The 144179-nt window shown below is 44.7% G+C and overlaps 2 protein-coding genes across 4 annotated transcripts; one reads left to right on the top strand and one right to left on the bottom strand.

The window, feature by feature from the left end:
• The first annotated feature begins 39900 nt into the window (after positions 1-39900).
• Positions 39901-47387, top strand: RFXAP (regulatory factor X associated protein). The gene is made up of 3 exons (XM_050937338.1): positions 39901-40540; positions 43013-43120; positions 45464-47387. The coding sequence occupies exons 1-3, from the start codon at positions 40091-40093 to the stop codon at positions 45572-45574; spliced, it is 669 nt and encodes a 222-aa protein (XP_050793295.1). The 5' UTR covers positions 39901-40090; the 3' UTR covers positions 45575-47387.
• An 18813-nt stretch (positions 47388-66200) lies between these two features.
• On the bottom strand, positions 66201-143106 carry SMAD9 (SMAD family member 9). Of its 3 annotated transcripts, none has more exons than XM_050937262.1 (7): positions 143036-143106; positions 112554-113183; positions 105282-105539; positions 92254-92364; positions 83346-83567; positions 71905-72161; positions 66201-67346 (listed from the first exon to the last, which is right to left on the bottom strand). In XM_050937262.1, exons 2-7 carry the CDS (start codon positions 112963-112965, stop codon positions 67203-67205), a joined length of 1404 nt encoding a protein of 467 aa, XP_050793219.1. In that variant the 5' UTR covers positions 112966-113183; positions 143036-143106; the 3' UTR covers positions 66201-67202. The 3 variants fall into 3 exon arrangements, with proteins under 3 accessions (XP_050793219.1, XP_050793221.1, XP_050793220.1); XM_050937264.1 differs by having other exon boundaries at positions 112770-113183; XM_050937263.1 differs by lacking the exon at positions 92254-92364.
• Positions 143107-144179: the final 1073 nt, after the last annotated feature.

The raw sequence follows: 144179 nt of genomic DNA, 5'->3' as shown, positions 1-144179 counted from the left end.
ACTGCCAGGGGACCAGCAGCTACTCCAGCCGCCACCATGGTGGGAGGATTTTTTGGAGGGGAAGAGGTGGCTCTGGCCACCCAGGGACCACTGCCGGGAGCTGCCGAACTGCGGCAGCTCCCGCCGCCACCAGACTGCTGCTCAGGCGGTCCCCAGAGCCATCTGCTTCGGCTGCTGCTCAGGCGAACCCTGGGGCCAGCTCCATGGGCATGCTCAGGTGGTTCAGGAGCCAGCTCCATTGGCCACTGCTCAGGCAGTCCCCGGGGACAGCTGCTCGGGGTCACCAGAGCAGCAGCTGGTGTGGCTGGCTGCGAGGCCACCTGAGCAGCTGGCTGCTCCAGCAGTGTCCAGTGTGGCTGTCACCAGGGCCAGCTGCTCAGGTGGCCCTGGGTCGGCCACAATGGCCGCTGCAGAAGTCACGGAGGTCAGATGAAGTCATGCAATCCGGGACTTCCGCACCCTCTGTGACAAACATGGAGCCCTACCCATGACTGCTTACTTTGCTCTACAGTTCCAATAAGTGGATTTATAAATCCTGGAATGAGGTCAAGTTGGTGATGACTGCCTCTGAGACTCAGATGAAGACATGTGGCATAGCAAAACACCAGCCAGCTCGCTTACTTTTCATTTTCTGTAGCTAATACTGTAAATATATTGTGTAGTTTTTACTTGTCTACTTTTGAATATGAAATAGCCTTATTTAGATCAAATCTCTGACAGAAGTTCTTTCAGTACTAAGCTGATTAGAAATCCAGGAGCAACACAGCTGAGCTCTATTATAATCTATCAGTAACAATCACCACTGGGAATTACTGTGTACTCCTGAAAGAGCAAAACCCATTTGAAGTCAGAATAAGAGATGTCGGAGAGTCAAAGAAGCCAGGGAGGCGACTGCGTAATGTTATTGGTTAATAGATTTTAAAAACATTGATTTCTTGAAGCTGTACTTACTAATGTACTGTAAAACAAGGCCCCTTGGAACTCTCCATCTCTTCAGGGCCAACCTGAGTAGCAAAGGAAGAAAAATATGATGTAAATCAATTCCAGTTGGTGTCCTGATTGACTTGACTTTTTGAAATTCCATAACCATCAAATATACCTGAACTTTTCAGAGCACTGACTCACACAGCAGACATCCCTCAAAAAGGGTTCTTGTAAGACAGCATGGACATGCATTTCATAGAATATCATAGAATATCAGGGTTGGAAGGGACCTCAGGAGGCCATCCAGTCCAACTCCCTACTCAAAGCAGGGCCTATCCCCAGACAGACTCATTAGAGTTCATCATGAAAAACTGCTGAAGTGCAAAACCCTCACTGTGAATGAAAGCCTCAGAGGCTGCATTCAGCTGACAAAGATGTCATTGAAGTTGAAGGATAGTTTGCTCTCTCTTCCCACTAGTGTCTGACATCACCATTGTAATTCATATCCGATGCAGGCTAATTATGCACCACTGCATCAGCATGCAAGCTAACAGCATGCACACTACTGTCACACACCGAAATGTAGGCTGTGTGACCTAGTAGTTAGAGCAGAATCAGAGAGAAAGCCTGAGAAGTGTGGCAAGCCAGGAGTCAGGAGCCAGAACAGAGCCAAAGGGCAGAGCAGGAGAAACAAGCCAGTATCGACCCTGCATTGCATAAGAGAAAATGAAGATTTCCTGGACAGATGTCAGGATATGCTTCTATGGGCACAACATTCTGAAGAATTGGAGCAGGCTGGGCAGAGGGGAGAGAGAGGGACAGTGAAGAAATTGGGCAGCATGTGACCTCCAGAAGAAGAAAGAGGAGAGTCCATGTACCAGCAATGGAGATACAGGTGAGCAACAGTTTTCATGTTTTCTCCACAGGTACTAATGCAGAGAATGGACTAGATGATACATCTGAGGGAAGGGAACAGAAGGAGGCTCCACCAATTGGAAGGCATAAGGTGCACTGTCCTAGAGATGAGGGTTCCACGACTACCACTCCCAAGAGAAGGAGGCAGGTGGTGGTGGTCAGGGACTCCCTCCTTAGGGGGACTGGGTCATCTATTTGCCACTCCAACTGAGAAAACTGCTTTCCAGGAGCTAGGATTCATGATGTGACAGAGAGACTGTTGAGACTCATCAAGCCCTCAGATTCCTACCCCTTCCTGCTTCTCCACGTGGGCACCAATGATACTGCCAAGAATGACCTTGAGCGAATCACTGTAGACTACATGGCTCTGGAAAGAAGGATAAAAGAGTTTGAGGTGCAAGTGGTGTTCTCATCCATCCTCCCTGTGCAGGGAAAAGGCCTGGATAGAGACCGTTGAATTGTGGAAGTCAATGAATGGCTAGGTAGGTGGTGTCAGAGAGAAGGCTTTGGATTCTTCAACTGTAGGATGGTGTTCCAAGAAGGAGGAGTGCTAGGCAGAGACGGGCTCCACCTAATGAAGACAGGGAAGAGCATCTTCGCAAGCAGGCTGGCTAGCCTAGTGAGAAGGGCTTTAAACTAGGTTCACCGGGGAAAGGAGACCAAAGCCCTGAGGTAAGTGGGGAAATGGGATAATGGGAGGAAGCACGAGCAGAAGAGTGCAAGAGGGGAGGACTCCTGTCTCAGACTGAGAAAACGGGGCAACCAGCAAGTTATCTTAATTACCTATACACAAATGCAAGAAGCCTGGGAAACAAGTAGAGAGAACTGGAAGTCCTGGCACAGTCAAGGAACTATGATGTGATTGAAAAAACAAAGAGTTGGTGGGATAACTCACATGACTGGACATGGATGGATATAAACTGTTCAGGAAGGACAGGGAGGGCAGAAAAGGTGGGGGAGTTGCATTCAGGGCTGGTGCAACCATTTAGGTAACCTAGCCAGTCACCTAGGGTGCTGGGATTTGGAGGGGCAACATTTTCTTCGGCAGCGACCGCGGTGGCTCGATCTTCGGGCGCCCTGGTCACTGCCAGCATTTACGTGGAGGAAAGGCCGCCTGCAGCAAGTAAGGGCAGGGCGGCAAGCAGGGGAACTCCCAGCCCCAGCTCACCCCTGCCCGCCTCCTCCCGGAGCATGGCGTGGCTGCTTCACTTCTCCCACCTCCCAGACTTGCAGCATCTAAGCTGATTGGTACCTCAAGCCTGGGAGGCAGGAGAAGTGAAGCAGCAATGGTGTGCTCGGGGAGGAGGAGGGGCAGGGGTGAGCTGCTTCACTTCTCTCGCCTCCCAGGCTTGTGGTGCCAATCAGCTTAGGCGCCACAAGCCTGGGAGGTGGGAGAAGTGAAGCAGCAATGGTATGCTCAGGGTGCTCGTGCTCGGAGCAGGGGTGAGCTGGGGCGGGCGAGGGGGCCTCAGGGCGGAGGGTGGGGGATGGGGAGCTGCCGCAGGGGAGAGGGAGGCACCTCAGGGCAGAGGGGGGGAGTTGCTGTGTGGAGGAGGGGCTGCCTCAGAGCAGAGGGGCAAGGGGGGATGCAAGGTGGAAGTTTTGCATGGGGCACGAAACATCCTTGCACCGGCCCTGGTTGCACTGTATGTAAGAGAGCAATATGACTGCTCAGAGCTCCGGTATGAGACTGCAGAAAAACCTGAGAGTCTCTGGATTAAGCTTAGAAGCATGAGCAACATGGGTGATGTTGTGGTGGGAGTCTGCTGTAGACCACCAGACCAGGGGGATGAAGTGGACAAGGCTTTCTTCCGGCAACTAGCAGAAGTTACTAGATTGCAGTACCTGGTTCTCACAGGAGACTTTAATCACCCTGATATGTGCTGGGAGAGCAAGTTTTTGGAAAATGTAGGGGACAATTTCCTGGTGCAAGTGCTGAGGAACCAACCAGGGGCAGAGCTCTTCTAGATCTGCTGTTTACAAACAGGGAAGAATTAGTAGGAGAAGCAAAAGTGGATGGGAACCTGGGTGGCAATGACCATGAGATGGTCAAGTTCAGGATCCTGACACAGGGAAGAAAGGAGAGAAGCAGAATACGGACCCTGGACTTCAGAAAAGCAGACTTTGACTCCCTCGGGGAACTGATGGGCAGGATCCCCTGGGAGAATAACATGAGGGGGAAAGGAATCCAGGAGAGCTGGCTGTATTTTAAGGAATCCTTATTGAGGTTGCAGGAAAAAAACGTCCCAATGTGCATAAAGAACAGTAAATATGGCAGGCAACCAGCTTGGCTTAACGGTGAAATCCTTGCTGATCTTAAAGGCAAAAAAGAAGCTTACAAGAAGTGGGAGATTGGACAAATTACCAGGGAGGAGTATAAAAATATTGCCCAGGCATGCAGGAGTGAAATCAGGAAGGCCAAATCATACTTGGAGTTGCAGCTGGCAAGAGGTCTTAAGAGCAACAAGGAGGGTTTCTTCAGGTATGTTAGCAACAAAAAGAAAGTCAAGGAGAGTGTGGGCCCCTTCCTGAATGAGAGAGGCAACCTAGTGACAGAGGATGTGGAAAAAGCTAATGTACTCGATGCTTTTTTTGCTTCTGTCTTCACAAACAAGGTCAGCTCTCAGACTGCTGCACTGGGCAGCACAGTATGGGGAGGAGGTGACCAGCCCTCTGTGGAGAAAGAATTGGTTTGGGACTATTTAGAAAATCTGGATGAGCACAATCCATGGGGCCAGATGCGCTGCATCTAAGGGTGCTAAAGGAGTTGTCTGCTGTGATTGTAGACCAATTAGCCATTATCTTTGAAAACTCATGACGATCAGAGGAGGTCCCGGATGACTGGAAAAAGGCTAATGTAGTGCCCATCTTTAAAAAAGGGAAGAAGAAGGATCCGGGGAACTACAGGCCAGTCAGCCTCACCTCAGTCCCTGGAAAAATCATGGAGCAGGTCCTCAAGGAATCAATTCTGAAGCATTTAGAGGAGAGGAAAGTGATCAGGAACAGTCAACATGGATTCACCAAGGGCAACTCATGCCTGACTAACCTAATTGTCTTCTACGAGGAGATAACTGGGTCTGTGGATGAGGGGAAAGCAGTGGATGTGTTAGTCCTTGACTTTAGCAAAGCTTTTGATACCATTTTCTATAGTATTCTTGCCAGCAAGTTGAAGAAGTATGGGCTGGATGAATGGACTGTAAGGTGGATAGAAAGCTGGTTAGATCGTTGGGCTCAACAGGTAGTGATCAATGGCTCCATGTCTAGTTGGCAACCGGTTTCAAGCAGAGTGCCCCAAGGGTCGGTCCTGGGGCCGGTTTTGTTCAGTATCTTCCTTAATGATCTGGACAATGGCGTAGACTGCACCCTCAGCAAGTTCCAGATGACACTAAACTGGGAGGAGTGGTAGATACGCTGAAGGGTGGGGATAGGATACAGAGGGACCTAGAAAAATTAGAGGATTGGGCCAAAAGCAACCTGATGATGTTCAACAAGGACACATGCAGAATCCTGCATTTAGGACAGAAGAATCCCATTTACTATTACAAACTAGGGACTGAATGGCTAGGAAGCAGTTCTGCAGAAAAGGACTTAGGGGTTACAGTGGACAAGAAGCTGGATATGAGTCAACAGTGTGCCCTTGTTGCCAAGAAGGCTAACGGCATTTTGGGCTGTATAAGTAGGGTCATTGCCAGCAGATCGAGGGACGTGATCATTCCCCTCTATTTGACATTGGTAAAGCCTCATATGGAGTACTGTGTCCAGTTTTGGGCCCCACACTACAAGAAGGATGTGGAAAAATTGGAAAGAGTCCAGCGGAGGGCAAGAAAAATTATTAGGGGACTGGAGCACTTGACTTATGAGGAGAGACTGAGGGAACTGGGATTGTTTAGCCTGCAGAAGAGAAGAATGAGGGGGGATTTGATAGCTGCTTTCAACTACCTGAAAGGGAGTTTCAAAGAGGATGGATCTAGACTGTTCTCAGTGGTAGCTGATGGCAGAACAAGGAGTAATGGTCTCAAGTTGCAATGGGGGAGGTTTAATTTGGATAGTAGGAAAAACTTTTTCAGTAGGAGGGTGGTGAAGCACTGGAATGGGTTACCTGTGGAGGTCCCTTCCAACCCTGATATTCTGTGATTCTATGGGCAGAACCAGGAATCGGGGGTGGAGTGTCAAAGGAAGCCAGGGACTAGGGCTAGAGCAGAGCAGGGGCTGGACAGGAAGTAGGTTTGGCACAGTTGCAAATGTGGAATGTATTGAGTAGGCACTGTGCTGCTCTTGCTACCAGGTTTAAACAGGAATCTGTTGGCCCTTCTGTCCTATCAGGGAGCACAGACACTTAGGCTTGGTCTACACTACGCATTTAAACCGATTTTAGCAGCATTAAACTGATTTAACGCTGTACCCGTCCACATTACAAGGCCCTTTATATCAATATAAAGGGCTCTTTAAATCGGTTTCTGTACTCCTCCCTGATGAGAGGAGTAGCGCTGAAATCGGTATTACCATATCGGATTAGGGTTAGTGTGGCCGCAAATCGATGGTATTGGCCTCCGGGCAGTATCCCACAGTGCACAACTGTGACCGCTCTGGACAGCAATCTCAACTCGGATGCAGTGGCCAGGTAAACAGGAAAAGCCCCGTGAAATTTTGATTTTCATTTCCTGTTTGCCCAGCATGGAACTCTGATCAGCACGGGTGGCAATGCAGTCCCAAATCCAAAAAGAGCTCCAGTATGGACCGTACGGGAGATACTGGATCTGATACCTGTATACGGAAACAAATCTGTTCTATCAAAGCTCCGTTACAGAAGACGAAATGCCAAAGGGTTTGAAAAAAAAATCTACAGGCTACACAGTGCTGCGTGACAAGCGTAACGGGAAGCCAGAGACTCAAATGGACGCTCATGGAGGGAGAGAGGGGGTACTGAGGACTCCAGCTATCCCACAGTCCACAGCAGTCTCCAAAAAGTATTTGCATTCTTGACTGAGCTCCCAACGCCTGTAGGTTCAAACACATTGTCCGGGGTGGTTCAGGGTATAGCTGGACAATTTACTCCCTCCCCCACCCATGTGAAAGAAAAGGGAAAGAAATCTTTTCTTGACTTCTTTCAATGTCACCCTATGTCTACTGAATGCTGCTGGTAGACGCAATGCTGCAGCAGTGAAGAGCAGTATCTGCTCCTCTCCCCTGCCCGGTGGCAGATGGTGCAGTAGGACTGGTAGCCTTCCTTGTTATCAACCCATGAGTGCTCCTGGCTGGCTTCAGGTGAGGCTGGCCGGGGGTGTCTGAGTGAAAATAGGAATGATTCTCGGTCATTCCCAGTAGATGGTACAGAATGGCTGGTAACAGTCCTCATCATAGCAACTGGGGGCTGAGCTCCATCAGCCCCCTCCCTTTCCTGTGTAAAGAAAAGATTCTATCCTGCCTGGACTGTCATAGCAGTGGTATGCTGGGCTCCACTCCCCGGCACTGCTTAATGTTCTGCCTGGACTGTCATAGCGGCGGGAGGCTGCCTCCCCCTCCTTTTATCTTACTAACAAGTCACTGTTTCTTATTCCTGCATTCTTTATAACTTCATGACACAAATGGAGGGGACACTGCCATGGTAGCCCAGGAAGGTTGGGGGAGGACAGAAGCAACAGGTGGGGTTGTTGCAGGGGCACCCCCCGTGAATGGTATGCAGTTCATCCTTTCTGCGGGATCTGGCACGGAGCAGCTGTGCTCTCTGATACACTGGTTCTCTAGTACACTTGCCCTATATTCTAGGCAGGACTGACTCTATTTTTAGAAACCATAAAGGAAGGATTGACTCAGGGAGTCATTCCCATTTTTGCTTTTGTGCTTCCGGCCAACCTCAGCCAGGGGCACCCATGATAGCAGCAGACAGTACAGAACGACAGATAACCGTCATCTCATCGCTAATTTACACCTGCAGCAGACAGTATAGAACAACTGATAACCATCTCTACTATCATGCAAAAGCAAATGAATGCTGCTGTGTAGCCCTGGAGTATCGCCTCTGTCTGCGGCATCCAGTACACATACGGTGACTGTAAAAAAAAAAAGCTGAACGGGCTCCATGGTTGCCATGCTATGGCGTCTACCAGGGCAATCCAGGGAAAAACGGTGCCAAATGATTGTCTGCCGTTGCTTTCCCGGAGGAAGGAATGACTGATGACATTTACCCAGAACCACCCGCGACAATGATTTTTGCCCCATCAGGCACTGGGCTCTCACCCCAGAATTCTAAGGGGCGGGGGAGGCTGCGGGAACTATGGGATAGCTATGGAATAGCTACCCACAGTGCAATGCTCCAGAAATCGACGCTAGCCTCGGACCATGGACGCACACCGTCGAATGAGTGTGCTTAGTGTGGCCGCGTGCACTCGACTTTATACAATCTGTTTTATAAAACCAGTTTATGTAAAATCAGAATAATCCCATAGTGTAGACGTAGCCACTGTGAGGGTTACTTATTGGGCCCAGCCAAGCTCATTGGGTTGCTAGACAACCTTGCCCAGAGCCAGCTGAGTTCCTGACAGCTGCTTGTCCTCAGTACAGAAGAAATCACAAGAATCTTGGCAGATTTCTGTATTTTCTGGATATGACATGGCTGTGCACAACAGTACACCAGACCAGTGCATTCGTGTGATGATGTAAGCCTTACACAGGGTTCGCAGTGATTTCACAACACAGTCATATGTGATGTAGAGAAGACCACACAGAAATAACAAAAATACCAATCTGGAATAGCCTCTGCGGGTAAACGGCAAGGGTTTGAGCAGCATAAGTGTATTCCTTGTGTATAAGAACAGCAATAAGGGAATGCAATGCTCCTGAAAGCAGGCAGTAGAATGACGGGCCTGTAAAATGACTGACAGTAGAATGACAGGCCTGCAATGACACAAGCAGAGGCAGTACAAGCTTGTCCAAGTTCCCCCCCTCTAATGTACTTCACCATGAACTTGGAGGGATCATTTATTTTAGCAGGTCTATATGCACATTCAGTTCTCAGTATTTCCATTGACATGGCCAACAAGCTTGACAATTAGAATAGAGCAGCGTTTCTTCAATTAGAGTCCGCGGACCCAACCTCCAGGAGGTCCGCAAGTCACCTCCAGGAGGTCCACAAGTCATATCCAGGGCCGCCAGCCCCACTGATCAACTCCTTCCCCTCCCTCCCAGTGCTTTCTGCATGCCACAGAACAGCTGTTCAGTGATATGCTGGAGGCTCTGGGAGGGAGGAAGAGGAGTGGAGATGGGACACACTCAGGGGAGGGGTAGAAAAAGGCTGGAAAGAAGAGGGGCAGGGGCAAAGCAGGGCGGGGTGGGGTCTTGGGTGGAGTGAAGGTGGGGACTGGGGCTGACCGGGGGGCTTGGGGGTCCATGAAAAAACTTAAATCAAAATGCTGGTCCTTGGATTGCTAAAGTTTGAGAACCGCTGGTACAGAGGGTATTGCACTAAGAATATTTATATAGTAGGAACAAGGCTGAGACAACTCATTCATTTCACATAGACCAGGTGTAGGCAACCTATGGCAAGTGTGCCGCAGGCGGCACGTGAGCTGATTTTCAGTGGCACTCACACTGCCCAGGTCCTGGCCACCGGTCCGAGGGGCTCTGCATTTTAATTTAATTTTAAATGAAACTTCTTAAACATTTTATAAACCTTATTTACTTTACATACAACAGTCTCATTATCTATTATAGACTTTTAGAAAGAGACCTTCTAAGAACATTAAAATGTATTACTGGCACGCGAAACCTTATATTAGAGTGAATAAATGAAGACTCAGCACACCACTCCTGAAAGGTTGCCGACCCCTGACATAGACCATCAAAGAGCCTTCATACTGTAACAACTTTTGGTTACTCACAACCTGGACTAGATTTGACCTGGTGACTAGTGTGTGATTTTCAAAAGTATCTAAGTGACTTTGGAGCAATAGTCCCATTGGCTAACACTAGATCAGCTATATAGGAAAGTACTTGCATACACAGCCCACTGGCTGCATGGCGTGAATTAGATCTGCTCACCTGAACCAATGTGGGCAATGGTGGAAAATCTTTCAAAAATTTCCCTTATGGTAAATGATTTGTGTCAGATTCTGCATAAAACTTCCCAGCCTTAAATTACCCCACCCTTACCTTGTGGCATTATTTTTGTTCGTTCTTGTTATTCCAAATCATGAGTATGCCTTGGTCTGTTAAATTGGGTTGTCCACCTTTTTTTGACTGCACTGCGAGACATAAAAACCTCCCTTTCAAACAGTGTTTACACTAGGGATAGTTAGAAAGAAATATGTACCAGTGGTACTACTTGTGCTGCTGAACCACTGTTAAGAGTTGGGAGGTGTCCCACAAAAGTCCCTGATGTAGACGTGAGAATCAACATAAGGGTGCAGATGTTGGGTGCTAACTGCCCACCTTCTATTGTTCTTATTTAAGGCCTTTCAGGCACTGGAGTGTTAACTTGTCAGTGACCTGATGTATCTGCAGTGGCTCTGCAAAAAGAGACAGGCAAAGTATGAGAGTGTTGAAATGCAGTGAATATGCATCCAGTGCAACTGTATGACCTTTATCTGCTAGAGGTTATCAATCAGTCTTCTATGCATTCATATACTAGCCCCCCCCAGCTAGATATTTATTAGATGGACAAAACAATAGCAAGGGAAACAAATGGATGACCCAATAGACTATACGAATACAGTACTGTTATTTGCATTCATCTCACGTGTTTTCACTAAGCCATTCTGACTCAATCCTTCAGAGAGAGGACCAAATTCTCAGATTTCAGTGGAGTTATGCCAGCAGCAAATTTGGCCCAGAGATTTATTTTTGTGTTGTCAGTTGTCAGCCTTATATTTGGAACCAAAATGAGCAGGTGGAAGCAATTCTAGTAACAATTGTGCCCTTGTAGTGTGCTTCAATGAATCAAAAACTTACAAATAAGTCTTTTCCATCTATAATTGTATGTCAGCTATGATCTTCAGAAGAGCAGTAGTGCTGGTTGGCCATAAGCCAGCTGACTTTTAATTCTCGCTCATTTAGGGCTCTGGAAGCAACAGCAATACAATTTTACAGTACCAATTTCAAGATGATTAGAGCGTAAACTATTTCATTGCTGTTCCTCCAGCTTCTGAGGTGTAGATATGTAGCCCCAGATATCCCATGATTTTCTGTTATATTGCTATTATAACTGTTATGACTAATAATTATTTTAATATTTATGCAGAATCATTGGTGTGATTGAGATATTTGCCTCAGAGACCTCACCTGCACTAGGAAAATGACCTCCTGCTGACACTGGGTCTCCTGGAACTAGTGCTGGAAGAGTTTAACCACAAGTGAGAATGGGACATGATCATTTTCAATGCTGTTACAGGTATTGTTCTTGAGACTTAGTTGGGGCAGCTCACAGGGACATATGCTGACAACAACTGTCAGCAATGGGTCAATTTCCTAATGTTGAGGAAGTCTCTGAGGCAAGGCAAGTCTCATGACATTAGGATCAGTAAGGAGCCAGTCACACCAATGGTGCTATATAAACAACATAATCATTAGTAATAATAATTAATGCTCATATTTCATTGAAATAACAAGAAGAGATAATGGACTATCCCATGGTGCATGAACAGATGTGTATTCTACACCATCTTCATACATAGCACAGTAGCAACAAAGCAGTTAAAAGTGTAAGGATAAGGCCATCTCCCACTGTACTTTTATACTTCAGATTGCAAGAACTATGGATAGATAATTTCCTCCTAGTAAACCCCAAGGAACTGTTTTTTTTTAACAAAAGTGATAATGCTTTTATTAACCTCATTTTTTTCTTATATGTAGGCAGTGCTCAGTGCTCTGAGAAAGCTTTGCGACATTTCAAAGGGCAAGATTTGAAGGGCATTTCATAATTTACTGAGCCAGAAGGAGAGCAAGATACAGACTTTATGGTTCTAAGCTTGGGACAGCTTTCTAAGGAGCTTTAATTACCTGGCACAAAAGCTAGCCCATGTGTTGGGACCACATTCTGGCATTGTTAGTTGCTGGCTCAGAGGAATGCTCCTCCAGCAATTACAATTTTTCATTTGTGAGAAAGTACTTTGATGAATCAGCCAGGTGGTAGTTTAATTACAGAGATCAAGCATGATCTCATTTTGATTCAGGAAAAAGCTTTTGAATACTAAAATCATTCCATTAGCTCAATGTTTTCTGTACGGATTTGGTGGGAGTCAATAAAGACACATGGTACTATTAGGTAGGATGAGGGGCAATGGGGAGGGAGACTTTTTTGTGAGATTCTTCAGTTTTGGTGTATGATTAGGCTTTGTGTTTTGAGTCCTGACCAGCAGAATTTTAATCAGGAGAAATAAGGGAATGTAAGTATCTTAGGACAATCCCAGGGAAACATTAACATCAAATGAATCAGGTGGCAAAAATAGGACTGCACTACTAGTGCTCTACACTTATTTGAGGGACATGACTGGAATTATGGGAATGAAAAACAGTGAGAAATTTTATATTTGTATGGGACTATATAAAGGGATTGAGGAGGGGGCAATCAGAGATGAGAAGGCAATCAGAGATGTCCAGTGACACCAACCAACAAATTAAGGAAACACTAGCCAAAGGAGAAACAGGAGAAATTAGTAAATTAGAACTGAATATTTTCAATAGGAATGTAATGGGGTCCACTCACCTCTCGCGAGCACCCCCTTTGGCCAAATGTGTGTGCCTGCACTTTCTCGCTGATGTTTGTGGTGACTCCTGAGGAGAGACCGCTATCAAAATACATAGCTCATGGAGCTCATCACCTTAGTAGATGGCGGCATCCTGTATTTGTGGATGATCCTCAGTGCTCAGTGAGAAGACAATCACAGGGAATTACTTTGAGGTCTTGTTCATGACCACATACTAGTGGGGCGGAGTTGTACTCATGACATGGAACAAGCAGCAATAGCTGCAAAACTTTAGAATGGGGAAGCAGACTTTCCTGAGTGTTGTGGGTGAGCTAGCCCCAATACTACAGTACCAGACTACAAGGATGAGAACTCCCCTGCTCATGCAATAGAGTGGTGTGAACACCCCATGGATAATCACTGGTCAGTTGGCACCAGTTTGGAGGTGGGAGGTGGGATGCTGGAACAATTTTTATAGTGGGGGTGCAGAAAGCCATTGAACCAAACTGTAAATTCAGTATATAATGGAAACCACTTTAAGCCAAAGGTTGCAGCAGCACCCCCAGAACTCCTAGTTCTAGCACCTGTGGTGGGTAGTGTATGATGGGTGCTTCTGTGGGGGAGGTTTTCAGGGCAATCCATAGTGTGCTGCAGGGGAAGGAGATCAAGGTGGCCAACATTCCAGAGATCACTGAGAGAATTAAGAAATTGAGGCACTTGCATTGTGCAGGTTTTACTGAGGTAACCCATGTGCCACAAAATCCCAGGAGTACAGTAACAGAAAGAGGCACAGTCAACAGTGATTTGGGCTTTGAGGTTCATTGTGGAAGATTCATGGATGTTTCAATAGGATGCCAGGCAGACTGCATCATGCTAGAATTTTCACAAATCTAGACTTTTGAAGATTAGACAAAGAGGAACTCTACACCTGCTGAACAACATTGATGTTAATGGTGTTTCTGTCTCCACTGCGATTATGGGTGACCTGCTTACTCACTTTTACCATAGCTCATTTCCTGACTCCACAAACTCTACTGGAGCAGGATGTCATGGTCCCTTCATATTCTCCTTTTTTTTTTTTAGGGATTCTTTTTTCTGTCTTCTCCACTGTTGGTCTTCCCTCGGAAGCCTTTAAAGAAATGTTTTGTAATACTTTTAAAATATTTTGGCTTGTTTTTCTTATCATGATGGCGCCTAGGAATTCCAGTCCAGGATCAGGGCCTCTTTTTTGCAAGGTGCTATACAATACAGACAAATAACAAAGAAAACAGACCCTGCACCAGAGGGATTACAGCCTAGGTGTCATACAAGATACTACAGGTGGACAAAACACACCGAAGGTACATGAGAAGAGCAGGCAGCAAAGAGAACAGAGTTTAGCAAAAACCCTAAAATATTTTTTCAAGATTTTTTTTCTAATTGTTTTCCTTTCTCCTCTTCTCTGTCTAACTTCAGGGTATTTTTTTTTCTTCCATTCTGTTCTCCCATTCCCTCCCTCCATTCTTTTCCCATAACCACTGTATCCACTCTTGGTCTTCTCACTCTGTTACTCTCTCCTCATTGTTTCTCTTCTCCTTGAGCCTCTTATTATGGAGGGTCAGAGTATGTCCTGCTCATATTTCAGATATGGCTGGATAAGCATTTTGAGGATGAGTGGGCAAGAAGAATTTACAGGCATTTCCCTCTAGCAGCCTGATCCAGAGATTCCCAACTGACATCAGTGGAGTTTGGATGGGGCCCCAAATTGAGTTGACAGATTTGCTCTGCAGTGTCCTGTCCAGTCTTCCTCAGCTAGAATATTGGGGACTGCAATGCAGGGCATCAAGAGTAAAAGTGAAGTGTAAAACAAAGGAAAATGAGGAAGGTTTAGGGTTCTGATGGGGACATGGAAAAACTCTCCAGAAACAAACACAGTGAACATTAGGCCAAGTCATTCAAGGACTAAACGATTTTAGAGGGGTATTGCTCTTTACTAAGCCCTAACATTGTTACAGGAAAAAGTCTATAGTCTTCCAGGCTGCAATTAGGTTTAATCGCCAGTATAGCACATTAGCTGGAATTAAATTTACTCTGTATGCTAGCTAGACTCAAAGTTAAATTAATCCTTGGGAAATATGTTATATAAAACCATTTGAAGGGTGTTTGGCAAGGCAGGAGTTTTTATTGCTATGCTAAAGGCTGGATTATGCAGTTCATGCCTATGCTGCTTCAATAAATATTTCTCTTTTGGAATCATGTACCGATATTTGAAGGCTAGCTGAACTTCTGCAAAAGGACACATTACATTTCTCTTGCAGTAGATAATAGCTTTGGCACAAGGAGAGGCTAATTCCTAAACACTCTTTTTTTGATGCTGTCACATATGACATTCTCATAAGCGAACTTGGGAAATGTAGTCTGATGAAATTACGAGTGACCAACCAGTTGACAAAACCATTCTGAAAGAGCAATTATCAATGGTTCACTGTCAGACTGGAAGGATGAATGTAGTGGGACGTGGGGTCTGTCCTGGGGTCCGGTGCTATTTAGTATTTTAATTAATGACTTGGATAATGCAGTGGAGAGTGTGCTTATAAAATTTGTAGATGACACCAAACTGGGAAGGGTTGGAAGCACTTTGGAAGATAAGTTTAGAATTCAAAACAACCTTGACAAACTGGAGAACTGGTCAGAAATCAACAAGACAAGTACAAAGTATTATATTTGGGAAGGAAAAATCAAATGCAGAACTACAAAATGGGGAATAACTGGCTAGGTGATAGTACCACCAAAAAGAATCAGGAGGTTATAAGGGATCACAAATTGCTTTTACAGATCCAGGCTAACACGGCTACCCCTCTGATACTTGACACAAATTGAATATGAACCAACAATGTGATGCAGTTGCAAAAAAGTTAATGTCATTCTGGGGTATATTAATTGATATATTATGTAAGACACAGGAGGTAATTGTCCTGTTCTATTGGTACTAGTAAGGCCTCAGCTGAAATACTATGTCCAGCTTTGGGCACCACACTTTAAGAAAGATGTGGACAAATTTGAGAGAATCCAGAAGACAGCAACAAAAATGATAAAATGTTTAGAAAACCTGAACTATGAGAAAAGGTTAAAAAAAAAACCTGAGCATGTTTAGTTTTGAGAAAAGGGAGGACCTGATAACAGTCTTCAAATACATTAAGGAGACATTTTATCTTCCAGCTTCAACCCAGAAGACACGTGGCAGATGCAATGGGCAGATGCTGATGTAAACAACAAGCACCTCATAGATGATCCCACCATTTTATTTCTTGCTCTGCCGAAGACAGCGGGCAACCAGTTGCACACACCTGATGCACAAATAGAGAATCAAGGATTTGCCACAGAGTGAATGTGGAGACCTCCAAACCATCAAACACATTGTGAACACGTGCACCCATCTTTTCATTTCCAGGAGGTCCTTTGTTCCAATTTCTTTCAAGTATCCCAGGGGGTGGAGATGCTCCTTCTCTAGCCAGCTGAAGACCAAATGGAGGGGTCTCTCTTGGGTTTAAATAGACTTTCTCTTCTGGGTGGAGATCCCCCTCCTCACTCCTATGCAAATACAACTCCGAGATGGAGTTCTGGAGTCACCTGAGCAAGTCACATGTCCATACATGACTCACAGTCTTTACAGGCAGAAGCCATTGTCCACATGGTATCTTGTATGTCTCCAGGAAGACTTCTTGTGTGGATTGGAGCATTCCAAGATGCATTGTTCCCCAAGTGCTTCCTAATCGGGTACTTAGCCTTGCGAATTCCTTCCTAAAGAAGCTGACCAAATGCCTCGCAAAGCTTACATAGAAATCAAGCCAGTATACAGCCAATATTCTTAACCTCAAGTACAAAATGATATATGTATACAAATAGGATGAATAGATATAGTAGACCATAACCTTTACAGATATATGTTACATGGCACAGGCAACACAAAACATATTTCAGTTATGTCATACTCTCATAAAGCCTTATGGGAGGTACCGTCACAGTAAGACAAGAAGTAATCTGTAGCAATGGATATTTATGTTAGATATTTGGAAACACGTTCTAACTATAAAGATAAGCGCTGGAATAGGTTATCTAGGGAGGCTGTGGAATTCCCATCATGGTAGGTTTTTAATAACAGGCTAGACAAACACTTGTTGGGGGTAGTCTAGATATACTTGGTTCTGCCTCAGTGGAGGGATGGACTAGATGACCTCTTTGGGTCCCTTTCAGCCCTACATTTATTTGATTCTATGATTCTATATAATCTGCTGGTGACACAAACTACAGCATTTGAGAGTAGCCTACCTCAAAGGCAGCTAGTTTTATTTTAATAGGTGAGAGTTCTTGGAAGACTACATTATGATAAATTATGAGGAATTCACAAATAAAGATGTATGAACAAGTCAAATCAGTGGGAATTTTTAAAACGATGATGATGATGATGATGATGATGATGATGATTGCATAGCACCAGGAATGTACGTGGAGCCATACAGTGGAAAATCTGTGTCAAAAAGGTAGCTACTCCCTTAGCCCAGAACAACTTTGAATCTAATGGCCACACCCTCAGCAAAGACAATGTTGCAAACAAGACAGAAAGAGTGGGATTACAGGCAGACTTTAGGTTGAGCGGTGCAGCGCCTAACTTTTAAACACCCTACCGCCAAGTGTAATTTACACTCCCAAGTTGGGTACCTAGGTTCCCTGTACAAATCATGGTAATAGACACATTCCTGGTTTTCATCCAAAGGCTCAATGGATTTAGACATGACTGTTGAAACACAAATTAACAGTATGCTTTACCACTGCAGAATTAAAACATGCACCCTCAGAAAGAGCTAGTCACTTTAGCTGGGAGCAATGCACTAGAAAATTAAGAGAAAGAGGTAAAAAGGATCGAGCAAAGAGAGAACTGAGAGTTATAAAGCAAAACCTACATATTTTCTTATAGCATGGAATATTGACATTACAAGTGAGATTATTGCATGCATGCAGCAGCTTACAAGCATTTCACAGAGGCTAAACACTAAATACATTCTTATCAGACTAACAGTTATTTTGAGCAAAACTAACATAAAGATGAATTGGTTTGGACTCCTTTAGTAAGGCTTTTGATACTGTCTCACATAATCTTCTCATAAACAAACTAGGGCAATACAGCCTAGATGGAGCTAGGTGGGTGCATAACTGGTTGGGAAATCGTTCCCAGAGAGTAATTATCAGTGGTTCACAGTCATGCTGGAAGGGCCTAATGAGTGGAGTCCTGCAGGGATCGGTTCTTGGTCCAGTTCTGTTCAATATCTTCATCAATGCTTTAGATAATGGCATGGAGAGTACACTTATAAAGTTTGCGGACAATACCAACCTGAGAGTGGTTGCAAGTGCTTTGGAGGATAGGATTAAAATTCCAAATGATCTGGACAAACTGGAGAAATGGTCTGAAGTAAATAGGATGAAATTCAATAAGGACAAATGCAAAGTACTCCACTTAGGAAAGAACAATCAGTTGCACTCATACAAAACGGGAAATGACTGCCTCGGAAGGAGTACTGCAGAAAGGGATCTGGCGGTCATACTGTATCACAAGCTAAATGAGAGTCAACAGTGTAATGCTGTTGCAAAAAAAGCAAACATCATGCTGGGATGTAAGAGCAGGAATGTTGTAAGCAAGACACAAGAAATAATTCTTCTGCTCTACTCCGTGCTGATTAGGCCTCAACTGGTGTATTGTGTCCAGTTCTGGGTGCCATATTTCAGGAAAGATGTGGACAAATTAGAGGAAGTCCAGAGAAAAGCAACAAAAAATGTTTAAAGGTCTAGAAAACATGACCTAGAAGGGAAGATTGAAAAAATTGGGTTTGTTTAGTCTGGAAAAGAGAAGACGGAGAGGGGACATGATAACAGTTTTCAAGTATATAAAAGATTGTTACAAGGAGGAGTGAGAAAAATTGTTCTTTTTAACCTCTGAGTATAGGACAAGAAGCAATAGGCTTAAATTGCACCAAGGGCGGTTTAGGTTGGACATTAAGAAAAACTTCCTGTCAGAGTGGTTAAGCACTGGAATAAATTGCCTAGGGAGGTTGTGGAATCTCCATCATTGGGGATTTTTAAGAGCAGGTTGGTCAAACACCTGTAAGGGATGGTCTAGATTAGTGTATCCCAAACTTGGGATGCCTCTTGTTTAGGGAAAGCCCCTGGCAGGCTGGGCTGTTTTGTTTACCTGCCACGTCCATAGGTCTGGCTGATCGCAGCTCCCACTGGCCACAGTTCGCTGCTCCAGGCCAATGGGAGCTGTTGGAAGTGGTGGCCAGTAAGTCCCTTGGCCCATGCCCCTTCCAGCAGCTCCTATTGGCCTGGAGCAACAAACCACAGCCAGTGGGAGCTGTGATCGGCAGGACCTGTGGACATGGCAGGTATACAAACCAGCTCGGCCCGCCAGGGGCTTTCCCTAAACAAGCGGCGTCCCAAGTTTGGAAAACACTGGTCTAGATAATACTTAGTCCTGCCTTGAGTGCAAGGGACTAGACTAGATGACCTCTCAAGGTCCCTTCCAGTTCTATCATTCTATGATTTAGGAACAAGGAAAAGATCATACGGTTTAGAAGGAAGCAAGGGGTTTCCTGGATATGGAAAGCCAAGTAGGGAGTGAGGTTCAGATTATCTTTGTCTCTTCTGTGGGAGCCCAGCTGCCTTTTCTGCAAGCCCCTCACACGTTCACAGCCAGAACTCTAGCAGTCATCACTCTAGAAATTTATACAGCTAATTTTTAAACATATTAAATTTCTTAGATGAATTTCTCTTTTGGAACCTTATTAGTGGGACAAATGCAATACTGGTGACTGAGTAGACTAGAAAGGACTTTGCATTTATATAGCACCTTTAGTAGGCAAGTTAACACAAAATGTTTTTCGAAGTGATGACTCCAACCCATCTGTTTCCTTCTCTTGGCACAGAGGGGAGGAGAAAGATCTTAAAGTCTTAGACGATGGCCGGCAGGGACTGAGAAATATGTTGTGCTCCTCTCACACTACTTAGCTGGTGGCAGTCCTTCTGTGAACTACTCAACAAAGCCCCTGTGTTGGGAAACATGGATGGCTTGGAAGGATGAGAAGCTGGAGATATACATGACACACTGCACTCAGGAAGTGATGGAATTTGAGCCATAAAAAGTCTCATAAATTACTGTTGCTATAAATAGCAGTAAATTATATTTCCCATCAGGCGTGCTGCTAACATTGGGTGGCCAATGGCAGCATGACGTCTTTGCCAGCCATCTTCTCAATGCTGGGAGGGGCAGAAGAGGAATGGAGCCAGGGTTCCTGCCTGAAGATCCACAGGGTTTTCCCTCACTAATCCTATGCATCCTTGGCCTCCCCATTTGACCTGTATCCCAGCCTCTTCCCAGACCTGCATTGCTGTGGGCTCAGCTTCACAGACAGGACAGAGTACAGAACAGAAGCAGCCCAGCAAACATATATATTTTATATTAAGTCCTCCCCTTCCGTGCATGGTTATACAGAAAGATAGAACCCATAGTGTGACAACGGTGTAATTAACTGTATATAATGTGTTGTTGGTCCCTTCATTGCTGAGAATCTGCTGCAGCACAATTCTGCAGTATGATTTGAAGTGCTGACAATTCACAGCAGGTGTGTTTTGTCCCACATACCAGCCAAGTGCGGCAGCAGTGAAGAAGGTAATTACTATCACAGATCCGGAATTTCCTTATTTCTGTCTAATAGAGAAAATGCTGCAACTCTCAGAACCCCCGGGGATAGCAGGGTCAGCTGCAAAGGCACAGAGCCTCTGCACAGTTCTTCAGACCATCTACCACAACCCGGTCCCCAATGGCCACTGCCCCAAAAAAGCTCTTCCAGGGGCTTTACCATGCAAAGCAGAGGGGAAACCCACAGGTACTAATGCTCACTGGGTCAGCATTATCTTGCATAAGGAAACCACTGTGACAATAATGTATGTGGAAGGCATTCTCACAGTGCTCTTTCCTCCACAGTCGTGGAGGCCTGACACTTTATAGTAGTCTTGGAGGGTTTTTCACATGATAAAGGTGAAGGGAAGAACAATCTGCAGAACCAGTTTCCACCAGATTTGGCCCTCCACCCCACCATATACATACTGAAAAGACTGTATGGGCCTAAATGCAAACTATTCCAGTCCAGCAGTAGTAACGAGATCTGTAGTCCCTGATAATAATATCCCAGATACTATCACAAGGCAGGCATCATAGTATTCATACAGGAGCAAAGGCCATTTATAGATTCAGGGTTTAAGGCCAGAAGGGAACATTAGAAGGGAACATATATAGTCTAACCTGTATATCACAGGCCATTAAAATTCACCAACTTGTCCCCATATTGTGGCCAATAAATTGTGTTTGATGAAGTATAATTTGTGTTTTGCTAAAGCATATCTTCTAAAAAGGAATTCAGTCATGATTTGAAGACATCAAGAGTTGGAGAATCCATCACTTCCCTTGGTAGTTTGTTCCAATGGTGAATCACCTTCACCGTTATAACATTGTACCTCATTTCTAATTTGAATTTGTCTGGCTTCAGCTTCTAACCGTTGGTTCTTGTGATGCCTTTCTCTGCTAGATTGAAGATCTCTTTAGTAGCCAGCATAATGTATTTGTGAAGGTACTTATACGCTGTAATCACATCATTTCTTAATCTCCTTTTTGATAAACTAAATCAGTGGTTCTCAACCAGGGGTACACATACTCCTGGGGGTATGCAGACATCTTCCAGGGGGTACAGAGAATCATAAAATCATAGGACTGGAAGGGACCTTGAGAGGTCATCTAATCTAGTCCTCTGCACTCACGCAGGTCTTAAGTATTATCTAGACCATCCCTGGCAGGTGTTTGTCTAACCTACTCTTAAAAATCTCCAATGACAGAGATTCCACAGCCTCCGTAGGCAATTTATTCCAGTGCTTAACCACCCCTGAAAGTTAGGAAGTTTTTCCTAATGTCCAACCTAAACCTCCCTTGCTGCAATTTAAGCCCATTGCTTCTTGTCCTATCCTCAGCAGTTATGAAGAAAAATTTTTCTCCCTCCTCCTTGTAACAAACTTTTATGTATTTGAAAACTGTTACCATGTCCCCTCTCAGTCTTCTCTTCTCCAGACTGAACAAACCAAATTTTTTAAATCTTCCCTCATAGGTCATGTTTTCTAGACCTTTAATCATTTTTGTTGCTCTTCTCTGCATCTAGATGTTTGCCTAGTTTTACAACAAATTACATAAAAAGCACTAGCCAAGTCAGTACAAACTAAATTCATACTGACAATGACTTGTTTATACTGCTCTATATACTATACACTGAAATGTAAGTACAATATTTATATTCTAATTGGTTTATTTTATAATCATATAGTAAAAATGAGAAAGTAAGCAATTTTTCAGTAATAATGTGCTGTGACACTTTTATATTTTTATGTCCAATTTTGTAAGCAAGTAGTTTTTAAGTGAGGTGAAACTTGGGGGTACACAAGACAAATCAGAATCCTAAAAGGGGCACAGTACACTGGAAAGGTTGAGAGTCACTGAACTAAATAGACTGAGCTCTTTAATTCTCTCACTGTAAGACATTTTCTATAGCCCTCAAATCATTTTTGTGGCTATTTTCAACATCTTTTTTAAAATATGGATGCCAGAATTGTACACAGTATTGCACTCAGTCATACCAGTGCTGCATACAGAGGTAAAATCACCTCTGCTCCTATTCACTACTCCTCTGTTTACACATCCAAGGACCACATTACCCTTTTTCACCTCATCATCTCACTGGGAACTCCTGTGGAGTTACTTGTCCATTATGACCCTTAAATCCTTTTCAGAGTCATTGCTTTCCAGGAAACAGTTCCCCATTCTGTAGTTTGGCCTAGGTTGTATCTAGATCTGTAACTTTGCATTTGGCTGTATTAAAACACATTTTACTTGAATGGGCCCAGCTTACCAAGTGACACAGTCCAGTAAGTAATTCATATGTAACTGAAGCCAATTAGAGCACCATCAGTCAGTCATGTGATAAAACCCCCTGCTTCAGTCAGACAGTGTGGGAGTTGGAGCAGGAAGGTTTGGTTGGAGCAGAGAGCATTTTGAAGAAGTTGGGACAGAGAACAGTTTTGAAGAGAGACCAAAAGGAAAGTTTGGAGGAGTGCTGCGGAGAGCTGAGAAATCCAAAAAAACCCTAGGTAAGGGGCAACTGGCTTATGTAGAAGGAGGGCTAGAAGTCCCTTCACAAGCTGAAGGGCAGGAGAGGGAAGCAGCCCAGGGGAAGAACCCATAGTTCAAGTGGTTCACCACAAACCTCAGGGCCCCTGGGTTGGGACCTGGAGAAAAGGGTGGGCCCAGGTCCCTGCCTCTCCACTCCCCTCCTCAAGGACACTAGTGGGGTAATTAAAATACCGATTCAGAAGCAAGCAATGGCTCCCTGAACCTTCCCCAAAGAAGAGAAAGCGCGAGACCCAGCATAACAGTACCGGCAATTTGCCACACAACCCTCATAATGAAGTCCAGGTTATGTCCTGTTGAGTATAATACTATTTGCATTAGAATATCATCATCTATAATTTTTAAAAACACTAATAATATTTTATTAGTGGTTGCCTGAGACTTCCAGCATATGCCACCATGGTCCCATTTCCCTCGATGGCATAGTACATTTCTAAGAGAGAAAGATAATCTATTTATTAATGTACAGAAGTCAAAGGTAAATTGCCTGAGTAGAACATTCGTGAAAGGTCATTACTTTGCTATTACTTTAAGTATAATCTGTTTATTATGTGACAGTGAGGAAGCAGATAAAGTAAGACTAGAAGAAGGTGAAAGTGAACTTCTTGTGGACGACATTAATATACCTGGCCAGCTGACAGCCAACAAGAGACTAAGGATATTGTGTACAAGTTCAGATGTGTGATCCCAGTTGAAATAGGCCAAACACGGTCATTGAGGGTATCTGAAATACTTACCATTAGCAATAAGAGAGATATAGATTGTGAGCAAGCTAGAGGGACTTAACACAATGAAATGAATTATAAGTAGGGCCTTACCAAATTAACAGACATGAAAAATGCATCATGGACCATGAAATTTGGTCTTTTGTGTGCTTTTACCCTATACTATACAGATTTCATGGGGGGACACCAGTGTTTCTCAAATTGGTAATCCTGACCCAAAAGGCAGTTGTAGGGGGTTGGCAAGGTTATTTGGCAGGGGGCGTGGTTTGCAGTATTTCCACTCTTACTTCTGCTCTGCCCAGGAGCAGCGCCAGGGTTTTTGGTGCCCTAGGACGGGGTCCTTCCGCACTCCCGGTCGGCAGCAATTCAGCAGCGGGGGGGCCCTTCCGCGCTCCCGGTCTTCGGGGCACTTCAGCGGTGGGTCCCAGAGCGAGTGAAGGATCCATTGCAGAATTGCCGCCAAAGACCCGGAGCGCGGAAGAACCTCCTGCCGCCGAATTGCCGCCGAGGGCCGCAAAATGCCGCCCTCCCAAATCCTGGTGCCCTAGGCGACTGCCTAGGTTGCCTAAATGGAGGCTTTGGCCCTGGCTCTGCCTTCATAGCTGGGTGACCAGAGGGTGGCAGCTATTGGCCAGGTGCCCAGCTCTGAAGGCAGCGCCCCACCACCAGCAGCGAAGAAGTAAGGGTGGCAATACCATACCATGCCACACTTACTTCTATGCTACTGCCTTCAGAGCTGGGTGACTGGAGAGTGTCGGCTGCTGACTGACGGCCCAGCTCTGCAGGCAATCGCACAGAAGTAAGGGTGGCAATATCATACCATGTTTATTTCTGCGCTGTGCTGGTGGGGGCTCTGCCCTCAGAGCTGGGCTCCCAGCCAGCCGTCACCACTCTCCAGCTGCCCACCTCTGAAGCAACACCACCAGCAGCAGCAGTGCAGAAGTAAGGATAGCAGTACCACAACCCCACTCCCCACAATAATCTTGCAAAAAAGCCCCAATCCCGCAACTTCTTTTTGGGTTAGGACCCCTACGGTTACAACACTGTGAAATTTTAGATTTAACTAGATTTAACTGAAATCCTGAAATTTACAATTTTTTAAATCCTATGATTGTGAAATTTACCAAAATGGACCATGAATTTGGTAGAACCCTAATTATAAACCTTCATGGATATGAAACAGGTAAAAAGGTAAAAGTGCTGCTGGGCTTTTTCCAAAAGCAAGATGGATCAGCCAGATACTGTATGGATACCTAAAGGTATCATGATCTTCTTGATGTAAGGGCTTGATTTATAAAATGAAACATTGTCCCTTTCCCCCAATTCATCAAGTAAATGATGCTTAGTGCCAAATTCTGCCCTGACGTAATGTAATTGTACAGGATGTAAGTCAGAGAAGAATTTGTCCCTTAGCATTATTATATATATTTTATAGAAAACAGGCATATTTGTACATAATATCACTCTCTGAGATCTTTATATACATTGTTTTCAAAAGTGAAGACAGAAAATAGCACAGGAAAATTTTGTAACAACATACAAGCAGATTAATATGGTTTAAGATTATCATTTGTGAAAATAATGTCTGCCCACAGCAGATGAGAGAGTGGAGAAGAACTACTAGATACTTTCCTTCAAAAGATCTTCTGTGACAAAAGCTGAAGCATATTGAACTAAATTTCATCTTGTCATTATATTTACTTTCCAGAGCTCAGCCTTTGCACTACTCCTTCCCCAACAATAGAATCACAAATCCACACCATCTCCGCTTCCTACATTCACCCAATTCAGATCCCATTGACCAGCGCACTTAGGGTGACCAGATGTCCCGATTTTATAGGGATAGTCCCCATTCTTGGGCCTTTTTCTTATACAACTCCTATTTCCCCCCACCCCCTGTCCCGACTTTTCACATTTGCTGTCTGGTCACCCTAAGCGCACCAGCAATGGATTTATCCTCTGAGCACTGCACTGTTGCTTTCAACCCTTAACTACACGTACACTAAATCTCTTACCAAATGTTTAGAGGCAGATTCTGCCTCCCTTACAAAGATGCCTTACAGAGGACATTGTTACAGAGGGTGAGTAATGGTGGCAGAATTTGGCCCACAATAAGTGACAGAAGAAGCAAAAGACTAACATGGCTTGAATCATGTGCTTTCAGATTTTTAGAAAATACCTGTCTACCCTATTTTAACTGCAGAAAAGCAGAATGAGATTGAAGTTTATGATCTGTATATTAATTAGATCCTTAATCAAATTTGGAATGTTACTTGGCATACCATATGCTTGGTTTCAGCTCATGTAACAGAAATTACTTACAAACGGGAAAAGAATCAATGCTGCAATAACTAAGTTCTTTTTTGTACAGTTGTGCAATGTGCAATTGTAATGTGACAAGGCACACTGAAGGTGGTAATGCCTTCAAGGGGCGAGGGAGTATGTTACCATACCCGCCTTACTCTCATTTCTGTGAGGAGAGAAGCAGAGTTGTTGATGTTCTGAGCATGTGCAGGATGCATTTTCAAAGTATTCCCAACTCCATGTTTTTAGTATATAACAATTTAGAGCCAAATGCTTCCCTCTGTTATGCACTTGCAGAAAACTGGTTTGAAAATTGAGGTTGGAGGGGAAAGCAGTCTAAACAGTGTGTTTTCCCCTCCCTCCCACGGTTGCCTCTCAACACAACATAACTCATTTGAAGATCAACAGGGTCTGATGAGATATGATTGCCAAGATGGAAGGCACAGTCAGAGAGCAGCTGCATGGACATAGCACATACATATATTAGTCTGTTTCTCCTTCCATCACCCATTTCTGCATGTTTTGACAGAAAACTCATTGTATAGCATCAGCCAGAGAAAAAAACCAGGGGAGAGGCACACAGCTGCTTCAGCACTGATGTGTTACATTCTCAGGATCATTCAGTGATTCAGTCCTGTGAATAGTGTGAACCTTTCTCTCCCTTGGGGGAGCTCTTTCCTTCTGAGATGCTCTGAACCTGATCCCACTGAAGTCAATAGAAGTTTTTGCTATTCACATCAGGAGGCTCTTAACCAGCTAATAGCAAAGAGAGTTAAAGCCCTGAGAGCAGCTGGCTAGCAAAACACATTAATGAAGAACTTATCAGTCTTAATTAGTGACAGTAATAGGATCTTAATCAGTGACTGCATAAGCCAACGACTCTCAATCTTTTCCATATCACGACCATCGTTCCTTCCTATACCCCCTTTCATCTACTTAGTATATAGCTGAGACAACCTTCATCCCCACCAGCAATCTGTGATCCTCTGATACCCATTCATGATAACCAATTTAATAATAATAATAAAAAAGCAGCTTCCTAAGGACAAACAAGTAACTGAAACATCTGTACTTGCACATAAGAATTTGCAGAATTTCTATTTCACAGCTTGAATGAGGCATCAGGAAGAGGTGAAGAAATATAATTGCAGTCCAAGAAAAGAACTTTCTGTACATAACATGAAACAATTCTCACTCACGGAGGTGAATCATGAGTGCTACACACAAAAAAAAAACTTGAAAATCAGAAAATTTGGATGATTTTAAAAACACCTATAGGTGAGAAATTCTTTGCATAAGACCAGGAAGACAAAATAAAATATAGTTTCTGAGCTAAATGTGCAAGCAGAAAGATGTTTTAAAACTTTGCAAGAAGTAGTTGTGTGGAAATATTCGTTGCCCTGGCACAGAATGCCAATGTATGTACTATGCAAGTCTCATAGACAACCTTTTTCTGGCTGACTAAAGTGAAGGTGATAGGTCTAGGTAGGGCAAAACTTGTTGGTAGCTGGCTTGAGACTCTGATGAAACATGAATGGCTCCATAATCAGTGCATGAAAAAAGTTAAGTAATAGAGCCAAAAAGGTGATCACCTAGTCCAACCATTATTGTGATTTAGAGAATGTAAACAACTGAAATTCCCCAAGGCCATAGATGTTAGAAGTTGAAAGACTTGCTGGACTTCATAGATCATCTGTTCCATCTTCGTGACAATGCAGGATTGCTTCTTTACTATGCACTTCTTAGTGCTTTATTCGGTCTAGTTTTAGATGTCCAGAGCAACTGGACTTTCATCACTTCTACTGGGAGAATGTTTCACAGCTTAATGGACCTCACTGATTTTCCTGACATTCAACCTCATTTTTTTCATTTCTTCATTTCATTGCATTACTTAGCCTTACCACTTCATCAAGCACAGTAGTTATGCCTACTTTTACCCTACACGAACATTTTTCTCTTTTTTGTGCTCATGTGCTTTGGACTGCAAACATAGAGATCTTCTGCGTTTTCAGTGTAAAGTGGAAATGGAGTAAATGCTTTAGAAAAACAAGAGCCAACTGACGTAACAATAATCATCAGAATTAGGGATATCAACTCTTGCCAAAGTAACAGCTATGCTATCTACATCAAAGTCATATGCTATACCCACACAAAGGAACAGAAGACATCTAAACATAATAGAACAGGAGTACTTCATGTCTCTTTTGCCTGTAAAGGGTTAACAAGTTCAGTGAGCCTGGCTGTCACCTGACCAGAGGACCAATCAGGGGACAGGATACTTTCAAATCTTGAGGGAGGGAAGTTTTTGTGTGTGCTGTTAGTGTTTGGTTGTTGTTCTTTCTGGGTTCTGAGAGTGACCAGATGTGCAATCAGGTTTCTCTCCAATCTCCCTGATACAGGTTCTTATAGATTCAAAATAGTAAGTACTAGGTGATAAGGCAAGTTAGGCTTATGTTTGTTTTCTTTATTTGCAAATGTGTATTTGCCTGGGAAGGGTTCAAATGTGTATTTGGCTGGAAGGAGTTCAAATTTGTATTTTGCTGAAAGGATTTTAATTTGTACTTGTATACTTAGGCTGGGAGGGTATTCCCAGTGTCAATAGCTGAAAGATCCTGTAACATATTCCATCTTAAATTTACAAAGATAATTTTTACTGTTTTTTCTTTCTTTAATTAAAAGCTTTTCTTGTTTAAAAACCTGATGGTTTTTTTATTCTGGTGAGACCCCAGGGGACTGGGTCTGGATTCACCAGGGAATTGGTGGGGAGAAAGGAGGGAAGCGGGAGAGAAAGGTTAATTTTCTCTCTGTGTTAGGATTACTTTCTCTCTCAGGGAGAGTCTGGGAGGGGGAGAGAGACGGAGGGGGGAAGGTGAATTTTCCTCTCTGTTTTAAGATTCAAGGAGTTTGAATCACAGTGATCTTCCAGGGTAACCCAGGGAGGGGAAGTCTGGGAGAGGCAACGGTGAGGGAAAGGGTTTACTTTCCTTGTGTTAAGATCCAGAGGGTCTGGGTCTTGGGGGTCCCCGGGCAAGGTTTTGTGGGGACCAGAGTGTACCAGGCACTGGAATTCCTGGTTGGTGGCAGCGCTACAAGTACTAAGCTGGTAATTGAGCTTAGAGGAATTCATGCTGGTACCCAATCTTTTGGACGCTAAGGTTCAGAGTGGGGGATTATACCATGACAAGGACACTGGCTCTGCATTTGTTGAGGACATCCAAAATGCTACTTATAGTGTTCCTGTGCTAAAAGAAGTAACATATGCCCACCCAGTCGCAGACAGTGAAAAATGCAATAGCAGCAAACATGGGCTCCAGATGTCAGGTCCACTCCAGCTGCTGAAAAGGCCATCACAGAAGGCTTTGTGTTGAGAACAAGAAGTAGAAAGGTAACCAAAAAGCAGTTGAGGTTCAGCAATAATAGTTCAGGACAGGTGTCTGATAAGAGGCAAAATAATCCCCTTTTCCCTCCAGGAGATTGAGATCATCTTTCCTGACCTCCATCCTGCACATTTCTATTTATGTGTTTTATTAATTTTAATGAGATATCATTTTATTTTCATTTAATATCAAATAAATAAATGAAGGGGAGGAGGAAGATATAACAGTAACCATTAGAATCAGTGAATATGCCTGCCATGGGACAGAAGTACCTCTGAGAAATGTCATGTGCCTGAGACCAAGAAACAGAAACTAGCATTTTACCAGCACTTTGACATGTCACACCTTTATTACAACCTTTGTCCACAACTCAGATCAAACTGATCCCAAACTTTTTTCCCCGAGTGTGACATACCAGGGCACAGTCCAGACTAGTCAGGGGCTGTGTACCCTGTCCTGAAACCTGGGGTTCCATTTACATTGTTTTGCTGCTATAGCCTTTAAGACCAGTCTGGACTGGTCTTAAACAGCCTCCAAATTACTCCCAGCTATGTCTGTATGTGTGTGCTGCAGCCAGCCAACCACACCTTGACTCTTACCAGTCTGGGTTATGCTATAGGGTGATCCCAACACACCCCCAGACCCAGATTTTCCCAAAGAAATGTATGTCCTGTACTGCTCAGCCCTCTCCTAGACAGGTCAACATATTAAATTCATTTTCTTTAAGGGAATAATATGCCATCTTATTATCTTAAATAGTTATCCAGACAATTCAGTTTAAACACACTGCATTAGATAAGACAGTAAAACAAGTTTAATAACTACAAAGAGTTAGATTTTAAGTGCAAGTAATAAGGCATAAAAGTCAGAAAAATAAAGTTAAAACATCTACTAGTGCCTAAGGAATTGCTCACTGGTTTGAACATTGAGTTGCTAAACCCAAGGTTATGAGCTCAATCCTTAAGAGGGCCATCTAGGGCAAAAATCTGTCTGGGGATTAGTCCCTCTTTGTGCAGGGGGGTTGGACTAGATGACCTCCTGAGGGCCCTTTGAGCCCTGATAGTCTATGATTTGATATTAGATCCAAGCAAAATTTCTCACTCTATGTTTCCAGCAAGATTACTGACCAAACTCTTCAGGTGAGGATCCCTCCCATAAACGTCTTTTTGTTTTCTCAGATGCAGAGAATGTGCTGGGCAGGGAGAGAGAGGGGAAGGTGACTGTCCCTTCTTTTTATAGTCTGTTCCCCGCTTTGAGAAGGATTTTCAGCTGGGAGCAAGACAACAGGCAGTCTAGTGAAGAAAGAAAACATAGTACTGTTTCTTTGCTAAAATGTAGATTTTTGTCCCTGCCAGTTCCTTGCCAAAGAATGGCCACTTAGCAGGGAATGGTCCATCAGCCTTGTTAACACCCACTGAGGCATCACAGCTTGCCTTTTGTCGCTGAGAAACTGGTTTAGCCCCACCCCAAATTTATCTGGGAAACATACTTCTCTCATGATTTCAGCTTACGCTCAGAACTTAACATATAATGTTACTAAGTGCATTTTGTCATGATATTCTTGATGAGAAAGTTATTTAAATAATACCTCACATGGCATACCTTGTAAAAACATTATTACAATAGTGTGTAGGGTGAACACAGGGGTATACTCTGTCAAACTGAGATTGGCAAAAATGAGTCAATTTTTATTTTTGAAAGGCTATGTCCTTCTGCACGTTCCAGTCCTGTCTGGAAAACAGACACACTTCCGTCCTGTGAGAAAGGCTGTTTATAGTATTTGATAATATAAGCATCAAAACTTTTGTTATCAAAACCAAACCTTAAGAAGTTCACCACTGGCAGGCTAACGCAGTTTGCATTGCCATTAATGATGGGAGTTCAACATTCATTGCTTTCAAGGAATTAATATCTGTAAGGCACATTTCACCATTTTGTTTGTTTTGTCTTCTTTGAGTGTATCAGGTTTTTCTATTACCAGGCTTTTGAATCTCCTCATGGCTCTCTCACTAGGTTATACAACTCAATAATATGGATGGTGTTAAGTGGTAAAATGAGCTATAGAACTAAAGGACAAGAAGCCTTTTTTTCTGCTACCAACTTTTGTATCCTTTTTTAAAAGAAATGTCTTTGTTAAGAAATGTGCTTTAAATGAGATTAACCCTCTAGGATTGTCCTGAAGTCTCCAGGAATTAAAGATTAATCTTTAAGCAAAGACTATGTTATATGAAATCTTCAGGAATACATCCAACCAAAATTGGCAACCCTATCACAGCTTTACTCAGAAGGCTCTATTTCCTTGTATCATTCATGTATCTTTCAAAGCTATGTTTTAAAATCTCAGGTTTCAGAGTAGCACCTGTCCGATGACTCATAGACTCATAGACTCATAGGTCAGAAGGGACCAATATGATCATCTAGTCTGACCTCCTGCACAAGGCAGGCCACAGAACCCTACCCATCCACTTTTATAACAACCCCTAACCCAGGACTGAGTTATTGAAATCCTCAAAATTGGTTTGAAGACCTCAAGCTGCAGAGAATCCACCAGCAAGCGACCCATGCCCCACGCTGCAGGGGAAGGCGAAAAACCTCCAGGGCCCCTGCCAATCCGCCCTGGAGGAAAATTCCTTCCCGACCCCAAATATGGCGATCAGCTAAACCCTGAGCATGTGGGCAAGACTCACCAGCCAGCACCCAGGAAGGAATTCTCTGCAGTAACTCAGTTCCCATCCCATCCAACATCTCCCCGCAGACCATTGAGCAGACTTATCTGGTGGTAATCCAAGATCAATTGCCCAAATTAAACTATCCTATCATAACATCCCCTCCATATACTTATCAAGCTTAGTCTTAAAGCCAGATAAGTCTTTTGCCCCCACTACTTCTCTCAGAAGGCTGTTCCAGAACTTCACTCCCCCAATGGTTAGAAACCTTCGTCTAATTTCAAGTCTAACTTCCTAATATCCAATTTGTACCCATTCGTCCTCGTGCCTACATTAGTACTAAACTTGAATAATTCCTCTCCCTCCCTAATGTTAACCCCCCTGATATATTTATATAGAGCAAGCATATCCCCCAGCAGCCTTCTTTTGGCCAGGCTAAACAAGCCAAGCTCTTTGAGTCTCCTTTCATAAGGCAGGTTTTCCATTCCTCGGATCATCCTAGTAGCCCGTCTCTGGACCTGTTCCAGTTTGAATTCATCCTTCTTGAACATGGAACACCAGAACTGCACACAATATTCCAGATGGGGTCTCACCAGCGCCTTATATAACGGTACTAACACCTCCTTATCCTTGCTGGAAATACCTCGCCTGATGCATCCTAAAATCGCATTTGCTTTTTTAACAGCCGTATCACATTGGCGGCTCATAGTCAACCTGCTATCAACCAATACCCCAAGGTCCTTCTCTTCCTCTGTCGCTTCCAACTGATGCGTCCCCAACGTATATCTAAAATTCTTATTATTAATCCCTAAGTGCATGACCTTGCACTTTTCACTATTGTATTTCATCCTATTACTATTACTCCAGTTTACAAGGTGGTCCAGATCCTCCTGAATAGTATCCCTGTCCTTCTCCGTGTTAGCAATACCCCCCCAGCTTTGTGTCATCCGCAAACTTTATTAGTACATTCCAGCTCTTTGTGCCAAGGTCAGTAATAAAAAGGTTAAATAAGATCGGTCCCAAAACCGATCCTTGAGGGACTCCACTAGTAACCTCCTTCCAGCCTGACAGTTCACCCTTCAATACGACCCGCTGGAGTCTCCCCTTTAACCAGTTCCTTATCCACCTTACAACTTTCATATTCATCCACATCTTTTCCAATTTAACTAACAGTTCCCCATGTGGAACCGTGTCAAACGCCTTACTGAAATCAAGGTAAATTAGATCTATTGCATTTCCTTTATCTAAGTAATCCGTCACCTTCTCAAAGAAGGAGATCAGATTGGTTTGGCACGATCTACCTTTAGTAAATCCATGTTGCAATTCGTCCCAATTACCATTGACCTCTATGTCCTTAACTACTTTCTCCCTTAAAATTTTTTCCAAAACCTTACATACTACAGACGCCAAGCTAACAGGCCTATAATTACTCGGATCACTTTTATTCCCTTTCTTAAAAATAGGAACTACGTTAGCAATTCTCCAGTCTTACGGCACAACCCCCGAGTTTATTGATTGCTTAAAAATTCTCGCTAACGGGCTCGCAATTTCACGCGCCAGTTCCTTTAATATCCTCGGATGGAGATAGTCCGGGCCCTCCGATTCTGTAACCCACGGAAGCTTATGCTCAAATAAATGTGTTAGTCTCTAAGGTGCCACAAGTACTCCTGTTCTTTTTAAAATCTCAGGCATTCTCCTTGACTTGATGTTTTCATTTTATAATGGTGTAATAAAGTTACAAGATAATTTGCATTTAGATTATGCTTTCTCTGTAGGGCCACCTTAACATTGGATGTATGAATTTCATCATCTCACTTTCCACTGAAGTTCTTAATATTTCATGAGATGCACACGTAACAAGATAACAGCAAAAGTACTTTGTGTGCAAAACACTCTTAAACAACAATAAGCAAACAGATCTTATACCTTCTGTCCTCATAAAAGGGAATATTTTGCTGCAGCTGCAAGTATACACATCAGTGCCATCTTATCCCAGAACTAGGGCAGCTCAAGTGGCCTAATCACTTCATATGGGTAGTGGAAGACAGGCTGATGTGCTAATACTTAGTTCACACACTTATATTAATATTTAGAATAAACATCGCTGTCTGTCAATATATTCTTAGTGTATTCCAATATATAATGGCTTCCCCAGTTCCTCAATTATGATGACCATCTATATGTAATTTATCACCAGTCTACATTTGTTCAAAATGAAAAATGGTGGCTGTAATGCTAATAATATAGTTTGGGAATTTTACCTATACTGGGAAGGTATAGTATATGAAGACATGAAGGATACAAGCCCCTCAAATCTTACATCAAAGAGAAAAAGATTCTCCAGAAATTTGAAAAATGTGTTATTTGCCAAGAAAATCAAAACAATGCAAAACTGTCAAAAGCCACCAGTGCTGTGTGGAATTCTGTGCTGCTGGACGCAGAAGCCAGGAGAGGTGAATTGTACTGGTGACTACTGGATGAGTTCACTAGTTTAGATGATGCGCCACCAATACTCTCACCATCACCAGTATTCTCACAATCTTCTTGAGTTCTGTCCCCAGTGACTGTTTTCTAATGAATACTTCTCACCAGGATAGTTACTGAGGACTAGGTACTGAAAAATTGACACAAAAGCTCTGGCACATCAAAATGAACCACTTTATGAGCACTAATGTAGATTGCAGAAATATACAGCATCTATTCAAACCACAAGTAGGCAGCCTGCACACAGATGAATATCTATGATTTAAGCAGGCAGTTTTTGGCATCTGATGTTAGACACACCTGGGAAGGCCAAAGACTGTGTATCTGTTCCCAGCTGGGCAGCTGGGACATGTAAATTAAGGACCAAATTTTCAAAACATGGCCTTCATTCCTCAAAATCAAGGCTGGTACAAATGGTATATGGCATATAACATTTGTTTTTTGCATTTGAACCTTTCTTTCTCAACATTTTCTACAGTCTCTCTTAGGCACATCAGGAACAAAACAATATTTGATTGCAATTTTTAACCCATAATATTCCATAAGTTCAAAGTTAGACTAAATTGATTAGCTGCCCATTCCTTTTCCATTTCTGTTTCTTCTTATGCACAAACATTCCAAATCATTCAAAAAGCAAACTTTTGTTAATACAAAGTAGAAGCATCATAATAATATAATATTTTGCTTTACATTCTAAAGTGCCTTTTATCAAAGGATATCAAAGTGCTTTGCAAACTAATTAAGCCTTACAACATCCCTGTGAGATCCATCAATGGCTATTAGCCTAGATGGCTAGGGACACAATCCCATGCTCTGTGTGTCCCAAAAGCTCCAACTGCTAGAAGCTGGGACTGGATCACAGAGGATTGATCACTGAAAAATTGCCCTGTTCTGTTTATCCCCTCATAAACATCTATCATCGGACACTGTCAGAAGAAAGGATACTGAGTTAGATGGACCATTGGTCTGACCCACGGCAAGCCTACACTCAAAACGCTACATGGGTGCAGCTGGGTCACTGTGATGCTTTAATGAAGATGCTCTAAGCTGATGGGAGAGAATTCTCCCATTGGTGTTGTTAATCCACCTTCTCAAGAGGCGGTAGCTATGTCAGCAGGAGGTTTCCCACTGATACAATGCTGTCTACACAGTGGGTTAGGTCAGTACAACTGTGCCACTGAGTGACTCAGGCATACCGATATAGATCTGTAGTGTAGACCAAACATCAGTACGGCCATTCATATGTTCTTATGTATTGTTATCTTCATTTTTTCAGATGTAGAAATTAAGGAACAATTTTACTAACTAAGGGGCAAATTGTGTCTTTAAAGCACAGCCCTCTGGTGAGAACTCCAGTGCTGCAACTGAGATCAGTGAAAGTGCCTGAGATACAAGCTCCTCACGTGAAAAGAGAGGGAGCTGGTAACAGGGTGTTCTTCGTAAAGACCTCTTAATTTTGGACATAATCCTCCACTTTGGTCTGAAATAGCCCATACCTGTTGGCCTTCCTGGCATGTTGCAAAACCCGTTTGTCTGACAGGGCTCTTAGGGAGGGCTGGGGTATTTGGTAAGGAGTATTGTCTTTGCTTGTTGTGCATGTGAAGGGATCTGATTTATAAAATATGTTCCAACTAATTATTATATGGTTTTGTATGTGTAGTGGGGGAGTGGGGGAGAAATGTGGTAGTATTCTGGTTTTGTCATTATTTTTGTATTGTGTTTTTAATTAATCGGAAGGACATCTAGAGTTTCAGACAGGCATTCTCTCTAGTTAAATTTAAATCAAAACAAAATTATTTGACTTCAGCAGAACTACTCAAATTCACCATTGAGTACAGCCCTAATTGTTTGAGGTGTGTATTATTACTCTCATTACTATTGCTATATATTTGCAGTAGTGCCCTCTATGTGCTAGGCACTTTCCGAACACCTATGAACAATCCCTGGACCACAGAGCTCAATCTAAAGACACAGATCAGGAAAGGGAAAAAAATAATAGGTAACTTCTATATAATTTATATATACATCAGCAAGATTCACTCTAGGTACCAGTTGAGAGCTGGTTGTTTCAGAGGACTACAAACGTGGCAAGGCTCTTGTTGCGTGCATTCAAGAAGGCACATCAGCGCTTTTCAACAATGGAAGGTGTCCGTGCTGTTGATACATGTTTTGATTCTTTCTACTGCATCCTAGATAGAGCTGGATAACAATGGTTCAAGGTAGCAGGCAAAACTCTGCCCAGCTCTATGTGTAGGGCTGCAAACAGGCTGATTTGTGGAGCAGATAAGCCGGACAGTTGCCAGGATCACCATGTGGCTTGGATTTGTGGCTGGGCTGCATGGGGAAGACAGTGCCTAGAGGGGCTGTCCATAAGTTACATAGCATAGTTACAATGGGTCATTTTCACCTCCTCCTCCTTGTCACTCTTTGAAACACTATAACAAACATGCAGTATTAAGGGTCTGTGACAGACTGTACTCCTGTATTCATCCCTTGCATACTATTGTAATAATCTCTGTACAAAGTAATCCTTACTGGGTATCATTTGAAAATTCATAATTTGCTGGTCATTATAGTTCTGGTAAAATATGGGCTTGGCTTCACTCAAAACTCCAAAGCCTTGCAGTGGGAGCGCTCCCGTGGCAGCGCTTTGAAGTGCGAGTGTGGTCACTGCACCAGCGCTGGGAGAGAGCTCTCCCAGCGCTGCAGGTACTCCACCTCCCTGAGGGGATTAGCTCCCAGTGCTGGGGCACTGTTTACACTGGTGCTTTACAGCGCTGTAACTTGCTGCACTTAAGGGGGTGTTTTTTCACACCCCTGAGCGAGAAAGTTGCAGCGCTGTAAAGCACCAGTGCAGCCAAGGCCTAAGTGTGGCAACAATGTATGTAAAACTATAACATACCACTGTATGGTGTTACTAAAACATGTTTCAAGTCTGGGGAGTGACTAACGTAGTTCCTCAAAGACAAAGGGCAAGATGACACCTCAGTCAGGTGTAAATAAGTCAATGGGTCATTACCTGCTAACTGGCTATTCGCTGGCAAGAAAAAGAGCATGGGCAGAAATAAAAATTTTATTAAGATGATGTTTAAAAAAAAGTGAACGGTACAGAGTTTAAGCGTAGATGTTTCTGGTTATCAGGGAATAACGTACAGATTATCAAAGGGTGCCAAGTTCGGTTTAAGATCAGATGGTGTACGGAGTACATAATCTGCAATATCCCTGATTGAGGGTAAAAGCTTAATGGGTCAAAGTACAGACATTGAAATATGAGAGTATGTTCATATAATGGCTATGTTCAAGTGTATAGTAAGTGAATACGATGATGAGGATGGATTGACTATAATTTAGTGGATTTAACGTTCAGTGAGTTTATTGTTCCAGTTCATATGGTCCAACGGAAAAAGTCTCTTGGTCCTTTTCTCGTAATCGATGCACGATGTCGCTTAGGCTCACGCCTCCTGGTACTGTTGGTGGCCAGCGATGTGTTTGATGTAGATGTCCCTGAACCATCGGATGGTGTCTAAGACCATGAGTTGACACATGAGCCGTGCACAGCAACCACGGATCCTGCAGGTCCACAGCACACGCTTGTTGCAGGGGTCCCAGACGCCCAGGGCTCTGACAACCATGGTGTCCATCTACACCTCGTAGCCCTTTGCTCTCAGGGTGTCGGCCAGAGGAGCGTACTTTTCCAGCTTATGAGCTCAGGCTTTGTGAAAGGCCAGGGTCCTGTTCTCAAAGGAGACTGTGACGTCAATAAGGATGATCTTTTTCTGGGCCTCGTCGGTGATGACAACATCAGGTTACAGCTGGCTGTCGGTACTGGGGATGGCGCAGTTCACGGCAACCTGCCCCAGACGCGGTGCAATGGCTTTCACCAGGCGGTTCTGGATAGCATTGTGGCGCAGATCTACATCTTAGTGAAGAAACAGAATGGGGTTCCTGTTCACAGAGTCTGCCTGTCACCATACTCCCAGTTGGAAAGGCTTCTCAAAAGGAAGACAGGACTATAAAAAGAAAGGGAAAACACTCAAGACATCCCTCTTGTTTGCTCTCTTTATTGATTCAGTGCATCAGAAGGAACAAAGGAAGCAGCCATTAAAACAAAAGGAGGGGTCCTGGCCTAAAAAGCTTGGCCAGGAAGTCTGTGGAGAGCATGGGGTGAGAAAATTTTGCTTTTACCATAGTTTAAGTTAGGCACTAGTTGCATTTTATCTTTATTTTTATTGTAAGCATTTCTGAATTTCATGTCTCATTACTTGTAGTCACTTAAAATCTCTCTAAGTTAATACACTTGTTTTGTTTGATTTTATTCAATGTGTTTGAATTTAATTGTTTGGGAAACTCCATTTGGAACAACACAATCTGTTCATAGCATTTTTATTAATAAAACAAGGGCCTTCATATAAGCTTGCATTGTCCAGGAGAGGGCTGGGCAGTACACAATGCACACTAGTGCATGGGGGAAATCCAGGCCTGGGGAAGGAGTGGCTGCAGTGGGGGTTCACCCCACAATATGACCAAGGCTAGAGTGAGCCAGAGGGTAAGCTAAGTGTGGCTTGCAGGTGGCAGTTGCACACAGACATGCTGGGCGCTCCTTTAGCAGGGCATTGCAAGGCACCCAAGGGCTGTACCCTAATGTGCAGGTAGCCCAGCAGGGCGGGGTGCCCGGTGACACAGCTGAGCTCGCTTGCAAGAAAACACAGGTGGGAATGGGGCTGCCCCACCCAGCAGGAGACACACTTATGACCCTCCACTGAGGAGGCAGAGGCTGCATTGTCACGTGACCACAGCTACCCGAGCTGCTTAACAACCTCAGGCGCGCGCTCCACATCTCAGGCCACGTCTACAGCATAAAATCAAAATTATTAAAACCAGTTTTATAAAACTGGTTTTATAAAATCGATTTTACGCGTCCACACTAGGGCACATTAATTCGGCGGTGTGTGTCCATGGTCCTAGGCTACCATCGATTTCCGGAGCGGTGCACTCTGGGTAGCTCAGTAAAAGAATGAGACCAATAACTTTGATTTCCGTCCACACTAACCCTAAATCGATATAGTAATATTGATTTTAGGGTTACTCCTCTCGTTGGGGAGGAGTACAGAAATCGATTTTAAGAGCCCTTAAAATCGATTTAAAGTGCCTTGTAGTGTGGACGGGTACAGCGTTAAATCAATTTAACACTGTTTAAATCGATTTAACGCTGTAATGTGGACCAGGCCTCATTCCTCGCCTTGTCGTCCATATCGAGTTTGCGCAGGTGCAGTAAATTGCGTCTTGGGATCGGGACAGAGCAACCGCCGCGCACGTGCACTTGATTTTCTGTCACCCTGGTGTAGCACTTCCTTACGTGCCAAGATAGTTTTCCATAATACGCATGCGTGCTCACTCCATAGTCCCCTCAACAGCTGCCGCCGTATTCTTTTTTTAATACTCATATACTCTTTTTTTAGTCGCGCGTCTGTCATTGCCCCCAGGGCGCATGCGCAATAGGCAGTTAGGGAGGCTTACAGTGTAGCCGCGCACGCGCACTAGGTCTCAGTGCTGACACGCAGCGTTTACAGTTGGTCGCCTGTCAGGGCAGCCCGCCTGCGCAGTCACTGCTCTGTGGCTCCCGGTCCAGAGCCACCCGCAGCGCCTGGCGCTCGGCGGGTGGGAGAGCGGGACGGAGGGTCCGGGCGGCAGCAGCAGGGCCCTGCGGCCCGGCCCCGCCGCCGCCTCCTTCTCGCCGCCCCGGCTGACGCTGCTGGTGATGCAGCCGTGCAGCGGCGACGAGGAGGCGGCGGGGGGCACCGGGCGGCACCAGGGCCCCGCGCAGGCCCCGGAGACCTCGGGCGGCCTCGTGTTCCTGTGCGAGGTGTGCCCGGGCGAGGGCGAAGGGGACGCGGCCGAGGAGGGCGAGCCGGCGGGCGGCGAGAGCACGGCCAGCCCCGAGGAGCTGGAGGACGAGGAGGCGGCGGCGGCCTCCGGCGGGGAGACCCCCGCGGGGGGCGGCGGCTGCCAGAGCTGCACGTACCAGGGCTGCAGCGAGACCACCACGCAGGTGGCCAAGCAGCGCAAGCCCTGGATGTGCAAGCGCCACCGCAACAAGATGTACAAGGACAAGTACAAGCGCAAGAAGAGCGACCAGGCCCTGGGCGGGGCCGGGGTGCCCCCAGCGCAGGGCGGGGCTGCCACCCCGGGCGGCAGCGCGCGGGCCGAGGTGAGGGGTTAGTGCCCGGCTCACCGCTGTGTCACAGTGCCGAGGGATTAGGGTAGAGATTAGTGCAGGGGGAGGGGGTGGTAGCGGAGGCAACACATCAGTCCCCCCACCGCTGTGTGCAGGGGTAGCCCGCTGTGCAGCGCCCAGTTAGTAGCACCCCGAATCACTTGAGCGAAGGGTGAGTTGCAGGTAATCAGCTTTTCGGTGGGGTCCCCCAGTGGAGGGAGGGGACTTAGCCTGCCACTATGTGCTGCTGTTACAGGGAGTGTGGGAGCAGCACCTCCCTCCCTGGAGAGCCACATAACTCTCCTGGTTCTCTCCTCCACTTAATGTACAGATTCGGTGCAGAATGGCACTAGTTATTTACATCGCCTGCCTAGCGTTTTGTCTGCTCCTACTCTCCGCGAAAAGTGAGTTCTTTATTTAACGAGCCTGTCAGCCTGGTATGATTTCTTGACCTCTTGAGTTCCAGTTATTTAAGCATGTTTGTGTTGGCCCACGTAGTTCCAATAATAGTAATGGTAATACTCCTTTACCAGAGAGAAATCCACACCCATCTTATAGACTGAGGCCACTGTGCCAGGGAAAGCCTTGCAGAGAATAACGTTTTGACCGTCTGCTTTCCTGCTCCCTTCTCCCTACCCCCCTGTTACACTTAATGAAACCTTCTAAGTATGCTTAGTCCTTGTGTAATTAACATTCAAAGCTATATCAAGCCACACAACATCTTCATAAATGTTATCTACATATTATAGATTGAAAAACAGAGGCACAGAGATCACACAGTCAATCAGTGGCAGAACTGGTATTAGCACTCAGCTTGTTTTTCAGCAGTTTTGCCTCTCAATCCCAAACTCTATACAATGTAGTCTCTGATAGTTGCCATAATTTTTATAAAGTGTTTTCAAGCAGATTTTGCATTTTGTGCATGCATTGTATTTTGGAATAGTTTTGGGAAGGGGGAAACCGCATTTCTTCTACCGAGTTAAAAAAAAATTGGAGATGGATTTGGTTTGTACTGAGGGGGTGGTTTTGGAAGGGGCAGGATTTTCTTTTTCCAAAACTATGTAGTGTGTACACAGAATACTCATATATGCATCTAATAAAGGCTGAGCCTTTTGACATTTAAAATTAGATTATATGCTTTCAAGCACTGGTTCATCTCCTAATAGGTCTCTTTTTCATTTCTTTTTTTTTTTCTTCAACAGTGTTGAAGTAGTAGATGCTAGAATAGATATTTGTCTGACCCCTTTCAGTTGGAAGAATAGTTAACAAACTTTACAGGGTGGCAAGTATCAGAGGGTAGCCGTGTTAGTCTGGATCTGTAAAAGCAGCAAAGAATCCTGTGGCACCTTATAGACTAAAACGTCTGTTAGTCTATAAGGTGCCACAGGATTCTTTGCTGCTTTTACAGGGTGGGATGCCTCAGGCCAGAGAGAAACCAGTGAGGAATCTGCAGCACCTTATCTGTGCTGAACTGTGGCTAGAACTGCCCCGCTGTGAATATAGCCTGACTTAGCCTTCAACCTGAGACTCTCTAGGCCAGTGGTTTTCAAACGTTTGTACTGGTGATTCCTTTCACATCGCAAGCCTCTGAGTGTGACCCCCAAAATAAATTAAAAACACTTCTTATATATTTAAAACTATTATAAATGCTGGAGGCAAAACGGGGTCAGGGGTGGAGACTAACAGCTTTCGACCCCCCATATAATCTCACAACCCCCTAAGGCAGGGGTAGGCAACCTATGGCAGACGTGCCAAAGGTGGCACACGAGCTGATTTTCAGTAGGAACTCACACTGCGTGGGTCCTGCCCACTGGTCTGGGGGCTCTGCATTTTAATTTAATTTTAAATGAAGCTTCTTAAACGTTTTAAAACCTTATTTACTTTACATACAACAATAGTTTAGTTATATATTATAGACTTATAGAAAGAGATCTAAAAATGTTAAAATGTATTACTGGCACGTGAAACCTTAAATTAGAGTGAATAAATGAAGACTCAGCACACCACTTCTGAAAGATTGCTGACCCCTACCCTAAGGGGTCCCGACCCTCAGTTTGAGAACCCTGCTCTAGACACACATTACTTTCAGGGAAATATAGTTAAAAAGTGTGGAGGGAAGAATTGGGCTGTTTCAAATGACTTAATTTTTAATCAAATAGATTAAAGTTTTATTAATTAGCTGTGGTAACTTGGTTAGGAGTCTAATTTAGAAGTGTAATTCACCAGTTTTTGAAGTCGTGCTCACTGTGGCAAATGGAGACTGGAAGCTTTATGGAGGGAAAGGGGAAAAACAGAACATTGGGTGGTTTCTTTTCCTCTCTGGCACACCTTATTTCCTTCCACAGGTTAGGAAGGGGAAGCAGGCCCTTTTGTTCTGAGATCTTTACCCTGTAGAAATGAAAATGCATTGTAATGACAAAACATTAACATCTATCTTTCCTCTCGTATTTTGTCTCTTATGTCCAGGATTGTGTTGAAGGCTCAGTTTCTGTTACAAAACAAAGAACAGGGTCTATTGGAGATCGCCCAGCAAGACCTACTCTTTTAGAACAAGTATTGAATCAGAAAAGGCTGGTAAGTACCATGGCTTCACAAGGCTGAAGATAGTAGGGTTGCATTTTGAGAACCAATTTTTGGAAAAGTTCTGTTGCTCACTCCTTTTCTACAGATAGAATATGTATTGAAAGTTATTGGTGCCTCTCTGGAAACTTGGAAGTCAGTAGATTGCTGTTGTGCATTACATAGTTATAGGAACAAGTTTTTAAAACTGAAATATCACAGTAGACATGAAAGATGCACATTTCGACATCTGCACAGAACACAAATATGAATAATCATGAGTATATGAATCAGTTACATTAGCTGAAAGTGGACATTTCTTTACTATTAGAAAAGTGTGTAGTTCTTTCTTTGGGCAGATAGCATTCATAATGTATCTAGGATGTTTTAATCTGTTAATCCAGGAATCGGCAACTTTTGGCATGCGGCCCTTCTGAATATCACTTACATGGAGGAGAGAACTTAATAAAAGCCAAAACCACCAAATATATTGTGATTGTTTCTACTGTACCTTTACCATTGTTTTTGTTCTCTTTCCATCAAAGAGAATCAAATGGTTCATCTACTACCTCCATTAACAATGACAAGCAGCATAACCAGCCCTGATTATTGTGTTGCAGGTCTCTTTAGGCACCTATGTGCATGGAGGACTCCAGATCCCAGATATTTTGAAGATGAAAGTCTTTAAAGAAAAGACCTCAGAATGCTAGGTTTACAGCAAAATAACCTTATTTTGTCTCCCTTCTCCCAGTGAGATACAATACATAGAAGTACCTATTTAAAGTCTAGAAATAAACTTTGGAATAGTGTCCATGAAAAGGAAATTGTTATTTAATTCTTTAAAGTATCCTGCAGAAAAAATTGTGTCACAAAGCCGCCCATTGGCTGCAGCTCTCTGAGTCTTGCTATTGAATTGCACCGCTTCGGCTCCCTTGCCTGAGTGACAGTACCTTCACAGCTCTTAGCTGCACTTGGCAAGGTCCTTTTAGTAATGGAAACTGAAAACACTTTTATGATTTCCCTAGAAATATAGCAACCAGATGCTCTTGGAAAAGTATGTATTTCTTTTAAAGGCCTTTGCACAAGACTGAAGCTCTTTCATTCATGGTTCTGCCCACCAAATAGGAAATGTGATGCACAGATTCTCCTTGAACTGTGTTGCTGTCTCTTCAGTGCTTTGCCTCTTTCATTGAGCAATATTCTTTTAGAAAAGATCCCTTTGATTTTAATATATCCCACCTGGGGCAACATATATGAGAAGGAGGGATAGCTCAGTGGTTTGAGCATTGGCCTGCTAAACCCAGGGTTGTGAGTTCAAGTCCTTAAGAAGGCCATTTAGGGATCGGGGGCAAAAATCAGTACTTGGTCCTGCTAGTGAATGCAGGGGGCTAGACTCAATGACTTTTCAAGGTCCCTTCCAGTTCTAGGAGATTAGGTATATCTCCTATTATTATATATTATATTATGATCTCATAAACCCTAAGGATATTTTTAAATGGAATGTTAATGTATACATCTTGGAAAAAAAACTGGCTTTCTGGAAAACTTCAAGTACTCAAAGATGAAAACATTTCCTAATATAGTAGATAATGTCTAGCACTTTTATGGCACCTTTTAATCAAGGATCTCAAATGACTTTCTAAGTACTCATTTTGGGAGTTAGGTAATTATACCGGTGCTGCAGATGGGGTAGGGAGGGACAAGTGGGGAATTGAGGCACAAAAGTTATTTGGCCAAGGCCCATAACAAGTTAGTGATAGTGCCAGGAATAGAACCTAAAACTCCTGACTCCCATCCGCTTCACAAGACAGTGCTTCCTTTCATGCTTTCATAAGAGTTGTTTGTTTCTGTCTTGTAACAAGTTAGTATGATAAACTATATAAATATTTTATATTTATAGAAATCTTACTTCAATGACAGACTCTGTATTTCTCCAAAAGAACAGGGATTTGAGGTAGTTTGCTATATGGAATACAAGTAGCATAGTTCAAATTAAACTGCAGTTAAATATTTTTAAAGCAGATGTTTACATTGTCTATATGACAGTAACTTATTTTTGTTTAATAAAAGTATACAGTATTATGAAGTGGCATATCATGCACATCTTTCAGTCTTGATTCAGTTAACCAAAGGTGGCATTAATGTTGACTCCATTTCTTTTCTGGGGGTATTGTAAGGATGAAAACGGTTCCCACTTTGGTGTGTTTTGTGGGCATGTTTTGTAATATGTTAACTTTATTGAACTCCCATTTATAAAATATAAGGAACAAACTGATATAATGCATAGTTCACGAATATGGCATATTTTTCTATTCTAAATATTTTAGTGTCCATTTAAAAAATCCTCTTTTCTTTAAGTCATTATTAAGAAGTCCGGAGGTGGTACAGTTTCTGCAGAAACAGCAGCAACTGTTAAGTCAACAAGCTTTGGAGCAAAGGCAGCAGCAGTTTCCAGGAGCACCTGTGTGATGGGGACAAAGATCTGCAGCCGAATCTCATGCTGAAGTGATGGAGGGATATGTATCTTACTGAGTGAAAAAAAGCGAGTTAAATATTAAGATGGAAGACTAAAATTGTTGCTGCTGTGTTATACCTGTATTGTTTTGTGGTTGCACTTTTGAGGTTCTGAGCTACATGGATGTCCACAAATTTGTGAGCAAATCAGGAGGAATCTGATTCTCCATTCTGTTTCAGAGATGTAACTTATTCGTAATTTTTTATGTAAATATCATTGTATCAGTAACCCTTACATAACCCCCTACTCCTACCAGAGTCTTCAATTATAAACTAAACACTTTGCTATGTGAGAGATTTCATAGCTTCAGTGTAGTCACTCTTTGATGACAATCATTGAAGAAATAGAGGCAATTACTTTCTGTGGAAGTTGTGAAATAAAAAAAGTACTGACTTTGAGCCAGCCCAGTAAGATGACATAGTAGCATATTGCTCAGGGATATAGGAGGCTTGGAGTCATTAGCTTCTGTTGCACTAAAAGTTAAAGACAAAATAATGCCATGCAGTAGCTGCGCTAATGGCTAATTGTGTAAATCATTTGTTGATCCTGTTGGTGTGTCCATACTTCACAAGTCTAGCTGGATTGGCATGTTTAACCATTCTCTCTAAAAGAAGTGCTACAGGGCTGTAACCAGCATAATAGGTAGTTTGAAGGAATTGATGTGGAAAATAGCCCCAGAATGAATAGAAAGGGGAAATTGCCATTTAAAGGAAGAACTGGAGGCAAAAAAGAAAATAACCTAAGGTTTTTTTCATTGTTTACATGGCCTTCCACTAGCCAATGCTCATGAGCTTTACAAAAAGTAATATTTAAAGAATTGGTGGTCAATAGTGGTGGACCATAGCTTGCTGAGTGATAGTAGAATAAAGTGACCTCTAATGGATGAACCAATTTAAGAATTATATTAATTATTATTTATTTGTCTTGGATTTGAAAACCATAAGTGACATTCATTCCTCTCTGTAAGTGAATAAAATGAAATATTTAAGAGTTAAAGTTGTTGAATTTAGTTATAACAGCAGTTGTGTGCAAAGAGTAAAATTAATTCCATATCACTTGTTCCTTATCAGTAATCTTCCTCCTCCAAAAACAAACCTTTTAAAAAGAGCCTAATACAAAGGAAATAGAACCAATCCCCTTGGGTTTCTAATTAATTAAAATTGTTCATTTTAACCATTGGTTTACCTGTTTAAGAATCAAAACATATCACAAAACAATGAATCCTGAATTTTTCTTAGTATTAAAACTAATTTTGTAGTAGAGGGTTTTTTAAGTAATAGTATAGGTGTGACTTTGGTACAAACTTTTAAGGTCCAGTAATAAATATCAGTTCAATAATATTTCTGTTACTCTTGTATGGGTGTTGTGTAAGATGTATTTATTCACAGAAATTGTTCAGATAGTGATCTGTTAAACAGCAGTTGTGGGTCTGGAATTGTGCAGGTGGTTCTCATTTCAAACATGTTTTAAGAAATTTTGTATTAAAAATTTTGGACCAATAAGTGTTCTTTGAACAACTTTTTTGTAAAAACTCATGTTCCTTTTTTTTCTTCTTTGAAGCTATTGTACATTCATTTTTATGTTCTGTCTCTGTATTCAAATGGCTAGCTCTGGTTAGGTAGCCTTAAACTTTGCTGCATTTCCAAACTGCTTGTGTTCTTTGAGAGAGAGAAACTCTACATTTAAAAAGAAAAAAATCAGATACTGTGTTTTCAGGGTGTAAATGGTTGTTATATGAAAACTAAAAATAAATACTAATTTTATAGACTTTTATTATGATATTTATATATAGAAGTAAGTAGTGGGTTTTTTTGTCTAATTTGGCTAAGTTTTTTTTAGGGTTTTTTGTGAAAATATTTTTTTTGGGGGGAGACAACTTGCAATTCAGTTAACTTTTTTTTTTTTAATTAACATTAGTCTTAGGTACTACACTTGCCCCGGAGCTCCCACGCCAATTATTGTGATTTTTTTGCAATCTCATTTTCTTATTTTTAAAGTTTTCTGGCTTGTGAACAATTTGTTGGGCCCATACATAAGAACATCTATACTGCATCAGACCAGTGGTCCATCCAGCCCAGTATCCTGTCTTGTGACAGTGGCCAATGCCAGAAGCTTCCAAGGGGATGAACAGAACAGGACAGTTATCAAGTGCTCTGTCTCCTGTTGTCCACTCCCAGCTTCTGGCAGTTAGAGGGTTAGGATGCCCAGAACATGGGGTTGCATCCCTGGTCATGTGGGCTAATTGTCATTGATGAACTTATCTGAATCTTTTTGAACCATTATAGTTTTGGTCTTCACAACATCCCCTGGCAATGAGTTGTACAAGTTAACTGCATTGTGTGAAGTACTTATTTTTTTTGTTTTAAACCTGCTTTCTGTTAATTTAATTGACCCCTGGTTCTTGTGTTATATGAACAGAGCTGGCCTTACCATGAGGCGAACTGAGGCAGCTGCCTCAAGTGCCAGGCTGAGGGGGTGGGGGGGACACCACTAGGACCAGAAGAAAATTGTGTCTGCTGCTGGTGCATATGTATTCTCTCTGCTCTAGATGCACAGAGATGGGGGAGTGCTGTGCTGGAGGAAGGAGGGCACAAGAGACATAACAGGCAGGCAAGAGAAAAGGACAGAGGGAATAACAGAAAGCAGCAGGAGCTGCAGGGAGAGAGAGGAAGACGAGCCTCTTATTTACCTCTCTAGCACCCCCAGAAGTCTGGACTGACTAACACCAGCTTCTCAGGGAGCTTCCTGTTTCCTGCTGCTTCCCTGAACCCACTTAAGGAGAACAGGCAGTCAGCTGAAGTAGTAGGAGCCAGTTAGGCCCTTAAGATGCTGATATCTTTCCTTACTCAGGCCCTGCTACCAGGCTGCTTATTTGTGCCCTTCAATTGAGTGTTGAGAGCCACTATAGCTGGCACAGAACAGCAGTCATGAGTGAAAGAAGAAAACGCCTGTCTGGGGCAGCATTCAGAAAAAGAAAGAGAAAGAAAAGGAAGCTTTTCTATCAAAGCAGGAAGGCGCTCTTCTGAGATACTTAGACACAAATATTCACGGTGAGCCTTCCGTCCCCAGTGAGGTTGTGAATGGTGAGGAGATGCCTGATCTTCCAGTTAGAGTGCAGGTGACCTGGGAGCTACTGCAGCATCCATATGTCCATCTCAAATGGATGCAACTATGTACATTCCTGAAGAAAAGTGTAGATCAGAGAAGAGTGGTGGAGGTGCAAGAAACAGCTGCTGCTGAGTTTAGTTCCTTAAGTCTAGATGATCCAGGACTGTGGATCCACTTGAGCAATAGCCTGAGGGACTTCCTTGTACTGCATGGGCCATGGCAAGTGAAAAGCTTCATGTTCCCCAGAGACAATGAAATAGAAGTTAACATCCAACACATTATTGGTGCAATATCCCCAATGGTGACAAAGTAGAGAGGCCATAGCTTATGTACTCAAAAACCCAGAATGCTGTATACTCTTTTTGTTGCAAACTCTTCCAGTCTAACGTTCCAGCCACATTGGGTTCTACAAGAACAAAGGACTGTAGAAATTTTGCATGCCATGAGAAGGCAGCAAATCACCAGAGAGCATTCCATAGGTGGAAAGAGCTTGAGATGAGACTAAGGTTCAAGGCCACCATAGATGATCAGCATCAAGAGAAGATTGCATCAGAATCTCTTTACTGGCAAAATGTTCTGAAAAAGCTCATTGTGAGAATGCTTGCTACCCCAAACCTAGCACTGCATGGCACTTCAGATCAGCTGTATGTGCCAGACAATGGAAACTTTCTTAAAATTGTGGAGCTGATTGCTGAGTTTGATGCTGTATTCCAGGAGCATCTAAGAAGTCACCACCTAAGAAATGTACACACACCACTACCTTGGAAAAACAATTCAAAATGAGATCATACAGTTACTGGAAACCAAAGTCAAACAGAAGATTGTGGCAGATCTGAAGTGACCAAATCTGTTATGCTGGACTGCACACCTGACATCAGCCGTACGGAACAAATGACTTTAATGGTGCGTTTTGTAACAACAACAGAACTTAGTGAAAATGCTCTCTGACAGTCACCACTGCAGGGACATTTTCTAGAATGTATTGACATTGATGATACTACAGGAGCTGGTATGACAAATGTACTTCTTAAGAAGCTGGAAGATACAGGAAATGCAGAAGCTGACATGAGAGGTGAGGGCTACGAATAACGGTGCCACCAGGAGAGAAAAGAACAGAGGAGTGCAGACATGGATCTGAGAGTTAAACCCTGGAGCTTTTTTTGTCCCATGCAGTTCTCATTCATTGAACTTGGTGGTCAGTGATGCAGCATTAGCTTCTAGTGAGGTTGCTGAATTTTTTAATGTAATTCAAAGCATCTATGTATTTTTCTCTGCATCAACTCATCGATGGCAAATTTTGAAGCAACATCTGGGAACATCCTCTCTGACACTGAAACCAAATTGGGAAGATAGATGATGCCATAGTTGCCATTGTGGAGGATAATGCTATGACAGGAACTGTTTGTGGGAGAACAGTGGCAGAGGGAAATGGAATCACCAGAAACATACATAACTTCAAATTTCTGTGTGGCTTAGTGTTGTGGCATGACATACTGTTTTTGAAATAATTGTTGTAAGCAAGAGACTCCAATGTGTTGACCTTGATATATCTGGAGCAATGGAACAACTGGATAAAGCAAAGTCATACCTAGTCTTACCAGTTAGATGAGGGATTTCAAAAGGTTCTGAAGAGTGCACAGAAGTTGGCAGAGGAACTTCACACTGAAGCTATTTTTCCACCTATTCAAGAATACAAGAATCACCGAAGAAGATGACATTTTGATTACAAGGCATGGGATAATCCCCTAAGAGACCCCAAACAACAATTCAAAATTGAATTCTTTAACCAGGTGCTAGATTGTGCAATACAGTCAGTTGAACGTTTCATGCAGAAGAACATTTCATGCAGCTCAAGGAACACAGCAGTGTATTTGGGATGTTGTATGATATTCCAAAACTCCTCGCTATACCTAAAGAAGACCTACACTAGCAATGCAGGCACTAGAGACAGTGTTGACACATGATGACATGCGCGATATTGATGCGAGTGATTTAGGTGATGAACTGAAAGCCCTTCAAGATACATTTCAGCACGATCAACTCTAAAGGCTGTTCTGGAATATGTGTGCACAAATAAGATGACCACTCTCTTTCCAAATGCTTTTGGTGCTCTGCATATACTTCTAACACTTCCTGTAACAGTTGCCAGTAGAGAATTCAGCTGCACCAAGCTGAAGTTAATAAAAACACATCTACGCTCCACAATGACACAGGAGAGGCTGATCCGCCTTTCAACCATATCAATAGAGCATGAACTGGTCCAGACTGTGGACCTTCAGGAAGCAGTTCAAATCTTTGCAACCAAGAAGGCACAGAAAGCACCACTTTGATTATTCAAACAGATGAAAATGCCAGTGTTTACTATGCAGACAAGAAAAGTTACATTTGCAGTTCAGGCTTTTGAAAGTTGTGTTATTTAAAATTTTTGAACAAGGCATTTTAAGTTGTTAGTTCTCCTTTATTGGGGTAGGTAGCAGAGCAGTACCATGACAGGAGTAGAATGGGAAGAAGGCAGAATTGAAACCTTTCAAAGTTTTGGCCCAAGTGAGGGGGCATGGCGTCATTTGAACTCCCCGCCTTAGGTGCTAAAATGTTGTGGTCCAGCCCTGTATATGAAGGGGTAAAGAATGCTTTTTCTCCACACTATTCATGATTTTATAGGCCTCTATTATATTCCCCCCTCCCGCTATAGTCTGTTTTTCAAGCTGAAAAGTCCGAATCTTTTAAATCTCTCCTCCTTTGGAAGCCGTTCCAAACTCCTAATCATTTTTGTTGCCCTTCTCTCTACCTTTTTCAATTCTAATTTATTTTTTGAGATGGAGAAACCAGAAGAAACTGGTCCACACAGAATAGATCTGGAAATGGACTAAACAAAGTGCTGTCAAATGCAAAAGTAAATTAGGAATTTTTCTTTTAATCTTTTAGTAATAGTTAACATGACTGCTAATTGTTACAATAATACATAATTATCAGAATTTGATTTGTTAATGTTGTCTTTCCAAAATGTCACTCAAAATACTCATTCTATCTAAATTATGTTTGTGAATGTTTAAATCAAATGTCTGATTCAGGAAATCCTCCATGTACACATCCACCAGTAACTTTCAGCATTTGGCTATTGTTAAGCTGAAATCATTAGTGTGTGATATTCCTATCTGTTAAAAACAATTGGACATTAATTTACTAAGGTGAAGTGATAACTCAGGAAGTAGTTTGCTCTTTGTGATTTACTGAGCTTGTAAAGCATGTTAGGAGCCTTACAGTTTAAAGATGTGACATAAAATGGCTTCAATTAGAACTATGCTTCAATAACTAGGTTGATTTAACTCAGACCATAAAGAATAAAATGTATGGGATGAGAAGAAAATAAAATATAAAAAGGGGAAAGCAGAATCAAGTCATGTTGGGACTAGCAGCTTCTTTGTGAGGCTTGTCATCCTTATATTGATAACTTGTTACTCTGTTGTCTTTCCCAGTAGATTTCACTCACTGTCAAAGGCAATCAAACAAGGAAGCTATATTTTTCATATGCCTTCCTTAAACTGTGTGAGAGATACTGGCATCTGAAAATTAGAATTTTGGATGCAGTGGTTCAACAGGCTACTTCCTTGAATAATAACATGCATACAAAGTCCATTTTGCAAGCGCATCACATAACTCAAATATCTATTATCTACCATATTGCAAGCCGACTGAACTCACATACATGATCTGTGCTATTTTAATATCTGTTAGCTTAATTTTCTCACATATGACATCATTTGGGGCAGACTGTCTTTCTTGTGTGTTTCATAGTTCATTTTCAGAGGTTAACATATCAAATAAGTATATTTGATAGATCTAGCTTACCTAAAGGTACAAAGTTTTGACAGTGAGGGTGATTAATCATTGGAACAAGCTACGAAAGGACATAGTGTATTCTCCATCTCTTGAAATCTTCAGATCAGACTGGATGCCTTGCTGGAAGATTTGGTCAAACAAGTTAGTGGGCTTTTATTCCCAGTAACTGGAATGTTGGAGACAGAGATTCAAATCCCTATTTTGTCTGATTTGGAACAGAAACTTCAACCCTAGTCTCCCACCTATATGCCCTAATCACAGGGCTATGGAATATTCCACTGTAGGTTTCTCTCAGTAGCTTCTATTGAAGCTCTTCCATTTTGGATAAAATAAATAATCATTGGAGTAGGCATTGAAACCCAGGTTTCTAGTGTTTGTGCCAACCCTGGGGCCTATAGAGTCATTCTCAATATTTAAGTTTTTTGGTTTTGTTTTTTTATACAGCTCTACTGGAGAGATTGAGAGAGCTCCATCCCAGAATATGAGTTAGCTCAATAGTGAGGGCTCTTGTCTGAGCGGGAAGATCTGGGTTCAAGTGTGTGCCCCAAAACAGGCAGAGTGGGGATTAGAACTCTGGTCTTCTACATTCTAGCTGAGTTCTCTAACCATGAGATGATATACAGAATGGGGGGAGTGTGACATGCCCGGCATTCAAATGTATACACCACTTACCCCATGTACATAGGAGTCTTTGGCACTCCTCCAAGTCAGTGACCGGATTGGGAAAAACTGGCACTACTTCTCCAACACCAACTTACTCATGCTGTTAAAATAAAACCAGATTCACAACAGGTCACATTGATCTGTGTCCAATCCCACCTCTTTTCTACAATGTTTGAATGCTGTGAGGCTGGCTGATCATCATCCACACACAAGCCATTATTTGATGCAATTTCCTAGATCAAATGTTCTGCCAGCTGGCCTATCAAGGCTCACAAACATCTGTTCAGGCTGTATAATTATTGAGTTAATGGAGTGACCTGGATGCAGAGTATTGTTTATGGTACTGAATCTGTCATTCATCTGTGAGAGAAGATGATCAGGTTACTATTCCAGTTTTCAGTCTTCTCAGGCCAGGCTACGGTGCCTCCATAGTCCTTGAAAGGGGCTGAGCCCTTGTAGTGATCTGTTCAATTTATATTAAACATTCTATAGAGGCTGCCTATTTCTCTATCGGTTTAGTTTGTTTGTCCACATTAGCAGGTCAGGTATTTGCCTGGTCGTAGCAGTAATGAATGCAGGCAGTGATCCAAGAAGAAATTGTTTGAGCAGACATCGGACGACCTTTCATTCTGTTGGCCACTGTGACGAACAGCTGCATGGATTTGCAGAATGGCTTGGTCCGTTCAATGTAGAAGGCTAGTGCTCTTCTGACATCTAGGGAATGCAGCCAATGCTCCTCCGACTTATGGGGCTTTGGAAAAAAGATGGGCAGATAAATCTCCTGGGCCCTATGAAACTCGGCAGGAAGGCTGAGTGTGAACGCAATTGGACCTTGTCTTTGTAAAAGACTGTATAGGGCAGTTCTGAGGTAAGTGCCCTAATCTCAGAGACCCTGCGGGCTGCAGTTATTGCAACCAAGAATGCAACCTTCCAAGAAAGGAGGAGAGAATAGGAAACCAGAGGCTCGAAGGGGTGTGTGCCATGAGCTGGGATAGCATGAGATTTAGGTCCCACAGAGGGACTGGGTCCCTGACAAGCGGATAGAGGTGCTCAAGGCCATTGAGGAACCTGGCAGTCATGCCGTGGGCAAAAACCGACCTGCCCTCTAGTGGCAGATGGAAAGCTGAAATAGTAGCCATATGGACTTTAATAGATGACAAAGACAGGCCTTGGGGCTTGAGGTGCAGAACGTAGTCCAGGAATAACAGCAGTGAAGCCTGCCCAGGCCGAATGCCTTTATTTGAGGACCAGTACATAAACTGTCTCCACTTGGCCGTGTAGGTCACTCTAGTGGAAGGCCTTCTGCTGCCCAGCAAGACTTGCTGAACTCTGGCCGAGCACTCCTGCTCCTCTTCATTTAGCTGTGCCACAGCCAAGCCACCAGATGCAATGCTGCCAGGTTCAGGTGCAGGGGGGGCGCTGTGGTTTTGTGACAGAAAATCCAGCCGGAGTGGTAACTGAAATGGAGCCACCATGAAGAGGTCCAGCAGCGTGCCGAACCAGTGCTGGTGTGGCCAAGCTGGCGTTATGAGGATCACCTTCACTCTGTCTTGCTTGATCTTCATGAGAAGTCTGTGGATCAGTGGAACTGGGGGAACGGCGTACATTAGAGCTTCCAACCATGGGAGCAGAAAAGCATCCGATAGCCTCTGTCAGACGCCTGAAAGGAGCAGAAGTCGTGGCATTCCCTGTTGAGTCTGGATGCAAACAGGTCCACCCGGGGAGTACCCAACCTGTGGAAGATGATGCTGATCCCCTCCAGATGGAGAGACCATTGATGGTGAGACGAGAAAGTCCTGCTGAAATGATCTGCCAAAGCATTCCTGGCCCCGGGGAGGTGTGTGACTACGAGATGGAAGTCTTATTGCACACAGATGTCCATAGTCTGAGAGCTTTCTGGCAAAGGGCAGGTGACTTGGCTCTGCCTTGCTTGTTGATATAGAACATAGCCGCTGTATTCTCTGTCAGGACCTGGACCACCCTGTTTTTCAGGTGAGGTAGGAAGGCCATGGCAGGCCAAGTGGACCACTTTAAGCTCCCTGACATTGATGTGTAGTGAACAATTGAGTCGGGACCAAATTGTGTCGAGCACACCGTGGTTCGAGGTCAGCCAGAACCAGGCCGAACGAAAGCAGGGTAGACTATCGAGGAAAAAGCAGGGGGGTGGATCCTGGGCAGTGGCTTGGGCGTTGTTCTCAGACGCATTCTCAAAATGCCTGCTTCTGGCTGCCCTGATCTTGAGAGGGGCCAAGCTCGGCAAAGGAGCAGGAAGATGAAAGGTGCTGTTGCTTAAACTCCTTGTCTTTTTCCTTTTGTGTAGGAGCTGGACCGGGGAAAGCTCCACAACTTTGATGGAGGCGGCGGCTGGAATGACTTTCTAGCCCGTTGAGGGGTGTACAGGCCCAAGGACAGGAGGGTGGCATAGGAGTCTTTAAGGCTGTGGAGCCATGCATCAGTCAGCTCTGAGAAGAGCCCTGCTCTCTCAAATGGGATATTGTGGAGGGTAGTTTGCATCTCCTGGGACAGCCTGGAGGATGTGACCAGGAGTTGTGCCTCATGACCACTACAGAGGCAACCACCATGGCTGTTGAGTCCATAGTGTCCCAGGCCAGCTAGAGGGCGCCTCCCGCCACTGCTTTACCCTCATCCACTAAGGTGGCAAACTCCTCGGCTTGGTCCTCTGGAAGGCCCTTCTTGAACTTGCTGATGGAGTCCCACAAGCTGAAATTGTACCTGCCTAGCAGGGCCTGATGGTTAGACACCTGAAATTGTGGGGGACAGAGGTGGATCCCTGGCTGGGCTAGGGGGGGTCTGACCACAGTGGTACCCCTGTGCAGCTCTGGGGCAAGCACGTGACCTGACACAGGTCCTTTGTCCAAAGCCCCCTTGTCCTGCGGTGCCCACGGGCCCTTGGGCACTGGCAAAGGGGAATGGTGCTGGGTGGGTTCTGTAGCCAGCGGTGCACTGCACACTAATGCCAAAGTACTAGGCATGGAATTTGACCGGAGGGCTCTGAGGCTGGACGAAGCACAGCCTCCGTGAGGAGGGCTCTCAAGCGGATATCCCACTCCTTCTGGGATCTAGGGTGAAAGTTCTTGCAGATCCTGCACTTGTCTTTTCTGTGTGATTCCCCCAGACACTTGAAACAGCTGTTGTGGGAGTCACGATGGGCATCAGCTGGGTACACGATGAACTTGGCTTAAAGCATGGGGCATGCCCCACTTTGCAGCGAAATCCCAGCTGGGACTCTAATTACTAAAACTATGTGACACTTAACAGTCAAACTAAGTACCTAAAAACTAACTACAAAGGAGACAGAACAATGGGCTGAAAGAATCACTAATGTTCTTGCAATGGAAGACAGGGCATTCCAACCAACCATCACAGATGGTAAGAAAGAACTGAGAGGGTGTACAGCTGGTGGCGCCTGATATACTGATGCATGAGCACGGCCGTCGGGGGCACTGCAGCCGACCCTACAGATACTATTAGGGCAAAAGTCTCCATGGGCACGCACACACCTAGAATGGAATTGGCATGAGCAAGTACTTGAACAAGAACCACGGATTCCAGTGGGACTATGTGTACAAGGTTTACTCATCTGACTGAGAGTTTTCTAACGGGGGGTGCTCCTGTGCCTGTAGTGAATGGGAGCAGGATTGGGCACTAGACTCTTATCAAGGTTTAATTTGTAAATCTCAGCCACACAGAAAAATTCACACCAAAAAACTGCTCTCTGTTTGGAAGTAACTTTATTAACAATAAGCACAAGATGTGTATGATCACTATTACACCGGGATCATTCTATCCAAAGAAATGAAAGATTGATAAACTGTGTTTTTCAAACATCAGACTAAGTACATTGTTTTGAGGCAGCCTCAGTCACCCTTGAGAGAACAAAGGATTTGGAAAAGCTACTTAACCATGTAGCAAGCATAATGTTTTTCTCAATGTGATAGCAAGGCCTAGTTTGCCAGTTGGAGGACTTAATGTGGCTCTGAACTCCCAGGCTCATGAAGGCTACTACTTCTGTCTCAAGAGGCAAGGGTACAAGTGGCACTACTCATGCACTAATTTGCACTGGCAAGTTTTTGGAATGTCAAGGACATCTGCCTGAGAATGACACTGAAGGTACATCTGCACTGCAAAGAAACCTCTGCAGCAGTGTGTCTCAGAGCCTGGTCAACTTATGCGGGCACAGAGGGCTTGTGCTACTGGGCTAAACATAGCAGAGTAGATGTTCCCATTTGACTTAGAGCCTAGACTCAAAGCCAGCTAGGAGAGTGGGTCCCAGGCTCAAAGCACAAGCGGGAATGTCAACACTGCTATTTTTAGCCCCATAGCACAAGCCCCATGAGCACGAACTCTGAGACTTCCTGCTATGGGTTTATTTTTGAAGTGTAGACATACCCTAAATCCCCTCTTTCTGGATAATGAAGTAGTTTTGCTCAGGCTGTGATCAGGGCTGGCTCCAGGTTTTCTGCCACTCCAAGTGGCAAAAAAAAGAAAAAGCTGCAGCAGCGCGATCGCACCGCTCCGCTCTTCGGTGGCAGGTCCTTCGTTCCAACAGGGACTGAGGGACCTGCCACCGAAGACCCAGACATGCCACTCCAGTAGAAACCGGAGTGCCCCTTGATATTGGTTGCCCCAAGCACCTGCTTCCTTAGCTGGTGCTTGGAGCTGGCCCTGGCTGTGATAGTGGGAGGAAGGGCCGAAATCAACCAGAGAGAGAACTTGTGTATTTTACTCTTTTATATTTAGGGTTGGCAGAACTTGTTTTAGAAATAATTTTGACAGATAATGTTTAATTTTAAGCATTTTTTCCCATTTTTATTTATTTAAACTTTCACAATTGCACAAAATTATGGGTTTTAAGCATTTTTTAATTTCTATCAGTTTAAATTTTCACAGTTGCAGGAAATTATGGGGGGGGGTGTCAGACAATAATTATTTAATGACAGCAGACATTGGGATCCAAAAATTAAAGCTTTCTAACCACTAGAACACACATTTTCAACATCACATATGAAAATATACAAAGTAAATATCCTCTCATAGGTTCTCAAACTGCATTTTTCTTATTTCACCTATCTGTAAATTTTGATTATTATAGATGGATATTTTCCCCACTGGTTTGTGTATATGCTGTGAAATTGATGTTTACTGACGTTCACCAATAAAAATATAATCCTTCCAAGCCTTTGTATATTTATATATTCCATTTGGTACTGGTTTTTCCTTCAATTAGAGTGTGATAACTAATACATACTAATAAACAGCAGAGAACCCCTCAAATCCATAGTTTTGCCCCTCACATGCATATATCTTTGGAGGATTAGAGCCTTCATTACTATACACACTTTATAATCCACACAGAAAGGGGTTAATCGCCCCATTTATCAGCAAAATTTAAATAGAGGCAGTGCTGTAATGAGATCTTGAATTACTAACAATGAGTTATCTTTACAAAGTATGCTGTGGTAAATTTATTTGTATTTTAGAAAGAATTATAAATAAGTAAAACAGAACTGAAATTGCCAAAATAAATGAAGAAAATGTAGTGATGAATTATCTCAGCTCTTTGTTAAATTTGTTCCCGTGCTCACTAATCTGCAGTGTCTCGCAGGCATGAGTGTGAATTAATGATACTGTAATATTTTAGCATATTGTAATATCAGAAACATTTTGATACAGATGACATGATAATGTATTTGAAAGTGCAAAGGGTTAGGATTAAACAAACTTCCATAGATTTCAATGTATGATGAATTATGTATTTGAAATTAACTGGTTAGATTAGTTTTCCTGTGCTATTATTGTGCATGACCATTTTAGGACTAACTAAGAATACAAGATAGCAGTATACATATGTAACAAAAAAACCCTAAGACCACACATCAGAGAAAAGTTCACAATTAGCTGCAAGTATTCACACTGGCAATGATGGAAGTGCAACTGACTTCAAGGGACACAGTGTGTAATTTAAAACAAAATTAAACAAACCAACTCCAAAATGGTTATTAACCAAAATGGTAACCCCATGCTCTGGCTGTCCCTAAGCCTCTGACTGCCAGAAGCTGGGACTGGATGACGGGGGATTGCTCAATAATTACCCTGTTCTGTTCATTCTCTCTAAGCATCTGGCATCAACCACTGTCAGAAGACAGGATACTGGGTGAGATGGACCACTGGTCTGATCCAGTATGGCCAGTCTTATGTTCTAACCCAGGGAATCAATTTAAGGAGGAAGTATTTGATCTAATTTGCACAGGCAGTTGCTTGTAAAATAAAAGCTATATGTTCTCTAGTCTTGTGCAGGTGCTCTGGGGCAAAGTGGGTGTTTGACAGGAGTATTAGCTGACCCCTGCTAAACAAAGAGTTAATACCCCTCAGCAGGTGCTTAAAGGAAAGGGATCTGAGAATGGTTGTTCTGGGAGGAGAATGCCATTAAGAAGGTAGTGCTCTGCACAAAGAGCCATGGCATGATGCTGTGGAGATTTTTTGTTCACATGAACTTATTTGGATTTCTTGTTATAAAGGTTATGCCTTAAGAAACAGGCCTTGCTGACTGTGACTTGGTTTTTTTTCCTGTTGAGTCATTCCAGCAGCTTACTGGGTGAAAGAAGGTACAGGGATTCTCTCCTCTATCCAGGAGCCAGACAGAACACAACTCCCTAATACTGTGGGGGCACCTAGCCGTCCATAGCCCTTGCTATGCAGTGCCCAGCCAGACTGGGACTATGGTTAGGCCCTTTTTCACCATGCACAGACTCGGAAGGATAGGGAGGCATGCATAGCTGCAAATTTCTGCAGCACACATAACACTGTCCAGCATGCTCCCTACCATCACACCTTTCCTTGGTGGAATGGGGCATTCTGCTCATGAGCTACATCTCCACTCTCCTTGGTCCCTCAGTGAAGCAGAATTTAGTCCTAAGAGCTTTAGAAAGCCGCAGCCCTACATGGACCCTTCTCAGCTCTTTCACTAAAGCTCCCACTTGCACCTGCAGACTGTTCTGACTAGCTGCCTGTCCCAACTCAAAAGCAGGAGACGTCCAGGATAAAACCAGCTTCCCAGGTAACAGCACAATCTGTATTATGCGCAATATGCCTCAGCTTTGAAAATGACATTTTAATGTGTTTTCTATTCTGAGTTTACTCCATTGCACCCCAAGCTTTATTTACCGCATCTGCTTCTCGTTTTCTTGGAATCAGTAATGAGAGAGATTAATAGGAAGAAGGATGAAATGCTTGTCTATGGTTTTGACTTCCAGCACAAACTGCCCTGCACTGCTAGGGATGATATCACACATTACATTTCAAATGGTCTATAGATCTCCCCCCAGCTTTATCAGATAGAATTTAAGTATTCTTAAAGTTGAATACAAAAGAGAAAAAGTCCCTAATAAGCCAAGAACACTGGCTTTCCCCTTGAGATCCATTCCAAGAACAAATAAATTAAGCACACTTCTTTATTAATGATTCTATTCAACCAAAAGAAACAGCTGCAGTTTCTCCCATAGTAGTCACATCTAAGGAACTCTATATCTCTCTAAGCAGCAAGTGGTGAGTGATGCTTCCTGAGTCTCATAGCTTTGCAAGCAGATAATAAATGCTGTCAGCCATGAAAGAGCAGGGTCAGATCAGACAAAGCTAGACACAGATGCCTCTCCCTCCACCGTTAAGTGGAGCGGGCCCACTGATGTTCATGCTTCAGTTCCATAAAGTATGAAGTATAAGTTGCCTCTCCTTAGCAGAGCTCTCCTGTGACAATGTCGCAATCACCATCTTGGTCACCACCAGGGATGAACCTGCAGAGCTAATGTGTAGGACACTTCACTATAGTTTGACTTAAAGGACTATAGTCCTGACTGACCACCCATTGGATTCATTGGCAAGACTTACTTCCGTGGGTGTTGGATTGGGCTCTAAATCCCTAGCTGGCAGCTGTGTCACAATCATATCCTGTGGAGCAGGGACAACAGGACTTTGGGCCCTAAGGGCAATGAAGATGTCTGCCCCTTTATTGCAGCCATAACTACACCTCTACCTCGATATAATGCTATCCTCAGGGGCCAAAATAATCTTACTGTGTTACAGGTGAAACTGCGTTTATTGAACTTGCTTTGATCCACTGGAGTGCACAGCCCTGCTCCCTTGGAGCACTGCTTTACTGCGTTATATCCGAATTCGTGTTATATCGGGTCGTGTTATATCGAGGTAGAGGTGTATTGCACTGCAAGGCCTTCTGTGCTCCTGTTTAACAGGAAACTCATAGTCTCATAGACTTTAAGGTCAGAAGGGACCATTATGATCATCTAGTCTGACCTCCTGCACAATGCAGGCCACAGAATCTCACCCACCCACTCCTGTAACTAACCCCTAACCTATGTCTGAGTAACTGAAGTCCTCAAATCGTGGTCTGAAGACCTCAAACTGCAAAGAATCCTCCAGCAAGTGACTCGTGCCACATGTTGCAGAGGAAGGCGAAAAACCTCCAGGGCCTCTACCAATCTGCCCTGGAGGAAAATTCCTTCCTGACCCCAACTATAGTGATCAGTTAAATCTTGTGCACGTGGGCAGGACTCACCAGCCAGCACCCAGGAAAGAATTCTCTGTAGAAGCTCAGATCCCATTCCATCTAACATCCCATCACAGACCACTTGGCATACTTACCTGCTGATAATCAAAGATCAGTTGCCAAATTAATTGCCAAAATTAGGCTATCCCATCATACCATCCCTTCCATAAACTTATCAAGCTTAGTCTTAAAGCCAGTTATGTCTTTTGCCCCCACTACTCCCCTTGGAAGGCTGTTCCAGAATTTCACCTTTGTCTAATTTCAAGTCTAAACTTCCTAGTGTCCAGTTTATATCCATTTGTTCCTGTGTCCACATTGGTACTAAGCTTAAATAATTCCTTTCCCTCCCTAATATTTATCCCTTTGATATATTTATAAAGAGCAATCATATCCCCCCTCAACCTTCTTTTGGTTAGGCTGAACAAGTCAAGCTCTTTGAGTCTCCTTTCATAAGATAGATTTTCCATTCCTTGGATCATCCTAGTAGCCCTTCTCTGTACCTGTTCCAGTTTGAATTCATCCTTCTTCAGCACGGGAGACCAGAACTGCACACGGTATTCCAGATGAGCTCCTAACTCTCTCCACAAACACACGCACAGACCAGGTCTGGACACACTACATACCTGCCCATCTGATGTGGGGTAAATGGGGGTTAAGGGTGGGAAAAAGAAGGGGCCAACTGACAGCTTCATGGGGGATGCAAGGTTTGCTTGAACAGGCTCTGAAAAAAGGTGATATATTAATACTGGTATTTCTGAAGTACTGGCAGCAATTAAACTATCATCAACGCACAACAATTTTCTTGCACAGATTTCTTAATAGGAAAATAAGTGGTCTGAGCATCATAATGAATGTTCTTTGTGCCACCAGCAGCTTAAATCTCATAACTCTCTTTTGATACATTGCACTTCTCGGTAGGAACATTAAACATGGTTTGAATTGTTGATACCCAGAAGCTTTAAAAAAAAATTAAAAAAAAACAACCTGTCTTTGCGGATTAGTTTTCCTCTAAGTGGCTTTTAAATCTCTTTGGCAGTCTATCAAAAGCTGCAGTATTTATGAGTTCGTTTAAAGGTTTTTGATTGAATACTAGCTGACAGCATCATGAGGACCTTTGAGCAGAAAATATCACCATTTACAATGGGGAAACATTACAGTGAAACACAGAATTACCTTGCAATAAGTTATGGGAAATTTATGCCCAGTTTCAGACAACGTGGACTTGTCATTTAGAATAGGCTGACCACTCAGCTAAAATCAATGACGGCTGCAGACACGGAGGCCCTTTGAAATTCAGGCCCAAGGGCCCAGATTCTCAAAGATGTTTAGGCCTTTAGCTCCCATTGAAAATAATGGTGATAAGCACCTAAGTAACCTGGATGATCTGGTGTAAGGCAGCTGAAGTTGGGCATTGCAAGTCAGTGGCTGCTTTTCTAAAATTTGGCCTGAATGTAATTTAGGGTTTTGCCAGGTCTGCTGTGAATGCTTTAAAATCTGATGAAATACCTTAACAAGGCAAGTGGGGTTTACACACTAGGAACTTGTTACTGCAGCCCTTACTCAGGGGTGTAGTCCTACTAAAGTCAATGGGGCTATTTTTATAAGGATTACTCCCAGAGAGTGGAATACAGGAGGGAAAAAGCCGACCTGAGGTGACTGTTGTTTTAATCACACACAAATCACATGGGTTATTACTGTGCAAATGCCCTTGCATTCCGGAGGTGAAACCCCCTACAAACCAAAAATATTTTAGAAAAGAGACCAGTGCAGTTGGGCAGGTGTTCTGCTGCACTATCAGCAGGAGACAGCTGGATTCTAAAGCTGGAAGGGACATGTTCACTCTCTGAGTAGAAGAGGAAGGTGCTGAGAATGTCTATAATCAAGCCTATCTGTCCATTCTATACAGGCATTAACAGGGGATTGAGGAGGAGGCTGCAACTCCTCCCCTGTGGGTTGGAGGGAGTCAATTATCTTTCACCAAAAAGGGCAGCGCAGAAGGAAAGGATGAACCTGGGATACAGAATGGAAGAAGTAACTAGCTGCCGAAATGGAGCGAGTGGGCTTTCTCCATTCTCAGTTGCTAAAAAGGGAGGGGGAGCTGCAGTCAGAAAAGCACAGAAAAATTGGTGGAGAACCCAAGCAATGAGTATTTTGAAAACCACAGTTCAAAGACCCCAGTAGGGTGACACTGCTGATGCAGAAGATGCTGTGTAGAGAAGATTAGAGAGCTGATGAAAATGTCTTTTCAAACTAATTTTCTCAACTCTGCTAAGCAGTAAATGGCATGTCTAGAGTTTTTCCGTACCAGTATTACTTGATTTCATTGCTGTGGGAGATTATAAAGCTTCTCCTATCAGATAATGCTGCTGCTATCAAGTGGTGACAGAATGGGGCTCTTCACCAATACACATTTCCCATGAAAACTTGCTATCTTGCACAGAATTTGACAATCATTTATTATTCTGTGCACTAACACTGCTGGAAATGCTTGAAGCTGTATTCAAAGAAAGTAACCCTGTTGGTTTATTAAAAATTCTTGTGCTACATTCATAATTATCACCTTACAATAGGTATTACACAGTTTCCAGAAGTTGTGAGAAGTATTTTTAACAGATGTCATTTGGGTTTTATGCAAAATATACTTAAAAGATTTCAGAAATCCCCTTCTTACAATTAGACAGTGCAATGCTTAGTTCTAGCTATTGTGCAAGGAGAAAAGAAAAATCATTCTGTTCAATAAAAGTTTCAGGGTAACACTTCTGTTATAGTAAAAAGCGGGATCTATGAAGTTACTGGAGTTTCTGTCCCTTATAGCAACCTGGTTCCTGGCAGCTAGCTAAGCTGTCCTGCCTAGGCATAATCAAATATTCCCTCATTCCTTTCACATGTTGTTGGTGATCACGAAAAAGGACTGGAGCCCTTCGGAAAAGGTGATGTGCCCTGGGTGAGTGGAGTTTTGCCAGGCTGGTTCCATGCACCAGAGTGTAGGCAACAGCATGTCCCACTTGCAGAGGGAATGTGAACTGGAAGCTTATAAAACATTTTTGCCTACCACTTTGCCCCTGCAGCCCTGGTCATTCCCTGCAGCACAGCCAAAACCACTGTGCAAATGCCAAGGCCTATGGCTAAGATGGTAAACAGTTTGTTCCAGCAACTGTAGGGATGTGTACTGTATCCTTTGCCCCCCTGACTGGCTGAGAGTATCACCTGCTGAACCCCGAATAATCCGTGGCCCAGAATCAATCCCTGCAGCAAGGCACCATCAATACAGTAAATGTATCCAACTCAATCCCACTCCCACCCTTGTATGTTTGCTGCTCCCACCTCTGCCACGTACCCAGTACAGAGGCTTTTCAAAGGGGAATGATAAGTTAGTTATGTAATTTCACAATTTTCACTTCCCTTTTGTGACTCACAGTCCAAGTGCCTTTTAGACGTACCATGGATAGCAGCACAATAGTCAACTACAGATAGTTCTAATTTAAAAACAAAATACATCAATACTGCTTGGTGGAGAGGATGAAGTTTACATGCCAGATAAGTATTTATTTATTTTTATCTTGCAAAAAGCAGTGGAAGTTAACTCATTTTTAAATACCATATATGCATAGGTTTTGGTTTTGTTTAAATGAAATTGTTCTTGTTTTTCAGTGCAACAGTACCATATACTACTGTGTCAACAGTATCTGACTACTTGGGTTAGCCCAGGATGCTCTGACAAGGAAGGGCTGAACACCTCCTGTGAGCCAGCAGTTCCCACTGAAATCAACGGTAGATGTGGAAAATTAAGCTCCTCGTAGGGCCTAGCCCATAATGCTTTGCAATAGTGTAACAGACTATAGTAGTACGTTCACTTTTACAAAACTATGATAAATCTTGTACAAAATATGCCTTGTGAGGTATTGTTTAAAAACTCATGACTCGCTGATCGTTATTGTCCTGATATAATATGTCTGGCAACATTGTATGTAAAGTTAGTAACATCATACAGTAGAATCTTATAAGGCATATTCCAATTCTGGGGAAGCAGCCCAAACCAGTTCCTCAGAGACAAAAGAAAAATGGACGCTTCTGCCAGGTGTCAACAAAATCAATTGGACAATCACCTGGGTAAGCAGCCATTCTTCGGCAGGAAGAAGGGTGTGAGCAATGAATTTTCATCTTGGGAGATAGATTTGCTGCCACCTGAACCCCAGCTAGAGATGATTCTTTAAGAGGAGGAAAAGATATAAAAATGAGGAACAGAGGACACAAATCACCTCTCTCCTCCCTTTCTATCTGCTCATGGCATTAACGACACCTGAAGAAACACTGAATGGGGGGAGGAAGCCTGACTGAAAGAGTTGAGCCAGTAAAAGCATGTGGTGAGAAAAACCTTTGCTTTGAATTCACTTAGCTTGATAAGTTAGGTATTAGTTTGTGTTTTACCTTTTATTTCTTTGTAACCAATTCTGACTTTTATACCTCATTACTCATAATCACTTAAAATCTATATTTCTGTAGTTAATAAACTTGTTTTATTTAAACCAGTGTGTTTGGACTGAAGTGTTTGGGAACCTCCATTTGAGATAACAGTGCTTGTGCATATCATTTTCTATTAATGAAATAACGGACCTTCTATGAACTTGTATTGTCCAGGACGGTGCTGGGCAGTACAAGATGCACACTTCTGGGGACAAGTTTGGGACTGAGAATTTGCTGGTGTCACTCTGTAATATAATTCAGGAGTGACTGGCTAGAACATTCATATCTTTCAGCTGGGAGTGATTTTGCATGCTAGAGGCTGTGTTTGAACAGGCCAGGAGTCGTTGTTCTCATAGCAAAGCAGTGTAAAAGGCAATGCCAGGTTGAGAACTGAGGAGACACAGCTGTTCAACAGTCCAGATTGTACCCTGCGGAATGTCACAAATAGGAAGGCAGATTGGAACTGCTGTTTATTCCTTTAACTCACCAGCTGCAATTCACCCTATGCACAAATCTTGCAGACCACTTGGGTCCTGCTTAAGCCCACAGAATTTAAAATGGATTTAAGTGGTGCACAGCTTGGTGTTGGTTCTCTGCAGCCAGGGGTTTTTTAATCCATATGGCGTGCTGAGTATTCTCACCTCTCGAAGACTTGGGTGGGAAATGAAGATACTCACAGGAAATGTTTAGCTCTTTGCAGGGATCTGGTTTTTTTCATATGAGACTAGACATGCTAACCCTGAATCTAACCTTGTCGTACTAGCATCATGTTAACTAGAAATGACAAAACATACCATGAAAAAAATAGGAATAGTAGACTATGTATATATATTTACATCTACATATAGAAACTTCTTTTACTTGGAGATTCTATAAGCCACTGCCTGCAATAGCATCCATCCTATAGGTAATATTAGAGATGATTCTTAAGAGACTGAGGAGATGGGGTTATGAGGTGAGCCCATCTGTGTGAGCACCTTATCCAGCCATTGCAATGGTCCGTGCAGATGAATCTCAATCCAGCAAGGAGTGCTTGTAACATCCTGGCGATGATACTCTGCTCCCCAGCCCTACAAAAATACCAAAGGATCAAAAGGTGAGTTTCTTTTTCATTGTAATTCCATCACTAAAGGCCCAGCCTCATTGCAGCCAGTGGGAAAGTGGCCAGTGACATCAACTAAGTTGCCAGCATTTAATACATTTCTCTAGGGACAACTTCTCCAACAAGTGGGGGAGCTTTAAGGGCCAGAACTGTCTGTGCATTTCAGTGAATTTAAGATTATTGGTGACACGATTATCTAAAAGTTTGTGGTTCAGACAAATGTTTGAATACTGAGACTCCTACAAGACCCCATTAGCCTCTTCTAATTTACACAGTTTATTTATAGGCTTTTCCATCCACCATCAACCCCCTTCCTCTTCTGGCGATTCTGACCTGCAATTGTCCCTTATGGGGAGGCTCCATAGCTTTCTCATTCGGGGTTCTTGAGGGCATGGGTTTCTCTCCCCATGCCTTTCTTCTAATGTGTGTGTGCGGGGGAGGTTCCTCCTTTCTTTCAGTCTCCTCTAGGGTGGGGAACATTTTGGGCTTCACCCATTTGGGTATGTTCCCTTTCCCTATCTCATCATTCCTTCATCTCCTACTCCACCATTCTCACTTTGGATCTTCCCGTGTCCCTCATTTCCTATTTTCCTCTGTCTCCTCCATCAACTACACCCTCACCTCAAGAAAAGGTATATCGGGCATACGCACACCTGCTCGCTATTCCTCTCTATGCCTTGCTCTCACAGACCCCCCGGCAGTTCTCAACAGTTCTCCACAGTGGATCCTGTAGCAGGAGGCCACTCTGCCAGCTGCCCAGGACTCTGGCTGGGATCTGAGAGACCCCCAAGAGAGTGTGATGGCGTTAATAATGCACTGGAGTCCTGGAGTAACCGGGACAACCAGCAAGTCTGTTTCAGTGGGTGCAGAACTGAGTTCTTATTGTGCTGCATAAAATAAACCACAACATTCAGTATGAAATCTAGTGGAGCTACTATGCCTAATTTCAGCCCAAACACAGAAGGCCCAATTCTACCACACCTAGTGGGGCTATGTAGTCCCTTACTGTGCTGATTTCACTGAGTTAAGTGGATTGAGAGATTACAAGACTAGCTCAAGGTCACACTCCTGGGCAATGTCAGAGTCAGGAACAGAACTCCAATGTCAATAGGACTAAGCACAAACTAAGACACTAGTCAGCATGAGTGGGTTTGGCAGGAGCAGGCACTTTTGGTGGGTCACTGAGCAAAGATGCTGAGGTTTATCTATGTTGCTGTTGATCTGGAGGGCTAATAGGTTTGTCATCACCAAAGAGACATTTACTTTAACATGGTGGAATTTTTACAGGGAGAAGAGTTTAGCTTTGGGGCCTGTCAAACAGGCTCCTTTTAATCAATTAGTGTCATTCTGGGCTGCAATGAAGTCAGTTTACATTAAAGTTCTGGAAAAGTTTTCATAAAAACTCTTTTCTTTACATTGGCCCCAGTTTATCTACCAGATCTCCTGGATCTGTAATACTGGTGTGTTCTGTACTCTTTTTTCATCAGAAAGTGCATAGACAGTAGAACAAATGTCAGAACTGCCTAAGCCCCTCACTTTATTGGCAGTACTGCCAATCTGAGGGGGGGCGGGAGGGGGAGATCAAAGTTTGTGTACATCTGCCCAGTTTGGTGCATAGAACAGTGACAACATTGCAGTAAGCCAGATGTTTAGGTGGCTGGACAGCTCCCTCTCGTGGCAGCTTGAACACATTCTCAGGCTCTTTAACGGGTTTGTTACTATTCATGCTGCACACTCAAACCCACCGTGACTAAAATGGCAAGGAACTGTGACTTCTGCTTGTGTCTCTATCAAAGAAAGTTACTCCAACTCCACTGCTGCTTATGAACTACCTGCCCTGGGCTGCAGCTGGAATTCTTGGCTCCCAGTACTAAAATGAAGCTGGAAGCTTAAGCAGATGGAGGAGCTCTCTGGAGTGATTAGAAAGGGAGTGCAATCAAAACTACGGGCAAAATTCTAGGCTTGTTGTCTTGTCCCATATGATTGCGTTGGGGATGGCAGTGACTAAGTGGAGGGTCCAAGAGGCAATTTGCCAGCATAGAGCAAATGGCTCAGGGGTCTGGAGGCAATGAACTCAGCAGACATCCATCCTGGCGGCTCCAAGTAGGAGCAGCACAGGCCCCTCCAAGCAGGTTGTGTCATCAGCAGTCTACATGAAGGGAGCCTGGGGCTTGGCCATGCCCCAGATCAGCAAGCTATGCAGTCCCTTGAAGCTGTGCAGCACCACAGTAAGTCTGTTTTCCAGGTCCTCTCCTTAGCACTACGGCCTCGGCAGTGACATCCAAGAGGAAGTGAACCAAACTGGGAGTCAGAAGACCTGGGTTTTGTTCCTGATACTGACAAGCTGTGTGATTGTAGAAGTCTCATTTAACCTCTCTGTGCCTCGGTTTCCCCATCTGCAACAGGGAAAATGATACCCACCTTTGTAAAGAACGTCGCTATCTATAGATGAAAAGCATTCTATATGTTCTTAGTATTATTACAGTTGTGATCCTAACCAGCCGCTGCATGGGTGCACTGGGGGAAGAAGGGACAGAAAGTGGCTTCTTGCACCCTCTGTCCCCCGTGGAGGAGAGGACAAGGTTTTGCTGCTAAAATGACCATAAGAGGACTCCCAAAGCAGTTTTCCAAGGAACAAATAAAGAGCAGCGATGAGGTTTGAAAAGATTGGAAATGGACCTCTCACATATTGATGATAGGGAGCCAAAAGGGTGATATAGTGTTTACAATTGTTTCAACAATGCAAGACGATAACATGTGAGCAGTCTGGTTCAGCATGAAAACACAACAGCATTCCCTGCCACTCAGGTTTGATTCCAGATAACACATCAAAGAGAGCGCCAGCGAGTTACTGAGATAATGAAGGTGTTGTGTGCACTTCCTGAACAAACATGCCCATTCATGTCGTCCACTAACAAAGAACACTGTTTTTGCCACTAATACTTGAGTTGTACAAGGCTTCAATTCCTTCTCAAACTAGAGCACAGCACAACAGTGCAGGTCCCGGCTTGGGAGACTTTGGCTTGCACTCTCAGGGAAAAAAAGTACCAGGAGATTTTTAATTTCCACAAAATGCAGATAGGACTTTGGTCCTTAAAGTTTTATAGGACAGGTCTGCACTCAGGAAGCTCTTCAGACACTTTGCAAGGAAGAGGAGGGGTTTGACCCTGCTGATATTCATTCTAGGCATATCAGCCCTGATTCTTGGCCCAAAAGCCCCGTCCCCTCTGGCATAAATACTGCAGTCATTTGGACAGCACCATTTCTTGTATAAAGCTGCAAAGACCTGTCAGTTATTACAAACAAGATCAACTAGACTGGGGGAGTCTTCCAGAGCTGAAGAAGTGCAGATTAAAACTTTCAGTCCCCTTTGGTTAGCTTTCTCCCAGAACTTCAATCATAAGCTCGAGGGGCATTGGGAGGGGTTTGTTCAGCCACCTGAAAGTCACCAGGCTCCTCTTAAGCTATGTCTTACGCTGGCAATTGAATGACACAACTTTTGCCATTCAGAAGTGTTAAACTTTAACAGAGGTGTTGAAGTATTTTGCTGGCAAAAGAGCCGACAAACAGCAGCTACACTGCCCGACTTTTAGCGTCACGGCTGTATCAACACAGCCGTGTCACTAAAAGCTGCGTAGTGTAGACGTGGCCTTAGTCAGGACAAGTTAATGGGAGATGGATGGGCCTGTGAGGCTATAAACTGTAATTGTAAATGAGAGGGCAAGCTGCCGGCAGAGCTCAAAAAGTTCTGTATTCTATCCCTTGCTCCTAAGCTTTGCCATTTTTCACTTAGGTCCGTATTTCCAAACCTGAGCGCCTAAAGTCAGGCTTCGAACTCTGCACCTAAACAGCAGTGGGCTGGTTTTCAGAGGTGCTGAGCAACCCCAACTCCAAAGGATACTGAATGGGAATGATGGGAACTCTGAAAATCATCCCACCTTTATCTAGGTGCCTATATACAGATTATGGAGTCTGACTTTGGGTACCTAGATGTGAAAATCTGGCCCTAGTCTCCAGTCTCCTCTTGCTGGAAAAGGGCACTGAGAAGATTGTAGAAAAATCAGCTCTAGCAAAATCTGATAGGTTCCAAGTTTCTGGAGAGCAGTTAGTCTGGCTTTAGACCAGGCCATGGCCCAGAAAAGCAACAGTCTCCTCAAATCAGTGGGCAGTTGTCTTCAATACTATTGATCATAAGGAGCTGCTAACTCATTAGCTGAACATGGCTGGGATGGATGAACAGCTCTGAAGAGATTCTCTTCGTTCCTTGTGGCGAGAGATCAGAAATGTGTGGAACACCATCAATTCCTATCAAGTTCAATGAAAACTGAAGGTGTTCAGCACCTCACAACTAGGCGTCATCACTTTCATTCTACAGCAACTAGTCTGTGAATTGTTTAGTAGCATTAATACATTTTTTTAATGTTGGTGGCTATATAAACTCTATTGGAAAAGATCAACCCAGTTAACTAATCCCTGGGATTTCCCTTTTCTTTCCAGAAAGGCAACAGAAGAGAAGGAATCCTTACTTTAACAAAGCTCATTCGGATAGTGCACATCTTGGTCAGCTCGTACACCACCTCAAAGCCATGGTTGACGGACTGGGCGAGCAACTGAGCAAAGAGCTGGTTGTTGAAAATCTTGAGGCTGCAGCCACTGGGGATCTTGCAGACAGTGGCTGGGTGGAAGCCATGCTGATAGTTACAGTTGCGGCTCTGTACAAAAATGCTGCTGTCACTCACGCATTCTGCATACACCTCACCACCAACATAATAGAGATGGACACCTTGAAAAGACAAAACCACAAGTTATTTCTCTGTAATACTTGACATATATTATATCAGGGCTTTATGCTTTGGCTACTTTACTTCTGTACAGTGTAACAAGGGGGCATGGCCTCCCTCAGAGACTAATGGAAGGAATCCCCGTCCACACCTTGGTGGGCGGAGCAAGGACACCCACACCCACCCTGCCGGAAGCAGGGGGGGTGGGACAGGAAGTATAAAGGGCAGACCCTGAAGCTCAGTTGGGCTACAGCCACCAAAGGAGACAGATGCCTCCCACCTGCTGCTAGAGTGGGAGCCTGAAGAGGACCTCAATTGTGCTAACTTGCCAGGATCGCCAAAGCTGCCAGCCAACCAGGACGCCGAGGAGCTGATGGGACTGTTGCTGACTACATGTTCTGAGGAGACAGAGGACAACCCCAAGACACAGGTACCATAGCAAAGGGAGTATAGAAAGTAGCCAAGGGACACCCGACTACAGTCCAGTTGTGTTGTTGCCTGAATCCAGGTCAGCGTGTTTCGGCTGGATCACTGCTGACCCATTGGCGGAACCATCTGCCAATGTTAAGGCCCTGGGCTGGAACCCGGTGGAGTAGGGTGGGCCCCCTACTGCCACCCCCACCCCAGGGCAGCAGCCTCCCCATTTTAGGCTCAGAGGCCTGCGTTTGTCTGCCGTTTGCCAGAGCTAGGATCTCAGACTCTTTGGTGCTCTGCCCTGTTTGCAGGCCCGAGCCCCTAGATTGCTTGTTCTTATTGGAAGGCCTGCGAGGTTCCAAATGATTACTTGGGACAACTAATGAAAAACAGGGTCGGGAGTGGTGGTCAGAGGTTCAAAATGAGGGATCCAGGTGGGGACACTGAGCAGAGGACTCCGGACAGTGCTCACTGCTCCTCAGAGATGTCTAGGGAGCCAGTAGATGCTGCCCAGTGGAACTCTGCCCAGAGGTGTGAGACTAGGGAAGACTGATACAGGCCCCACAGTCGCAAAGCACTCCCTCACCCAGTATCCTCCTCCTGGTATTGTAGATGGTGACCCGTGGCCAGTGCCAGGAGGAGGCTGACGAGGAGGTCTCACAACTTTGTGGGGACACCTATACGGTGTACAAAAACGAACAGGTGTGGGGAAAAGTGCAGCCAGAACCTCAGCAAGAGATGCTGGAGGAGCTGGAATAGGGGCTGCAACCTGGTGCATTCAAGATAGATGTGCGACAGGTTCTCCCTCACGCTGCAGAAGGGGCAAGTCTCGGGAATGGGGGTGAACTGCGCCAGATACACGCCCATGCTCACAGCTCCGTGGAAAGACCTGCCAACCGATGTCCCCAGCAGGCCAAGGGACCAAGGTGGAATAGAGGTTGGCCCACCAGGGCTCCTCACCCTCTACAGGTGGAAAGTAGTAAAGCCATTTGATGTTGGGGCGGGACACGAGGGTGAGGAAATGCAACGTGTGAGCATGAGCGTGTACAGTTGATCCCTAGGCGCAGTTCGAAAGCAGACCAGCTGCAGGGTACCCAGCTGGATAGGACTGTAAACGGGTGGGTTCTGGGGGAGCTCACGGAACAGGAGCCTGATAAAAAGGTCCGGAGGGCCCGGGGTGAGGGGCGGGCAGGGAGCTCCCTCTCACAGGGCCCGCTGCAGGAAAACGAGAGAAGATGTCGATAAGGCCGCCCCCACCTCCTGGAGTATGCGCAGGGGGGTCAGAAGGGTGGAGAGCCCCAGGCGTTGACCAAGCACCTGGGGATCCTCCAAGTCCCCCCGTTGTAGTCCAGGTCGTCTCCAATCCTGGTGGTTTCTGTCAGGACCAGCCTCCAGCGCACTGAGGGAGACTCTGCCCCCTGCACACGAAGCTGGTTGCCAAAAACAGCTTCTAGGTCTGGAGGAGGTCCTAGTAGAAGGCGGGCAGCTCGGAAAGGTCTCATGAAAGGCCTCTTGGGCGGAGAAGGAGGAGCTGCTGGTCGTATCAGAGCCCTCAGAGGTGGCGGAGGAAGGCGTGCACCAAAGTGCTCCACGCCGGACTACCTGCACCATGAAGGAGACTCTGCAGGGCCTGGAGGTGGGAGACATGGACCAGCTTTGGAGGCAGACCAGGTCCTGTCATCCCTCCTCCAGGTGGATACTCAGAACCCCAGTGCAGTCCTGGCCAGAAAAACTCCAGAGCTGTCCTCTGGAGCTGGGCCAGGAATTAGATTGCTTGTTGCTCTACCCTGCCTGAGGGGCTGAGCTTGTTAGACCACTCGGTTCTCTGCCCTGCCTGAGGCCAGAGCCCTGGACTACTTGCTGCCTGGCCCTGCTTAGAGAGCCATGGCCTCAGGGACTGCTAGTCCCCCACTAACCCTTGTCTTGCCAGAGGCCCAGGAGCAAGAGGGCATGGCCTCCCTTGGAGGCTGAGGGGGAGGGACGGACACCTAGTCCTACATACAGATACCAGCCAATTATTACTTCATCTGTGTAATTCCTGTATATCACCCTAATGGTAGTTATTGTAAAGTCACAAATTTCCTATATAAAATAATAAAATATTGCTACTGATACATATAAACATCTACATACATATACTTTAAATGTAACATATCACAATTATATTCCATACAAAACAAAAAACAAAAAAAAATTACACCAAAAGAACATTAAGGCTGCAAAATCAGCATACTACAAAGTTAGGAAATGCCAGAATTATGGTTGCCTGTGGAGTCTTAATTTCCTCCCCTGCACTCCCAATGCCTCATTCAGTACACAGAATGGATGGTGCTCTCTTACTGAGCAGTCATTCAGTAGTTATTAAATATTTTGGATGTTTTTCTACATTTTTAAATATATTGATTTCAATTACAACACAGAATACAAAGTGTACAGTGCTCACTTTATATTATTTTTGAACATTTTTACAGTGCAAATATTTGTAATCAAAAGAAATACTATTTTTCAATTCCCCTCATACAAGCACTGTAGTAAAATCTCAATCGTGAAAGTTCAACTTACAAATGTAGATTTTTTTTTGTTCCATAACTGCACTCAAAAACAAAACAATGTAAAACTTTAGAGCCTACAAGTCCACTTAGTCCTACTTTTTGTTCAGACAATCACTCAAACAAGTTTGTTTACATTTACAGGAGATAATGCTGCCCGCTTATTAGTTACAATGTCACCTGAAAGTGAGAACAGGCATTCGCATAGGAATTTTGTAGCCAGCATTGCAAGGTATTTATGTGTCAGATATGCTAAACATTCACATGCCCCTTTATGCTTGGCCACAGTTCCAGAGGACATGCTTCCATGCTGATGGTGCTTGTTTTAAAAAAAGTGTGTTAATTAAATTTGTGACTGAACTCCTTGGGGGAGAATTGCATGTCTTCTCTGTTTTACTCGCATTCTGCCATATATTTCATGTTATAGCAGTCTCAGATGTTGCTCGTTTTAAGAACAAAAACAACGAAGAGTTTTGTGGCACCTTAAAGACTAACAAATGTATTAGAGCATAAGCGCTAATAAGCCACTTCTTCAGATGTATGGAGTGAAAGTTACAGTAGGCAGGCATAAATATACAGCACAAGAAAAGATGGAAGTTGCCTTACCAAGTGGAGGATCAATGATTCAATTAGGGTGGATGTGTCCTATTCCCAATCGTTGACAAGAAGGTGTGAATGTCAACAGAGTAAAAATTACTTTTTGTAGTGCTAATGATGCCAATTTCATCAGGGTGGATGGCCCATACTCAACAGTTGATGGGAGATTACTTCCTGTAGTGACCCAGCCATTCTCAGTCTTTATTCAGGCCTAATTTGATGGTCTCAAGTTTACAAATGAATTCCAGTTCTGCAGATTCTCATTAAAGTCTGTTTTTGAAGTTTTTTTGTTGAATTGCCACTTTTAAGTCTGAAATTAAGTGTCCAGGGAGGTTAAAATGCTCTCCCACTGGTTTCTTAATGTTATAATTCTTGACATCTGTTCTGTGTCCATTTATTCTTTTGCGGAGAGACTGTCCAGTTTGGCCAATGTACATGGCAGAGGGGCATTGCTGCCAAATGATGGCACAGATCACATTAGTAGATGTGCAAGTGAACGAGCACCTTATGGTGTGGCTGATGTGGTTAGGTCCTGTCATGGTGTCACCTGAATAGATATGTGGACAGAGTTGGCAATGGGGTTTGTTGCAAGGGATGGTTTCTGGGTTGGTGTTTCTGTTGTGTATTGTGCGGTTGCTGGTGAGTATTTGCCTCACTGCAGGTTTGACAAAATGCAAAGAAGGTACCAATGTGAGATTTCTAAAGATAGCTACGGCACTTGACCCAAGGTTCAAGAATCTGAAGTGCCTTCCAAAATCTGAGAGGGACGAGGTGTGGAACATCCTTTCAGAAGAGTTAAAAGAGCAACTCTCCAATGCAGAAACTTCAGAACCCGAACTACCAAAAAAGAAAATCAACCTTCTACTGGTGTCATCTGACTCAGATAATGAAAATGAACGTGCGTCAGTCCACACTGCTTTGGATTGTTATTGAGCAGAACCTGTCATCAGCATGGACGCATGTCCTCTGGAATGGTGGTTGAAGCATGAAGGGACATATGAATTTTTAATGCATCTGGCACGTAAATATCTTGTGATGCTGGCTACAACCGTGCCATGTGAACACCTGTCCTTACTTTCAGGTGACATTGTAAAACAAGAAGGTGGCAGCATTATCTCCTGCAAATGTAAACAAACTTGTTTGAGCGATTGGATAAACAAGAAGTAGGACTGGGTGGACTTGTAGGCTCTAAAGTTTTACGTTGTTTTATTTTTGAGTGCAGTTATTTTTTGTAAATAATTCTACATTTGTAAGTTCAACTTTTATGATAAAGAGATTGCACTACAGCACTGGTATTAGGTGAATTGAAAAATACTATTTCTTTTGGTTTTTTTACAGTGCAAATATTTGTAATAAAAATAATATAAAGTGAGCACTGTACATTTTGTACTATGTGTTGTAACTGAATCAATATATTTGAAAATGTAGAAAATATGCAAAAATATTTAAATAAATGATTAATTTTTTAATCGCGCGATTAATCACAATTATTTTTTTTAATCGCTTGACAGACCTACTTAGTATTATATAGTACTTTATGAGTTCCAACATCACAAAGGAGCACTGGGGCAGAGGCAGAATCCAATTTTTCAGGGCAGCATTCAACTGCCTTCAACATGAGACCCTGCTTTCTTTTCATGTAGTTCCCTGTCTCATTCACCACACACCTTCCAACTTTGGCAATAAATGAAGCAGGAGTCATACAGACAACAGTTGCCTTCACTACACAGCCCTGATTCATTTCCAGAGCAGGTCCAGCCTGTGCATTGAATGAGATGGGTTCTGTGGAAAACACACTATATGATCACCTAATTAAAGCCTGTATCAAACACACATGCATAAGGAAGCCAAATTAATGTTGCACAAGCACTAGGCTAGAGTTAATCTCTAGCTCACTGTGGCTGCTCTCACTCAAGCTAACCTAGCTCAAGTGTCGTAACTGTGGAACCACCTGTTGCAATGAAGACAAGCCTCTGTGCCTTTTTTTTTTGTCCATCTGTAAAGTGGGAACAACAGGGGTGCTGTGCGCATAAGTATATGTAATGTTAGTGAGCTGCTCAGACACTACAGTGACAGGGCAATAAAGTATGTGATATAGGCAAACAGAGCGAGAACACTGCCACTGACCAGCCTCAGGGCAGGAAGAGAAAACTAGGAATAGAAATATCTACTGTGGCAGATGCTAGTAACTTTGGGTGCCCAACTTGAGACAACTTAAAGGATCTGGTTTTCAGAAAATGCAGAGCACCCACTCTCTGAAAATCAAATCCCTTTAAAGGTACCTCAGACTGAGCATCCAACATGAAAGACAATCGAACTCATAAGTCACTTCTGAAAATTTAGGTGACAGTGTTTTATTGTTGCGGATTTTTAAAAAAAACATGAATATTATAAAACTAAAATGCTGGAAAGTATTTCCATTTCTCCAATGTGCATTCACTGGAGACAAGCACTTTCAGTGATAGCCAGTTGGCTGTACTCACTTCCAGAATCCCCAAAACAGGAGTTCCCATGCTTTTATGGGATTTCCTTCATCTTTTCAGATCCCTGAGATCCAGCACCCTCGAATCCTCCAGATCTTTTCGGTACTACAAAGTAAACAGATCAGAAGCCTCATGTCTATCTTTGAAGTTTGACTGCTTAAATTGGACCAATTTCTATCAGATAATTGCACTGTGCTCTGGATTATTACTTGCTTTGATGTGGTATTTCCAGGAAACAATTTCATGTTGGTACACTGGATGACAATTCTATTACATACACTTATCCTAGTGACCTAATCTTGTTTACTCACTATTTTTTCTGTTAACAGAAGAGATAGTTGTATCCATTTCAACAGCTTTCATCTGTCTGTCTGCTTTAGGAGCTATGTATCATTGGACCTGTCCTGCAGTCCTGTGCTTAGGGCATTTCCCCTCCTGGGCATTTTCCTTTCAAGTTAGATGAATAGGGAAATGCAGAGAAATTAAAGGTTTCGGCTGGATCAGGATCCTCCATGGACAATTAGCTTTCTTCATTTGAGTAGATTCCTAATGTAAGGTTCTAGGATTTTTAAATCAACACAGACAGATCTTCAAATCTGAACAGATGAGAACCATTAGTGTTTACCACATTTTCTTCTTGCTCTGGAGATCATTCCCTCTCTTCCCTTTTGGGCAGAAACTCACAGGAACTAGCTGCCTCAAATGAGAATTTTAACCATGAGAGGCCTAGCAATTGCTGTTTATGGATTTACAACACACTACTAGCGTATGTTCATATACAGTCTTTGTATTTATTTTCAGATGAACTGGAACTGGACGACTATCTCATTGCCACTGTTCAAAAAGAAATATTAACTATTTGGGGTTTCACAAAGCATCACAACATCCTAACTGTTCCAAAGGACAATATATAGAAAGGTGGGAGGCCGAGGAATGGCATCCCTGCATTTGGTCTTCAGATTTGCTGGTTTTTGTATCAAGCATATCAGATTTGTTACTTGGCTTGGGCCTTCACCATATTCAATCATTCAGTCTCAAGACTGGATTAGAAACAATTAAAATACTGTTTTGAGACTGGGAACTGGGTAGGGCAACTGAGAGTTGTATTCAGTTGGACCCTCATTTAAAAAAAGAAAAGAAAAGGAAATGTAGTTTAGCTGATCATTGCTTAATGTAAGTCCTGGTCAGAAGCTTTCTACTGCAACTAAATAAATTACAACCTGAAAAATCTTGAGTGTATCTTCAGCGGGGAATCGTCCGGTTCAATTTGGCTGTTTTATGTCCTCCAGCAGAAGCCATTCCAATGGAAGGGGGAAATCCATAACTGAACACTTCAGAATTTGTTTGTTTTTTAAAATGCAGACTGCAATAGAGGCAGTTGTATACCAACAGGGCCATGTATGTTTATTGATTATTCTGGATCCCAATCAGGAAAGGAGAGATTATTTAAAAGACTAGAATTCTCCTGGAAACACTTGTAGTAGAGGTGGGTTGCTTATTTTTCTGTAGCAGAGCCAAATTTGTATCTCACATTTCTTCCCTGTTTCTGCTGTTGGCCTGCCAATGCATCAGTGACCTATATCAAAACTTTTATAAGACTAAATGTCAACATCATTACTCATACATTGTTTTAGATCTTCTAAGTGCCATTCGGATTCTTAACTACTAAATCCTCAGACAACTAATGCCAGTTAGATAAGTTATTATTTCAGCTTTACGGAGAGGAAAACAACACACAGAGGTTCAGCAACTCATCCAAGTGACTTAGTGGCAGAGACAGAAACAGAATTCAGGAGTTCCTGGTTTCCAGTCCAATCTCAGTCATTTCATGGCAAGTGCTGATTCAAGATTGTGTGAACAAGAAAGAGGACCAGTCACAGAACAGAAGATCATTAGGCTCAAATCCACAAAGGCATTTAGGCTTCTAACTTTTGTTGATTTCAGCAGACGGTAGGAGCCCGTTTTAACTGAACCTTAGGCCATGTCTACACTGTGTCAGTGCAGCTGTGCTGCTGTAAGATCACTTGTGTAGCTTCTCTATGCCTGTGGGAGAGCTCTCCTATCGACATAATAAAATTGCCTACACAAGCGGCAGTAGCTATGTCAAAAGTGGTAGTGCAGACATAGCCCTGGAGCCTACGGGACAAGATCAGAGCTGGTATTAGGCATTAAAATGTCCCAATTACTCTGATTCCCTCAGAGAGAGAAGAAACAAAGAAGAAAGCAGTGGTCTATGAAGAGGGAGAAGAAAATCCAAAACTCCATGTTTTGTTTTATTTTGAGAAGGTTTGCTGGTCACGGAAGTGGCAGGAAGATATTGTTATGAGCTGGGTGAATCCTTATTGTGGGTTGAGTTAAACCCCCATTGAGACTGACAGGTGTGAACCCACTCTTCAATTAACATGTCTATGAGCATAAACTCCCATCTTTGGGCTTGGCTACACTTGCAAGTTACAGCGCAATAAAAGGAGCCCCGGGCATACTAGCTCACTACTTGTCCACACTGCCAAGGCATGTAGAGCGCTCTGACTCCACGACTACAGCGCTGCTGGTACTCCACCTCAGGGAGAGGAATAATGTTTGTTGCGCCTTGGCTACAATGCCCGGGCATCAGTTTGAACAAGGTGTTGCATTACTGCGCTCTGATTGGCCTTTGAAAATGTACCATAATCTCCTAAAGTAAAGTGGCCACTCTTGTCATTGTTTTGAACTCCTGTAGGAATGCGGAAATGCCCTTTCAAAGCTCCGTTTCTAACAGCTGGCACGCAAGCCGTTACTGTGGAATGCTGTGTGTGAGAGAGAGAGGCGGGGGGTGGGGAGGGAGGGGAGGTCTGCTGCTGTCTGAACTTACAAGACAGCATGCTGACATGCTCTCAGCCCCCCTAAAACCCTACTCTCTCTCCCCCCACATACACACAAACACACTCCCTGTCACAATCCACCCCACCCGTCCCATTTGAAAAGCACGTTGCAGTCACTTGCATGCTGAGATAGCTGCCCATAATGCACCGCTCCCAATGCCGCTGCAAGTGCCGCAAATGTGGCCAAGCCAGCGCACTGGAAGCTGTCAGTGTGGACAGGCTGCAGCGGTTTCCCTACTGCGCTCTACGAAGGCTGTTTTAACTCAAAGCGCTCTAGGTCTGCAAGTGTAGCCATGCCCTAAGATACAAGGAGAGTGTGAATCCACCCAAAAGCTTTCGGCTGAGTATTGTTTTGGGTAGGTGTGTATAGGGGAGGGAGAGTAATGGCAGAAGTGATACAAGACTGAAAAAAGACAAGAACGGGGGCGGGGGCGGGGGGGAGGGGTGCAAAAAAGCAAGAAGGCCAAGCAGTAACCTATGAACACCATGTGACTCTGGAAAAAGCTAGAGAGATTTTTGGGGGCTGTGGACTAAAGAGGCTTGGAGCTGTAAACTAAGAAACTGCTCCTTTTGTTCTGGGTTCCTCCTCCATTTGGAGAAGGAGGACTTTGTACATTCCTAGTAAATAAACAAGACTGCATCAAAGAGAATATCAGAATCCATCAGCTTCTACTTCCAGCTGGAACATCCCCAGGGCCCCATAATGTGACAAGCCGCTTGGGTTGAAAAGGGGCCACATGGATGCCAAGAGTGGCTTCCAGTTTCCAAGGACAGAGAGAGACTCTGAGCTAGATTCCTGTTAAACCAAGATGGAACAAAAAAAGGAGATGCTTGCAGAATCAAAAATGGCCAGTGGGATTGTAAACAAGACATAAAACCAGAGCTGGAGTTTTCACAAAGGAATTTAAAACAAGACCTGGAAGCTTCACAAAAGAAATTACAGCAGCATCTGGAGGATTCCCAGAAAGGGCTGAGGGCTGTCAAATCTCTGTCGGAGCAACAACTGCAAAAACTTCAGGCAATCTGGGATGTCCAGATGCCAAGCTCCCAGGGAGGAAAAGCAAGACAGATCAAGGAGGTGACCAGCAACCTGGCTGCCACAAACCAGAAGTTTCCACTAACTACTGGCGACTTGGCAAGTTTTACCCAATTTGGAACTTGCTAACATAGATGAGCTGCAGCAAGAAGCAGCCTTGTGTGTCTTCCTGGAGAAGGGGTGGGCAGATTGAAATTCTGATGGGGATGTGCCCCTCTCCAAGGCAAAAAGACACCTAAAATGCTCATCATTGAGCAGAATAGTTGCATCACAGGAGGGGCAAGTTTTGAACTCCAGGGATTTTGTTTCAGGTACAGCAGTTAAATCTTGGTACCAGAGAAGCCTCTAAGGACACTTAAAAAAAAAAAAGTATTGGTTTTAAAGCTAGCAGGTGTAAGAGAAAAATGACAAGTATACTAATGACGTTATCTACAATTAATTTATATACACGAGTAGGCAAAGTCACAAATGCACAGTGAAGCGGACACTGCAGGGGTTCTGTCTTACTGCCACAGGCGGTCAGAAGGAACTGATGGGATGGCTGGACCTGCTCTGCTCTTTCTGGCCTCAGCAGGGGGACATGAGGGCATACAGAGCACAGACATGGCCCCAATGGACACTGCTGGCCAAAATAATTCAGTCGCGTGTATGGAGCACATGTGCACTTCACCAGAAGTGGAATACATGTGGGCAATCACTTGAAAAAGAACCTTAGATTTCTCCTAGATTTAACTGGCAAAAGTTCCCAGAAACACAGAATCAGACTGGACTTGTTTCCTTAACCAGAGGAAAAAAGCAACAGAGGAAACGTTAGCAGTGCTATCTAAATGTATAGCTCAGCTAGTTAGCGTGTTGTCTATCTCCACCTGCTTTTTAGTGATAGAAGAACCAGCAGCAAGGCACCAATAATTATTTTTTTTAGTGACATTTCAATGGCAATATTCTCAGTTGCCAGATGTTCTGATAAATACAAATGAAAACACATGCTTCTAAGTTAGAGCAAAGTTTTGTTTTTAATGATGGGTTCCATGTAGCCCAAGTGAATAACCTTTGTAAAGCTACCCTCTTTCCAGCGAAGAGCCGGTGCCTCATCTACTGCTTCAGAAAAAATCCAAGCAGGTGGTTTTACATTCATGTTGGTTAGGTACATAGACAGATACAATGGACAGACAGACTTTTCTAGTTCTAGACCATGGACATTCTTCCAAGCTCTGTTCCTTACCAATAAGAGAGAATTTGCTCTTACCTTTACCTATGTGTCGCCTGGTGTTTTCTATAGTAGAATTCCTGTTGACATTAGAGAGCAGTCCAAGACAGAATCGGTTCTTGTTATTTGAAGGATCCGTGAATCCATCTATAAGAATACTCCGAGAAGAAGCCTGGAAAGTCTCCCCTACTCGGTTGTTGAGTTCATAGTAGGCAACTGAGCACCAGTGCTGGGGTTCCTCATAGCAAACAGGTCGAAAGTCTGTAGGAGATAAAATAAATCAGACGCCTAGGTCACAGTAATGCTTGTTTTTCTATCCAAACTCTCAGACCATGATCTCATTCCAGTCAGTCACTTTTCATCAGAGGCAGTCTCAACAGCAGGTTCTATTTCTTCTTAGTTTGCTGACTAGCGCTCCCAAAGGGAGAACATTAGAGAACTTGAGCAGGTGCTTAACTGGAAGCATGTGAGTAGTCCCAGTGAGAGAGCTCTTATGCTTAAAGTAGAGCATGTGCTTAAAATTCTTTATTGCACAGGTTGAGTTAGCTTTGCAGTGCCCGGACAGTTATGTGCACAGTATCTGACAAACAACAGGAGCCAGGAATGAGCAAACTGGTTCAGTTTTACAATAAAAAGTGAGCTAAGCCTTCATGCAATGTGTGACTAAACCTAATGCCAAGCAAGGAGGTTTTGCATTATCATCCCTCTGTCTTATTTCTTATTTTTCATTTTCACATCCCTCAGGACGGCCTGCTACCACCTGAGAGGACAGGCAGAAATGCCAAAATGCCACACGAAAGGCCGTTCTTGCTGGAACCCCACGTTTTGCAGACTCAAAGTCTGAATAAAGATCCATCTGGGTGCTTATTTGAACTGAATCTTATTTGTCCCATGAGCATTAATTAACCTCTCCCCCTGCCATGGGCAACGTGAGACCCAAAAAGCAGTGAAACTCACTCCTGCTGTGAAATGTACAATATGTTTCCAACAGAGTAGCTAGGCAAGTGGCCAGCAGGGATCAATGATGTCCTTAATGTTTCTGGGAGTATTTATTTGTAGTGGGGGAGGGGAGAGGAAAGATGACTGGACACTTGGTGGCTGTCACATGGGTTTGATATGTACTGTGACAGACCCAGGCCAGTGGGGTACAGGAGTCTGGTAGAGGGAAAATATACTGGTCACTGGATGAGTAGTTTTCTGTTCCGAGTGACCAGAGCAGGGGCTGCACTAGAGTAATCAGGAACCTGCTAGAACCAATTAAGGCGGACAGGCTGATTAGAACACCTGCAGCCAATCAAGGCAGGCTAATCAGGGCACTTGGCTTTAAAAAGGAGCTCACTCCAGTCAGGGAGGAGGGAGCCAGAAGAGAGGAAGTGCGTGTGAGGAGCTGGGAGCAAGAGGCGCAAGGAGCTGAAAGTGAGAGAGGGTGTGCTGCTGGAGGACTAAGGAGTATGAGCATTATCAGACACCAGGAGGAAGGTCCTGTGGTGAGGATAAAGAAGGTGTTTGGAGGAGACCATGGGGAAGTAGCCCAGGGAGGTGTAGCTGTCATGCAGCTGTTACAGGAGGCACTATAGACAGCTGCAATCCACAGGGCACTGGGCTGGAACCCGGAGTAGAGAGCGGGCCCAGGTTTCCCCCAAACCTCCCAACTCCTGATCAGACACAGGAGGAGTTGACCCAGACTGTGGGGAAGATCACTGAGGTTAGCAAATCTGCCAATAAGCGCAGGACCCACCAAGGTAGAGGAGGAACTTTGTCACAACACCCACACGTTCCTAGCACGGTTACCTTCATCCTCTCTCTCCTTCAGTTGTCTGCTATATGCACTTGTTACTAATTGTCTTAACTGAGATTGTAAGCTTTTGGGGGCAGGGACTGTCCTTTAACATGTGTTTGCACAGTGCTTAGCACAGCGAGCATCTGTGCAGTACTGCAGTACAAGAAGCAATTGTAACAACTGCACTCAGAGCAGGCCATAGGAAACCAGAGCAGAGGGACTCCTCATACCATAGATTCCATGGGGCACTGCTCCAAGGTGGTTGTCTCTGAGACAGGTGGCTAAGGGAAGAGCAAGTCAGTAGGTCTGCAAGCTGAGGTCTGTAGTCACTACTGCAGCCCAGAGGCCGTAGAAAGAGGAAGTTACTCACCTTCTGCAGTAAGGATGGTTCTTCAAGATGTGTTCCCCTACGGGTGCACCACTGCAGGTGCATTTGTGACCCTGTGGCTCTAATTGGAGATTTTAGGTCTGTTCAGCTCGCAAATGCACTCTCCCTCCCTCATGGTCTGCCTCGAGGCTTTCTAGCACAGCATAGGCAAACCCCCCTCAGTTCCTTCTCTACCACAGAGCCCCATATTGAGAACTCTGAAGTATAGGGGAGAAGGGCAGGTTGTAAAGCACCCATAGGGACACACCCCTCAAAGAGCCTCAGTTACTGCACAAGGTAACTTTTTATTATTTGAATAGTGTCCCTATTGGTGCTTCACCATTGGTGAATTCACAGCAGTATCCCCCATGGAGGGCTGGGGCTTTGGAGTGGAGTCTGTTACTACGGAGAGTACTGAGGAGCCGAAGATGATGTCAGAGGCTGAATCTCCAGCGATCACATAATGTTCTGTGAAAGTGCGGGCAGAGGCTCAAGTTGCTACTCTGCAGATTTCCAAGATAGAGACATCTTTAAAGAGTGCAACCGAGGTAGAAATTGACCTTGTGGAGCGCCAACAGACTCTGTACGGAGGCAACAGGTTGAGTCCTTGATAACAGAGATTAATGCAACCCAAGACCCTTTTGGGTAATCTCTGAGCCAATATCATGGAGCCTTTGTGTCCCTCTGCGAATGAAAGAAAGACCTCAGTCATTAGGGAGAAACTTGGGATGCAGCCTCAGGGTAACTTCGTCTTTAAAAAAGACCATGAATAGGGGGTGTACCATCAGGATCGCAATTTCTCCTATGCACCTGCCTGAGGTGACGGCAATTAGAAATGCTGTCTTCATGGACAGGTGAAAGAGAGAGCAAGTTGCCGTGGGCTCAGAGGGAAGTCTAATTCTAGGTTCAGATCCCAGGTCAGAGAGGGTGGTCTCATATGCAGGAAGAGGTTACCAACGCCGTAAGGAATCTATGCATCAGCGGGTGAGCGAACACGGAGTATCTGTCTACTTGATGGTGGAAGGCCGTTACAACTGCAAAATGTACTTGAAGAGAGTGGAGCGAGAGTTTTGACCTCTTGAGGTCTAAAACCAGAGAGAGAGAGGACAAGGCCTGGTATATGTGCTTAGAATGACACCAAATTTGTAATTTCTTCCATTTTTGTAGGGAAGTCCGTTAAGTGGTTAACTTTTGGCTGTATAGCAACACATTTTTCATCTCGTCAGAGTACTCTACCTCTTAGTCTTGGAACCACGAAGGAGTCAGCCATGGAGGTAGAGGATCTGCAGATTGAGGTGAAGGATCATCCTGTTGTTTTGAGAGAGCAACTGAGGAATGGGCCAAAGGGGAACCGGAGGGCATAGCGTCATGTGTGTCTGGTAAGGGAATCAGACTTGTCTTGTCCAGAAGGGGACAATCAGAATAATTCTCACTTTGTCTCATCGGATTTTCAACAGGACTTTAGATAGAGAGGGAATGGGGGAAAGGCATACTAAAGGTCCCTGTTCCATAGGAGGATGAGTGCATTTCCCAGTGAATGTATCCCCAGTCCAGCCCTGGAGTAGTAGCGAGGACGTTTCTTGTTTCAGTAAGTAGTGAAAAGATCTGTAGTCAAGGTTCCCCAAAGGGTGAATATGTAGCAAAGCACCTCTGAGTTCAGTTCCCATCTGAAGTCGTGAGAACAGTTCCAACTGACTGTCAGCTGTCGCAGTCTGCAGATACAGAGCTGAGATAAGCACGTTGTGATGGATGCACCAATTCCAAAGTTTGAGTGCTTCCATGCAGAGGGAGAAAGATCTGGCGACCCCTTGGTTTTTTATGTAAAACATACAGTCATATTGTCCATTATGACCTTTGTGTGGGTATTTTTGATGAATGGCAGAAAGTGTGCACAGGCGTTCCTGAATGCTGTTACCGCCAAAGGATTGATATGGAGGGCCACTCCTGTGGAAGACCACTTACCCTGAACCTTTTGGTCATATAGGTGAGCTCCCAAGTCTATTAGGGAAGCATCTGTTGTTAGAGTCAGCAGTGGTGGTGGTTGCACAAATCAAACACCTGCTCGAAAGTTGGATGGGTCTTTCCATCTGTCCAGAGAGTATTTTCCTATGCAGGGCACTGATAGCAGTTTGGTTAGTCTCTCCCTGTTTGGAGAATTGATTGAACTGAGCCACATCTGAAGACACTTCATGAACATCTGGGTATTTGAAGTGACAAAGGTTCACGCTGTCCTATGACCTAGCAGCTGCAGAAAGCTCCTGGCTGATGTCTAGGGGCTGGACTGGACTGTCCTTATGAGACTCGTGAAGGTGGAGATGTGGAAGTCGGCATCTTGTAAGTCGAGGGCTGCAACCCAATCTCCTTACTCCAGAGCTGGAATAATGGCTGCTAGGGTGATCATCTGGAACTTTTGTACCTTCACGTATTTGTTTAGTGCCTTTAGATCTAGAATGGGCCTCTACCCTCCCTTCACCTTGGGGAATCAGGAAATAACGAGTAGAATTTCTTGCCTCTGAGCTGTGTAATGACTGGTTCTATGGTCCCTAAGTGTAATACATCTACTTTTGTGCTGAAGTAGGTTCTCATGAAAAGGGTCGATGAAGAGGGAAAGGGAATTAAATGACATAACCCTTTGAAATAATCTCCAAGACCCAGCTGTCGGAGGTGATATTGTCCCAACTGCTGTGAAAGAGGGCTAGGCGACTTCCAAAGGGACATGACAGGCACAAGGCATCTGATGTTGCAAGAAAAAGCTATTTGGACCCTCAACCAACCCGTTAAAAGTGTTCAGCAGAGGAGGGCAGAGAGGATGTGGATTAGGATGCTGATTGCTTCCGCTTTTGTACTGTAGGCTTTTTGTGCTGCGGTTTGTAATCGTGCTGTGATGGTGGGTACTGAGGAGGTCATGACCTCTGCTGTGGTTGAAAGCTGTATCTTCTCTTTTGTCCTGCAGTGTAGATTCCCAGAGCACATAATGTGGCCCAGGAATCCTTCAGGGTGTACAGAGAGGAGTACATCTTATTCACAAAGAGCTTGTGCCTTTCAACCATGAGATCTTTCACTGTTGTCTGCACTCCTTTGGGAAACCCTGGAAAGGAGTAACCAGGAAGCCAGCATCATTACCACTGCCATGGAGACTGAGTAGACTGCTCTATCGGCTGCATCCAGTGCTGTCTGTAGCACAGTTCTAGCTACTAACTGGCCCTCTCTGACAATGGCCTGAAACTGCTCCTTTTGCACCTCTGGTAGATGATCCACAACTACACTGAGTTTCATATAATTAATAAAATCATATTTGGCGATGGCAGCTTGGTAGTTCGTGACTCTAAACTGCAATGTCGCTGATGAATGTGCCTTCCTCCAAAATAGATCTAGTCTCTTCCAATGCCAATTGTGTGGGGTCGACTTTGCGTGATGTCGTTTGCCATGTGCATTAATCACATCTGCTACAATTGAGTTGGGCTGCAGATTTAAAACAAAAAGTCTGCCTCTTTGGGAGCGATGTAGTACTTCTTGTCAGCTTTCTCGCAGGTTGGTGCAATGAAGGCTGGTCTGCCAGATGACTCACAGGATCTAGAATAACCTTGTTAATTGGGAAGGCAATTCTGGATGAAGAGGCAGTGTGCAGAATATTCACCGGTTTGCAAAGCGTCTGTCACCTCCTGCAGGTGAATTTACAGCTCATCTGCCACCCTCTTGGTCTTAAAATCATCACCAAGTGATAGGGGGGCGGGGGTGCAGTACAGCCTAGTCTGGTGAAGATAAGAAGATGATTTCAGGAGGGGTAGCTTCTCCTTCAAGTCCTTCTTCCTGTCTTCCAAAGCTTCCTCCTCCACTGGCTCAGAGGCTCTGGACAGAGAGGCTGGAAGGGACCATTTGGTGGATTCTCTCTGAGACACAATGGACACCCTTGACATGTGGGATGTGTAGGTTGCCCAAGGATCCTAACACAGCCATAGGCGAGGGAAAGGCATGGATGGCAGAGAAGCCCAAGGGGCCCATAGCACATTCATGGGTCAGCTTGATGGAATTGAGGACCCTTGTATTGTGATGGCAGGCCACAGTGAGAAGCTAGGCAAATGACATCCTCCTGGTCACTGTCAGGCTCATCACTGGGTAAGGGTGGCATTGACCGAGATATTAGTGGCATACAGCCTGGTACTGAGGATGATTCCGGACACCGGGGTGTGCTCGGTACCGGGGTCCTGATACTGAATAATGGTGATTGTGTTTCTTCAACCAACCATCAGGTCGCTAGGGTACTGTAACTCTTGCAGTATTGTTGGCTCACTTGGTACCACAGAGAGTGTCTGCGGTATGTTTCTGGTACCGATGGTTGCGAAGATGCAGAGCACTCCCTAGATGTGAATTTTGTCACATTTGGTAACACAAGTTTACTTGGTGCCACTCCTTTAGAGGCAATACGGTATTTGTCTTTCTTCTCTAGGCAGTGCGACTGAGCTCACAGTGGAGGCACCCAGATGCTTCTGAGTATAGTACTTTGGAGCCACCAGTACCGAGGTGGCTGATCGCACTGAGGAATCCCTCTGACAGGCCAACTGTGCTTGGAGCCCTTTTTCCTCGAGCCTTTATGGGAGGAGTCTGCTGGTTTTTCTGCAGATCTACTCCCTTTGAAGTTGAAGGCTCCAGGGAGGATCCGGGGTCGGCATCAGAGTCCCCTGGCAGCTGAAGTGCCTTCTCCATAACTTCAGATCCTAGTTCTTGCAAGACCTCAGCTTTAGCTGGTGGCAGAGGGAGCACTTCTGAGGGATATGGGACTCTCCCAGGCACCAGACACCGTGAGAGTGTCTGTCCATTACAGAAAATCGACTCCTTACAGGAGGAACCTCTTGAAGCTGGTAGAACCAGTCATGCCCCAGGGAGGTAGGAGCTATCACCCTCTAGCAGTGAAGAATGCAGAAAAAAAATGTTCTGTCCTCTTCTTTTCTCTCTCTTTTTTTTTAAACCAAGAGAAGTTAGAATAACCTCTAAACACTCCTAGGGTGTGGGGAGGGACAAGGAGGATCCTCCCAAAAGGGCTGGAAACGTAAACTAAAGTTCTTTTTCTTTAGCCCAGTGGGGTAAACAGAAGCATTAACTATTAAGAACAAAAGAACTAAAAACAACTACTTATGCTGAAGATGCAGAGAAAAAAAAAAAGACAGCTGCTCGCTCAGTTGGAGGCCAAAGGTGGTCGATCAGGAACTGAAGGGAATTCACCTACGCAGCACTAGATAGCCTTGAGGCAGACCACATGTGCGCAGGCTGAACAGACACAGCTACCTAAAGTCTCTGATTAGAGGTGCAGGGACACAGATACACCTACAGCTGAGAACTCACAGGGACACTAGTTGAAGAAGAATAGCTGCAAAGTAGCTGTAAAGCCTTTAGCATGGGGATGGGGGCTTCCAACTCTCCCAGCTCTCACTAGGTCTCCCACACAGAGCATGGGGAGGAAGATCTGACCTTCTGTACAGCTCTTTCTGTGCACCAGTGACACTACTTATTATTCAGAAAATATAAGTATGTATTACAGCAATGTGACATTAAGAAAAAACAGATGGAAATACCAAAGCCTCTAAACAGAGTGCTTTACGGTGGATAAGTAACTCACCCAAAATTGACGTCGATAAAGAAATTGATCCTGATTTTAACTAAACTCTTGCTGCGTTACACATTCCTCCTTCCCCTCATCCCTTGTTTGATCTTCGTCACTACAACCTGGATAATGGTGTTTGTTTTCATTAATACTTCTTAATTTTGTGACCCCACAGATGCAAATAAAATCAGAATCTTTTGTCCTGGTACCTAAGTCACTGAATTCTTAAATCCCTCTCTTGCTACTGAATGACAAGCCTAGGCTGCCTCCTTAACCTGAGATCTGGCAAAGCTCACTGTTACAGATCTGCCTTGTCCTCTGATCTGGAGGTCATCAGCAAAGCCGGTTCCTTAGGTTCCGTAGGCAACTTCTCACCTCACCTGCACAGGCTCAGGGAAGAAGGGCGTTTCTTGTGGACAGTCCTCGGCAGGGATCTGTCCTTGTGCCCATGAGGGAGCCCTCTACTCTCATGGGGAGCCCTACAAGAAGAGTCCTTGGGCTTATATGTCAAAGGCTCCACTCCAAAGCATGTGCTTGCAGGGGCACAAATGAGGGCCACCTAGACTTTCCCCTCAGGTGCTTTCATAGGTGAAGCTCACAGGCTTTTCGAGTTCTGGGTGGGAAGGAGCGACAGATCCTGCACTTTCCAGAGATATGTGCCTCACCCAGACAATACAGGCACTGCTGATGTTCAATCTGATGGAAAAGGAGCAAGGGCAGGAAATGCAATTCTTGAATCCTGGGAATCTGAGCATAGTCCCCGAGCAGGGGAGGAGGTTCCCCAACCAGGGAAAAGAAATACTTTATACTAACTACAAATTTAACTACTAGTTACTAAGTTAAAATATATAACTATTTACAAATATTTTCTTTCTTTGCAGGTTATACAACTGAGTGACTGAGTACATGAGTCTAACTCAGACTATGTAGGAGTAAGAAGGAACTAGAGAGGCCAGGTCAAGAGCACAAGGAGATCTACTGTGCATGTATGGGCCAACAGACACTGCTCTGAAAAATTTCCAGACTCGAGTGCACGGTGCAAATGCATACTCACATGTGGAATACACATAAGGACCAGCACTCGAAAAAGAATAGGCCTTCCTGCTCTGAAGAATATATAATAATTCTTTGGCTAAGAATTTTTCCCTGGGAAGCAGTACAAATACTTGTATATTTTCAGTTTCTCCAGCAGCAGATTTACCTCCATTGGGCAATGATAGCACTAACTGATTGTCAGCTGTTGCATCCACCACTGATCGTCCATTTTGGTTTCCTGGTGTTTCTCTTGCATTGTAAGGTGGGGGTGTTTCAACTAAAAAAACAGAAAGACACTGAGATCAGCAAGTTGTTAAATTCTACCCAGGTCTGCCTGGGAACTATTCAACTCTACTTCAGCATAGTTTTAACTAGAGAAGGGTCCAAAACAGAACCCGAGTCTGAATCCCTGCCCTCCTCAAACTCCAGATCAAAACCCTGGAGATGCACCTGTCCCTATGGTTTAGACTCTGTGTCAGGTCCAAAGGCAGACGAGTCCCAATTTCCAAATACAGATTGGATGTGGCCCAAGACGACAGAAATTTCAGCTTTGATTTTGGCACTGGTTAGTCTGCACCCAGACCCAGTTTTGCCTCAAACCCAAACTCCATGGAAAGAGACTGGCATCCATCTTAAGGGTGGAGTTCCATAAGTGGGCTCCCTGAACCCAGACCGCTTCACATGGAATCCTGGGGAGGATGCAGAGCAAAGACACACTAGCTAACCTCAACTGCCTTGACAGGGGGAGAGAGAGCCGCACACAGGCCTAGACTAATATATAGTCAGCAAGACCTGGAAATGAATCAGATGGATTACAGGCAGAATGTGGAAGCCAGGCATTGCTACCTGCCTTGCCCTATGCCATGAAGCAAATGAGAGTCATTGCATTCTGCAGCCATTGTAGCCTCTGGATCAGATTCAAGCAAAGGCCAAACAGGACTGAATTACAATAGTCTAGCCAGGAGGTGAGGAATGTGGGTATAGCTGTAGTGAATTCTGCATTAGACAGAACTGGGCAATTTCCAGGTCTAGTGATAGCCACTGTGAAGTAGTGTTGTACTAGGAGTTTCCATTCTGGAAAGCAATGCAGAATGACCCCTATTTTCCTGACCTCCCTCGCAAGTGGTGGCCTTGCCCAGTGCATAACAGAGATGCATAAAGCATCCACAACCACTTCAAAATGGGAGGTGCCAGAAACATGACATAAGCTTTATCGGGACTGAGTTTCATCTAAACAAATCTGTCTGCAAGACAACCAAGAGATAGTTAAAGCAGGACAACAGGAAAGGAGGCACAGAGGTAAAAGTCACTAGTATCACTCCATATCCCAGTCCATACCCCTATCTCCCATCAGACTCATACATGTTCAACAGAACAGAGCATAGCAGGGAAACTGGACAATGATGAGCACTCTTAGCTTTCGGGAATTCTCTTCTACAAGGCAGCTCAGTCACAGAAGAGTCATGACAACACCCACATCTACCATGGACCACAGCTAGGCTACCAACACCTCGTGATAGGTCGAACATAATTAGCAGGGAGCACAAGCCCTAGTCCCTTACTGGCAGATCTTCCACCATATTAATCAGAACTCTCTGGGTCATGAAATGGTCTGGTTCTAGATGTACAAAGACGTATTTAAACAAAAATGGTCTAATCCAGGTGGGATTAACCCGATCCCCACTGTCTCAATAACCGCTCTCACAAATGGAGGTGCAGAGGCCGGCCAGTAATTTGCAGAATGAATATTTTAGAACAGAGGCTGCAATTCCACACATGTATGCGCAGAGGGAGTCTGGTCTCTCAAACGTTTGATCATCTCCACTAGTACCTTCCCTCTAGCCTTAACCAACCAAGATAATCTATGGCACTGGCAGCTGGCTACCAATGACAGTAGTGACCTTCCAGAAAACACCATCGTAGCCACCATGGATGTAGAGGCTCTCTACACAAACATCCCACACACAGATGGAATACAAGCTGTCAGGAACAGTATCCCTGATGATGCCACAGCACAACTGGCTGCTGAGCTCTGTGCCTTTATCCTCACACACAACTATTTCAAATTTGATGACAATATATATCTCCAGATCAGTGGCACCGCTATGGGCACCCGCATGGCCCCACAATATGCCAATATTTTTATGGCCGACCTGGAACAACACTTCCTCAGCTCTTGTCCACTCACTCCCCTTCTCTACCTACGCTACATTGATGACATCTTCATCATCTGGACCCATGGGAAGGAGACTCTGGAAAAATTCAACCACGATTTCAACAGCTTCCACCCCACCACCAACCTCAGCCTGGTCCAATCTACACAGAAGGTCCACTTCCTAGACACCACGGTGCAAATAAGTGATGGTCACATTAATACCACCCTATACCGAAAACCTACCGACCGCTGTGCCTACCTTCATGCCTCCAGCTTCCATCCCGGGCACATCACACGATCCATTGTCTACAGCCAAGAACTGAAGTACAACCGCATCTGCTCTAACCCCTCAGACAGAGACCAACACCTACAAAATCTCCACCAAGCATTCTCAAAACTACAATACCCGCACGAGGAAATAAGGAAACAGATCAACAGAGCCAGACGTGTACCCAGAAGCCTCCTACTGCAAGACAAACCCAAGAAAGAAACCAACAGGACTCCACTGACCACCACATACAGTCCCCAGCTAAAACCCCTCCAAAGCATCATCAGGGATCTACAACCCATCCTGGACAATGACCCCACACTTTGACAGGCCTTGGGTGGCAAGCCAGTCCTCGCCCACAGACAACCTGAAACATATTCTCACCAGTAACTGCACACCGCACCATAGTAACTCTAGCTCAGGAACCAATCCATGCAACAAACCTCGATGCCAACTCTGCCCACACATCTACACCAGTGACACCATCACAGGACCTAACCAGATCAGCCACACCATCACCGGTTCATTCACTTGCACGTCCACCAATGTAATATATGCCATCATATGCCAGCAATGCCCCTCTGCTATGTACATCGGCCAAACTGGACAGTTGATACGGAAAAGGATAAATGGACACAAATCAGATATTAGGAATGGCAATATACAAAAACCTGTAGAAGAACACTTCAACCTCCCTGGCCACACTATAGCAGACCTTAAGGGCAAAAAAACTTCAGGACCAGACTTAGCAAAGAGAAACTGCTGAGCTTCAGTTCATCTGCAAATTTGACACCATCTGCTCAGGATTAAACAAAGACTGTGAATGGCTTGCCAACTACAGAACCAGCTTCTCCTCCCTTGGTTTTCACACCTCAACTGCTAGAACAGGGCCTCATCCTCCCTGATTGAACTAACCTTGTTATCTCTAGCTTGCTTGCATATATATACCTGCCCCTGGAAATTTCCACTACGTGCATCTGACGAAGTGGGTATTCACCCACGAAAGCTCATGCTCCAAAACATCTGTTAGTCTAGTCTATATAAGGTGCCACGGGATTCTTTGCTGCTTTTACAGATCCAACTAACACGGCTACCCCTATGATATTAGAAACAGGAAAGCATCCTCCATTCTAATATATGCCAAGATGGAATAGAGTGCATTGGAAAGCTGAAATAAAGACCTTGTTTTCATGTTAGAAAACACAGATGTAGACCTCGATCCTGCAAACACTTAAGCATAGGAGTCAATTTATTCATGGGAGTAGTAACTTAATGGGACTACAAACAAGTAAAGTTGCACAGGTCTTTACATGTTTGCAGGACTAATAAAAGTATTTAGGTTGAAATTCACCCCTGTGCAGAGAGACAGCAAAAGACATCTGTGTCGACCTGGCTTGATGTGAGTAATTGGGCATGGGTGAGAGTTGATTTATTTGGAGATAGGATTAGAGAGGTAAATGGATCAGCAGGCTGAAAACAGCATGTCTGCACCGGCTAAGGTAAATGGGAAAACACCCAGGGAACCATTTACAATGGACAAGCTAAGTCGGAAACATAAAGATGGGGTAAAGAATAAGTTGTACATGCACAGAGCATGCTGTACAGGGATTGGTTCCTACAAAGTGACCAAGCCAATCCCCAAATGTGATGCAATGTATAGTAAATGCAATGTAATTTGTAAATGTATATAAAGGAAAGTTGCAGTGTAACTTTGGATGTGTTGTACGCCCTATACCAGGCGGTGGCAACCTTCGGCACACGGCGCATGAGAGTAATCCGCTGGCAGGCTGCGAGACATTTTGTTTACGTTGACCATCCACAGGCACAGCGCTGCCACAAATGCCGACGGTTTCCAATCCCTGCCCTATACCAACCCTCTACACTTGAATCTGATCAATTCAGCATAGCTTTGCTGTATGACAAAAAAAAAAAAAAAGAACCTGAGTGACCAGACTGGAGTCGAACTGAGTTCTCGGGGAACCCCAACACTGTGCACCACTTAAACCCTATTTAATTCCCATGAGGGCTTAAGTGGGAATTAAGTGGTACATAGGCACTGTGCCTCCGCACAGTGTATATAATTCACATATAGTGGATAAATACAGACTAACTTGTAAAGTGACCACGGAACTGGCAACACAGCAAGAATTACAGTATCCAGATTGATGTCATTATTATGTATATTTCAGCAGTGCTCAGGACCAGGGCTCCTGTCATAAACAGATAGTTAAGGGTTAATAGAACAGGAGTACTTCATGTCTCTTTTGACTGCAAAGGGTCAACAAGTTCAGTGAGCCTGGCTGTCACCTGACCAGAGGACCAATCAGGGGACAGGATACTTTCAAATCCTGAGGGAGGGAAGTTTTTGTGTGTGCTGTTAGTGTTTGTGGTTGTTCTGAGAGTGACCAGACGTGCAACCAGGTTTCTCTCCAATCTCTTTGATACAGTCTCTTATATGTCCAGACTAGTGAGTACTAGGTAAATAAGGCGAGTTAGGCTTATGTTTGTTTTCTTTATTTGCAAATGTGTATTTGGCTGGAAGGAGTTCAAATTTGTATTTTGTTGAAAGGATTTTAATTTGTACTTGTATACTTAGGCTGGGAGGGTATTCCCAGTGTCTACAGCTGAAAGACCCTGTAACATATTCCATCTTAAATTTACAAAGATAATTTTACTGTTTTTCTTTCTTTAATTAAAAGCTTTTCTTGTTTAAGAACCTGATTTTTTTTTTATTCTGGTGAGACCCCAGGGGACTGGGTCTGGATCCACTAGGGAATTGGTGGGGAGAAAGGAGGGAAGGGGGAGAGAAAGGTTAATTTTCTCTCTGTGTTAGGATTACTTTCTCTCTCAGGGAGAGTCTGGGAGGGGGAGAGAGAAGGAGGGGGAAGGTGAATTTTCCTCTCTGTTTTGAGATTCAAGGAGTTTGAATCACAGTGATCTTCCAGGGTAACCCAGGGAGCGGAAGTCTGGGAGAGGCAACGGTGAGGGAAAGGGTTTACTTTCCTTGTGCTGAGATCCAGAGGGACTGGGTCCTGGGGGTCCCCGGACAAGGTTTTGGGGGGATCAGAGTTTACCAGGCACTGGAATTCCTGGTTGGTGGCAGCGCTACAAGTACTAAGCTGGTAATTGAGCTTAGAGGAATTCATGCTGGTACCTCATCTTTTGGACGCTAAGGTTCAGAGTGGGGATTTATACCATGACAGCTCTAATGTGCTAAGTCAGTGTTTCCCAAATGGTGGTCCCAACTCATAGTGGATTGCAGAAGGGTCCAGGTAGATGGGTCGTGCATACACTGACTTCCCCTGGGCAGCAGGCAACTGTGTGGGAAGTGGGATCCAGGCATCAGAGCTGAGGAAGCACCTCTGGGACACACACTGGGTGGGTACAGGCTACTGTCTGTCCGCTTGCTGGATCTGGTTGTTTCTTCTGTGCTGTTGCTGCTGCCTGGATCCCGCTCCCATGTCTATTGGGCAGCAGTGTGGAGAGAGGGATGTGGCAGCAGCAGTGCTGAAGAAATGTCTGGAGCTAGCAAGTGGACAGTTAGCACACTGGTGGCAATCACGAACCAGCTACAATGAAAGAGGGACTATCTGGGGCTGCAAGAGGGGAACAGGGGAGCCAGGATAACGGTGGGTTCTGTGACAGGGTTAGGGGAAACCCCATCCTGTGCAGAGTGAGTGTGCCCACCTCTCTTAGGGAATTGGGGGGAAGGGGACATATGTATCTTATGTCTACGTCTCTCCCAGCCCAAGTCCATACCCTCACTCTTATCAGCAAGGCGGTGCAGCCTAGTGGCCAGAGTCCATAAATTTGCCCTTGTCAACCAGGCAGTAAGGTGTAGGGGCCAGTGTCAGTCAATCTGCCCCTTTTCGCAGGGCACTAAGGGCCAATGGCCAGAGTCGGGAAATCCCCTCTTTCTCGCAGGGCGGTAAGGCCTACCGGCCCAAATCACTACATTCGCCCCTGTTCACAGGGCTGTAAGGCTTAGCAACCAGAATCAATAAATTTGCCCTTGTCGGCAGGGCAGTCAGGCCTAGTGGCCACTACTAGACACAGAGGGAGAGGTGGCACCCCCAGCAGGGGGGTCCAGGCCCTCCCGCGCCACTGGACCCCAGCCCAGGGCCCTGGTAGTGGCCATAGCACAAGCCACTGAATCAGCAGGGGAAAGCTCTGACTGAAATGCACTGAGTCAAGGTTTCGGCTCATTCACCAGTCCATTGTTTGATTCCCCTAGGCTGCTTCCTGCCGTCATCCCTGCTGCTGTGGTCTGGGCATCCCAGTTACCTCTAGGTTCTTCGGTCTGCCCTATCTCTGGAGCCTCTGAATCCTGTGAGGCCTCCAGGGTTGTCCTGGTCTCTGCCTAGGCTGCAACATCCCCGGCTCCTAGGGTCCCAGACTTCCGCTGAGCCTTGGCTGGGGCAGGTGGCACATGTCCTTCATCCATGGCAGTCAGCCCCAGCTGAGCCGAGCTGCTCTCTTTTATATCAGTTCACCTGGAGCATGCCCAGTAGAGTACAGTGGGTGTGGCTTCCTCAACCCAAAATGTAGGAATAACCCTTCCCCATCCAGTCCAAACACTCTCCCCTTTAAGAATGGATCTGGCGGGGGCGCGGTGTGTCTTTCCTTACATTCCGTCCAAGAAAAGAAGTCTGTATTGGCGTGCGCCTTTCCAGGGTGGTGAATCACTTGGAAATCATAAGGCTATAGGGATATGTACCATTGCCAGTTATCTCATCATAGAAGGCAACTAGGTTAGTCAGGCATGTCTTGCCCTTGGTGAATCCATCCAGACTGTTCTTGATCACTTTCCTCTTCTCTAAGTGCTTCAGAATTGATACCTTGAGGATTGATTCCTTGCTCCATGATTTTCCTAGGGACTGAGGTGAGGCTGACTGGCCTGTAGTTCCCCAGATCCTCCTTCTTCCCTTTTTTAAAGATGGGCACTACATTAGCCTTTTTCCAGTCATCCGGGACTTCCCCCGTTCGCCATGAGTTTTCAAAGATAATGGCCAATGGCTCTGCAATCACAGCAGCCAACTCCTTTAGCACCCTCGGATGCAGCGCATCCGGCCCCAGGGATTTGTGCTCATCCAGCTTTTCTAAATAGTCCTGAACCACTTCTTTCTCCACAGAGGGTTGGTCATCTCCTCTCCATGCTGTGCTGCCCAGTGCAGCAGTCTGGGAGTTGACCTTGTTTGTGAAGACAAAGGCAAAACAAGCATTGAGTACATTAGCTTTTTCCACATCCTCTGTCACTAGGTTGCCTCCCCCATTCAGTAAGGGGCCCACACTTTCCTTGACTTTCTGCTTGTTGCTAACATACCTGAAGAAACCCTTCCTGTTACTCTTAACATCTCTTGCTAGCTGCAACTCCAAGTGTGATTTGGCCTTCCTGATTTCACTCCTGCATGTCTAAGCAATATTTTTATACTCCTCCCTGGTCATTTGTCCAATCTTCCACTTCTTGTAAGCTTCTTCTTTTTGTTTAAGATCAGCATGGATTTCACTGTTAAGCCAGGCTGGTCGCCTGCCATATTTACTATTTTTTCTACACATCAGAATGGTTTGCTCCTGCAACCTCGTCAATGTAAGTGGCAGTGTACTGTCTCTGGGGTTGTAATATCCAATCCATACGTCACTGGAAGGATGCCACTGCCCCATGTAACCCGAATGGCATGGTCACAAATTGGTAGAGGCCAAAGGGGGTTGGGAAGGCCATCTTTGTGCATGCAGGTCAGGGTCAGAAGGATCTGCCAATACCCTTTGGTGAGATCCAGAGTCGACAGGAACTTGCTCCCCCTAATCTCTCAAGGAGTCCATTGGGTAGGCATTGAACAGAGATATATCATTCACTTTTATAAAGTCAATACAAAACCAGATGGAGTCGTTTGGTTTCGGAACTAGGGCTACTGGGCTTGGCCACTCACAATGAGATTCTTCTATAATGCCCATGTCTAACATGACCTAGATTTCCTTCTGAATGGCCTCCCACATCTTCTTGGGCAGGGGCCAGTGGGGTTTGCATACCTTGTCCCAGTACAGTTGCAATATGACAACTCATGATGGTCATCCATCCTGTCCAAGCCGACAAGACCTCTGGGTAAGACCTCAGGAGTCCTTGGAGTTGCTTTCTCTGTGTCAGGTGTAGTCCTGCTCCTATCGCTTCAGGCCGTCCTCAAAAGGTTCATCCACCAGGGACCCTAATTCTGGTTTGGATGTGCAGGGGGATAGGGAGTGATCAGTAACGTATCCCCTGCTCCTCCAGGCTTTTAGAAAATTGACATGATACATGCACGTCTTGCGGAGCCAGTCTGGTAGCCGAACATCATAATCGACCAGTCTGATCCGCCACATGACTTCAAAGGGGCCTTGCCACTTAGCCAATAGTTTGGATTTGGTTGAGGGGAGCAGGATTAGGACCCAATCTCCAGATTCAAAGCTCCGAAGGCTTGGTTCCTTTGTTATAGTGTTGTGCCTGACTCTGTTGCGCCTTTCCAGATTCTCCCTGGCAAAGCCTCTGAAGCCTCTTCTGTAGCTGTAGCATGTGATGAACAACTCCCTTTGCCTGAGTCCCTTGCTCTTCCCAGCCCTCCTTCAGAAGGTCTAGGATATCTTAGGGCTGTCTCCTATATAAGAGTTTGAAGGGGGAGAACCCCGTGAAAGCTTGGGGTACCTCACATATGGCAAACAACAAGGCTGGGAGTAGCTTATCCTACCGTCGTATATCCTCTTCCACAAATTTGTGGAGCATGCTCTTCAAGATCTTGTTAAAAAGTTCTACCACCCCCAGATGGACGGATTGGTATAGGGATATCCTGAGGGCTCATATACTTAAAAGATGGCAGAGGTCGACCATCAATCAGGAAGTCACATTTGTCCCCTGATCCGTTAGGATTTTGCAAGGTATCTCCACCTGGGAAAAGACCTTAACGAGTTCAGTGGCTATCTTAGGGGCAGTGGCAGTCCATAACGGGACTTCTTCTGGGTACTGAGTCGCGTAATCCACAAATCACAAAGTGGTCAGATGCACTCTTTTCTAGTGGGCACACCAAGTCAAGTCCTATTCATTCAAAAGGGATCCCAACCACTGGTAGGGGAATGAGGGATGCTTTCAGCACTCTTTTCGGGCCCGTGCATTGGCACTCTGGGCATGAGGCACAATAATTCTTCACCTTCTGGTGGATACCTGGCCAGAGGAACCACCACACTACCCGTTGGCGGGTCTTTTCTCTTCCCAGGTGTCCTGCCCAGGGCACTGAATGGGTGAGGCGTAAAAGACCTTGGCGCAACTTCTGTGGGACCAGCATCTGATGGAGTACTTAGAGTCTGCAACATGTCCACCAGCCGATAGAGGCCATATTTCAAAGTGTGGGCCTTGGGGTTTTAGGGGAGACTCCTCCACTTCTTGCTCTCTAGAGGTGGCCTGTTCCCAGGCATGCCTAAGTATAGGGCCCTCTCCTTGTTCCTGAATAAAGTCACCGTCGTGTTTGAGCTCTGTCTGCACATCGTTGACAGAGGAATCCGTTCGTGTAGATGGGGATACCAGGATCTTGGCAGACCTGGAAGGTCCTTCCCCTGGGTCATCATCCCAATCCCTCCTGAGCAGCCTTCTTTTTACCCACTCCTCGCCTTCTGCCGGAGTGTCCTGGGTGGACTCTTGCAATAGTTCTAGGAATCACGGCCAGTCCCATCCCAGAATCACTGGATAGGCCAGTCTGGGGGTCACGTTCACCGAGAGATCCGCTCTTCGGTGGTATATCTCCAACGTCACTCACGCAGTAGGATACAAATGTAGGTCTCCATGGACGCACTGGACGTAGATGGGGGTTCCACGTGGCTCAAGATTGGGAACAAGATCACCCCGGATGAGAATTTGACTATAGCCGGAGTCGATCAATGCCGTCGTAGGAATCCCTTCTATGAGCACCAATACCCCAAGTTTCCCTGGGCCCCTCTTTTGGGCCCGTGGGCTGGCTACCCACCCAGACCTGCCCATAATTGCATTCCATGTAGGAGCAATCCCTCTTGACCACATTCATAACAACAGTCTCTCGCTTCTCTGGGCAGCGTGTCTATTCAAGTTGGCTCAATCCCAACAAGTGGTGTCTCTTCCTGCCGTGTAAGTCCTCAGGTGGTGGTCAGTTTCTCATTCGGGTCACAGGTCCTGACGGGGGCTCCTGATAAACACTGCAGTCCTCCCAGAGGGGCCAAGTGGGGTTCCCCCCGCTGGCTGGTTTCTCCCCCCAGGTTTCTCCATCTTGCGGGGTTCAGGGTTCCGTAGTCTCAGCTGCCAAGTAATCTTCCATCAGTCCAACCACTCCCATAAGCATTGTGGGGCGGTGTCTATGCACCACTACTTCCCTCCAGCACGAACGATTTGGGTGAACTGCTCCAAAGTTACAGCTGAGCACCGGACCGCTGGTTGGCCCCTAGCCATCACCAAGCACACTCCTGAAGACACTGAGCCACTGCTCGTGGCCTACCCCCTGCAAGTACTGTTCCTGATGAAAATACTGGAGGTAGGTCTCTGGGCTGATACCTGTCTGGTCTAATATGGCTGTCTTCACCTTTTCATAATCCAGGGTGTCCTGGGTGTCCAGGCTGCAGTAGGCCGCCTGGCCTTGGCCCTGTTAAGTAAGGGGCTAGAAGGGTGTTCCAGTGTCCTGCTGGGCATCATGCCGTGCTGGCCACTCATTCAAATGTCATGAAAAAGGCTTCAGGATCATCCCCAGGCCCCATCTTTGTGAGCCTTAGGAGGAGGCCAAGTGATAGAAATCCCAGCTGAGGGTCCGCTAGAGGGCTGACTGACGGTCCGCCTGGCCACAGTAATGCTGCCATTTGTTGGACAAGCCTTTCCTGGTGAGCTTGCTGCTGGGCAGCCAACTCCAGCATCATCTCCTGTTGGTGGCTCGTCACCTGTTGCAACAGCTGGGCGTATTGCTGCTGTTGCTGTGCAGCCTGTTGCTGCTGGCTTCCTAGGAGCCATTTCAAAATCTTATCCGAGTCCATTACTCCAGTAATCTTGGGTCACTAGCACGTCAGGGCAATCAAGGAGAAAATCCGTACTCCCCTCGGATCTACTGGTTTTAGGCCTCTCCTCAGGCCTGGGGCACTGCCCACATTCTCCACCATGTGTGACAGGGTTTGGGGGAAACCCCGTCCTGTGCAGGGCAAGTGGGTCTGCCTCTCCTAGGGAATGGGGGGCGGGGGAGTATGTATTTTAAATCTATGTCCCTCCCAGCCAGAGTCCATGCACTCGCTCTTATCGGCAGGGCGGTATGGCCTAGTGGCCCAAGTCTATACATTTGCCCTTGTCAATTGAGCAGTAAGGCGTAGGGGCCAGTGTCAGTCAATCCAACCCTTTACACAGAACAGTAAGGCCCAATGGCCAGAGTCAGGAAATCCTCTCCTTTTCACAGGACAGTAAGGTCTACTGGCCCAAATCACTACATTTACCCCTGTCCACAGGGCTGTAAGGCTTAGTGACCAGAGTCAATAAATCTGCCGTTGTCAAATGAAAAAAGGGTTATGCAGTTACCCAAACAGCTATTGCATATTTTGAAGGTTCCTGAAATTACCACAGCCTTTTTAAAAATTAAATTCAGCTGTCCCTGACTAAATCGCAATCAAATAATTTTGTCTCCAATTCAGAATTGCGTATGCTCGGATATGCTAAAATGCAGATTAAGCCACTTACATTTTCAAGTGGTTTTACAAGCTTTCAGGATCAGCTGAATTGGCAGGACATCCACACAGTGTAATTTACGACAGGCCTCATCTTCCAAGGATACCAGTATAAATCAGGAGCAGCTCCATTGAAGTCAACAGTTACTCAGGTGTAAAACCACAGTGAGTGAGAAGAGAGGCCCTACATATACCCTGTCATTCTGGGGAGTACATCAGTGAGGTTGTGGAATATGAGCTAAAATGATTAAAGATGCAAAAAAGAAACAACAGAAAATGTAGGAAAACAAAATCTTTCTATGTCCATAGTGTCGGATTATAAATAAATAAAGGACAAATGAAAACATTAAGGACAGGAATTTAAATGCTCAAAAGTCAAGACATTCAAAAGTTAAGATGCAAGATTACATGAATTACATCCATGTAAACCCAAAGTTGAAATCAACAGATTTACACTGGTGTAACACGAGCAGAATCTGAGCCAAGATTTCTGTAGTGATGTTAATTTGGAGTTGTTTCACATGGCATATGTTGAATACCACGAGTATCAATATACTCCTAGAAACTTTAAAAGGTAAGAGGTTCACAATATGTGCAACATGAATGAGTGAACTTTACAAAGAAGGAAACCTCGGTGCTGACTGAGCATCCTCTGAAGTCAATGGGAGTCCCTCCATCATCTGCAGTGGGTGCTGGATCAGATCAGTTACCTTTTTAATTTCCTGAATTAAGTCTTTCTATTCATGAACTTCAAGTGACATCAACAAATGTCTTCGTATTTTACTTTCCCTGTTTCCCTCACCCCCGTTCCCCCCAAGAAAAAGTCCAAACCTATTGAACTTGGGGAGTTCACAAGCTCCACTGACTTTCCTGCTGGAGTTTCTAAGTGCCTTGAGAGCTACTGGGTTTGCCAAGAGCTCACAGACAGTATTAAAGGAAAGCCTCATTCGATTTCTTTTAATCTATTCAGCCTCCTAACAGAGCATGTCCATCTTTTGATTCAGCCTCCAAACACCATGTAGGATCTCCTCCTGCATTCACATTCACTGCCACGGGTGGGCATCTGGAGACCATCGTTGCCTCTTACCTGTGAGCTGATAAGGACTTCCTGGTCCAGAAGAACTTCCTGGAGAGTTAGGATAGCTGATGCTGCTGGGTGACTGAGAGAACATGTTACTGGGTGATGATGGAAAAGGGGTGCAGGGAGTTTGCTGAAAAGAATCAGGATAGGTGGCATTATGTGGCATCAGAGGCTCATTGTGGAGGGAAGCACTCCGGAACTTGGCAAGGAGGCTGAGATGTGGGTTAAACTCACTGTGTCTTGGAACCAGTACTGGAGGCAACACTGAAAGTAAAAACAAGAGAGTACAAGTTTTAGTCAAACATCCACTCTAGCGTGCTGTATCTCTTTCTGCATCTGAGCAACACACCACACTACCAAAACATCACTTCACATATACTATTCCCTGAATGTTGCTATGAATGTGTTACAAACATATTTTAAATACCCTTTACCAGAGTCCTCACAGTGTGGTGTTGTTACAACTCAGTTCATCCAGCCCCCTTCTTTGAAACTAGAGGATAATAAATCTGCTCAGCAACTGAGCTTTCTTCTTTCTTCAGTGGTAACACTACCATTCCTTACACAATATGACTAAAGCTTTCAGACAGCAGGCCCAGTTCTGCAGCTGCTACATGAACAAAACTCCAACTGTCTTCACCAAGGAGAGATAGTATGCATACACACATACCGCCCACCCCCCTAAAATAATGGAAGTGGCACATTTATACCTATTAAAATTACAGCTCCCACAATCTCTTTTCTGGGATGCTGAGGAAGCCAGAGATTTGCACAACACTCTTGAAAAGCAGGATTTGTCAAACTCAGAGCCCACTTTAATAATAAATAATAATATCTGGCACTTTTCAGGTATAGGGATCAGTATAACTATCTGAATTTTACAGATGAGAAAATGGAGGCATGGAGAGGTTAGAGGCCAGATTTTAAAATGTATTTAGGTACTTGAAAATACACACAGGTGTCAAGTAGGATTCGCCTATAGCAATCCTTCCCGAATATCAATTCTTTTATTTGTTCTGGTATTTCAACCTAGGTCCGGAGAAACAGGGGAGTCATGATGCTCACGGTGGAATCCATGTAAGAACAGCAGCAAGACAGACTTGGATATATATGGTTGCTAACAGCATAGCAGTCAGTGAATGCACCGTAAATGCCTAGAATAACCTTGTGTGCACTCTAGTCCAAGGACTAACCCTACCAGCAAGGGTGAAAATTATCCTGTACTGCTATGTTGCTCCCAAGGTCACGCCCCCAGCAATGGAAAGGGACAGAGCTGTGTGCTGTATTTAATGATAGCAAATTGTCAATTAATTTTCCATTGAATAGATTTTCATGAATGTAACTTACAATTACCTTTTTTGTTAGACTTCCTTGTGTCACATCATTCTCTCTCTTTTCTGTGAAAAATGGGGGTGCAACTTTTCCTGTCTGTAGCATCTGTTGTTTTTAAATTTTCCTTCCCTCTCTCTTCATATTGTGTTCTTTTTCTTGCCCAACATTGTATCCACTAGATTCCCCCCAGATATTCTGTTTCTCCTGTCTTCAACATTTGCCACCCCCTAAGATCTTCCATAGAATCATAGATTATTAGGGTTAGAAGGGACCTCAGGAGATCATCTAGTCCAAACCCTTTCTCAAAGCAGGACCAATCCCCAAATGGCCCCCTGAAGGATTGAACTTACAACTCTAGGTTTAGCAGGCCAATGCCCAAACCACTAAGCTATCCCTCCTATATCCTATTGCTCTTTCATAACTTATCCCATCCATCTTTTCCTATCTCCTGCCTCCCCCAACACTCCCACCCACCCACTGACACATAACACCCAATAGCCTGAGGACTGACTATTATGGGATGGAGTAGGGAAGGGATTCATTGTCCAGAGGCAATGCCCAAGAGAAAAGCCAGCTCCTCAACTAGTGGGAAACAAGAAAGGCACTGGGATGCCTACCAGGGTGCTGTCCACAGTCCTACTCTAGGACTCCATCTGTCTAATCCGCCTCTTGCCTGAATGTGTCCAATAAACTGGAATCCTCCAGCCTCACACCAATCCCCTCTGGCTGCTGGAAAGAAGGAATATTCTTTTCAGTTCCTCTCTCCTGGTTGTGATGAGTTTGGGTTGGTGGTCCCCCGCCCCCTCATCCATCTCCATCTCCTTACTGTGATGCGTCTCTGCTGCTCAACCTCTCCCTTAGCTGCTGGGGTTTAAAAAAAAAGTCTTCTTTCTCCAATGAATAGCTCCAGTGCTTGATTCTGCTGCTCTTCAGAATCTCCCCAAGCAGGAACATGAAACTGACCTGACTTTCGTCATTTCCTGGCGGCCCACAGGGTTCACAGCAGCCAAAAAGGGGGTGGCCGTGGTGTTTTCACTGTACTGCAGTTTGTGGAAGCTCTGAGCAGGAGCAGTCACACTGCAGTAGCCTGTCTATAGACTTAGGAAGCTAGCACTGGATCACTTGTGCTCTCTGTATTTAGAAGGTTTTCTTTGCACCATGAGGACTAGAAACAATTCTTTGCCTAAATGACCCCTGACAGTCTGCAGGTGCTGATGACACTTGCCAGGGAAGGCTTCCTACATGCCCACGATAAGTGGGCAAGGAGAGTTTCCAAGCCTTGCTGCTCCATAAGCTTGTTAAACTGTTATATCCAGCTCCGACTGGCACATCCACACTTCTCCAGTGCACTGCTTCTGTCACATCACACCATCTTTCTGCTGCCTATGCCATACTGCGCCTAGAGGAGTGAAGCTACTGGGGTAGCAAGGAGAGTGGAGGTTTTTTCCATTTGTGGCTAGTGAATCTCCAGAGGCTCCTTATTCTCCCTGCTCCTTTGCCCGCAGATGCCATTCTCTGAATCCTAAGAGGTGGCCATGCTGGAGACAGGGTAACCAGAGGTCTGACACTGAATCCCTGTCTGACCCCATCACACCCAGTCTGTGCAAGTGATTTACCTAAATCATCTCTACTCACCACTGTTCCTTTGCCCTAGCTTTTGTCTAATATCTGTAGCTGACCCTGTGGGGGTATATTAGTCCTCCTGTGCATTATAGGAGTATGCCAATGGGCCTTTAGCACAGCTGGCAACTAATGGGCTGATCCCCCGAGTCCTGCCCTTGCTGCTTCTGGACTAGTTTCTTTGTTGGTCATTGTCTTCCCCCCTCATCTACTGCGCTAGGGCTCGCTGAAAACCTGGCCAGGCACCCGCTGAAGACAGTTGTGTGGCACTCTGAGCACTGACACGTGCACCTGCCTGTTGTGCCTGTGGCTGCAGTTGCTAATGAGCACAACAAATGAAGGGTACAATCGGTGGCGGTTTAGCCACTGTGCCAACAGGGCCCATGCCCAGGGGCCCCAGCAAATTGGGGCGTCCACGCGCACCCTGGCACTCCTGCACTCTGATCCCACTCCCCGACAGAGGCTTGCCCTGCTCCACCTGGCACTCCTGCCGGGGCGTGGGGGGAAGCCCCCGCACCCAAACCCCACTCCCCAGCAGCTGTGCTGGATGGGCAGGGCATGGCAAGCCCCCGTACCCTCCAGGAGCTCCAGGCGGGAGGGGGAATCCCCCACACTCCAACCCCATTTCCCTGGCAGGAGCGCAGGGAGGGGGTGGGGGGACTGCAGGTGGAAGGGGTAGGGAGGGGCCCCCACTTGCTCTGGCCCAGGGCCCCCATAAACCCCTAATCCGTTTCTGGGTACAACAGCATATCTTCAGGTTCTGACCCTGTGCACAGCTGCAGAGGTTTACACTTTTGAGTGTGCAGTTCTAGATGAGATTCCTCCCTTCTCTGAACTTTCCCTGTGTCCTTGATCATGGGCAACCCTACAGTAACAACAACATGTAACATGTGAAGGGGGGAAATGGTCAAGAGACACATTTCAGTTTTAAGGTTCACAAGGATTCAAATAAAAGCAGCAAAGAATCCTGTGGCACCTTATAGACTAACAGATGTTTTGGAGCATGAGCTTTCGTGGGTGAATACCCACTTCGTCAGATGCATGTAGTGGAAATTTCCAGGGGCAGGTATATATATGCAAGCAAGCTAGAGGTAACGAGGTTAGTTCAATCAGGGAGGATGAGGCCCTGTTCTAGCAGTTGAGGTGTGAAAACCAAGGGAGGAGAAACTGGTTTTGTAGTTGGCAAGCCATTCACAGTTTTTGTTTAATCCTGAGCTGATGGTGTCAAATTTGCAGATGAACTGAAGCTCAGCAGTTTCTCTTTGCTAAGTCTGGTCCTGAAGTTTTTTTGCTGCAGGATGCCCACCTTAAGATCTGCTATAGTGTGGCCAGGGAGGTTGAAGTGTTCTCCTACAGGTTTTTGTATATTGCCATAATATCTGATTTGTGTTCATTTATCCTTTTCCGTTATCTCTAGCCTGCTTCTTGCTTGCATATATATACCTGCCCCTGGAAATTTCCACTACATGCATCCGACGAAGTGGGTATTCACCCACGAAAGCTCATGCTCCAAAATGTTTGTTAGTCTATAAGGTGACACAGGATTCTTTGCTGCTTTTATAGATCCAGATTAACACGGCTACCCCTCTGATACATAAGGATTCAAATAGTTTCACAGGGTCCTTTTCACTCTTGGACCACAGCCACTTTTCCATGCTAAACACCATATAAATACTGTGGAGTAGATTTTTAGGCAGCGCACTGGCTTGGGAGTTACCACATCTTCCTTTCTGGTCAATGAAACTCATTTATAGTGAGTCAAAAGTTCACCTTTGCTGCTGCTGCAGATAGCAGCACTGCATATTAGAAACTCCATTATCTGTCATCCAGTACACAGAGTGATCTCATTTAAAAATAATAGAGCAGGCAGTTTTTACATTATTTTAAAATTGCAGTTTTGGTTGGCAGTAATCCATTTCTAACTCAGCCTTCTGACCTGGAGAATGGGGAACGACTCTAGCCACCCAATCCACCTCCTCTAAACTGGAAGGATTACTCTCTATCTCCAAGTGTCAGTCCTGCAAATCAAGGGGATGTTTTCAAAAACAGGGAAGTGACAGTGGTGCTTTCTAACAGCACCTACTGCGCACTGGGCCAAAGTCACTGCCTGGATTCCACTAGCAGTTGTGGGCTTGGGGAAATTTCACTGGAGGGAGGCTGGTAGTGGCAGAAGCCACAGGCAACCTATGTTATGTCGTTCGACATACGTCACAAAGTTGACGAGGTGGCCTGAGGGGGGAGAGAGGGGTCAGTGCATCTCGAGTTCCAGACTGAGGCTTAAGAGTTGGTCTCCCTGGTGGATATCTACTGCCCCTTCTTTCTCCTTCCCCCCTCTGCCATGGGGAGTCCTGTCTTTGGGATAGGAGGAACTCACTGAATAAATCAAAATCACTGCTTTTGAATTTAAGTTATGGATTGGAGTACAGAATGGGTCACTCAAGAGAAGGGACAACAGAATGGGAACAATGGAATTTATGGGAAGAGTGAGTTGAAAAATAAAGGACATTTGAGGAGATCAATATAGCATAGCAGTTCTGTGACCATCACTGGGTTTATTAGTGAACAATCCAAGATGCAGTTTCTTTAGCTCTAAGGCTAAGATGCAAAGAAACTCATACAAGCCTACAGGAACCACAGTTAGACATGAAGAGTGTTGTATTTTTCTGTAGCTAACCAAAATTGTTATTTAAATGGATTGCAGCCTAGACAATTGGGAGCTGTCACATTTTGTTCAAAGGAGAGGAGTGCCCGACACCAGGACCAGATACTGACAGAGCCTGACCCTTAACCCTCTGGGCTTAAGGGCAAAGACAACAAACTTCAGAGCTCCTGCAGCTGTAACCAGAACTGTCACAGAATAATAGCTGTTAGCAGACATTGAATAGATCATAAGATCTGCACTGTTCATGATTAATATACTGATTTAAATGGAATTACTCCGGACTTACACCAGTGCGAGAGGACAATAAAGCCAACAACCTTTCAAAAGCAAAGATACACAAAATTAGGGTGACCAAATAGCAAGTGTGAAAAATCAGGACAGGGGATGGGGGGGTAACAGGCGCCTATATAAGAAAAAGCCCTGAATATCGGGACTGTCCCTATAAAACTGGAACATCTGGTCACCTTACAGAAAATGGATACTATCTTAGTGTCTTTTTGAGATTATTTGAAAAGCTTATTTTAGTAAATCATTACATCGACCACTTCCACCCAAATTAGACAACTATCAATTCACCTGTAAGATTTAGACAAAACAAATGTTTTTAGAAGTTCAGATCCATTTCAGAGTGAGAGCTCAGTTTTAAAGCAAGGAACATCAGGAAGGGGAGCAGGCATTGTTGCATTAATGTTAATAAATGCCTCTCTCTCTCTTAAATTATACGAAACAGTAATAAAAGAAAAATTCCATGGTTCATTTTATCTGATCTTAATGTCAATTCAAAGTTTGGGACTGACAGAGGATCATCAATGGCGGTACCTGGTTTACAGTTACTAACGACAAACCCTATTCACTAGTAAATTGCCACAAGGCCAGGATTGGGCTCAATAATTTTACAATCATTGTTCAGCAGTTTCATTGCCACACAAATCCAACAACTTGATCACATGATAAAGGCAGGGATTTACAATACAGGTTGACATCTACCCTGAAGAGGATCCTCAGCAGAAAAATTTAAAGTTGCATGTGGACTTGGTGGGGAGGGGGGGGTTTTGAATAGAACTGTCCACTCAGCTACAAAAAACTCACAACGGCAGGACAACAGGTATTTTAAGAGGCCTTGACTGATCTAAGGTCTAGGATCTTTGGTGCACCTTCATAACAATTAATCCATCCCTGTGGATCCACTCTAATCTTTAAAAAGGCCATTTACTGTGGATTAGTAAATCAGTTTTTGTCCTTTTAGAGTTGGGCAAAAATCCAGCCAGGATGGAGAGACTCGTTTGTGCCTAATTTCATGCTAATGGGCACAACAATGCCAGCACATTAGCTAGTGAGGTTCTCAGGGAAGCTAGCACCCAATACATCAAAGGAAAAAAGCTTTCAGCACCCTGGACAAGTTCCTGATGTTTGATTCTCCTCTCACACTTCAGTGGGATTTCCTTGTATCCTACCAGAAGAGAGTAGAGCCCCTTGTCAATCACAATTATGGGCAGAAGCTAAATCTGGGATCCCTTTCAGCAGAAAAGACAGCTGATTTTTCCAGCTGAACAGAGCCTTCTTTGTTATGGATTTCACAATAGGACTAGTTATGATGCACCAAGCACAGACGTTTCACCCAAAGAGCTGATATATAATTATATAATTTTCCGCCGATATATTACCTGGGGTCTCCACCCGCCGGTAATGGTAGGGGTTGATGCAAACTTCTTTCTGCTTCGAGCCAAATGGGAACTCGCAACATTCCAGTGGTTTCAATTCATGGTGAGACTGTAAATCGGGCCAACGCCACACTCGGCAATAGATGACATGGGGCAGCCCCTTGCGATGAGACACCTGCAGCCTCCCATCCAAGGAGCGTGGGATTGTGACACACTTACTGGGCTGGCCAGGACAGCTCAGAGCCCTCTCAAGTTCTTCCATAGCGCCTTTCTTCTTCTTCAGTTTCTTCACCAGGGAATCCACAGCCTTCTCTGCCCACTTCTCCTCTTCATCTCCTTGCTTCCAGCCCAGCAGTCTCTTCACTGCTGGGCTGGTGAAGGAGAACAATGAGCTAATAGGGGTGCTGGAGTGCATAAGAAGCAAAGATTGTGTGTAAGTGTAAAGAGAAGCACAAATCTCTCTGCTGCTTACAAAGCTTGAGTGAAGTCTTCACAATATTCAGATGGGCAGCTGCCTTCACAGAAAGTCTCTTTCCCACATAACAGTCTTCCTAATCTTAGACACAGCTTGAGAATATTCCAGCTGGGTGGGACTCAGACCTCTCCACAATACCGAGAAAATGTCGATCAAGCCTGAAACAATAACAAAATCCATAGTTACGTTTAATACGTCTGCTGACTTACGTTTTTAATAAAATTAGATAAAAAGAGAAGTAAGTTCAAAAGTGTGTTTACTTTTCACTCTGCTATTTTGGGCCCAATGCTATCCCTGGAAGCTGGTCCCTTGGTTTTTAGATTTCTCTAACGTTAGACTGAGCAAAGAGTCTAGTCACTTACAGTCAGCTTCTAGTGAATTCACTTCCTGTTTTCCTGTGGTCAGCTTCTTGAGGGCCCTCCTTAAAGCATGGGAGGTGGAGGACCTCAAGAAGCTGACCACCACAGTGACTGTGCCCAAGCAAGTCTGTACACCCTGCACCCCACAGGGCTCTGTACCTCAGAGCTTTCTTCTGTGGACAAGAAGAAAAGGACATTTGTCATGCAGCCCTAAATCACAGTGGTCTTTGTTGTTGCCCGTATGACCCTACTTGCCCAACAGATGTACATGACAAGCACTGGGAGCAAAGACTTATCATGAAAACACGAACAGCATAAGTGAATTGAAAACAGGGAGGAAGAAACACATTCACGCGTGCAAAATACACACATGCTTATTTCAATGCCATAGTGCCAGTCTCTGTGCTATGTTATAAATGAATTCAACAAGCCAGAATGATTTATCAAAAGAAAATTGAGTAGCTGATAAAGCAGAGAACTGTAATTGGTCTACATTTTTGTGTAATGACTGGATCAGTTTACCAAATAAATGGCCTGGTCCTTCCAGGAAGTGTTGAGTGCCCTCAACTCCAATTGACTGATGCTCTGCACCTCTTAGAAGCAGGCCCTAAGGCCTGTCTGGAATCAGTTAGGCAAGGCGGAGATCTCCTTAATGAGGCTTTGATCCTTAATCTGTTCAGGATCTATTAACCAGGGGACCTGGCTACTTAGGGAAAACAGGGGTTTAAAAAGCCAGTGCCTAAGCAACCAGAGGAGCAAGGAAACAGAAGCATAAACAGAGGAGTTCTGAGAAGAGGCGAGAGAGCCAGATCCACCGAACGTTCTCTAAACTTAGGCCAATAAACCACTCCCCACCCAAACCATGATCCCCCCTCCACTCCCCAAAACAACCAACAACCCCAAAAAAGCTGCAGGAGTAAAAAGAATGCAGGCAGAAGTCCAGCAGCAGACTACCCAGTTTATTGCATGGAATGTAGCATGTATGATTACCTGCTTTGTGGGCAGGTACTATATGTGTGCATTCAGTGCAATGTGCTCATGGCCCTCAGAAACTGTGTATGGGCTCTTGAGCAGAGTGGTTGAACTAGAAGAGCTAAGGGAGACAGAGAGAGACACAGATGTGAGTTTCTGGGACACAACAGAGTAGTCCTACCCTCAGTCTCACAGCCTCTGTGCTGTTGAGGATGAAAGTCTCAGGGAAGGAGAACATCAAATGAAGTGGAGGGAAAGAATTCCATAGTTGGGACCTTCCTTCCAGATAATGTCGTGGTATCCTCCTGTGCTGAGGATACCTCCCCAGAGATGGAATACCAGTCATTGGGAAGAGACCAGTATTAGTAATGGGGGGATTCGATCTTTAGAAATATAGATAGCTGGGTTTGTGGTGACCAAGACAACTGCATGGTGAATTGCCTGCCGGGTACAAAGACCGTGGATCTCAAGACACCTAGACAGGTTTATAGGCAGTGCTGTGAAGGAGCATGGTACATGTATGCACCAATGACAGAGAAGGATAGGAAATAGGTCCTGGAGGCCAATTTGAGGCTGCTAGGTAAGAGACTGATGTCCAGAACCTCCAAGGTAACATTCTTTGAAATGCTTCCAGTTCCATGTGTAGGGCCAGCTAGACGGGCAAAACTGTATTAGGAGATAATGGTGTAGGGAGAGTTACAGGTTTATAAGAACTGTGGAATATTTGGGAAAGGAGGAGCCTAAACCAAAACGGAACCAGATTGCTGGCATGTAAAATTAAAAAGATCATAGAGGAATTTTTAAACTACGGGCTGGGGTAAAGCTGACAGGTGCAGAGGAGCACACAGTTTGGACAGAGACATACCATAGGGGAGGCTGTATTAATTAGGATTCTCTATATCCTAGTAAAGAGAAGAGGATAGAATTTGATAATACAGATAGGAACTGCAGAGAAAAAAAGTCATATGACAAAAAGTCCCATTCAATTACATCACGTGGAAAGAAGACAACTGAAAGGTGACAAATTATATAAAAGTGCTTGTATACAAATGCTAGAAGTCTAAATACTAAGATGGGTAAACTTGAGTGCCTAGTATTAAGTAAAGATATTGACAGAATAGGCATCACAGAAATTTGTTGGAATGATGACAATCAACGGGACATGATAAAACCAGGGGACAAAAATATGTAGGAATTACAGAGTAGGTTGTGCTGGTGAGGGAGTGGCAGTATATGTAAAAGAAAGCATAGAGTCAAATATACTAAAAATCTTAAATGAATCAAACTGTACCATAGAATTTCTATGGATAGAAATTCCACGCCTGAAGAGTACAGAAGTAGGAATATACTACTGGTGAACTGACCAGGCTGGCGATGGTGAGTGTGAAATGCCTGCGGGGGCTAGAGAGGATATAAAAATAGAGAACTCAATAATAATTGGGGATTGCAACTATCTCCATATTGACTCAGTACATGTCACCTCAGGAGAGGATGCAGAGAGAAAGTTTCTAAACACCTTCAATGACTGCTTCTTGGAACCCACAAAGGGAGAGGCAATTCTTGATTTAGTCTTAAGTGGAGCACAGGATCTGGCCCAAGAGGGTGAATGTAGCTGAACCACTCGGTAATAGCAACTGTCATATAATTAAATTTAACATTCGGAAGGAGTGGGGGGAGAGAGAAATACCAAAGGAGACCAGCACAGTAACATTTAATTTCAGAAAGGGGGACTACCCAAAAATAAGGAAGCTAGTTGAAATACAAATTAAAAAAGGTACAGACACAACAGTGAAATGCCTGCAAGCTGCATGGAATTTTGTTTTTAAAAAAACACCATAATAGAGGTTCAAACTAAACATACTCCCCATTAAACAAACAAAAAAAAAAAACAGGAAAAAAGCCAGCCCAAAATGCCACCATAGCTAAAAAACCAGAGTAAAAGTGGCGGTTAAAGGCAACAAAGCATCTTCTAAAAACTAGAAGTCAAATACTACTGGAGGAAAACAGAAAGAAGCATAAATTCTGTCAAGTCAAGTGTAAAAGTAAAATAAGGCAGGTCAAATAAGAATTTGAAGAAGAACTAGCAAAAGACACAAAAACTAATAGTAATTTTTTTTAAGTACATCAGAAGCAGAAAGCCTGCCAAACAATCTGTGAGGCCACTGGACGATCAAGGTGCTAAAGGAGCACTCAAGAAAGACAATGCCATTGCAGAGAAACTAAATGAATACTTTGCATCAGTGTTCACCGCAGAGGATGAGAGGGAGATTCCCACACCTGAGCCATTTGTTTTAAAGATGACAAATCTGAGGAACTGTCCCAGATTGAGGTGTCAATAAAGGAGGTTTTGGAACAAATTGATAAATTAAACACTAATAAGTTTCCAGGACCAGAAGGATCTCAAGTATAAAACTGCAGAACTACTTAGCGTGGTATGTAACCCACCCCTTATATCAGCTTCATGTGATGCCGATGCTTAAAAAAAAGACTCTAGGGGAGATTCTGGCAATTACACACTGATAACCCTAAGATCAGTACCAGGCAAATTGGTTGAAACGATAGTGAAGTACAGAATTATCCAAAACATATATGAATACGATTTATTGGAGAAGAGTCAAGACAGCTTTTCTAAAGAGAAATCATGCCTTATCAATCTACTAGAATTCTTTGAGGGAAGTCAACAAACATAGGCACTAGGGTGATCCAGTGGATATAATGTACTTGGACTTTCAGAAAGCCTTTGACAAAGTCCCTCATGAAAGGCTCTTAAGCAAAGAATGCCGTCATGAAATAAGAGGGAATGTCAGTATGGATCAGTAACTGATAAAAAATAGAAAACAAAGAGTAGGAATACATGGTCAGTTTTCAGAATAGAGAGAAGAACCAGCAGTATCCCCCAAGGATCTATATTGGGATCAGTGCTGTTCAACATATTCATAAATGATTTGGGAAAAGGGGTAAACAGCGAGGTGGCAAAGTTTGCAGATAATACAAGATTAATCAAGATAGTTAAGTCCAAAGTAGTCTGTGAAGAGCTACAAAGGGATCTCACAAAACTGAGCAACAAACTGGCAGCTGCAGTGGCACAGGAACCAGCAAACAGAGCTGTAAACAGGGGAGTATGAGTGGGAGTTTACAGGGTGAGTTTGGGGGAAGGCGAAGAGAGGCAGGCAGAGGAACAGACAGGCTACTGAAGGGAGTGTGCAGTGTTCTAGCAGTGTCATGGTGTTTGTTGGGGGGTTGTTTTGCTGTGGGTGGTGGTGTTTTGGGTTGGTTTGTGTTTCCCAGATTTACAGGATTTAGGTGGGAAGCCTATGACAGACACAGAGGCAGCAGTTGTAGTGACCCAAGCCGTGGAAGACAATGAAGATGACTGGCTGTGGAAGCTGCAGCATGTACATGATCCTGGAGGGGGTACCTGACAGGAGTTTTGTCTGCATGAACTGCCGCCTGATAGAGCTGATGGAAAAAAAGATCCGAGGACTGGAGATGCAGGCGGAAATTCTGGTCGAGTTTAGAAGGGGGTTCGAGCGGATGATGGAGCAAAGACATGATCAGACTTGCAGATGGAAGCAGGACCAAAGAACTCTGAGGGGAGACTGCTGGGTGAGGAAAGTGGATGGTGGAAGCATGTGACTAAGTGAACCAGGCAGAGGAAAAGACGGGCCAGTGAAGGAGAAATAGAGCTCAGGAACAGGTTTGCGGAGTTGGAAAATGGAGAAGGGGCACAGCAGGTGGTCGCAGATGGTGAGAGGGCAAGTGTAGGGAGCCAGGGTGGCTTCCCTTTGAACCTGAGGGTAAAGAGCCGCTCTCTCAGCCTGAGTGGCAGGGCCAGGCCAAGCTTACTCCACCCCCCGGAAGGGGAGGGGTGGAACAGGAAGGGGTAGCTCAGGGCAGCACCAGGGAGGGAGGCAGACACCGACTGTGGGCTGCTGCCACACCAGGCGAGGCCCTGGACCAGAGGAAACCTGACCTGGAGGAAGGACTGGGGCTACCAGGACTGCCAGCAGCTGAGTACCCAGAGGGACTGGAGAAGTCTGAGGCGGAGGGGGAGCTGGACCTGCCAGCAGCCGAGTACCTGGAGGAGCATGAGCCAGAGGGAGAGCTGGAGCTGCCAGCAGCTGACTATCCAGATGAACTGGAGGGACCAGAGGGACTCGTACGAGCAACCGGGTAGGAAGTAGCCCAGGGACAGAACTGCACCGCGGTGAGTTTATTTTGCGGAAGGACCCCCGCTGACCCAGTGGCGGGACCCTCGCCCCGCCACCGTCAGGGCCCTGGGCTGGTGTAGGCTGCGCCTGTGTTCCCCTACTTGGCCGACTCACATTGGGAGCAGAATCCAGACAGCACCACAGACTTTTGCCGGTGCTCCCCTGCCTGAAGGGCGTGCTACAAACTCTGGCCGGTGCTCTTCCTCCCACTAATTCCCCAGTGACAGAAGCGTGACCCAGGCCGGCCAGTGAGGCTGTAGCTCCCCACCGCCCCCTAGCAGCTCGGTGGGCCAACTGACATAGTTCACAGCAAGGAAGAAGAGAAGAGCAGCTAGCCCTATAAGGAGGGGGGAAGAGTCAATGTAGATGACACCAAACATGAGCCACAGGAGGATATGGGATGGGTTGCAGAGGATTGCAGGGGTGAATAGGAATTGAGGGGACTTGCAGCCAGAGGGAACAGGGGATAGAACAGAGAATCGCACCGTCACCAGGAAAAGGCAGGTCTCCATGATTGGGGACTCCTTACCACGAAGAACAGGCAAGCCTGTAACCAGAGCTGATCCAGAGAACAGAAGGGTGTGCTGTCTGTCAGGTGCTAAGATACGAGATGTGGACCTGAGGCTGAAGAGGCTCCTAACGGGAGCGGGAAAGAATCCGCTGATTGTCCTTCATGTGGGAACGAATTACATAGCTAGATTCTCGCTGGAACATATCAAGGAAGACTATGCCAGGCTGGGGAAGACACTGAAGAAAATGGAGGCTCAGGTGATCTTCAGTGGGATTCTGCCTGTTTCTAGAAAAGGGCAACAAAGGTGTGACAAGATTATGGCGATCAACAGATGGCTCAGACAGTGGTGCTATAAGGAGGGCTTTGGGATGTATGGCCACTGGGAGGCATTCATGGACAGAGGACTGCTCTCTCGGGATGGACTTCACCTGAGTAGGGAGTGAAATAGACTTCTAGGATGGAGGCTGGCACAACCGATTAAAAGAGCTTTAAACTAGGAATTGGGGGGAGATGTCCAGGTAATCTCCACGCCGGATTTTAACATTGAGAGGGAAGAAAACGAAGCAAGAAGGGATACTGTCATGGGTAGGAGAATGAACATACGGAGGAAGGGTACTGTAGATACCAGTCTAATAGGTGATACTGGCGGTAGAATGTCTGGGCATAATTGGGTAAAGAATGTGAGTGAAGCCAAACAGCAAGAATTAAGATGTTTGTACACCAATGTGAGGAGCCTAGGTAACAAAATGGAGGAACTAAAGTTACTGGTACAGGAAATGAAACCGGATATTATAGGAGTAACAGAAACATGGTGGAATAGTATCAAAGGGGTAGCAGTGTTAGTCTGGATCTGTAAAAGCAGCAAAGAGTGCATACATCTGACAAAATGGGTATTCACCCATGAAAGCTCATGCTCCAATACATCTGTTAGTTTAAAGGGTGCCACAGGACTCTTTGCTGCTTTTATGGTGGAATAGTAGTCATGACTGGAGTACAGGTATTGACGGCTATGTGCTGTTTAGGAAAGACAGAAATAAAGGCAAAGGTGATGGAGTAGCATTGTATATCAATGATGAGGTAGACTGTAAAGAAATAAGAAGTGATGGAATGGATAAGAGAGTCTGTCTGGGGAAAAATCACATTGGGAAAGAAAGCTACTAGAGCCTCTTCTGAGATAGTGCTTGGGGTGTGCTACAGACTGCCAGGATTTGATTTGGATATGGATAGAGACCTTTTTAATGTTTTTAATGAAGTAAACACTAACGGGAATTGTGTGATCATGGGAGACTTTAACTTCCCAGATATAGACTGGAGGACAAGTGCTAGCATTAATAATAGGGCTCAGATTTTCCTAGATGCGATACCTGATGGATTCCTTCACCAAGTAGTTGCTGAACCAACAAGAGGGGATGCCATTTTAGATTTGGCTTTGGTGAGTAGTGAGGACCTCATAGAAGAAATGGTTGTAGGGGACAACCTTGGTTCGAGCGATCATGAGTTAATTCAGTTCAAACTAAATGGAAGAATAAACAAAAATAGATCTGTGACTAGGGTTTTTTATTTCAAAAGGGCTAACTTTAAAGAATTAAGGAAATTAGTTAGGGAAGTGGACTGGACTGAAGAACCTGGGGATCTAAAGGTGAAGGAAGCCTGGAATTACTTCAAGTCAAAGTTGCAGAAACTATCAGAAACCTGCATCCCAAGAAAAGGGGAAAAATTCATAGGCAGGAGTTGTAGACCAAGCTGGATGAGCAAGCATCTCAGAGAGGTGATTAAGAAAAAGCAGAAAGCCTACAAGAAATGGAAGTGATCAGCAAGGAAAGCTACCTTATTAAGGTCAGAACATGTGGGGATAAAGTGAGAAAGGCCAAAAGCCATGTAGAGTAGGACCTTGCAAAGGGAATTAAAACCAATAGTAAAAGGTTCTATAGCTATATATAAGAAGAAAACAAAGAAAGAAGTGGGATCGCTAAACACTGAGGATGGAATGGAGGCTAAGGATAATCTAGGCATGGCCCAATATCTAAACAAATACTTTGCCTCAGTCTTTAATGAGGAGCTTAGGGATAATGGCAGGATGACAAATAGGAATGAGGATATGGAGGTAGATACTACCACAACCAAGGTAGAAGCCAAACTCAAAAAGCTTAATGGGACAAAATCAGGGGGCCCAGATAATCTTCATCCAAGAATATTAAAGGAACTGGCACACGAAATTGCAAGCCCAATAGCAAGAATTTTTAATGAATCTGTAAACTCAGGGATTGTAACGTATGACTGGAGAATTGGTAACATAGTTTCTATCTTTAAGAAAGGGGAAAAAAGTGATCCGGGCAACTACAGGCCTGTCAGCTTGATATCTGTGGTATGCAAGGTCTTGGAAAATATTTTGAAGGAAAAAGTAGTCAAGGACATTGAGGTCAATGGTAATTGGGACAAAATTCAACATGGTTTTAGAAAAGGTAGATCATGCCAAACCAACCTGATCTCCTTCTTTGAGAAGGTAACAGATTTTTTAGACAAAGGAAATGCAGTGGATCTAATTTACCTCAGTTTCAGTAAGGCATTTGATACGGTTCCATATAGGGAATTATTAACTAAATTGGAAAAGATAGGATAAGGAACTGGTTAAAGGGGATACTATAATGGGTCATACTGAAAGGTGAATTGTCAGGCTGGAGGGAGGTTACTAGTGGAGTTCCTCAGGGATTGGTTTTGGGACCAATCTTATTTAATCTTTTTATTACTGACCTTGGCACAAAAAGTGGGAATGTGCTAATAATTTTGCGGATGACACAAAGCAGGGAGGTATTGCCAATACAGAGAAGGACTGGGATATCATACAGGAAGATCTGGATGACCTTGCAAACTGGAGTAATAGTAATAGGATGAAATTTAATAGTGAAAAGTGAAAGGTCATGCATTTAGGGATTAATAACAAGAACTATTGTTATAAGCTGGGGAGGCATCAGTTGGAAGAAACAGAGGAGGAGAAGGACCTCGGAGTATTGGTTGATCACAGGATGACTATGAGCCACCAATGTGATATGGCCATGAAAAAAGCTAATGTGGTCTTGGGATGCATCAGGCGAGGTATTTCCAGTAGAGATAAGGAGGTGGTAGTACTGTTATACAAGGCACTGGTGAGACCTCATCTGGAATATTGTGTGCAGTTCTGGTCTCCCATGTTTAAGAAGGATGAATTCAAACTGGAACAGGTTCAGAGAAGGGCTACTAGGATGATCCGAGAAATGGAAAACCTGTCATATGAAAAGAAATTCAAAGAGCTTGGCTTGTTTAGCCTAACCAAAAGAAGGCTGAGGGGAGATCTGATTGCTCTCTATAAATATATCAGAGGAATAAATATCAGGGAGGGAGAGGAATTATTTAAGCTCAGTACCAATGTGGACACAAGAACAAATGGATATAAACTGGCTATCAGGAAGTTTAGACTTGAAATTAGACGAAAGTTTCTAACCATCAGAGGAGTGAAGTTCTGGAACAGCCTTCCAAGGGGAATAGTGGGGGCAAAAGACATATCTGGCTTCAAGACTAAGCTTGATAAGTTTATGGAGGGGATGGCATAAATGGGTAGCCTAATTTTGGCAATTAATTTGTCTTTGACTACTAGCGGTAAATATGCCCAATGGCTTGTGATGGCATGTTAGGTGGGATGGGATCTGAGTAACTACAGAGAATTCTTTCCTGGGTGTCTGGTTGGTGAGTCTTGCTCACATGCTCAGGGTTTAGCTGATCGCCATATTTGGGGGTGGGAAGGAATTTTACTCCATGGCAAATTGGCAGAAGCCCTCGGGGTTTTCGCCTTCCTCTGCAGCATGGGGCATGCGTCACTTACTGGAAGATTCTCTGCACCTTGAAGTCTTTAAACCATGATTTGAGGACTTCAATGGCTCAGACACAGATTTCATACAGGACTAGGTGGGTGAGATTCTGTGGCCTGCATTGTGCAGGAGGTCAGACTAAATGACCATAACGGTCCCTTCTGACCTTAAAGTCTATGATTCTATGAGTCTAGATAAAATTCAGTGCTGATAAATGCAAAGTAATGCATACTGGAAAACAATCGCATCTATACATACAAAACAATGTGATCTAAATTAGCTGTTTCCACAATGACTCCAAGATCTCTTTCTTGAGCCGTTAGTTTCTAAAAACATCCATTTAATGTGCAGCAGCAGTCATAAAAAGAGAACAATGTTAAGAACAATGTTAGTTGTATGCAGTGTGGTAGCCATGTCAGTCCCAGGATATTAGAGAGAAGAGATAAGTGAGTTAATATCAGAAGAGCTCTGTGTAGCTCAAAAGCTTGTCTCTCTCACCAACAGAGGTTGGTTGGTCCAATAAAAGATATTAACTCAACTACCTTGTCTCTCTAGGAACCATTAGGAAAGGGATAGATGATAAGTCAGTAATCATAATGTCACCATATAAATCAATGGTACCTCCACACCATGAATACTGCATGCAGTTCTGGTCACCCCCCATAGGTGCTGGAACAAGGAGCACTGGGGATGTGGCATCTTGAGGGGGTTTCCATCATATGCAGGGTTTACAGTTTGGTTCAATGGCTCTCAGCAGTCCTACTATACAAATTGTTCCAGCGCCCTGTCACCTTATCTCAAAAAAGTGAATATTAGAAATGGAAAAGGTACAGAGAAAGGCATCCCCCCAAGATGGATAAGTAAAAATGGAAATTTTTTATGACCCATTCATAAGCCGACCCTATAATTCAGAAGTTGGCAAACTTTGGCTCCCGGGCCATCAGGATAAGCCGCTGGCAGGCAGAGAAGGTTTGTTTACCTTGAGTGTCCGCAGGCACAGAGGTAAACCTAAGTAAACAGTGTCCTGGCCCGCCAGAGGCTTACCCTGATGGGCTGGGACAGCAACTGGTGGGGAAATTGGGGGTGTGGGGCAGAAGCTGGTGGTCGGGGGAGTAACCCCTGTGACCACCCCCCACATGATCCCACCCCTAGCCTGGGACCCCATACTCTCCCCATCCCATCCCTTCCCACCTTAGCTGGGGCTGGCCAGGGAAGGAGGTCTCTGGCCTGGCTGGAACTGCTCCAGCAGGCTGGGCAGCGCAGCTGCAGCCTGCGAGCCCCAGAGCTGCAGCTGCTTCAGAGGCTGGGGGGAAAGCACTGTGGCCAGAAGCGAAGAGACTCTGACCCCAACTCTTCCCTTCTGACTCTGCTGGCTGTGCTGCCTCTCCTTGCTCCCTCTGTTGGGGGGAGGGGCTATGTCCCACCTCTCCCTCTCTATACCCGTTCATAAGCTGACCCTCTTCTCTGATGCTTCCCTTTTTTACTAAAAAAAATAAAAAAAAAATACCAGGTACTTCTTCACACCATGCACAGTCAACCTGTTGCCGGAGGATGTTGTGAAGTCCAAAACTATAACTGGGTTAAAAAAAGAATTAGATAAGTTCATGGAGGATAGGTCTATCAGTGGGTATTAGTCAAGATGGTCAGGGATGCAACCCCATGCTCTGGATATCCCTAAGCCTTTGACTGCCAGATGCTGGGTCTAGGCAACAGGGCATGGATTACTTGATAATTGCCCTGTTCCGTTCATTCCCTTTGAAGCATCTGGCATTGGCTACTGTCAGAAGACAGGATATTGGGCTAGACAGACCTTTGGTCTGACCCAGTAGTCAGATATTCAGACTCTACTCTGCACACAGCTATTAAGTTTGGGCTGCTCCGAATTCCAGCCTCATGAGAGAAAACAAAACCTGAATAGGAAGGAGCCTTGATGATGACTAGTGTGGATCAGGCCCTACAGCAGGAATGGGGAACCTAGAGAGCCAATGACTAACTCCTGCTGTATCAGTATGGCTGTAAGTACCTGCTATAGGCCGATGGGGAAAATGGGGCACATTTTTTATCTGAGGGGTGTCCCCAGGCATTAATGTATGTAAACAACTGTTCTTGATAAGGTAATGTAATTTTACAATTAGCAGATCTGAAAGCATACGTGGAATACAAACTTACATACGTAAGAATATTGTTCTGAGATTTTTTTCCATTTTGAACAAGGTTTTAAATAAACACATTAATCTCTTCCAGTCAAATTAAATAATTCAACAGTGACTCAGCATGAGTCTGAACACTATTGTTGTTAGTGGGAGAGAAGCCAAGGGTACATGTATAAAAGCAAAAGCAGTGCTCTGCAGACCACATGATGAAGTCTAAGATAAGGCTATATTGTACAATTTCCTTTCATGCTCCTTCACTTCTCTCTTAAAACAATAATTTAAAAAAAAATCTAAATGATCATACAAAGTATAAATGGTATTAAATGCTGCTTTTAGATATACATACCCTATACTGCTATTGACTAACATTATCATCAGAACATCCTACTTCAGTGCTATTAGATTACGGAATACTGCAGGCTGCTCAGCAGACGAAACCATTTGTTCCTGTGCCTAGATGTTCCATTAGGAAATACTTAGGCGGCCTCTCTGCTATGTGCTGTAAAGACAGAAATATGGTAATTCACAACTTAATTTAATTTAAACAATCTTTTAGGACCATATTTGTTTCAGATATAAGCATCTCGTATCGAGCAACTTAAACTGGTAGTGGGTGCCTGCAGCACTGCCAGGTTAAAGTTCTAAAATGCCTTAAGCAACGCTTGAGTGTGACATGTTTCCAGCATTGATGGTCTGACATGTGTTCCTATGCAGATGATTTGAGTCCATGGGAAAAGTGTGTCTCAACTCTGATGATCAGACTCTACAGTTTTACAAACTCATGAGCTTTACCATTTGACCTCCAGTGTTACCACCAGTTCTGGTATCACTGTTTCTGAATTTCAAGCTTTGTGGTGATAGCACATGCAACACTCGTGTGAATGCCTTGCATCATTCAGTCAATAGTTACATCTCTAGCATACCTCACTTTCCACAGAGCTCAGGATGGAAGGGTAAGACAGCATGAAGCCATCTTACTCTTCCACTGACTCCTTCTGCGATAGGAACACCCTTTTAGAGGGACCCCAGGGCTGCTGCAGGCTACAGAATACCCTGGCAGTATGGCTCTATTGAAGCCATGCTGCTAGGGAGTCTGACACAAGAGGAGAGGACTGCAGAGGACACAGAGCCATCATATGCTTGCTGTTTTGTGACCTGATCCAACTCCCAATGAAGTCAGTGAAAAGGCATCTAGTAAGTTAATGGAAGCTGCATCAGTTTGTCCAGTAGGAGCATACAGCCCTGGCATGGTAGAGCCCTGCATTCAAGAATGGATCTTGGGAGTCTCAGACTCTGGGACAATTCAAGTAGTTCCCAATGGTACAGCCAATGGAACTTATTTCTGGACAGAGGACTAGCACAAGGCTTATGCATCACTTATGACCTATTTAAATCCAGTTTTGAGGACTTTAGTGGTGCATAGCCCTTGTGCCGATCTTCTACACGGGTGGATTTCACCCAATAGGTATAATCCTGCTCTTGTTGAAGTCAATGGGAAAAGTTCCACTGGTATTAAAGAAAACAGGACATGGCTACAAGCCACTGTGTAGACAGCAGAAGCCAGTTTTGCCTAATACTGTGTACATACATATCTACAGTAAGAACTGCACCCTACTGCACATTCATCCAGGACACAGTGTAAGATTGTTTTGCTCTCACTGTACACCCAACCAACTGACTCACAAGCAGCACGGGTACAGTCTAGAAAAAGACTGCTGTCATCAGTCTCGGTGTCACTGAAATGGCTAAATATATGCACAGAGTAGATATTCTCAGAGGGCTGTCTAGACATACACTGTGCAATGCTTTGGGATATTGCTAGACACTGGGAAACAGTGAATCTATAGGACAGCAACTAAACCACTACAAGAATCAAAGGGAAAAGAAACCATATGCAGATAAAATGTCTCCAATATAAAGGACTGTGTGTTTAAAGTGATACTATCTGTAACTTTCTTACATATTCCTGTTACAGTTAACACCTCAGATTACTGTAACTGAAAGAGATCATAGGGAAAGAGTGTTTTTTTCCCCCCAGAGGTTTTTCTAAAGGTGTGCCTTTGACACCACTTTGTGAATATTCTGTTTCACTGCAGTCATTTCTTTGTGCAGGTCTTTCACATAGCAACAAAGGACAGAAAAACATTTTTTTAAAATATTAAAGTGTGGTAAAGTCACATACATTTGGGTCTAAAACGAGTACAATGCTTTATCGTAACTAGCTCTTATATAGTGTTTTCCATCAGTAGATCTCAAAGAAAGCAGGAAATCAGTATCATTAGCCCCATTGTACAGATGGAAAATTGAGGCAGAGAGGTGAACTGAGATCAGTGGCAGAACTGGGAACAGAATCCAGGTCCCTGGGTGCAAGTCCAGTGCTGTATCCACTAGGCTACACTAACTCCCATAACAAGGTACAGGAACTAAAGCTGCGGGGGTAAGAAACACAGAGAAACCATTTTGAAAGGGAAAAAAGGGAAACCAGGCAAGCAGACAGCACAGGAGGAAAAAAGCTGAAGGGAAGGAAAAAAATATGAGGTAAGATGGAAGCATTTTACTGCAGCTGCAGATTAAGCATGAAGATGAAAGGGGGCCTGCAGCTGAAGGGAATTCAATGACCCACACACTGAGTTTATTGTAAGCGGCCTGTATTTTGAATTTTAATTTCACATTATCTACACAGTTGAACACTAGGCCCCACCCTCCTTTGTCATTTACAATTTCTAAACCCTGCCGAACATGTCTGAACATGTATACCCTTTAATCTAGCTTTAACTTGTTTATACTAACTGTGACTTGAGAGAAGGATTTTTGATAATGGTAATTCTAAACCTTGTCTTTTTGTCACATGCAAATACTAGCAAAGCACCTAGGGTGAAATCCTTGCCCTACTGAAAGCAATGCGGGTTTTGCTACTGAATTCAACGCAGTCCGGATTTTATCCCAGAAATGTTACCCTTAAAGAATTCTCTCACTCACTCACCTTTGAATGACATGTAGTGTGATGAGAAAGATCTTCAATCCTTTCTCCCTGAGCACTGCATCCGTCCCTGCCCTCTTACCCATGATTCTCAAACTACTGCAGCTGTATGGTACTGCTAGTGACTCCCCATGCCCGATCGAAAGAGAGTCAGCCACTTCTACAGCATCAGATCTCTTAGCTCGGACCCTGCAGGGCCTTCTTAGGGTACGTCTATACTGCAATAAAAGACCCGCGGCATAGCTGCAGCTGGCCCAAGTCAGCTGACTCGGACTCGTGGGCGTTGGGGATATGGGGCTAAAAACTGCAATGGAGATGTTTGGGCTCAGGCTGGAGCACAAGCTCTGAAAATGCATGAAGGGGGTGGGTCACAGAGCCTGGGATCCAGCCTGGGCCTGAACAATACAATAGCGTTGCGGGGTTTTATTGCAACATAAACATACCTTTTCAGGGCTGGCATCTGTGAGTGAGGAGGAGTCAGGTTCTCCCAATCTAGCAAAGAATCCAAAAGATGGATAATAAGGCTAAATTAACTTTCTTACACAGGTCCTTTCACTATGGAACCTTAAAGGGGGTAAGAGTCTCAGGGCAGCTTCAGGCTGGAGCAGCAGAGAGCCCTTGAGCCAGTATGGAAGCACACTCAGCATTCATGAAGATATCTCTGTGTCTCCAATAAATCCCTGACATCTGTGTAGGACTCACAACACCCATGGGGGCTTCCAGACTCAACCCTCGGTTACATCCACGGGGGTCAAATCGCCTTTCTCTGCACACAGACGCGGGAGGGATTCTGGGCCTTTCAGATTTCTTTATATGGCATTTTGCCAAACCCTGTCATTCTTTCAAGTCTTTCCATTCACTTACTGTGATTCACACAAATGGCCCAATCCTGCAGCCCTTCCAAACCCCACTGTAATCAATGGCAGTTTCAGATACAGAGCTTGCAGGATCAGGGCCAAAGGAAGTATCAATTGTCTTCATCTGAGATGGATATTGCTCTGATCTTACAGTTTACTGCTGTGATGGGAGGAGCAATGCAAGAGAATCACTATGGATGCAGTGAAGTAGAGCGGCCTCCCTTCACTACAGAGGGGGTTAACTCCCCATGGTGGGAGTAGCTAACCCCGCCCCACCCCCCTTGCAGGAAGTACACAGGCAGGACAGGAAGTATAAGAGTAGGACTCTGCAGTTGGGGCCAGACTGGAGAAGGAGGCAGACAGTCCCTCCCAGAGAGCTGAGCCCTCAGCAGAATCCAGGACCAGCCGTGGGGAAGAAAGTCTACCCACTGCCCCAGAAGACAAAAGACCCTGAGAAGACACCAGAGTAAGGGTCACCTGACTGTAAATCTGAGAGCCAGAGCTCAGCCAGAGCAGCACCAGCCAGAACCAGTAGGAAGCAGCCCTGAGAAACAAGAGGTTGGTTCAGTTGCACTGCCAGGATGTGAGGCAGCAACTGCACATTTCTCTGTGGCAGGATCGCCCACTCCTGCTAGGGCCCTGGGCTGGGACCTGGTGGAGCAGGTCCCCTTACCCTCTGACCCCAGTCCTGTATGCGGGGCTGTATGCACACTAACCTTTAAGCCAGAAGGCTGAAGTCAGACAGTTGCTGTTTGCCTCATCAGAAGGGCCATAGACTGTTTAAGTGCTTAGAATATGCCTAGAGGGCCAGGCCCACAGACTATTGTTCCCCCTGGCCAGGAGAACAGGACTACTGGCTCACTGAGGTGTTCGGAATCCTCCTTCTGGAGACCTGAACTGCTGTTCGGCTGACTTGCATGGTCAAAGGTCAGACCACCTGACGAACATCCAGTAGGCGTGCAGACTTCCTGATGCCACCAGAAGGGAGTGCCCTTGACCCCGAGAGGGAAGAACAACATGATGGAGAGCTCAGGCATCATCCCACCCCTGAGTCAAGGGGATGAGCCAAGGGCTGACCAGAGACCACCCTACTGAAGCGGGACAAAAAGAGACCCCCCTGTGATGGACTCATGGAAAGTCAGCAGCAGCTCCTTCAACAGCTGGGCAGTCAGCAGCAACAAGAGAGTTGGGGGCCCAGCACCAGCAATGTCTGCAGCAGCTCGCTACCCTACTACAACACCTCTTACCCCTAACCCTGGTGGAGAAGCGACTCAGACTGGCCCTGCAGCTCCTGTATACCTGGCTAAGATGAGCTCCAACAACAATCCGGAGGTCTTTCTTGTCATGTTTGAGTGGACCACCTCAGGAGCCAACTGGCCCCCTGAGCAGTGAGCCATCCTTTTGGCTCCATACCTAATGAGCCCAGCCTAAGTTGTGTACCAAGGACTCCTAGTGGCCGACACCCAAGACTATGGGTGCCTGAAAAGTGATGCCCTCGACATCACGCCCAAGACACATCAGCAATGACTGTGCAGAAAGACATATCCACCCGGGGCCAGGCTGAGGATGGTTGCACAGCAGCTCAAAGATGCATGGTGGCGGTGGTTACAATCTGAGGGCTTGTCTACACTTACAGGAGGATAGACACTGTGGCGATCAACGCATCAGCCATCAATTTAGTGGGTCTAATGAAGACCCACTAAATCAACCGCCGATCCTTCTGCCATTGACTCCTGTACTCCACCTTGTCATAACATTTCTTCCCAGATCTGGACCTTAGCGTCGAAAATATGGGTGTTAGCATGAAAACCTCCAAGCTTAGTTACCAGCTTGGACCTGGTATTGCTGCCACCAGCCAGGAATTATACAGTGCCTAGCTCACTGTGGTCTCCCCAAAACCTTCCCTGGGGGACCCCCAGACTCAGATTCCTTGAGTCTCACAACAAAGGGGAATAAACCATTTCCCTTCCCCCTCCTCCCCTCCAGGTGTTCCCTCCCTGGGTTCCTGGAGAGATATACAGATTCAAGCTCCATGAATCTAAACAAAGGGATTCCACCCTCTTTACCTCCTCCCAGATTTCCCCACCCTGGGGATCCTAGGATACTCCCTGCTTCAAGTCCTTGAAACACAAGTACCGAGAGATCTACTCTCTCTCCCCCCTCACCCAGAGGGTATGCAAAGTCAGGCTTAGTAAATCTAACACAAAGAGATTTTCCCCCTCCCTTCGTTTCTTAGCCTTAACCAGTGAAAAACACTCAAACAGGTCTTAAAAAGAAAGCTTTATATAAAAAGAATGAAAAAAAGACATAAAAGGGTCTCCATATCAAGGTGACAATATACAGGGTCAATTGCTTAAAGGAAAAATGAATAAACAGCCTTATCCAAAAAGAATACACTCCAGCAACTATACACATGTAAATACAAAAAAAAACCCAAAAAAACAATATAAACCTATTGTCTTACTATCCTTGTACTTACAACTTGGAAACAGAAGATTAGAAAGCCTGGAGATTCCTGTGGTCACTCTCAGAGCCGAGAAAAGAACAGACCAAGAACAAAGGACTCACACCCAAAACTTCCCTCCACCCAGATTTGAAAAAGTGTTGTTTCCTGATTGGTCCTCTGGTCAGGTGTTGTTTGTTACCCCTTTCCAGGTGAAAGAGACATTAACCCTTAGCTATCTGTTTATGACACACCTAACTGAAGAGTAAGGGGAGTCGACGGAAGAGCGTCTCCCATCAACATCATGTAGTGTGGACCCTGTGATAAGTAGATCTAAGCTACATCGATTTGAGTTACACTATTCATGTAACTCAAATTACATAGCTTAGATTGACTTTTCCCTTTAGCGTAGACAAGGCCTGACTGGCATACCAAGGCCAAGGTCACTGACAGGTGTGCTGGAACAATTTCTGCACATCCTCCCACCATAAGGAAGCATATGGGTCCTTTGCCAATGGCCAGCGACTCTGAATGAGACAGTCATGCTCATGAAGAATTTTTTAGCCGTGAGATCCCTGTTAACCCTGGAGCTCATGCCTCCACCCTGACGACTTCGCTACCAAGAGAAGAGAGGACCCAAAGCCAGTGAACAGCCCCAGCCCCGGCCCAAAATGCAGCAACAGACGGGACTTCGCCAACCCCCAATGATCACCCAGAGCATCTAGGTGAACCATCATGCCTCCGGACATAGTGAGGAAATCCCAAACCCCAAGTGAGCAGACCTGCTTGACAAAACCCGAGGACAGGCCCAGGTGCCCTGCAACTGGCCCAGGTTTCACCTGTGGCCATTTCAGCCACCTCCGCTGGGAACATACAATGATGAGCTGTAACTTCAGACAGGTCTCGACCGGGGAAGCTGGAGTCCATAAACAACCCTCTAGCAAGCTGACAATCCTGGTGGAGGTTGGCAGGGTGCAGGTCTCCACACTCAGACTTGGGGTCTGGGCAGACCTCATCCGCCAAGACCTCATTAGGACCCCCAGTCCCACAAGAAGGGATCATCTGCCTCCAGTGCATTCACAGGGATGTGAAGCCCTATTCCACTGCTCAAGTCACCAGGATGGTAAACAGTGAAACTAGGATCATGACAGGCTCTGGCCTTTAAGCCAGCATATCCAGTCATCCTTGGCTGCGACTGGGGGTAAATCATGGAGGTTCCATGCACCGCAAATCCCAAGTCCAATCATCCAGAATTGGTGTTTGAGGAAGACCTCCCTGAAGGGATGAGGGAGATGTCCAGTGACCTGAACAGAGTGTCTGGGAATGTCAAGATAGGAAGCTTGACACTGCTGACAAGGGGAACACCCCAGTGCAACCCTGTGACAAAGAGCTGTCGAATTTGGGGGCAGGTTTTGGCCAAGATCAGGAAGACTCCCATGCTTAGTTGAGCCTATGAGCAGTCAGCATCAATGGGAGAGTCACGGAACCCTGCCGGGCAGCACAATACCCCCAATTCAAGAAAACAGGCAATGCCTATACCACATTGACCTCAACCCTCAGATGCAAGAAACCCAAAATCAGTTGGTGGTGCCCCGGTGCCATCAACAAGCCATTCTGCAACTTGACCATGACGTCCACACCATGGGACACTTGGCTATGAGTAGGGCACTACCAAACTCATGGCCATGAAAAATATGTCACAGACCATGAAATCTGGTCTTGTGCAGTTTTATCTATACTATAGGGTAAAAGTATACAAAAGTAAAGTGTTTCTCACACTGGGGATCCTGACCCAAAAGGGACTGCAAAACTATTGTAGAGGGGTTGCGGTACTGTCACCCTTACTTCTGCACCGCCTTCAGAGGTAGGCGGCTGGACAGCTGCTCTCCAGTCACCCAGCTCTGAAGGCAGCACAAAAGCAAGGATGACAATACTGCAACCCTCTCTTGGGTCAGGACCCGCAGTTTGAAAAATGCTCACTAAAGGGCTTTGCATGTTTATATTTTGCTGTTTTTAAATACATATTCATCCTTTGTTACAACACCATGAAATTTAAGATTTAAATATCTGAAACCATTAAATTCAAGATTTTTAAAATTCGACAACCGTGAAATTTACAAAAATGGACCACGAATTTGGTAGGGCCCTATGTATCTTGCAGAAGTTTCCCCCAAAAATCCTCCAACATTGGGACCAATTCATCCCACCTCTACTACTGGCCATCTGGGAGGTCCCACAATCATCAATGCAATTCCCCTCCTTTGAGCTGTTGTATGCCTAGCAGCCACAGATGTGGGAGAGCTGGGAACAGGTACTGTCCCCATCACAGGGTTTCCTGCAATGACTTACAGCCATGAGAGCAGCTGGTGAGAGTAGAGGTCTTAGTGAGAGAAATATCTCCACAGCGCACAGAAGGCCAAAGAGCAGACCTACAAGGGAGCCCGGGAGAAAACCTTCGAACCCAGTGAGAGGGTTGTCCTCCTGCTCCTCTCAGATGAATCAAAACTGCTAGCCTGGTGGTAAGGTCCCTGTGAGGGTATCTGCCGGGTGGGGCTGGTCACCTATGAGATCTGGCAATCAGACAGGAAAAAGAAACAGCAAGTCTATGATATAAATCTCCTAGACAAATGGCAGATTTGAGAGGGGCTGCTGGATTGCCCCATATGTCCCAAAGACAGACTTAGGACCCCCATCCCGACTGACTCCGAAGAGCCACAGATTGGGAACAACCTGACCCAAGAACCAAAGGCAGGTCAGGACTCTACTAAAAGTGTTCCCTCAAACCTTCAGAGCCTGACTGAGACAGACCACCTTTGTGCAGCATACAATATTGACAATGGCAGGGACGATTGTCTGAGAGACCACTCAGCCCCTGCTGCAACGAACATGGGAGATAATGGAAAAGGAGATACAGGCCACGTTGGACCTGGGGGCGGTTGAAAGGTCCCAAAGCAACAGCCCCATCATCCTCTTCCTGAAACCTGACAGGACCCTTAAGTTTTGTGTTGATTTTAGGAAGGTAAATGCCATATCCAAATTTGAGTAAGTCGGTTGAATATCAGTTCAGGTCTCCAGCAAGAGAGTTCTGCGTACAACAATAGTCTATGGAGCTGACTCTCTGGATCGGGCTAAACACTTAAACAGTCTATGGCCCTCAGCTTCCTGACTGGGGCAAACAGCAACAGTCTAGGACTTCAGCCCTCTGGCTTAAAAGTTAGTGCACATCCAGTCCCTCATACGGGGCCAGGGTCAGGGGAACCCAGGCCCACCCTATTCCACCAGGTCCCAGCCTAGTATATATACTAAGCAGCACAATTACTCAGAATCATCTCCCTTTGATTGTACTAGCCTTCTGGGTATTAAAGTATTACCTTCCTAGGGAAACTGGTGTCCATGTCTATATATAAATGAGCCATGCTCGGCTTCACCAGGGGCTGGTCTACAAGAAAACTTACATTGGCATAGCTATGTCTCTCACATGTGTGAAAAATCCACGACTCTGGGAGAGATAGCTATGCCAATTTAACCTTCCTGTAAACAGCATGAGGTTGATGGAAAGATTCTCCCATTGACCTAGCTACTGCCTCTCGGGGAGGTGGATTAACTACAGTGACAGGAGAACCTCTCCCATTGTCATAAGTAGTGTCTACACTGAAGTGCTACAGCATCTCACCTGCGCCACTGTAACACTTCAAAGTAGACACTACCTACGCCGACAGAAGGGGTTCGCTGTAGTTAATCCACCTTCTCCAGTGGCAGTAGCTTGCTGGATGGAAGAATTCTTCCATTATCCTAGCATTGTCTACATAGGGACTTAGGTCAGCTTAAGGACAAATGTCCTAGGTTTTACCTCCACTCTGAACTTTAGGGTACACATGTGGGGACCTGCATGAGAACCCCTAAGCTTAATTACCAGCTTAGATCTGTTTGCTGCCACCACCCAAATTGTTTAAAGCAGCTGTTTATGAGTCATTTGGGAAACTGTTTCCCCCCCCCAGAATCTTTCCCTCACAAGTACTGTAACCCTTCCCTGGGTAACCTTGAGAGACTTCCCCACCAATTTCCTGGTGAACACCGATCCAAACCTCTTGGATCTTAAAACAAGCAAAAAATCAATCAGGTTCTTAAAAACAAGGCTTTTAATTAAAGAAAAAGGGTAAAAGAAATACCTCTGCAAGATTAGCATACAAGCTACTCTCACAGACAACAGATTCAAAACACAGAGGATGTTCCCCTGGGCAAAACCCTTAGTTACACAAAAGAAAGCCCAATTTGATTATCCCTCTAATGCAAAAAGACAAAGTCACAAAAATAAATAAACATAAACTAATTCATTCCTTCTTTAATACTTACTACCCTGGGTGAATCCTGAATCTTTTCACTCCTGCACAGAACTTCCCTCCTTCCTCTTGAAACATCTTGTCCCCCCATTGGTTCCTCTGGTCAGGTGTCAGCTAGGCTAGGTGAACTTCTTAACCCTTAACTGTCTGTTTATGACACGCCCCCCAAATCATAGACAGTGTTAGATCACAGTGGTTGACCACTCAAAGGTCTGGATTTTTCACACCTGACTGGTGCATAGTTGGGGCTTAATTTTCCAGCTGAACCTCAGATGTTGATTTCAATCGATGATCTAGACCTTCACCAGAATAAAGAACAAGGGCCTAATCATGCAGTCCTTGCTCAGGCAAAACTTCCATTTGAAGCCAATGTTTGCTTAAGGACTGTTGGGAGGGGCCTCCCGAGACCAATGAAAGAGGAGGCTTAACCAATTATTGCTATTATTTATTAGTCTCTAGACTGCCCAAATGATAGCAGGACCCCTTGGTGAATGGCACTATAGATACACATAATAACAGAAGGTCCCTTCCCCAAAGAATTTACAACCTAAATAAACAAGACAGACAAAGACTGGAATGAAGGAAATATTATCCCCATTTTACAGGCAGGCAGAGTCCTGAATTCCTTGCATACCAAGCATTCCCATCTAAGTTGTAGCAATGTCCAACATTGTTTCTAAAAACGAAATGGTTGGAAAAATTAGAGTTAATGGTTTTTAAAATAAATGCTGGCCCTTCTAAAACAAAGTGCACATCCAAATGCCATCAGGACAAACACTTACAGGAAGAAAGGACTGCAGAAGTATTTCAGTGTCAGGGCTGAGCTAGAATGTATTTCCATACTAATCAGATCCTGTAATCCTTGTTATCAATCACTGGTTTCCTGGAGATTTTCCCACGTTGTATAACCATTTTAGGAAAAGGAATAGCTCGGAATTAGATGTTCAACATATTGTAATGGATATATATCTAAAGAGCTGTTACCTAACCTGTACTTAATGTGGACTTTTCATGTAGAGGATATTTTGTGTGGAAAATTTAGTATCTCAGGTCCCTAGAACACAATGTGCTATTTGAGCTATACTGTGCAATAAAAACAAAGGTACTAGATGAAGCAAATGTTATATCTTCATAAGTGTAAAATTTTCCAACTTATTACAGAAGAGATTTTGGGCCCAATTCAGTGAGGTTCCACAAGGTGCTGAGAGCCCTCAATTTTCCCTGAAATCAGGGGAAACCCAAAGGTGTTTGAAACCCTTCAGCATCTGTTCAGCATTATGTTAACACAGTGTGATGTGTTTTACAAAGACATGGTTTGGTGTAGCCGAATGCAAAACAAAATACAGATGAGGTTTCTAAATTCCAGAAGAGAGAACTTTCAGAAGTGATTCCAATCTGATCAACAGCAGGTACAAATAAAGTAGCTATAATTCTATCATTCTCCATTTTCTCCTAAGCACACAATGTTTAAAGTGTGTATAAGGATGCACAGATTTTTTCTTCTTTTCAGTTTTTATAATTTATTTTTTATGTACAGAGAGATTTCAACTTCCCATATTAGCAGTTTTCCACTGAATCACATTAGCGTTGCTCAAGTCATATCACATTCAAATAGTTTTTTCCTAAATGGCTTTCATTGTGTATTACTATGGAAAATGATAATGTAATAAGATTGCCTGCTTGAGCATCCACAGTACTCTGCACTAATAGGTACTCTACAGCATGGAACTCCATGATACCCTTTGGGGCACCCACAATCTCTGCCTGCTGGGGAATTAGATCCAAATATGCCAGTGATAAGGAGGAGTGTTGAGCGCAGGTGGGCAGTGGAGTTATTTGCCTGTGTAAAACATGACCAATGGCAAGGACTCTATCGCTGAAGAGACCAAGGCCTTGGCTACACTGGCGCTTTACAGCGCTGCAACTTTCTCGCTCAGAGGTGTGAAAAAACACCCCCGAGCGCAGCAAGTTACAGCGCTGTAAAGCGCCAGTGTAAACAGTGCCCCAGCGCTGGGAGCGCGGCTCCCAGCACTGTAAACTAATCCTCATGGGGAGGTGGAGTACCCGCAGCACTAGGAGAGCTCTCTCCCAGAGCTGGCTCCGTGACCACACTTGCACTTCAAAGTGCTGCCGTGGCAGCGCTGTACAACTGCAAGCGTAGCCATACCCCAAGTGACAGCAGCCCAGAGGCTGCTGAAGGTGGACTGGGCATTTTCCACTTAGCTCCTGCATAACACAGCTGGATAAGCTCAGGCTTTATATGGGATTTGAGTCACTATAACATGGCTAAGGACCAACACAGCTGGGCACCCATCCATCCAGGTACGTATATAGTCCCCATCAGTTCCCGCTTCCTAATGACTTCAATTGGAGTTGTGTGGTGTTCATTCCCTCTAAAAATCAGAGTATTTTTATAAGAGACAACATGCGGCATTAGGTGCTTAAATTTAAGCACCTGAAGTGTGAAAGTGTCAACCAATGTCTTATTTTCTATTTCAGGCAGCTTTACACCATTTTAAGGATTTCACAGCTAAGGTAAACAATCTAGAAAATTAAATTTAAAAAAATGAATAAAGAACAAACTCAAAAAACAATTCAACTTTATTGAATTTTGGTGACTTCCTAGCACAATCATTTGCATTTAAAAGTATTATTTACACACTACAATACAGTTAGCAAACACTCCACTGCAGAAGCGTGAACCAAATCATGCTCCATGCCTCACATTGCTTACAGAATAGAAGCATAACCAAGTACAATGCAATAGAGAACAAACAACAGAGTACCAGCTAATGGTGACAGACCTACGCCTGCTGCCAGTGAAACCTAGGAAGGAGGGGGAAAAGGAGGCCCAAAACTGAACAAACATCCTGATGTGTTTTTAAATGGACCACAGCTCTGGAGCTTATGGGCAACTCCCATATGAGATCTGAAAGTATGAAGCTTAAATTTAGTGTGAAAGAAAGAAGGAAAGCTGATGCATAGAGATTCCAAAGGGCGTATTTGTGTGGAGACATGGCTGAAGCATAGAGGAAAAGGAACAGGATTTTGGCAGTGGTGTTTCTGATGGGGAGCAAACATAAGGATGCTGGAAAGCTTAAGGCTGCAGTATCAAAGATGTCAAGTATCAGAGGGGTAGCCGTGTTAGTCTGGATCTGTAAAAGCAGCTGCTTTTACGTATCAAAGATGGAAAGTTGCTGCAGAGTGGACTAATGCTGTGGCAGCAGTGAAGGAAAGGAAGGGAGGAATTTGGAGTGTGCAGTAAAGAAAAAAAAAAAAAAAAGAGACTGAAGATTTAGCTGAGGATCTGAAGAAACAGAGAAGTCGAAGTTGTCGCCAAGAGTTCAGATGAGGGGAGGATAGCAATGTTACTGACAATGACAGAGAAAGTGGGAAAAAAGATACAGAAATTGCATTCCTGCTCTGAGAACAGTGAGGATACACAAAGGTGTTCCTAATCAATGGGGGGGAGCATAGGGTGAATTTTGCAACCTCAACCTTAAAGTCAACCACCAGAATGATGTGGATTAGCTCTGTGAAGATATGTTGCATTTGAAATTAAGTTGGAAAGAAAAAGCCAAAGAAATTTTCTACATCTGTGCGCCTACTGAGGTGCATAGGAGTCCCCAAAATATATCTGCCTGAAGGTGTTACACCTCTTTGCCTTATTTGCTGCAATCCTGATTCCAAACTTAAAGAAAGTCTATATCTTGTTTGTATAAGGTGTTGCAACAATTCCTGCAGAACCCTTTAATGGTCAAAACCACATTTGCCTAAAGCCACATGCATATGCAATACAAATCTGGTTAATTAGCTTAATTCTAATTCATATGCATTTACTAGAAAGGATTTTAGTAGTCTTGGTTCCAATCTTGCAACTCTTTAGTACTACTCTCTTGAGTAGAGATTGCAAGATTTTCAGTTAACTAAAAATAAACAATAGATTTGGCATTGCATTCTCAGGAGCAGTCCTAGGTTCTTTATTATAAGCACTTTTTCATAAACATTAATCTTATTATTTGAACGTGATGCAAAAAAACTGCCAAAGAAAATGAGTTAGGTTATTTTTTTGAATGGTCATTTTACGAAACTGAATTCTGTTTCTAATTTTTTCTTATGCCAAATGCTCTCAGACAGTACTAAACCAGCATAAAGCTCTCATTGTCTTTTACTTATTATTTTGTGCAGCTAATATACAGATAAACATTCATATTATTGTTTATACCAACCACCAGCAGGAAATCAGAGAGTCAGGAACAACCACCAATTGCATACATGGTTTTTTTGCTATATTGTTTGAACTTAAAATATTTACCATGCTTTCTTCCCCACTCTGCACTTACTTCCAAAGAACATTCAGAGCAAATAGAATCTATACAAACGCTCATTCGTAATTGTTACATTATATTATTTGCAATGGACAAATTACTCAAAAGCATATTTTCTTCCTTTTGGCCAGCTTTAGTCTGTGAACTTCATTTAAATCAGAAGGCACAGTTCCGCTGATCCTGGAATTGCTGCTAGCCACTGTCATCAGTAGTAATACTCTACTTAGTGCTTTGGTTAGAGGTCACTAATAATTAACAGCTATCCTCCTCTGAATTAAACAAGGGGAAAATAAAACTTTATCAAGATGGATTAGCCTGGCCACTAGAATTACAACAGTTTAGTATTCAAGAGAGAGGACTGTGGGACCCTATCTCCCTGACTGATAACAGCAGAGAGTTAAGATGAAGAAAGTTTGTAAAGAAAAGAAGGGGGGAGGGGGAATTAACTGTCCAGTGTTTTGTGACATCTTTTATTGTTTATCTAGTCTGATTCCAGGGGTTTAGGCCCAATTATGTTGAAACTGAAGACACTGTGAGTGCTTCCACTGATTTCCAATGGGAGCAGCATCCAGACCTTCGTGATATTTGATTCCTCTAAATATATTTCTATCATCAACATATGTTTTGGGCATATATGTATGTGTCTCTTGAGTTTGGACAAATGTGTTAAAATAAGATACTTACCTATCACACAAGCGCATTGTGAAAATGAGTGTTGTAAGGCACTGAGGATGTACACCACTGTATTTTATTTCAGTTTATACATAAACAAAAGCATCTATCCCAGACTCTGGGTACCTTTAATAATTTTACAACCTTAAGTACCACAGGGAGTGGCTAAAAAAATACACTAGATCCATATTTTAGTCATTTTTGCAAAACTGCTCGTGTTTCTAAATGTCAGGAATAAAGTGAAGAAGAAAACATTTCTCTCTCCTTCTCCTGAAAAGCCAGACAGAGATGAGAATCTGAAGCCACTGTAGACCTCAGTAAACATATAACATATATATTTCTCAGCAAATTTCATTTACCAAAAACTTTGCTGATATAAACTTATTTGAACTGGTATAACAAAGGAAATGTTGTAAAAATTACTTCCCTGTTTTAAAAGCGAATAGGAAACAAACACAAACCAGCCAAGTGTTAGTGCAGATCAGCAATGGCACTGGTACCTATCAAATCTAAAAGAAGGGAGTTGTCTGGCTGAATAAAAAGGATGAACTTTGAGAGATGACAGTTGTCCAAGCCATTGCTATGAGGATTCATTGCTCACAGTCACATTTTATAGTACTTCCTTTAGATTACACCACAGAAGATTAGAAGATAATGTGCTCCTAATATTTATAAACATGTTTTTATGTGCATCTCATTTATAAAATACTGAATCTGTCTTATCTGCACTGTCCTTCCTGCACAACCCCAAACCTGAATACAGTCCAAGAACTTGTACCTTATTTCCTACTTCTAAGAGTTTAAGGGAAAACTCATTCATTGAGAGGTTGCCTATTTTTTGTCAATTTCTTTTTTCCTTATATCTATTTAGACTAAACCAGGGGTTCGGGATCCCTCAGGGGGTTGTGAGATAATTCCATAGAGGAGTCGGGAGCTGTCAGCCTCCACCCCAAACTCTGCTTTGCCTCCAGCATTTATAATGGTGTTAAATATATTTAACAAGTGTTTTTAATGTATAAGGGGGAGTCACACTCAGAGGCTTGCTATGTTAAAGGGGTCACCAGTACAAAAGTTTGAGAACCACTGGAGTAAACATTTAATTATACATGTATTCTTCATTTTCATTCACATTGATGAGACTCCTTTAAAGCAAGTACCACTGGTAACAGTTTGTACACATTTAGACTGAAAGTACAAATATCTGGAAACCACTCACTATATTATACAACAATTTAGAAATTGAACCAACTATGAATTTCCTCCATTTACGCTGTTCAGGCTCGCTTAAAAAAATAAAATAAAATCAGGCGACTTCCCATAGCTGAGATTATTGTTTTGGAAATCCTGCTCAATGGCAGTAATTGCTTGTCCAAAAGACACTGCTCAGATTCAGACTGATATGCTAGTTACACAAATGTGCTAACAAAATCTGACAAATACTGATGTTTCATTGGCAGGTATTTCCAGTAGCAAGATTTTTAGACTACAAAATGCAATGTGATGGGGAAAAGTGTTTCAAAACGTGCCATGTGGGTTTTTTTCCGCTAAATGAGAAGGAAAGAAATCATAATAGTGGGACGACATGTCAGCGTTTAGCCATCCATAAAAGTGTTTTGCCTTGTGCTCCTCCTTTCGATCACAATACTGGCGTCAGTTTGTCTCCTGTATCTGTTTCCCCCTCCCTCCCTCTTGCAAATATCTGGCATAGGAACAGCCAGCAAAGAGGGGAAAAATCAAGTTTTTTAACACAAGGAAACGATCCGCGTAGCAGCCTATAAACACTTGAGAAGCACATTCTTAACTTTGTTTTTAAATGCCTACAAGGTAAGTACAATGCAGAGCAATTAAATGGAAAAGATCCACGCGACCACCCCATGGGAGAGGCCATTTCTTTCACTGCGGCCCCTGCACTGTAATTATACAGCCCTGGACAGAAGTGCGTTTTCCTCTGGGTCAGCACGGGAAAGTGTGCCCCGAATCAGTGCCTGGCCAGACAACGATGCCTGTGCAGAACCGGCAGCCTCCACCCCAGGCGCACACACCCTGCTGCAGCTGATCAGTTTCGGGGCGGGCAGGAAGCGCGTTCCCGCCTGCACTCACGGACAGCAGGACACTGACAAAGGTCCCGTCCCCCCAGCACCCCCATCTCTCCTGCCATGCAAACGGGCCAGGCTCGGCACCTTCCTCCCAAGGTGCGGGGCGCGCACGTGCCGCAGGCTCCTGCCAAGCGAGAAGTTTGCAAAGCCGCGGGAGGTCTGCGGGCAGCCTCGGCCGCCCCTGGCCGTGGGGAAGCCCCACGCCGCGTCTCCGGCTTGCGTGGGGAGGGGAAAGGAGGCTCTTACCTGCCGCTCGCGCCTCGCCCGCGCGTCTCTCTGCGGCTCGCACAGCCACTCGCTGCCGCGGCGGGGACGGGGCTGCAGCAGGGGCCAGCAGCAGCAGCAGTCCCGGCCGGCGTCAGTCAGGCTGGAGCCGCCGAGCCTGTCTTAGTGCGCCGAGCTGGAGCGCGGCCAGGGAGAGCGTCTGCCTCGGTGCCGCCCCTGGGCGCTGCCCACGCCCACCCCAGCCGCGCGGGAGGGGTCCAGGGCTACTCCGGGCCCCTGTTCCACTCCCGCCACCAGCAAGGCGCGCCCCTCAGGGGGGTGGGGGGGCTTGGCATTCAGTGAGGGGAGCCCAGCGTGCTAGGCGCTGTACAAAGAGGCCCCAGCGTGCTAGGCGCTATACAAACCCTAAAAAGGTTCCTGGGGCCCCCTTCACTGGTGTGTTTCACACTCCTAGAGGAGCTAGGACTTAACTTAGGTGCTTTCGGGAGGCTGGAGAATCCAGCTCGCCAGTGTGATTCAGCCCCCAGCATCCATGGCAGTTGGAAAGGCAGGGACGTTAGCTGGAGAGGATAAGCAGTAGGTCACCCCTTTGCATCCCTCCATCCAAAGAAGGATCATTCCCTGCAGAGGGTTTTACCTACTTGCTCACCTGTCCCCAGCAATGGCATTTCCCTTGTGACTCTCATTCCCACCCTTAATGCTGAGGGTACATTTCCAATGAGTAGGGCTGGTGCAACCATTTAGGCAGACTAGGTGGTTGCCTAGGGCGCTGAGATTTGGGGGCACCAAAAAGCACCCCCAAATTTTTTTTGAATGGTTGAGCAGCTGCTGCTGGTGGGACAGAGAGGGAGTCTGAGCTCCCGATGGCAGCCGGCAGCTCAGGGGGTCCCCTGGGTCAGCACGCCGTTGCCGGCAGCCCAGGGTTTCCTCTGGGTCAGGGCGCCAGCAGGGCCACCCAGAGAGGGGGGCAATTTGCCCCAGGCCCCACAGGGGCCCCCCACAAGAGTTTTTCTAGGCCCCTGGAGCGGGGTCCTTCACTCACTCTGGGAGCCCCGGAAAACTCTCACGGGGCCCAGGCCCCTAGAGCTTCTTCTGCTCCTGGTCCTCGCTGGCGGGGGGTCCTTCCGCTCTGGGGTGGAAGGACCCCCCGGCGGTGAATCACCGC

This window comes from Gopherus flavomarginatus, chromosome 1 (genome assembly GCF_025201925.1).
Source record: "Gopherus flavomarginatus isolate rGopFla2 chromosome 1, rGopFla2.mat.asm, whole genome shotgun sequence".
Taxonomy (NCBI): domain Eukaryota; kingdom Metazoa; phylum Chordata; order Testudines; family Testudinidae; genus Gopherus; species Gopherus flavomarginatus.
Note: the sequence above shows the minus strand (reverse complement) of the source record. Positions and strands in the feature narration are given on the sequence as shown.

Excerpts from the sequence above, each read along its gene's own strand:
- SMAD9 (XM_050937262.1), bottom strand. The coding sequence starts at position 112,965 with ATGCACTCCAGCACCCCTATTAGCTCATTGTTCTCCTTCACCAGCCCA. Across the intron at positions 105,540-112,553 it reads CCGGCGGGTGGAGACCCCAG|TGTTGCCTCCAGTACTGGTT; the intron begins GTAATATATCGG and ends TTTTACTTTCAG. Across the intron at positions 67,347-71,904 it reads TCCGAATGAGCTTTGTTAAA|GGCTGGGGAGCAGAGTATCA; the intron begins GTAAGGATTCCT and ends GTATTTTTGTAG.
- RFXAP (XM_050937338.1), top strand. The coding sequence starts at position 40,091 with ATGCAGCCGTGCAGCGGCGACGAGGAGGCGGCGGGGGGCACCGGGCGG. Across the intron at positions 40,541-43,012 it reads GCGGCAGCGCGCGGGCCGAG|GATTGTGTTGAAGGCTCAGT; the intron begins GTGAGGGGTTAG and ends TCTTATGTCCAG. Across the intron at positions 43,121-45,463 it reads TATTGAATCAGAAAAGGCTG|TCATTATTAAGAAGTCCGGA; the intron begins GTAAGTACCATG and ends CTTTTCTTTAAG.